We start from the raw sequence: 123,070 nt of genomic DNA, 5'->3' as shown, positions 1-123,070 counted from the left end.
CGCCCAGCGCGCTGCGCCCGCCCCGCCGCCCGCCCGGGGCCTGCCGGAGGCTGCTGGGGACTGACGAAACAGCGGCGTTCGCCGTCGTCTTCTGCACAGAGAAAACGTGCCTGCCCTGTTATTGTTTTGTTTCTAGATCGCCTCGTCCAGATAACAGCTGGTGGAGGGGCTGGAGCACAAGTCCTCTGAGGAGCGGCTGAGGCAGCTGGGATTGTTTAGCCTGGCGAAAAGGAAACTCGGGGGAGATCTCATCACTCTAAAACTACCTGAACGAGGGTTGTAGCCGGGTGGGTTTCGATATCTTCTCCTAGGCAACCACCGACAGAATGAGAGGAAATGGCCTCACGCTCTGCCAGGGGAGGTTCAGGTGGGACAACAGGAAGAATTTCTTCCCAGAAAGGGTGATTAGACATTGTAATGGTCTGTCCCGGGTGGGTGGTGGAGTCACCATCCCTGGAGGTGTTTAAGGAAAGACTGACTGGATGGGGCACTTAGTGTGATGGTCTAGCGGACAAGGTGGTGTTCGGTTCTGTGTTGGAATCGCTGATCTCACATGTCTTTTCCAACCTAATTAATTCTGTGCCTGGTACTCGCGGTTATTTTATGCCGTAGTTTTCGTAGTATTACTGATATTTGGGGCAAGATTTCCACCTCCTGAATGATCCTGTACAAAAAAAAAAAAAAAAAAAAAAAAAAAAAAAAAAAAAAAGAAGAAAAGAAAATATCCAGCGTTCTGACTGTGCGCTTTTCTTCCAGAATAAGGAATTTTAAGAATCTCGATCTAGCAGTATAGTTTCTGCTTAGATTTCTCCAGGTAGAAGAGACTTTGGACCTGTTAAGCACATCTAGCACTGACCTCATTTGGACGTAACTCTTGGCATATGAACAACAAACAAAATGTTGGAAATGCTTTAAGAAGAAATGGATTTGTAGAAAGTATATCAATTATATTAATTAGTGAAGGTTGTAATTATAATAAATCTAAGCTTCAGGCTAGGCCTGATCTCTTGCACTGTATCAAAGATCACAGAATCATAGAATGGTTTGGGTTAGAGGGGACCTTAAAGATCATCTAGTTCCAACCCCCTTGCCATGGGCAGAGACACCTTTCACTAGGCCTTGAACACTTCCAGGGATGAGGCATCCACAACTTCTCTTCCAATGAGAGAAAGGGATGAAAAGAAATGGATGTTCACTTTGGCTTCCCCTGTTTCCTTGAGACTGCAGCTCTCTGTACCATAGCTGTTCAGAGAACTCTAGCTGGGGAGATCCTCCACTCTCTCTAGCCTGAAGTTAGAGTTTTGCGGAAGAGAGAGTGCAAAACACTAATACCTGTGGATCACATGGGCGTTCAGCCTCCAGCATTTCAAAACTGAGAGTCTAAATGCTTCAGACATCTGCGATCGGCAGCAAGAGGCAATGCCCACAACACATCTGGGATCATGGTTCGGAGGGGAGAGAAGGAACTGCAGGGAGTGAAGCTGAAGCTAAGTTCTCTTCAGATAAGTATGAGAGGTTAACAATCCTCTGATTCTGCAAAGGATGCTGCCTCCGTTTTTGTTCAGTATCAGTCAATTACTATTAGCTATTAATGCTAGTATCTTCTAAGGAAAAGCAGAGACAGCAGAACAAAAGGCAGTGACTGCCCTAAATACCTTCTTTTTAGACCATGTAGAGACAAAATTTGCATGCTTTTAGGTACCTGGAGATGTGAAACACTGAAGGGAAGCACATTCAAAGCCTTGCGCCCGAAGTGAGTTAGGTCACCTGGGCTGGGATATTTGCTGCCCATGCTTCAAGTCAGGAGAAAATTCTGTGGAAAAGACAGAACTTCCTGGTCAAGAGAGGACAGGCCTAGGATTTGAGGTGTTGTGCAAAGATGTCCTCTGGTAACTGTGGCTGTGCTAGCTCAGGAGGTTACTGCTCCCCTGCACTCATCACTGCTGCTGAGGGTTTGCTGAGCTGTTCATAGGCTGGCAAAATACCTCTACTATTTAAAGTGATTGAATATCTTCTTCCCTGAAATGAAGCAGGAAGCCAGGCTGGTAGATATGAGTAGGCTTGACGAGTAGTGAGTGGCAGTTGGTGGCAGTAGCCTCATCAACACATACAGCCAGAAGAAACACAGAACTACACCTTAAGCAGTAAACAGCCTGCAGAATGTTTCTTGTATGTGTTTGTGTCAGCTAGGACCACACCACAACTGTATATCAGCTTCAGGTGCACCCCAGCCGTGCCGTGCCAATACATTAAAAGCAACAATTACTGAACCCTCAGTTCAGATGCTACACAGCACCTTGTGTTACTCTTTGGGAGAGAGGCAGCATGGCCTTCAGCTTCAGCACACAAGAGGCTAGCAGAGATAAGCTTCTGAGTCTTTTCAGTCTTCTTGTATGACTTCAGCAAAGTATGTCCTTATGCCGCAGTTTCTCAATCTGTAAAAAGGGAGCAGGTTTTAATCACCAAATAAGCCTGTTATAAAGTTAAATTAATTATTGCAGGTAAAGAGGATTATGTCTTTTGAAGGCAGATGTTAAAAAAAAGCAAAGATTTATTACTAAGGCAATAGAATAGATCCATTTGAACTTTGTTTGGGAGACCTCAGTATTTATTGATTAGTAGCTTTGGCAGGGGGAGAAATTGTGCAGATGACCTCAGGGAAGTAAACCATAGGAAGGTGTCTGTGAAGGCATTCATGCTGTTGTTAACATTATTGTAAATCTTAATCCTTTAATAAAGCTGTGACCTTGGAGTTGACAACTAGTGCACCATGGAACAATACAGAACATGGCACCAGCCTTGTAAATCTTGTGTAGTTTATGCCATTCACATAAACAACATATAAAGAGAAATCAGGCAGCTGAAGTTTATTAAATTCATTTCTTGGAAGGAAAGCATTTTAAATCAGACTTTTTAGATTAAATGAAACCAGTGGCCCTGCCAGCTTTTTATTCCTCATGATAAAATGTGTTTGTGAAATGAAATCTCAACAATGAAAACTTTTAGAACTGCTCATAAACTTCTGCTGTTTGCAGAGAGCAACTCTCACTCAAGAGGTACGTTCTTCATCACCTTTGCACAGCTATCGTACAATTTTGTACAACTACATTTTGTACAACTGTTATTTTGTTTGCTTTGTTGACAATGTTGCTGCTGCAAGAACAGCACATCTCCTTGCCAATATGAAAAGGGCAGGGATTTGTTCTGTGGGAGCAGTCAAAGATAGATGTGAGGAGAAGGGGAGAGAGAAAGCTGTGTAACTGCAGGCAGATCTGAAGGTGCCATGAGCAAGAGGAAGGATATCTTTTTTGCTCTTGTCAGGTGTATCTCTATGAACAAAGCCACAGACAAAACTTAGGACAGCAGTCCTACAGTGGTAGCTTATATCATACATGTAAAAAGTTCTCAATACATCTTTTAGATGTGCAGGAAGTCATAAGTCCAATAACTTTTCCCCTATAGTTTTGGCTAGTTTACTCTGGAAGACTAGATTTGGTTTTTTCAGTTACTCAAATGTTCCCACATATCACACCCTTTGGAGCATCATTGTCCATCTTTCTGACTGTGCAAGTTTTCTTTCCCAAAGGCAGTTTTAAAAGAGAAAGGAAAACAACTTTCCCAGGCACGTGACACACTGAATCTTTCTCTTCCAAAAAAGAGCCACTTTCTGATTCCAAGACCTAAAGTCTACTGGGGAGTTTCCTTGTTACCATGTGAGTAAAGCTGCTTTAATAGCTGCTGTATATGCTTCAATGCATGAATTTTCTTACAGATCAAGTGCATCTTTGAAAAATACTATGTTATGCTGTACATGTGAAAAAACATACATACATTTCTTTAACTTACATAGCAAGAATATAGGTTAGGTAAAAGATTCTGCTCTGTTGAACAGGGTTCTATTTTTTCTTATCATAAACAGAATATTCACTTCTTGCTATCCTTTCTAGATGGCTTTCACTTAACCAACTTTGCTTACTTTGAGTCTCATCTTGCACTGTAAATGTAAACTTATGTGCAGCCCTTGGCAGTAGGTAGTATTCCCGATACTGTTTTGAGGGGCCATTTGTCCCAATTTGCTTGGTCCCGTAGCATCTGAAATGCTGTTGTTTGTCATCTACCTCCGCCACTGCATTATCATCATCAATATACATGATTACCCTGCTCCTGGAATGGAGCTGCAAATAAACAGGAGAGGATGCTGTCAAAGCAAGTGTATCTGTGTGTTGGACCAGGAGTGATTTCAAGACCACTGTGTTTTAGCTAGAGAAACTGACAATATTTTCTTTTATCCTTATAAAAATGCCCCACACTTTTAAATGAAAATTTAATTTAAAAATAATTTAAAACCAAACCAACACTTAAGGAAGGAAAAAAAGGAGGTCCATGCAGGTTACAAACACTCCATTAATTGCAAAAGTCTAAATTTTAATGATCATATTTATCTAGAGAACACTCTTCTGCAGTAGTCCTGTTTGGATGAATCACATGAACAAATTGTAAGAATGACCGTTCTAAAACTCTTTCAACAGGAATTTCTTCAACAGTATATATGTCCTGAAAGTTAAAAAAAAATTACTAAATAACTAGAAAGTAATTAATATATTAGTAGGTTTAATTTTGAATGCTTGAATTACCAGTTAACAAAATACTGGTTTCAGTGGGGTTTACATCTGTGTTTAGAGTTTGCTGCCTAACTTTCCACTCTTTAGTGGTAAACACTGCAACATAAAGCAAGAGAAGTCGCTGTGAAACTTGAAATAAATGAGAATGTCACATGGAGAAACAGATTAATTCAATCTGTTGCACAAAATCTAACAATGCTAATGCTCTTTATTAAAGAATCCAATTTGGTGACACATGTTATATTTTCGTGTATAGAAATAAATACTGAAGTTTTAGCTAAAAGTGTGAAGCTATATATGTGTGAGCTATCATTGCAGTGCTGTCATACATAAGTCTGTTTCTGCCATGTGCAGAAATTATAGGTTAAAATTATTAAGATGGTTCTTCACTGCTCTCTATAAGGACATATTTCTTCAGTGCTTTTGCACCATTTGAAAAAAAAATGGTTTTTATCTTTCTTTGGCATTTAGTCTGGATGAGTATAAAAGGTAAATATAGAAAAGCACTGACTAACATTCCTGAGAAATTCTAGCAGCGTGTTAATGTTCGTGCTGCATTTTCCATTTTACAGCTCACTCAGCAAACAGCTGCAGCACCTTTTAGAAGTACAACTGTGTCATCTTAGGTTTTTATAGAATAAAAATGGATTGTTCAAACAACTTTCATTTAAAGTATGTAGGTTCTCATTTGAGGATCTTCAAGTCATTTACAGACATGAGTCAGATCCACAACACCTGTTAAGAAATGGGGTAACAGAGTACTTTTCCCTTCTCCCACCCCAGTGCAACAGCACTGAGGACAGAATCCCTAAGCTGGCATCTGAGTACCAGATGATGCTGTTTCTGCACACCTTGGCCATGTTTTGTGACTTCATGGAGCAGTTATTGACTCTTTCTTTTCAGGACTTTTTGATTGTAAAAAGTGTGGAAGAAGGTACACATAAAGAAATCACGTCTAGTATTTTGCAAATACCAGTACTGACTATGTAGTCTTCATAATGGAGTGTATGTCTGATTTGAAGATGACTTGTAAAATTTCTGCTGAGATAGCTTTGATCCCTTCCAGGTGTTAAACAACAAATTGGATAACACTGTAAACAGATGGAAGGAAATATTCAATATTCATTTTGGAGGTCTTACAGAAGAAATATTATCGGTGTTTAAAAAAATAGAAATGTGAAATACAGGGATATGTTCCAGCCAAATGGCATTCTTTGAGCAAGACGAATTCTGCTAGTCACAGTGCACTTTCAGATCAACTGTCAATTACTCTAATCCTTGCTGTGTAATTCATGTCTGCAGACATCCCAAGGACTGTCAACCTATATAGATGTGGTGATTAATGTATGCCGTCCTACTAGCTACAAGAGAACAGTCATGCAAAAGCTTTTCTTTTATCTAATACAAAATTAGATGTGCCTAAAACACTTCTTCAGAAAAAAAGCTGAATTACTTCCTGTGGATTCTCTGTAATATAAAAGTTTTATTTCTTCAAGCAATATCATGACATCTCTGTGTGCTTGCTAAAAAGATGATTATCACAGAATACACAATAACTGAGTATACTACCTGTAGACTAAAAACAGATTTCTGACATTTTATAGTAATGAACACTATGATACCACCCACAGAAATATTGCATGCCTTTCTTAGTACGATGTGTATATTCTAGGTTTGAAATAAAAAGGTGGAAGCAGCTATGCCAGATCCCTTTTTGCAAATCCTGAAACAAGTACTCCAAAGGTATTTCAGAACTAAAGGTAAAGGTCAGTGTGACAGCATAATTCTGCCCTCCAGCTTCACAATACAGCTATTTATGAATTTGCCCTGAGAGGAAAAAGAGCTTACGAACTGATAAGTGAGATTAAAGTTACTGACAATTATTTCAGTTGACCAAAGTAAATACAGAGTCTAATCTGAAAAATACAACATTTGGCAAAATGCTGTGCATTAAGCTTTAACTCAGATAAAGGGGAAAACGGTATACACTCTGAGTGAATGGTCCTTTAATTTACTTGGCGTTGTGTCTCCATGATAACTTATTAATATGGTCACAGTTAAAGTGGTGAAAACTAACCTTCAAGGGAATGGAGCAGGTTCCCCCCATCCCACCTGCTATGGGAAATGGGAGCATTGGTTGATTTGTCTATGAATCCTTCAGTCTGTAACCTCTCTAAAGCATCTCTTCTGTGATATGTGGAGTCAGAGTCTAAAATGCCATGGCAAATAATGATCAGAGAAGTAAATTACATTTGTCGAGATCCGAGACTGCACATTATGGACCCCAGACCTACAAACAGAGTCACAGTAAGACCTTGCAGCCTCCATGGACCTTTGGAATGAAGCCATTTATGTGAAGTTATCACAACTTAAAAAAATTATCCCCCCCACTATGACAGACTCTTATATAAGACGACATAAGCAGTTCTCAAATTATAACCTCAAAACCCAGACAAGAATACACAGCAAATGCTACACATAAATCTGAGTTAGGGTAGTAGAAATAGCACATGTGGGATTCAAAATCAGGCAAGTCACTGAGCCTAACAACACTCATTGCCTTGGTTATAAGTAACTGTTTGTTGTATCCATCATAAGACTTCTTACACATTTTCAGTGGTCTGATAGGCACTCACAATGATACAAGTGCTAGTCATCATGGCTAGGCTTCGCGAATGAAGATTTGGGAAAGGCTTGGATAGAGCCTTTCCCTAGATAAGTGCTAGTATTTTAAGTATTATGTGCATACACGCTTGTCTGTGAGACATGGGGAGAGGGAATAAATATAGGTACGTTTCTCCTCTGCTGTCAAAACCAATTAAACATTTAATGTATTTTCTCTTAGGCTATTATTTCCTATCAGCAATGGTTGCTAGAATTAATCAGTTTAACATGCAAATTCAGTAAAATAATATACTTATGTACATTACCAACACTCTTCCTTCTGATCTGTGGTACATGAGATAATGGTTCGTTAGTTCACCCTCGTCAGCTTCACACTGGCAATAAGGACAGGTGGATTTGAGAATCAGAAGTAGTGTTAGTGGGTGCAGATGTAACTGATCTGGTTTTGGTACTACAAGCCATATAAGAAGGATTTAGATTTCTTTGGCCAGATATCATAAGGAGCTTCTTTTGCCATGCCAAAATGCAGCATGGGGGGATGACACGCACCTGATGTATGCTTTGCTGGCAAAAGGTCAGCCTTTCTAATGGATACAGTGAGCACTGCACAGAACTGTGTCAACACGTCAGGATATTGATCCAGGAAAACACTCTTAACATAACCGTGACCTTAGAGAAGAGCAAGTTAAAATGCTGAACACTACCACTACAGGCATCTTCTAAAAGCATCATTTAATTGCTGCGATATGCTTGGAGCACACATGACCAAACTGCCAATTTTCAGGAGCCCTCATTAAGTATTGACATCTCTTTGCAGAGGATTCCTACTTACTTTTCAGTAGAGAGCATAGTCTTGTTGCATGGGCGAGACATTTTCAGGTCTGTGCAGTTTTCAAATGTGTGTAGATAAATGTTCAGGTTTTTCTGAGCATCAGAATAGTAGCTAATAAAGAAATAGGTCTACTGAGCAAGCATCCTGAATAATGTGTCATTTAGGAATTCAAATAGTAAAGACTATAGGGGCTTTAAATTAATAAATAAAAAGCATTTTAATAATGATATCAAATTTATTCCTAGTAATTAATGGAAAAAACAAAACATTGAACTCCAAGACCTTAGTCATTCTAGCATGGCTACACACCTAAATGATTGCTCTAACAAGTCCTACTCTGAAAGAGAATGAAAGGAACAAAGAATTTGAACTTTTGATGAAAAACCCACACATATTTTGTAAATATTTATATTCTTTCTACATGCTATAAGTATATAAATAATCTTCTTAATTCAAAACTATTTGTGAACGACAAATTATTAGGAGAGAGACAATTACATTTAGATTGCCATTAGACTCATTCATTCTGGAAATAACTAACATTTTCAATGAGTTCTATTTGAAAGCATATGTAATTCTCCCCCAATAAAAAGTAGTAAAACCTGCTGACTTGTGAAAATATGTCAAAATATGATTGTTTCTACAAAACATGTCACATAGAACTAAATTCTATCAAAATGCTAAATTTAAGTAAAAGGTATTATTTTATAGTTATAAAAAAATAATTAGTGTCCATTTTAATTGCTATTTGAGTATTATAATTTAAAAATATTAGTACAGGATTAATGTTGAATTATAAGAAACAGAAACATGTCCAATTAAACCATACTAAAACAAAAACAGCAAAAAATTCTTCTACCAAACTGACTTTACTGTGTTGGGATAAAGAACTCAAAAGTGCTTTTACAATGTCATCAACACTGTTACAGGTCTATCTTGTTAGAGCATCTCCAAGCTCCTGTATAGGTCCATATTTTTCTATGTATTTTTCACAAGTTCTTAAAGGAGCTCTCATTTCACTCAGACAAACCTAACCAGTTAGAAGCAGTGGCTTGTTATGTTTAACACCATGACACAATCATACTAATACATCATTCTGAATATTTGCTGGTTCAAAGCCTGATTACAATATTGTGGCTATACCTAGGGAAGAATCTCCTTTGCCTGCTGGCTCAGTTCCTTATTTTATTACTTGTTCAGTATTGCACTAATACATTACATAATAATAACATTCCGCTTATGAGAGTAAAGTCAACTTGAGTGAAGTAATTATTAGTTTGTGGTGATTTTATTTGTCCCTTATGTTGGCTTTTAATAATTTGGAATTAAATTTGGAAGACAAAAGAGAAACATTTCTAGTTTGGGGAGGGAAACCCTCCCAGTTCACATCTTGCTGGTTTTAATGGTGAAAATCTAGACCAACTTTGTTAAAACCAAAAAATATTCCAACATGAGGATCTGATTCTGACCTCAGTGAAACCTTCAGCAAAACTTTTTTATAGATTCATTAAGGATAAGATTTGGGTATGATATTGCTTCTGCTACTGGCTGTTTGATTTCCTTTAATGCAGAACCTCTATATAACAAATGTGATGAGGCACAATCATGAGGAATTTTCTATGTCCTTTCTGTAGCTAAAACCAATGTAGAGAGTCAAGAAAATTCAGATCCCATAAGTTTAAGTTTGAGCTTAATATTTGCAATGGCACTGTCAGAGTGTTTTACAGCTCATTTAGATGTGAACTTGATAAATTACAAAAAGTTATTCTTCTGTCATCATGCTGGTGGAATTTTTGTTTATACATGCCTTTAAAAAAGGGATCTTAATAGTGTTAGCTCTCACGCATGGCTACATCTCTGGAATTATTTAGTAGTTAGTGTTCAAGGCTGCAGCCCCGTGTTTTGCAGTCTGTGCCATTTCGGTATGTGCTCTCAATCTTCTTGGCAGTATCGGTGGCTGGAATTCCTTCAAAAGGAAGATAAGTGCAGCAGTAAGGGCATGTCCACACATTATTCTTTAAACTTGCAGAATCTGTACACAGAAAAAAATGCCAAACCAAATGCTTCAAAACAGGCTTCAAATAAGGCAGGGTATATAAAAAAGAATCAAAGTTTTGCACCACATGACATCCCTGGTGTAGCACTGCAGGATATTTGTTCTTAGGAGAAACTGTTTAAATTGTGCATGTTGTTCCTGCAGCTCTGCTTGTGTCAAGCAGAACACTGAAAACAGACAAGCTGAGCCTCCTAGTAGCACCAAAATGCACGTGATTGTGAGGACTCAGAGCAGAAAGGAGGAACCCATCCCCCATGGATCAGGCAAAGCCTGCAGTCCATGATTTCAAAATCTGTCATCACAGCAAAGATTATTGCTCCATTTTTGTAGTGTTGCTGCTGTACAATGTCCAAATATGCACATCTACAGTTTATTGAAAGTCTTCCTGAGCCCATAAATAGAAGAATACTCCATGCTGCTCCTGTGAGGGACAACCATTTTGTGCTTGTGCTGTGCAGAGTCAGCAGTTGGACTACATGATCCTTCTGGGTCCCTTCCAACTCAGGGTATTCTGTGATTCTATGAACCATCCAGGTTGTTAAGATGAGTGAATTTCTCCAACACATGATGAAGTCAGGAGCGGGAGAATTACACTTGGAGATTTTAGGCAGCAGTTGCAGGGGAAGTGTTAGGCTGTTGTCTCTGATCTAGCCATCTCAGGGGGCTGGCTTGGGTGGAGGCATATCTACCTCTTGGAGTGTCTTAGCCACTTCTCTGCTCTTAGTAATAAAAGCAGATTGGATTAGTGGTCACTGCAGCTGCTTTTGAAAGCTTTTTGTTAGCTTTTGTCAAATTTGTCAGATATGACAGATAAGCTTTGGTGAATTTTCCTGTAGAGATGTAAAACATTGCAGCCCTTCATTGAGCACCATTGAGAAATTCCGGTTCTAATGGGACAGGAGAGGGTCTTACTTTGCATCAGATTATGGCTCCTCATCATGTCAAGATAGGGATCTGAAGGGTAAAATGACAGCCTGGGGCTGCATGGAAGGACAAAAGAAAGGACACACAGTGACTGACTGACTGACTGACTGACTGACTGACTGACTGACTGACTCATAGCCCCTCTGGCTTTGGAGGAGCTAGAAAAAGCTGTTGTACCAGACTACAACCTTCAGTGAGCACATTCAGTGAGCCTGGGTGAGTGTACAGTTAGCAGATGCATAAGGGCAAGGAGATGATAAAAGTCCTTGCACCTCTATGGTAAATGTGCACTTGTGCCCCTCTGCTACATCTCCCCTCCCTGCTACAGAAGTGTCAGGAGAAAACATGTGTCTGCAACTCTGCTGCGTGAATGCAAAATTCCACAACTTATCAGTGCTGACTTTGCACTGAAATGGGTAATAAAGGGGAACACACTCTGTTTTGCCAGTTCTGCCCGTAGACTTAAGTGCAGTCACTTCCAGAAGTGGAAGAGAGGCACCTGGATCCATAAATCACTGGCCCAAACAGTTAGTAGTGCTGTGCCCATTTAGGATGTTGCCACTCACAGCCACCCACACCCTCCTGTGCTGCCCCTCCATTGAGGGAGGCTGCCCTTCCTTCTGCCTTCTCTCCCAACTCTCCAGCCCAGCAGAAGGTATCATGGGCTTTTCTCTCAGGTCATAGAATCACAGAATATGCTCAGTTGGAAGGGACCCACAAGGATCCTCGAGTCCAACTCCTAGCCCTGTACAGGATCATTCCCAAGAGTTACATCACATGCCTGAGAGATACGTCTGCTCACTTGGGCATTTTAGTGCAAATCCACCTGTTTTCCCAGTTGCTAAAAGGCTAACTTTTGCACAGGAGCTGTTAAGTCAGGAGTCCACATTGCCACCACCAGCTCTGCTATGTAAATAGCAACTGTGGCAGAGAGTGGGGTTGGAGTCTGAGGCAAAGCCTTCTCAAAGCATTGCAAAGCAACCTGCCAAGCTTCCCAGAGCACTCCACAACAGCATTTCTAAGACACTTAATCGCTTGTGATCAATCTATAGGAGAATTTTGGATGTAATCTCTTCTCTGGAAGCCTTCTTCACCTATAGCTCCATGGAGCCATATAAAATAAAATCGAAGCCTAAGTCAGACAAAAGGTGGTATTTTGCAGTTACTTCACAGGAGTATAAATGATTACAACACATTCAAAGAGACTACAGCCTAGACCCAATATGCTCCCTGCCCAAGGATAAACTGAATTGTTACACATGGTTTGCCCTCAGGCAGGTTTTAACTTAGGTCATTCCTGTCCTTTAGACAGGGTTGAAAAGGTTTCTTTGTTTCCCTGAGGAACAGATGAATCTTCTATAAATAACCCTGAACAAGGTTCACACATGCTGTCTGAGAGCTTACCCCTTTTAATGTAACAGAATATAAAATCAGATAACCCTCTGCCAGTTTGTTCACCCTCCCTCTAAAACTGTCAGTAGCAGGAAAAAGAGTTGATATAAAGGATACAAGGTTAGTCAGTGATTTGTTCACTTGACTATAAAAACAATTTGCAAAACTTTCAGGTTCAACAAAAAAAACCACCTCCACCCTTAACCCGATTTATCACTCTGCTTTATTTCCTTAGGCCATACCTAAACAGGCAAAACAAATAAACAAACAAAACTTAACAGAGTGCAGGTAGATTAAATACAACCTAGGCATTTCAGGATATTGACTCTGAACACTGCTGAAGCCCTACTTTTTTTCCCCTTTGCGTTTAGCCTTCAAACAATTGTCATGAGTCTTGAGTCAGAGGCTGGATTTGACTTCTCAAATCCAACAAAAGCTAATACATTTAGTTCTTGAAGAGACTGAGGCTGCTCTAAACAGTTGCATTTTTATGCATACATATATGTCTATGTCTCAGCTCAGAAGCACATAATTTTCCATGATCAGTGCCCTGGAATAAATGATAAAAACAAGCCCTGCCAGGTGAATTGGAGAAAAGGTGCAACTGCTTAGCTGGATCACTATTGGGAAGGAATACTGCAAGGTTGACTACAAGCTTTTGAGGCCAATGAGTGATCCTGGAAACAAAGGGGCTCAGAAACATTCAAGGAAGCCTTTACACTTTTTTTTCCTTTTACTTTTTCCCCTGAATTATTCCTGAACCCCAGCTTAAGCGATATTTGTGCATGCTGTTATCAGTATTAGGTTACCTGTGCCAAGTGCCATGCTTGTGAAGGGAGGCACTAGCAGATGGCTCATGTTTTTTCTCTCATTTTACAGCTTCATTGTTCTGTGCTGATTCTATATGGCATCTTTATGCTGTGCTTGCATCTGAACAAGATTCAGATTAGGGTAATACTTCAATTATGGATCATATTAAATTTGTGATGAAGACAACTACTAGAAATACTCACTTGGAATCTGAACCAGAAACACACACTCATTCTAGAACAGCTGGTTTTATGCATTGATTTTTTTAAGTGATCCAGAACAACTGGCTTTATACTAAAGCATCTATACCAAAACTGATTTTCTGGGATATCATACCCTTAAGCAGATTTAGCTGTGATGAATCTAGACATATTTCTAGGTATTCCCTGGGAGCCAGCCACCACCAACCCAGCACAGAGAGGGAACCCCACAGCACCTCTGCCTATCCCATCCTGCCTCACTGCTGGAGCTGCGGCCTCGGGAAGTGTCCCCTATTTCATGGGGACAGCAGCAGAGGGAGGGAAGGAGGGAAGGAGGGAGGGAACCTGCTTTGTTCACCAGAGTGACACCCCCTGGGTGCTATGGGTGAAGAGGGGATAGAGGTCATGAAATATATCCAGGAGGTAGGCGCAACCTTGGGTTTTTTTAAAGCCTAAAGAGTGCCATACCAAACAGTAACAGTGTATTTGTTGTAACTCCCTGTAATGCTACTTACAAAATACTAATATTTTTCAGAGAAGATAGAAAGCTGTCGTGGTGCTGTTTTACCTACCAAGGCACGTGCCTGTTGAGCACAGATGTAACTGATAAGGCACTTAAAATAGTGGTAGACAACTCTAAGTTATCATGAAGCTGATAATTCAGTCAATGATTACTTTTAAAAACAAATTTCCATTACAACTGGAGATGGTATTTTCTCAGGCCTGGACAGCAATGGCTCACATTCATGATGGACTGTCAACTACCACTGTCAAAGGAAATGGGGAAAGACTTTAATGGCTAAAATTTATAAACAATGACAACAGATATTTGTGAGAAATTTATTTTGCTCTCTCTATTTGTGCAGGTTATGAAAGACCTTGATTCTCTGTTTTATCTGTTTTCAACCTGTTATTTCTTCACCCAGTACTCTGATGATAGCTGTGATGGGGATGTCTGTGGAAAATAACAATATGGGACAACAGAATTCATGAGACATGTCCTTGTGTTGTCAGTGGACACAAATATAATTTTAGTGGAAGTTAAGGTGCTTGAGGAGTGCTCAGCTGTGGAAACAAAGCTGTGTTTTTTCTTGTCATATTCCCTCATGTCGTATCCCTGTGCATGGAGCTTCTGTGCCTGCAGTGTAAATGACTGCTGAAGTCAAGGGAAAATCCTGAAAGGAGTTGAACATGTACAAACATCACATGGTGACCTTAATGCTGCTGTCAAAGCAATCTACCAAAGCAACTGTTGGTTATTTTTGCCTGTGATAAATAAAAAGAAAAGCAGATTCCTTCTAGGCGTCCCCATGTACATGAACACCTGAAGAATAAAGATAGTGTTCCCACTTATTTCTACAAGTACTGGAAAATATATGATACATTTAGTAATGCATATAAGTGAATTGGGATACGTCTAGGTTTTTTTCATTTGGTTAAAAGTTGCACCTGTTCTATTAAGTACAGTTGGCATAGGTTTCAATATCTTTTGGGCAGTGTATTTTTAATTATGACAGAATATTATTTCTTTCCTTATTATTGAGGAAATTTGGATATAGAATCATAGAAAACTAATATCTGGCAGATTATGTATATATTTTCCAGTATCTGATGTATTTTCTGCAGCTTGATATTTTTACAGAAGCAAAGTCAAGTATGACCCACTTTTGAGTAAGAAATAAAATGGGAAATGCAGTAGATTTGGTACCTCCAAGATGAAAGCATAAACATGTTCTGTGTCTTTCAGTTTGCATCTGGCCTGCAGTAAAACTAGTAATCTCCTGTCCAAGTGATTTTCTTGGAAATTTCCATTACAGATAAAGTTTTGGAGGAGTTATCAGCATTTTCTGGACCCAAACGCTGCAGTGATTATTATCTCATATAAACAGCTTTTGCAGTCATGTTATTAACTTGCCAAATCAAACATGTAATGATAACGGAAGGACAGCAATATTTCCTGTGCTTACTATTTGCTCCTATGCTACCCACTGATGAATAATAAAAGCAGATCTGAGAAGAATTATATCTCATCTTAGGTAAAACTCACAAAAATCAGGATAGCAGCATACATTGTTATAGAAACTGCAACAGATTATGTTCTAACATATATGAAATCTTCTCAGTCAGAATCAAATCAGTGGATCCTCTGTCAGTTACTGGTTTTCTTTAGTATCCAATCAACCATGAGGAAAATAGTAATACCATGCCACTGGCTGAACTCTAATTTTGTCTATTACTGCATTACATTTGGTGTCACTTCGTTAAGATTTAGATCTGATTTATACTCAAACTTAATTTTTTTTGCATACGATTGCATTAATAATATAACGTGATAAAAGGTCATTAGCCACTGTAAGGTAATTAAGTGCAAGGATTATTAAAAAAGATCAATCAGACTAAATCTGTAGGTTGTTTTTTTTTTTCCCAGTAAATCATATACTCACTGAAAGTCTGACTTAACGGAAGTATGAATAATATATGGAAAACATTAAATTATAAAGGATAAAAGTAAAATGTTGTAAAAAACCTCCAAACATTAAAAGCCCCAACAAATAAACCATTAAGTATGTGTCAATAATATGTGAAAACAGAAATGGCATTGTCATTGTTGACATGGAGAATGGAAGCTTCATGAAGACAGAGGTAAAAGTGTATTAGAGATTTTAGGAATTACCAACCATAATTTTCCAGTACTCAATAGATGGCACACACGCAGACCTGACTGTGGTGGGAAGGGCTGGAATGATCACAAGGCTAGAAGCTTGTGGTGGCCTGAAGATACAGTGCTCACAACCAGTTACATCAAATGAGTTCACACAGAGACCAGATTCAGTCAAGTTCTGTTACATGTGCGTGTGCTTATGGCTGAGTAGGCATTTACAGATGTGTATGCATTTACTGAGATATACACATACAAATAAATTGTCTACATATGCCTGATTAGTTTCCTAGAAAAAAAATTAGTTAAGAAATAAAAAAACCTGAGAACCTATTGGATGAGAAGCTTAACAACATGAATGAAAATTAGAGTGTGTATCAGAAGACTTCATTACAAGATAAGTGTTGCGCAATATTTTAATTGTTATAATGAACAATTTTATTAAAACCCCTTTCTGGAAAAAGAAAGAAAGACAATAGTGAGAAGTAGATAGCAATCATAAATATGTCAATAAAAATTACCAAATGAAGCTAAGGAAAATTCAAGCGTAGTAAAATGAGGGACAACAGAAGGAAATCTAAAGCAGAAAAAAAAGAAGGTAAAACAGCAGGTAAAATTTGGTGCCAGATTGATAGGAGAGGGCTAATGGTGCAAAGAAGTGTTCAACAGTTAGTAACAGTATTTGGTAAGGAGCAAAAGGATGTATTTACATCTGATCAGGGTACTGGATAATTTGCCAGGCCGTAATGGAAATGTAAGTATTAAAAACCATGTTAATAGATATTCTAAAAATAAATAAATATTCTAAAAGGAAGATAGAGAGAACTTTCATGCAATAATCCTAGAAGATGTGGCTGAAGAGTTTTCCGTCTTGCTGTTAATCATGGTTAATAATTCTGATCATGCAGTGGAAGTCTTCCAATGCTGGACTCAAAGAATGTGATTGACCTCATCAGTTATAAAATGTAAAAGATGAAGTACAGTCAATAGAAATATATTGATGCTCACTAATTTGGTTTTAGAAACAGGACTTGGCAAGCTGAATTCAGGGTGTACTCTGACAAACTTCAGTTATAATTGGGTTTTGTTATTGTGCTGATGTAATACACTTCTGTAGGGTATTTAACTTAGTCTTTCATGGCCTTCAAACTATTATAAATTAACATTATATAATATGAATGAGATACTCAGGAAATAAGAAATGTTGTATGACTGATCTTACAAAGTAGCATCAAAAACACACATACCTGATCTTAGGTAATATTTTTATGAACAATCTGGAAATTGATATAAAACCATCAAGCAACTGTATTTGCAGATGCAAGAAGCACAGATGAAGCGATAAATCACGATGGCAACATACATCACACAGTGTCATCTGGATTCCAGGATAAATTGGACCCATTCAGAGAAAGTGGATCCTAAAATGTCAAGTGCAATCTCATATATCTGGGAGGAAAAAATGGGTACTATACTTCCAGAAGAACAACTAGTGGCTGAACACAACCTGGCAGCAGGGTGGAGAAGCAGTATGCATTTCCCTGATAGCATTGCTATCGATGAAGGCAAATGACTTCTGATGGGAATAGTGATAGTAAAAGCTGAAAAATAGGATATTTATTGCATTAGATTTGCTGCTCTAAGTGCAGAACGTGTGAAGGAACTTCTGCTCAGTGCAACTTGCCTAAAATTCTTTTTCTTAATCAAGAGATAGAATTAACCCCTTTAACTTAGTTGTTTACTGAGTGCTGTGCACTTTTTACTCAGTTTTGAAAGAAATAGCTGCAGTGCACCACTTTTCAAGTAGGGCAAATTTGGACATTTATTGTTTCAAATACTCAGTACTTGGTACTCAGACATAAAATTTCAGTATTTTTCAGTTCTTTATTTTCTTATTTTTGAGGAGTTTGAGCATCATTAAACTAAGTATTCTGGCAAGCCACAAAATTTTAAGGGGCTTGTTAGATCTGGACTGACATTCATGAGTTTTTAGACTGATTCTCCAAAGAAGTTAAATAATCATCATCTTCTCTGTATCTAAAAATCTCTGGTGGCACCTACCCTTACCAGAGCCTGCACTCAATGACAAAGCTGCTCCATTGAGACTTGAGTCATCTCCAGTTTCTCGCTCAAAACTGGTCCTAGCCCTGCTGCCACTACTGAGCTGCTGCAGCCACTCCAAACACCAGTGCAGAGTCTCCACAGCACCCACTGTCAAGGCAGCCTGGGGGCTTGGGGACTGGAGTCCTTACCCAGTACTCCCCATGGGGAGGGTGTCTTTAGGCTGGTTGTTGGGGCAGGCACAAGGGAAGAGAGAGAAATATAGCATGAGAAGGCTCTAGTAGGCTGAGCTTGGCCTGCCATCTGGTTTTATTAGCTTTGTTGACAACAGCAAGGGATACTGAAACCGTGATGTTTACAGAACACAGACTCCATTGAAGGGATACAAGCATAACCTTGAGAGAGAAGAGCTGGGAACATCATAACATGATAAAACATGTAATAGTTTTCTTTCTTGGACCCTTGATTTGCCTGCCCTGTCTCTTCAATCAAAGCATAGCATACACTGGATAACCTGTGCCCACAGACAATCTGCATAAGTAGAAGAGGATAACTGAAGGGAATGAGAAACAGAGCAATGGTTCCCAAGCAGAGGCTCTGGAGTACATTCTTTTGGTGTAACCTCAGCGTGCATATAATGAACACTGCTGCTGAACCACAGGGCATTTTCCCACCCACGCATAGGCTGTGGTTTTACAATTGAGGATACATGTTGAAGCACAACAAGGGATGTTTGTTGATTGACCTAAAAGGAACACACCAAGCTGCTTTTCCTCTTTGTTCCCTTGTCCTAGTTGAAAATGCTACGATTGTAAAGGATTTCCATGTATGAGTTTCCTGTCATTTATGCAAGTTAGAAAGAGGCAAGTATTTCCTACTCCCAAAAGGGAGACACTAGAGCGTGCACGTATGTCAGGCAGCAGTGCTGTTGCCTTGAAATGTGAATTTTAATTTCAGTGAGGTTCCTTACATCATGACCTTTCATCTACTTTCCTGATTTTAATGACACTATTATATGAGAAAATAATCTCTGACAATTATATTATTTGGGGTAACTTTCTAAAACCTTAACATCTTAACCTTTGTTAGAGTGAGTCATAAAATTAACTGGGTAAGGTCAGCTGAAGTAGATACATGGTGCCTGGTGAAAGCTGGTTTTATAAAATCATGGTGTAATTTCTAACTTCTGCTTGTACCTTGAGAAACTATAGTTCCCCCAGAGAAAACCCTTGTGAATTCAACTAAAAAGATAAGCCATATAAGTAGGATATCTTTAATGGTTAGCATTTGAAGAGAAGGTTTAATATTCTTTTGTTAATTCACGAAATGATTTCTTTCATGGAAAATTGGCAGTAAAAAAATACAGTGCCTGAAATTTATTTTTTGTTATCAACATATAGGAAAACTTTGAAACTTCCTTTGGTATTTTGATTTCCCGCTTCCTCATATTTGCCTCCAGCTCTGATCCTATCTGTAGCAGTGGCTTCCACACAAATTCACTGACGTTACCACTGCAGTCACAAAGACCTTCCATCCTGCCCATTCTTTACTTACCCCCAGACTATTGCTCTGTCATCTTTCTCTGAGATTTGAGTCCAATGCTTTTTCCTTGCAGTATTGTCCTTTCAAGTCCTGCTTGGTTCATTGGCGAAAGTTTTTTCCCTACCCATGTTTCTTGGCAAGTTAGTAACCCATGTCTGCTGGCTTAGCTTCCTAGATTGGTCTGTTTTTTCATGTATTGCCTGACCCGTAGCACTTACTGCTTTCCAGATCAATTTGAAGTAGAAATTATTTGTAATGAGTAAATTATTTTTTTCTATTAGAGAATGTATGCTTGTGTGAATGTTCAATTTTCTCTGTACCTACGCTGCATTTCCCCCTGAAGAAACTTCTGGAAAGGAAGCATCAGTCCTGAGTTTGTGGCTAGCTGAGGGATCTAGACAGCTTGATTGATCCATCAGGCTGGGCTTTTGGAAAGTGGATCAGAGCGAAAAGGGGCCCCAGGGATACAGTGAGCAGGAGGGAAAGGAGAAGTGAGCTATCACAAAAACTTTAAATTGCTTTACAAGAATGTAGCTACAGAGATCACACTCAGATTAGAGGCAATACACCCCTTTACCAGTCTCCACTCAGGAGCATATGATGACTTTGATGCAGTGTAGTAGGTGTATAACTAACAGGTATTTTTTGTTCCTCAAGAAATTACCTCATTAATGTTTTCCCCCTCAAACTGGAACAAAAGTTAAAATTTTGAAATCTCCTACCAAGTGGCATTTTGGAGAGAGAAAAAGTCAACTGCAATGTGAAATACCTTTCTGAATTAAATAGGATTATTAAATGCAAAAATTTAAGCAGGCTGTTTAGAAGTGGTTGGAAAGTTTGCATTTCACCTCGCCATGTCTGGTATGGGACACAACACACAGAGGAAAAAGAGATTATATCCTGTGGTCAGGGCTTTCCAATTTGGGAGCCAGCACTGTCATACTCAGTCTATCACACTCCTTTCCTTCCTCCATTTCCCTTCTTTCCCAAACAAGCAAAAATATAATTATCTTTTCAATTCTAGTTTCTAGTAGGGAGGATAGTTCTTTCATGTGTTGGCACTGTGCTATCTGGAAGCTGCTGAAGTGGAGAGTTCTGATTCTGTCTTCCCTTTGACCCCAATCTCTTCCCAAGCTGAGGACTATATTCCTACAAAAAATATAGGAACAATCATGTCTTGCCCACTAAATCTGGTGACTCCTGGTATAATTCACATCAGAATTAATTCCTTTATGCTTCAAATGATAATGCAGCAATTGAGAAGTTGAATAATATTGTAGACTAAAAGTAGTATTTCTTACATTGAGCCAGAAGACTTAATGCAGAATAATAGATTTCGATAAACAAAATTACATGTTCTTTGTTTCCCTGTTGTCAGCCCTTTTCCTTACCATTACTGAGGAAGCAGCTCTGGTGCTTTCAATGCAGACACTAGCAGATGATTGAAGTTACCCCTGAAATGGAGCTGAGAGAAGGTAACATGTGGCTATGTCTACATTAGCAGGTAGTGTGCCCTGAAAGGACCTTATTTTGTAGACTGGGACAGCTGATGCTTTTCATCTTGTGGTCTGGACACCCATAAGCAGTTTGAGTGCAGCAGCTGTGTCCATGCAAAGCATTTTCTCTTTCAGTTACATCTAAACCCATCCCTTCATATGAATACAAAGTGCAGTGAGCAAGCAGGCTTCTCATCCAAACCAAAACAGCACCAAAGTTATATCCCATGTATTGCCTCTGCAGATCCGGTTCACGCTGTCTAAGGAATGTTTCATCACCTCCAGGGTGTTTTGCAGACAGCTGAGGTCACTCACAGCCCAGGCTTCTTTTGAAAGGACTGATGTCATCTCCTGCCATGGCCCCTTTCTCCTGTTTGTGCAGCTTTGGCCAAGCAAACTGGACCACTTTTTCAAAATAGGGTTAATTTTCAGCTGTGTTAGTTCTTTGCTCCAGGTTATTATGTAACCACTTGGGAAAGACTTATGAAGGTACCAAGTGAAGAGCAATTGAGGAGGGTGGAACTGCTTGCCTTTTTTTTTTTTTTTGGTCAGTAAATGAGACTTAAGTTGTCTTCAATTTCTTGTGAAACTATTCCCTAAGTAGACATCCACATGATGGCTCCTAAGATAAACAGAAACACCCAGTAGTTATTTTTATTGCTGATTTTATTCAGCGAGCACTAAGGTTGAAAGATTTATAAAACAGAGTAAACCTCATAGATTTTACATGCTTTTTGGACAGTTTCATCTTTCCCCAAACTCTACTGGCACACAATAAAAGAAATATGTAACTTGAACCTTTCCCAAGAGAATTTTTGATTGTGCCAATAGTAAAAAAAAAAAAAAAAAATCTCTTGAGTAGGATTTCTCTTTGGTTTTCTCCTGCTCTTCAGTTTTATTTTTTTTGGCCAAAAGTGGTAATTTACAGTCACAGAGAGTCTAAACAAGGCACTTTCTAGGAATACAGTGAAATCTATTAATTAGAACCCAAATAACAAATTGTTCGTTTGGAAACATTACTTCTCAGGCTTTAAGCATACAATAAAGGCAGGTGAAAAAATTTCTTCCTATTCAATCAGCCTGTGGTGTGATAGATTAATCTCATCTGCTCGACTATTGTGACTGTCAAATTCTAGCAAGCTCAAAATCGCCTTTTCACGGCTACTTAGTTGTTTCTAATGCATTGAAGTACCTTTTGCAGTGAAAATCTGAACTGGTGGTTCAAAGACTAAATTTCTTTAAATGACAAAGAAAAGTTTATTTAGACTTTTTTTTATTTGTTTGCTCTCTTAAATAAGGTAAAAGAAGTATGTTTGTGGAAAGACAGAGAGGCAATTCTAATCATAGGAAAGACAGGAAATCTCAAATTGATTTTATTCCCTGGAGTAATATCTGGTGAACAATGGAAAACTCTGATGTTATCATCTCAAGGCATTTTATTATTATTGTATGACCTTGTACTATGTAGCACTTTATTTACATAACTAAAAACCTCGGAAAAAATACTCTCTGTGAGCCAGGAAAATACTGATTTCTAAGTGAAAATCTACTGTTTGGCTCATTTTCATATTCTCCTTCTATCTCCTAATTACTTAAATATGTTGAAAAGCAAAAGAGAAAATCCAGTTGAATAGAGCAATAATGTACCATGACTCCCTTTTAAGGAAAAAGACAAGAAAAATTTAGTATTAAGATGTCTTAGCAAGTCTCTCTGCATTAAGTGCATTGCTATTTGACTTAAAAAAAAAAAAAAAGGAATATATATAAATGAATGGCAACAAATTGTAAATTCAGTATCTCAGATTTTTTAACAACACGGCTTGCACGGGTAATGTAAAATGTAAAAATTTGTAGCTTCTCTGGGGAGATGAGTAACAAAGATCCATACCTTAGAAATACTGTGGCAGCTTTCACAGGCAACAGGCCTGCCTTGGTGTGAGCCCCATCTCCTGCCCCATTGTCATGCTGCTGCTGCTGCTGCTGAAGCATGCCCAAAAATTGCCATACAATGCCTTGTAGGAAGGCTGGTTTTCATACATGGCATGGTATGGTCAAATTTACTGTAAATTTGCTTTCAAAGTAAACTAAAAAGGTAGCTTAGGGTCAGGATTTATTTAGTGTTTTAATATAACATGGTATAAAAAAGAGAGCTTTATGATAGACAGAAAATAGTGTATTTTCAGGACATAGCAAGAAAAAGTGGGGTTTTTTTCCCCCATTAATTTAGAGACTTTCTTTGTGAATTCACCTCAGGTGAACAGATGTAGTATGATCATGGTTACCTCATGAAAAGTTCTGAAATCACATATTCCTTTGACAATGCATTTTTACATCTCCAGCTGTCTCTACATTTCTCTAATTATTGCTCCGATGATTTTTTTTTCTTTATATTGCTTAAATTTAACAACACTCTGACAGCTAAGCTCAGTGAAATCAGGGTGAAATCTAAGGAACTGGATTTAATTAATCAGATGTAATTTGTGCTTTCAGTTATTTGTCTACATTTCTGCATATGTATACTGTAACCAATGCTTGCCTCTCATCCACCTGAGACATACCAACTTGCTTTTGATCACCTACAAATCAAAGCTGTGTACTATATACACACACTAAGTCATAAATACTCCAGTATACACCTTGATATAGGGCCACGTTATGTGTAGGGCTTTTGCATGTGACCAAGTCTGCAAAAATGAAACTAGTTTGGGGACGTTAGTTCAAATTTTGCTTACGCATGAAGTTTGTTAGGCAGTCCTTTGTTAATTTAGTGACGCAGTTTCAGCAATGAGGGGGGAACATCCCCAGGAATTTCCCTGACAAAGGGTCGCCCAGAATCAGGAAGATTATCCAACTACAGTTTAAAAGAAATGGGCAGCAGGGATGACTTATTTGAGGTAGAAGTCTCTCAGATTACTAGGAAAAGGGAAGTATGAGAGTGAGTGTGTGTGAGAGAGTGAGTACAAGAACTTAATTTTTCTTACAAGGTTACTGGGAAGATTTATATGTGTCCCAAAGTTTTGTGGTGAATGGAGCCAAAGTCTGTGTTTCTGAGTTTGGAATCCACTTGCTTTCCTTAATTTCTTCTTTTTTTCTACTTTTCTCTCTCTTTTGTTATGTACAAGCCCTATAATTGTATGAAAAACACTGATTCTTATGGAGTTTTCTTAGATTTACATCTGTTAATAAAAAGAGGCTGGTGATTTAAAAGCCTTGGGGCAATACCGCCAAAGAATAGAAGATCGCTGTTAATCCTGGATTGAGTCAGGGGAGTGGCAGATGGCTGGTTCTAAGGGGAACAAAAGAGAGGTTATAGAGGACAGCTACCTCAGAAATCCCAGCCAGAGCAGGATCGTCAGGACCTATGAGTTCTTCCTAGCTCTCTCTAGATACCAGGAGTTGTTCACTGGAAGAGCTGCATTATCATCCCTGGAAGAGCTGCATTATCATCCCTGGAAGAAGAACTGCATGACCACCCATTCTCATTCCACATCTATCAAGGGTGTTGGGATCCAGAGTTGTCAAGGAGAGTGTACCATTGATTCATAAGAGCTGGAGATTGACCCCCTGCTGCCACCACTCCTCTCTATGACCCACCCTGAGGCATGGCTGGGAAAACCTTTCCATTTAACCCTTGCAGCTTCAGATCTGACCTTCTGCTTCAGCCAGTGTGTCTGTGAGTCAGAGGGACTGGACCGTGTTCCAGGCACCGTGGCCTTGGTACATATGGGCTCGGTATACACTTGAGGCCCCTGGAACAATTCTTACTGCCTTGCTGTCTAAAATTTTCCTTCAGAATGGTTATTTTTCCTTGTCTTCTGGGAAAACGTGTTGATTCAGCTCTTGATGAGTTGCTCTTTCTTCTGTCCTTGTGTGTTGTTTTTCTTAGTCTTGCAAGCTGCAGAGGGGCATTTAAAGAGCTTTTCCTGATCTATGGAATGCAGTGAAACTCATGCAGGGCAGACTGCAGGGACCAAAGCCTCAGACACCACAGCCTCACTCTGGAAGCAATTCATCTTCTATACCAGTGCCACTGGTGCAGAACTGCTGACACGGACAACCACATTGTCCAGAAGGCTTGTGAAGGCCATAAGCAAATCAAAAAGTTGAGAAATCAGGGACCCAGATTAAGCTTGAGGAGTTACCACATAACAGCTAACTGGCTGTAAATCTACACGGATATTTAAATTGGAACTATTTGTCTATTGCTGCACTTTATTAAAAAAAACCTCAAACAACAACCTCCACCTCTCAATATGTAGCTTCTTGTGTGATTTTAGCCTAATCTTAAACTCTCATTTCAAGTTATGCTGCAGTGAATTGCTGTGAAAAACATCACTTCTGTAACACTACAAAAATTTGAACTGAGCATAAACTCAAATGTACACTTGAAATTTGCAAGGAACTGGGAGTTCATGATGTAAACTTTCAAGGATGTAGTTTAACCTGTAACTACCACAGGGAAACAAACACATTCCATATTCAAATAACTGCAAAGCAAGGCACCGAATTCAATTCAGCTTGCAGCACTTGCAATTCTATATTATTTTTCCTGGTTTAAATCTACACAGTAATACAAGTATTATTTTATTAACAGATGAAAAAACTAGTTGCAACTAAACTTCCTCAACAGTAGCTGCATTCAGCAGAAATATCTACGTAAAGGAATCAATCACAAAAACTTAAAAGTTCAGGAAGCTTCTAGCCCAAGGGAGTAAAAAAGCACTACTGGCAGCAGCAAGGAATCAGCAAAGGGTAGAGGCTGAGAAGTTACAACTCAAAATTTTACAGTAATGTTCTGGGTTTTTTTACAGTTGAAACAGTGGATGTATTTTTCTGTCTCAGTGATGTTTATGTTCTGATTTATTCATGACACTTTCTTACTATTTGTTCTCTTTTTGTGTTCAGTCAGACTAGGCCTCCCCTACCCTGTCTCATTCTACACACAGTCACTTCTGTTCACCTGCTGTTTCCTTTGATCTGTAGCTTTCTCTGTAATAAGAAGCATTTTCAGTTAAGTAATTCGGATGGTTAAAGCATGGATTCATGACATTGTATTATTCCCTTGTACTTCTGTCCACTATCTATCCTATCTATTTGTACACTGTCAGAATGTGGAAGCAAAATTTTGTGCCCAAATTGCCAGACTTAGGATGCTACAAGTCATTAGCAATGATATATTATATTCCTTCTAATGTGCCTTCTGCCTTGTAAATAAAGATAATATTATTTGAATCCTAATTGACTGCACCATTTTTTACAAACAGATCTAGGACACAACAGAGCTCCTGTGTGCATTGAAGATGGGGTTGTTCATCCCTCCTTAGTACACCAGGCAAGTCCGAGGCTGCATCCAAAGTTCTCAGTCACAATCCCAGGAGGTGTTCAAGAAACGACTGGACATGGCACTTAGTGCTGTCGTGGGGCTGACATGGTGGTGTTCTGTCAAGGGTTGGACTCGATGAACTCAGAGGTCTTTTCCAACCTAAATGATTCTGTGATTCTGTGATTCTATGCCCTTGTCTTAGGAGAGCAGCGTATGAGACGGCAGAGCTGCATGAAATGAGTGTGACAGAGCCAGTCCTTTGGACAGTGTCAAACTGGGAGAGGTTGCCATGAGAGAAAGAATTCTAAGCACAAAATTCCTAATACTGGGTAAAAAGAAAATGTGTACATATTTTTGTACACAGAGAATAAATTTTAAACGCAAATGTAGGTTTTGAATGCAGAGCTGCTCTAACAAAATAACTCCAACACAATCACAAAAAAAAAAAGAATGACTTGTCATTCTGTAATGGCTATTGAAGATTGATAATAGCCACATTAAATTTGAGACTCTGCTGGAAATTTGAATCAAAAATTGAATCTCTGCCAGAAGGACATGATGATGGTCAGAATTTTAAAATAATTTTTAATCTCAGTCGTGTGTGAACAGGATCAGACTTCTGATCCACTTCAGTCTACCAGATGTAACTCTGAAGTAATGGATTAAGAGAAATGGGGGAGAAGCACAATTTTTCCAAAATGTCCGTGTGGAGGTCCTACTTTAAAGTATCCTTGAAAACATTATTTTGGAATAGCTCTGGGGAATTTCCAAATGTGGATAAGCCATAAATATTTGTGGAATGATGGCCTTCACCTTGTTCTAATAATCTATCAAAGCCAAAATATTTTTTCCTGCAATATTTAGTAGCTTTTAGATAACATTTCTAGGACGCAATAATGAAAAACATCAACTTGCATGGCTTATTATTTTTTTTCTTACTGTCTACATAACAACTAATTTTTCATTCAGAAAGGAAGTTGCTGACCCAATTGATGTAGATGAATAAGTTAACACTCATTACCACATTACTGACTTTGTAAGGGAAGACAATTAGATATTATTTTCCCCCAAGTTTTATTTGGCTTTCAATCAGGATCTATTAATTCTGTGATATCAACTTGGAAAAAAACCCTCGTCTTTCTTTTGCTTTTTGTTAAAAAGGTTCTTATACATGAAGATTTACCATAGAAATTGGTTGTACATAAAGAGTACCTCCGGCATTTGGAGAAATAATGAACCTTGGCTTCTTATGCCTTTGTAAATTGTGCATCTGAAAAATAATGTGTTATGGTAGTGGAGTCACCGCTCCTGCAGGTGTTTAAGGAAAGACTGAATGTGGCACTTAGTGCCATGGTCTAGCTGACATGGTGTGTTCGGTCATAGGTTGGACTCGATGATCTCAGAGTGTCTTTTCCAACCTAATTGATTCTGTGATTCTGTGATCTTCCATTGAATCTAAGCTGTAATAATATCCCTGCCCCTGACATTTGCACTTTGGGACAAGTGATCTCATGTTTTAAGTTTTCCCTCAGCATTAACTCTCCCCTGTACTTACCTGGCTCACTTCAGCAATTCATAAAAACTTCCTGCTTGTTGACAGGCCTGTCAAATACTCAGAAATTGGCTAATGATTTCCAAACCTTACTGTTGAAATCATGCTCTATTAAAGTCTTGTTTTCCAAAGACACAAGGGCTTTTTTGTGATGTTTACAAGCCCTGTCCCAAGGATTGTTCCTGGTAGGGTGTTAAAACCAGCCCTACTATGATACTCCGTATTCGTAAAGAACACGTTCAAAATTACTTACTTCATACTGATCATCGTTGTCGCCTTCCTTCCATGTCACTTCCCTAAGCGATGAATGCAAAAGGACTTTGTATGATATCATGCCTTAGTGGGCTAATCTCAAAAAATGAAGATATTTTGCCCCATTTGAATGTCATGCATACAACTGAGCACTGACAGATCTGCCAGAGAACACCCAAACAACTCTACTTTTTAACAGAATCAGTGGGTCACAGAATTGTGAGTTGGAAGGCACCTCTGGAGATCATCCAGTCCAACCCCTCTGCCAAGGCACCGTCTCCTTGAGCAGGTGACACAGGGACACATCCAGGTGGGTTTTGAATGTCTCCAGAGAGGGAGACTCCATGACCTCCCTGGGCAGCTGCTTCCAGTGCTCTGCTCCCCTCAATGGAAAGAAGTTCTTCCTCATGTTGAGGTGAAATTTCTTGTGTTTTAGTTTATAGCTAACCATCCAGAGGGTTTATGGGTGTGGTTTTATTTGTGTGGGGTTGTTTTTTTTTTCTTTTGTTTTAGGGTTATTTTGGTGCTTTTTTATAACTGCTTTGTTTTTGTTTTTTTTTTTTTTTTTTTTTTTTTTGATCTCATTTTTGGCGTTTTTTTTCGTTTTGGTTTTGTTTTGTTTTTGTTTTGGGGTGATTTCTTTGGCGCTTTTGTTGTTCGTTTTAGAGGTTTTTTGTTTTGTTTTGTTTTGTTTTGTTTTTTTTTTTAATAAAACCGACAGAACTTTTTTTATGAGGGGAGGTTCGGGGGTGCCAAACCAGCTTCCCGGCTCCAGGGATACCCCCGGGACATCCCAGGGCCTCTCGCCCACCCCCCCCACCTCCCCACCTCGGACCGCACCAAGTCCCTGCGCGGGGGGGAGAGGGAGATCACACCCCCCCCGCCCAGCTCGGCCACCGTCGCCTCCCCCGGCTCGGCCCGGCCCCGCCCCTTCAGCCAATCACATGAGCGGGCGCGGGGGCCGCCGGGAGCGGGCGCTCCCCGAGGGGCTCGGCCGAGGCGCAACATGGCGGCGCTCGGCGGGCGCTGAGGGGGGCCGGGGCGGGACCCGCGCACAGGCAGCGCCGCGGGAAGCGGGCAGGGCAGCCGGAGAAACGAGCAGAAAGGTGGCGGGGCCGTCTCGGGCGGCCCCGGGCGGCGGCGATGGCCCAGTGCGTGCAGTCGGTGCAGGAGTTCATCCAGGACTCGTTCGTGCCCTTGGTGGCCGCGCTGTGCAGCGAGGAGGCAGAGCGGCTCACCCGCAGGAACAACCTCAGCTTCGCCGAGCTGGTGAGGCCCTTCTGCCGCCTCACCTCGGAAGGTCGGTGCCGGGAGCGGAGCGGGTTGTTTACACGGGGCGGGGGAGGCGGCGCCTCTCCCTTCCTCCCTTCCGCCCGCGGCCTCCGGGGGGTCCCGCCGGGGCTGTCCCCACCGGGGCGAGATCCCCCTTCCCCGGGAGTGAGGCACCCCTTCCCCGGGGGGAGACACCCCTTCCCGGGGCCCCTGGCGGCGGCCGGCCGGCTGAGTGTCAGCTGGAGCTGGGACAGGCTTTGCGTTTGCCGGGGTTGCCGCAGGTGACAGCTCTTAAGACCGCTTAGTTTCATTCGGTCTGCGGAACCTGGGAAGTTGAGCTTCTCCTAAAGACATCAGACGGCGGAAGAGGAAGGTGCCTGTAAATCTAGCTCTTCAGACGAATTTTTGTCTTTCATTGAAACCACTATGCTGTTACCTGGCTGGTACTTGTACACGACTCTTACTATGGATCTTACTGGGTTTCACACTTCTAATACCTAGTTGTTGAAAGTGTGGTCAGTCGTTCAGAAACGTTGTCATTTCAGTCTTTCTCTCACCTGTAGATTTATCCTATATACTTTTTCTTGGGTGACGTTTCTCTGAGTAAGACCTGTGCAAAGAGAAGGTGGGAGTTGAGCTGGTCATGTGGCAGCCTTGAAATGACCACGTGAAGTCTGGCAGAACTGGAAATTCACCAGTGGAGGGAAACCCTAGTGTGCTCTAATGCTTTAACTTACTATCTGGAATTGTTTGTTTTATTTTATTTAATTTAACTTACCTATGTGTTTCAAGCTGTTGCTCATCAAAATAGTATGCAGGACAGCAATTTGAATAGAACTCTTTGTCAGGATAGTAACGCAGTGACATTTGTCAGATTTGGTATCTCGGACTTCAGCCTCTGCATGTCATGTGCTGAAGAAACAATGCAAGAAAATGGAACTTGTATTGTCTCTTGAGTTAGATTTTTGCATTTCCCTTTAAAAAAAATGACATCAACTTAAAAGCTACTCTGTGTTAAAAATCTGTTAATTCTGTGGTAAGTCTTAGTAACCTATTAAGATTTGTTTATAAATGTTTTTCATTTTTTTAGCAACACTCATGAGCTATGTGAGAATGCAGCAGAGATAAAAATAATAAATGCAGACGCTTGCATCCTTAGAGTTCTCAAGTTAATTATCTCTTTAGATTCTTTGGTGAAAGGCTCTGAAAATGCATCTAGCAAACCAAACCAGGCAGACTATTGAAAATGAAGCATTCACTTTGAAAAACACTTAATTCTTGTGTTGCTTAGTTGCAACTGTTTTTGTTCCAATTGTTTTGACAGTTAAGGAGCTGGAAAACCTCAGTCATCCTCAGTTTACCTGGGTAAAGCTTGGGACAGAGGGTTTTGTTGCTGCACTACTTTGTGTATTTGAATTGAACAGGCCACAGGCCTGACTCCAGTTCTTCTTCTTTGTGACTTCCTCTTCTGGCTTCATGAAAAACATATTACTGCATGCTGTCTGTAACTTGTTGTGGTGGAAGCCAGCATGCATGAGGGTAAGGAAAGCCGTAGTAGGTATTTTCTTCAGGCAGAAGAGTAGTTTGGTGGAATAAAATTTCTAATGGGTTTGTGCAATGGTAAGTGATTTCTCAAGCTCCAGAATTGGTCGAAGTCTATGACAGGGGAACATGCTTGTTGGAATCTGCACAAACACTGTTAACTGTACCAAGTGCACAACACTGAAAACATAGGATAAGTTTTTAAATTTCTCTACTTTAATAGGTTTGACCAAAATTAGCGGTAAAATTTTTCCATGGTGCTTTTCATGTCAAATTCAGAGGAAGAGAGGCATGATTAATGATCTGCTCATGGTTCAGCAGAATGTGTGTACATGCCATGCCTCCACAACTGTGTGTTTCACTGCATATGATTGTTATTATCATCATCATGTATGATTGTGATATTATTTTGATAACTATTCTGTGAGGAGTGGTAGCCATAAACTAAAACACAAGAAGGTCCACCTCAGCATGAGGAAGAACTTCTTTACATTGAGGGTGGCAGAGCACTGGAAGCGGCTGCCCAGGGAGGTCATGGAGTCTCCCTCTCTGGAGACATTCAAAACCCATCTGGATGTGTTCCTGTGTCACCTGCTCCAGGTGACCCTGCCTTGGCAGGGGGGCAGGACAGGATGATCTCCAGGGTTCCCTTCCAACCCTGACTATTCTGTGATTCTGTTTTGGCGTCTTAATTTGTAAGCATTTCTGTGTTTTCCTAAGGGAGTGTGAAATGCTGTCCTTTTTACTCTCATCTTTACTTAATAGCTATTTCATTGAATTTGTAACATAAAATTTGGTTTATTAGCATTTCTTCTCTTTTGGCATTAAGCTGTCCCTTGTATTTGTGCAAAACTTTAAAGTACATGCATTGCTTCCTGAACTCTTCTATAATTTGATAAGCTCAGCCACGGGTTTGCTACTGCATTTTTAGAGTCCTGCCATAATAGATATTTTTGTCTGAAATTTAGGATTTACATGGTTTACGAACCTGTTGAAGGCTGCATGCTCATCAGAGTTCTTGCTTATGCAGTTATGAAATTAATCTCCTGATTTATGTGCAGAACAGTTTTGATACACAGGAACTAAGCTGAGCTGTCTACTCTGCATATATCAGTCATCCTACATGTGTTAACAGAGATGGGAAGGCCAAAAATGCTGCTTTATTCTTCAAGTAGTGTAAAACCACACACTGCTTGAGGTTGCTCAATCCAAGGAGGCCAGATTATATCTAATTTCAAGTAGAACCCCACAAAGATACACTATGTAGATCTAGGGGGCTGCCCTCTGCACTAATCGTTATTTAATCTACTCATCAACTTTGACCTTTCAGTGACTTGCTAATGTTGGTGTAGCTGAAAATACCCTTGCAATATAGCAAATTGTGATGGTAGGAAATGCTGAGCACAGATTCAGAATGGTCTGTCCTGTAATTTTTACCTTCTTGACTTCTATAGGTAAGTTGCTTTTTGTTATTGAAATGGTTAAAAAAGTGAGAGGAACAGCTTTACAGTTCTGGTGAGTTTTGACTTTAGAGGAAAGTGAAACCAAAACCCTCCCCAAACTTTCAATTTCTTTTGATAAAGGAAATAAAAGTATATTGAGGATTTTATACCTACATATTTATTCTCAAAGTGGCAGTCTTTCTTAACTATTGCATTTGTTATAACAATTGATGCCTAATTTAATGAATATATATATATTGTATAGGTAGGTTTTCTTTAGAATAGCATCCTGTTTTTAAGAGTCTTTAAAAATACTATATGAACTAATGCTGTCTTGGTGGGAGGGAGAATTACAGTGTAAACTTCAACTAGCAGGTAATGAAGGAGATTTAATGGGTATGCTGTGTTTTTTTGAGCTTAGTTTGATGTTAGGAATTCCTTGTTTGTATTTTAGTCAGCATCTGGCGTTTTTCAACTTCTGTTGAGAAAGATACTGTTCTAATATTATATGTGACTACTTGCACTTCTGGTAAAGTGCTTTCTGAAATGTTCTCCTAAACACTTGAAAGAAATGTATAACACTAGAAATTTTTTTTTATTGTGCATTAAGAAAAGTGCTTTATGGGGTTCCAGCTATGTCTGTTATTTCAGTCCTTAGCATTGCACGTATGCCAGAAATGTCATCTGTGTTCTGTATGGAAATGTGTTTGCTCTTCATTATTATGGCTGTTATATCTTAGGATAGGCACCAAGGATGAGTTGCAGTGTTACAGCTTCACTGGTGAAGGCAAACTAGTTTCATGGTTGTCTCTCCCACTTCCTTTACTTTTGATATTTTCAGTAATCGTGTGGCAGAAGGGTTGATAATTTACCTATGTGATAAGATGAAAAAAAACCCAACCCAAAACAACTCTTTCAGCTTTCTGTTAGAAATGCTGAACTGGACAAATTAAGTTTAGACAGCACAATTGCCCTCCCCTGTGTTGATATGTAGCCTCAAACTTAGAGCTGAAAAAACCCACAAATTATTAGGTTTCTTGGGTAGGACCAATTTTCTAAACTGCTTTACTGTGTTTTCCCGTGAGTTTCAGTGCTGAGTAAAGGTTGGGAGTGCATATGTGATTGAGGAGGGTAGAACTATGCTAGTTAAGATTTCAACTGTGCTAGAAATCTGCTTTAACACTTACGATGGATTGTAAACACATGTTGTGTGATTTGGCTTGGGCTGCTTAGTTTTTACTTTTGAAAATGCTTGTGGAAATGGTGTGGAAATGCTCTCCAGGCTGGAGGGGATTGAAGACTCAGTTTCAGACTTTCATGGTATGAATTGTATGATCAGTTGAAAGATGAGAAGAATGAGAATTTTCCCTTTATGTGCACTACCTTTTTTATATACTGTACGGGGATTTGTGAAAATAAAATACAGAAGAGTTAGTTGAGGACTGTACTGTGGGGCATGTGGTAGCACCAGTTGGCTTAGGCAGCCATAGTCAGTGTGTCCTGCCTGAACTTACAAAACTGGCTTGATTGGTGGTGGTTGTGGTTTGAAATAGGGGAAAATTACATGAAAAATCAGAGCAGGCCCAGAATTGTAATGAGTGTTGAAAATGTCATGAATACTTTTTTAAAAACAGATGGCTTGAAGGAGCAAGTTTCACAAAGAATCTAAAAAGGAAGTTGTAGTATTAAAAATCATAGAGTGGTTTAAAGGAACCTTAAAGAACATCTAGTTCCAAACCCCCTGCAATGGGCCAACCCCTCTGCCACAGACAGAGACTCTAGACCAGATTGCTCAAAGCCCTACCCAGCCTGGCCTTGAACACTTCAGGGATGTGGCTTTGACAGCTTCTCTGGGCAACCTGTTCCAGTGCCTCACCACCCTCAGAGTAAAGAATTTCTTCCCAATATCTGATCTAAACCAACCCTCTTGCAGTTTTAAGCTATTCCCCCTTGTCTTGTCACTAAATGCCTGCTTACCTCTCCAGCTCTCTTGCCAGTCGCATTTACGAACTGTAAAGCTTCTATGAGGTCTCCCTGGAGCCTCTTCTTCTCCAGGAGGAACAATCCCAACTCTCTCAGCCTGTCTTCATAGGATATGTTCATTTTGGATGAAAGAGTGTATGCTATCCCTGTCAGGTTTCATAAATGCTATTTATTGTGTACTGGGGTTTTCTTGGAAACTGGTGATTCCTCAAAACGTGAGATGTGTGAAATCCATATGTGGTTCCTATAAGCTTTCTGTGAAAGTTCAGTATGTTCCACATAGAAGGGCATGCAGCAGTGTAGGGTGTGCACTTTGAGTGCTTTGTTAGTTGTAGTGGATATTCTTACAAGCTAAAATCCTATGCTATGTTTTAATCAGTTTGCCTAGAGAAGCCTAATGTTGAACATGAACTAATTTGCTGTTACTACCTTCCCCCACTTTATTTTTGATAGTCATGTATTATGGATTGATCTAAAATTAGTGATGGAGAAGTTTAGTGAAGTAATCTTTAAGGGAAAACTGTGTTGTAAAAAGACTAATGCATGACAACTATTTTAACTGTCTGTTATGTTATACTTCTCAACAAAGCGTTTTCTTTTTCTTTTTTAGTTCACATGAGAGATCCTAATAATCAGCTTCACATAATCAAAAATTTGAAGATTGCTGTCAACAACATTGTTACTCACCCACCTCAGCCTGGTGCCATTCGGAAACTTCTGAATGATGTTGTGTCTGTCAGTCAGCCTGCTGAAGGACTGGTAGCTAATGTGATCACAGCTGGAGATTATGATCTCAACATTAGTGGTATGTAATGATATTGTATTTTTCGTAACTTGAACTGGAATTTGCTGTAAGGTTTCTAACCTTGATTTCAGCTTCACGACATGTATTGAAATTACTCGGAGATGCTCAGGTTTGAGTCATTGTTCTTACTGTAACTTTAGATTTATCAAATAGTTTTGGGATTATATGATGCTAAAAGAGTGGTTGAACTTAGTTAATAACTTTAGTATTTCCTAGTGTTGTAATTCTCCTGAACTTGTGTTAAATCATTATTTTCAAGTAGAAATTAGTCATGCTTTGGTTGTCTTATTTTCTTGTTACAAAATGGATTGTAACTAGACTTGTTACACTTGGCTGAATAAATATCAGCACTTATTTATAATGTTGGTACTAATTTACATCTTTATGGCTTCTTCGGTTTTTGTTTTTACTTATTACATGGAGTTCAAAAAGTTGTCATAAAAAGATTTCGAGGAAAGGTGTATGATTCCTTGTCTTGCTTTTTTTCTCCCCATGAAACTCAGTGCTTCATATTTCACTGTCAAAATGACTAGAATATTCTAAAAATGTTTTTTTTTTCAGATCTCCAAGTGATGAGGTATTGTGAATAATACTAAATGAGACCTGATCTTGGGAGCTGAGAAGATTAAACTCCTCCCAATTAAGACCCTAATCCGTTAAAGCCTTTGAGTACAGACTTAGTTCAAAGCATGTATGCATTGCCCTATTTAAACATCCATAATTTATTGTATTGAAAGTTCAGTCTGCAGTGAAGAATTTGTCTCTGCTATAGCAAGAGACTGATAAAAACCTCATGAGGATTAGTAACTGATGTTGTTGTAGTACACTGATGTATGAGATTTTTTTTCTTTCTGCTGAGGATGGAAAAATGGCACACTTGTTTCAGTTTCTGTGCCCTTGTTTATCTGCCAAACGGTGAATTGACTTTTTTTGTGAAGTTTTTTTGATGAAAAGTTTGCTTCAATTCTAGAGATTTGAAGACCCAAAGAAAGCAGAATGATTTCAGTGAATAGACTTTTCCATAAGATTTCTAATGATCTCAGTTTAGAAGTGAAGTACTGGAAAAAGGAGAAAAAAACAGTGGCTATATTAAGCTATGCTTTGTAGTTTATTTTTCATGTTTACTCCTGGAGAGTCAGATGTACAAATGGTTATATTTGACTATCTTCTGTCTCAGTGATTAGGTTCTCATTTCCATTCAGACTGACTATATGCTTATTTGACAGCAGGAGAGATGTATAAGATGTTTAAGATCATACAGAAGGACAAAATCACATAACAGCTTTGTAGTATCCCATTTTAGGAGTTTAGCACAAAGCACTGGCAGCGTTCTTGCTGAAGAAACTTGTGTCCCATTACATTGCAGGAGAATGTGAGGAACTTGGCAACCCTTGCTTGCCAAGTAGGGTTCCGTTTCTGCTTAGAAAACTAAAAGTGTTTACTAAGGAACTTTTGTTTTTTTCCAACTTTCTTAGAGCATTTTGTTGAAACCAATGGAAGCAGTCATTCCTGAAACCAAAACATAGTTATTTGGCATGAAATGTGAAATAGTCTAATCAGTTCTTTAATTTGTTCTTTTTTTTTTCCTTGGCAGTGGTGGGGTGATGTGTGTGCATTAGTTTTCTAGGATAGCAATATTAAATATTTCCTTAATCTTTAAAATTATGATCAAGTGCAGTTTGCTTTGAAGAAAGACACAAATGTTTAAGAAGCTGAGGTATGAGTGTTTCTGGCACTGGGATAGTGATCCTGCTCTCTTCAGAAAAGTTCTGGAACTGCTGTGGTGTATTGATTTAATTGTTTGTAATCCTTCTTTGTTAGAATTGTTGTTTAATAGTCTCATAGTTCCATAATCTTGTACTGATAGATTTGGTTGAATGCTGAAAGGTTACTTATGTTCAGCCACCCCTGCTTCTCCCACGTACTTGTGCATGTAGAAAGTGAGGAAAAACGATTCCACTAAAGACTTAAAATATGTCAGAGAAGAAAACATTTTTTTCGGCTGGATCAGTTCCCTGGCTATGTTTTTTCAGGACTGCATGATGTTAATGCTGGCATGAAGCAATGCAGGAATATGACGGAGAGGAGGGAAGATGTTGGGGCAACCACTTTCAGCAGCTAATGTATTCAGTTACTTCTACGAGTACTACAGGCTGAGAAATCTCAGAAGTTAATGCCTTAGGTTTAGAGTATCTTCCAACTAGAAAAATAGAAATAATATCAAGATAAAACTTAAATCTTTGCTACATTATAGAATTTCCATTTTTGTTCAAGCCTCGAATTGGGACTGAACTAGGAATTAATATTAATTTCCATGAAAGTACACTGTCAAATGTTGAGGAGCCTGAAATACTCAAGATTAAGGTTAGCTGGAATCAAATGTCTTCAGTGCCCCTGATGGGCCTGCATGCTATCGATTTTTCTACTTCACGCTACCAGAGTGTAAAAGCCAATAGTGTGTTTGCACCTGACCCTTTTTAGTATAATAATATCATGTTTTTTCTATCAGATCGCTCAGTTAAAGCTAGTGTTCCTTGGTACAGTAATTGGAAAGAGACACTGATGGAACTGAACACATCCACGTTTTATTCAGGTATTTTTTGTGGTTGGTGCCGATTTGCCAGATTGCCCTTTACTCCTTTTCCATGTGCCCCATCCACCTTTCCTTACCATCTGCTATAACTGTTTAGCACTTTTCTTGGCGTAGACGTGTGTTCCTCCATTTTTCCCCCTAAATGAAAAATTTCTGGTGATGGTTGTTTTAATTTTCTTTTAGTCACATTTCTACTCTTGTTAATCAAAATCATTTGGTCTTTCCTTGCAGTCGGTAACAGTGGTGGTGGGAAATTTACCTCATGCTGTAAAAGTACTGGATTGTTTGATCCCATGGAACTGTATACTGTTACTGTGCTGTATTTCAAATGTACTTTCTGCTTCTCTACAGAACTTCCTTCTCAGAGGAAAGTAACACTTTTTGAATTGGAACTCAAGTGCTGACTGTACTTAGAGCACATATGCCTCTGCTATACTGACATCCTTTCTGGAGTATGACTCTTAAAACAAAAAAAGCTTTCTAATACATTTTCACCTAGTTTATAAGACTTATTGCTACCAAACCATTTGATTACTGGCCTCTCAGCTCACAGTGAGGCTGTTGTGGTCTATAAGAGCCAGATTTTTGTGGTTTTCAGTATTAGATTTTAACAAAGTTTATGCTTTTGGTTAGTAATAGCTATCCTTTCAGTAGTGTTTGTTCAGATGCTGCTAAGTGCCTAAAGAGTACAAAACTTCATGAAGTAGACTTCTCATTCTTAAGCTGTTATGTACAAACGTTACTTACCACTTTTTTTTCTTAACAACTTCTGAGCACGTTAGCAAGTTTGCATAAACTTCAGTTCTACTTGTGTAGCATACTGGAAAATATATTACTGGAAAAATGCAAAACATAGATCTGGATACCTAAATGACACAGTGTTGGTATGCACTGCTGTAGTGTCTTATGAAATTTTTTTCAAATACTGCCTTTGTTTTGAATATGGTGTGTGTTTATTATTTTAAGTATCTACTATAAATTATTATAGCCCTGTAAATGTTTGAGTGAATCCTGTTAAAGTATGTTGTGGTTGTGTAGAGGGAATCCAGTTGCCTTTGAGGACGCTTCCAAAGTTCTTAATAGGCCTAAGGAGAAAGGGGGGTGAGGGGGAACCTCACAAAACAAAGTTGTACTTCCCTATTTGTAACTGTTGTCAGATTTTTTTTAAAGAGCTGTGATTCAGCAGCGAAACAGAAGTGAAAATTTGAAAACAGCACTTGAAATTACAGTGCGGTTGAAGATTCTGCCTTAAGTTGTTTAACGTTGTTTGCCATGAACCTGAGTTAGTGCAAGCCTTTTTGTACTTATGAAATATATGTATATGAATCACCTTCTCATGGTTTGTTTTTAATAACAAGCTGTGTTTTCCTTAATTTAAATAGTTGGCATATTTACATGTAGGATTAAGTAAAGCCAAGAGCTTTTTATACCCTAGGTGAGTGCTCAGAGAGCAGCTTCTAGAAAGGCTATAATCAAAAGCTAGAAGTTTGTCTCCTATTGGTCTTTTTTATGTGAGATGTGCTGACTGCTAGACTGAAGTTCAGTTATGAAGCATGACTGTCTGACTTCTGTGTGGATGCAGCTGATCTAAGATGGCTTGACAATGTAGGATTAAACAAAATGCATTAACTTAGTGCACTAGAAGATAATTCCAACATAAAAATGAACCTGCTTCCTAAAGTCAGTTTAAGAAATCAAGGTGGTAGTTTGTTTATTTTCTTTTTTCCCTGCAGGGGTTGCATGAGAGGTTTACAAAACATTAGAAATTCTTGTGGCAGTTAAATAAGGCACTGTGGTTTTTGGGGCCATATACAGAAAATAAATACCTTCAGGATTTCTTGTTAATGCTTTTTTCCTCCTGTACTAGTTACTGTTTTGTAGTTTGCTAGTTGCTATCGCTCTAGGTTAGTTGACACTGGATTCCAGTTACTTCATTGTGAAATTAGGTTATTGGAAGTGAATTGATTTTCCTCTGGGGTCCACCTAGGGGAAGGAGTTGGAGAATTGAAATGGCCTAAAACAGGCTTGAAAGAAGAAATAATAATTCATTGCTTGACTGATAGTTGGAGTGGGAAGAAATGGACAAGGTTCATGTGTTTTTGGATGTCCCACACATCCTTGGTTTCCCTTGATTTGCTACTCTTAGGAAAATGAAATCCCTATTGTAAAAGGGCATTTGAACATGGCAGGTTAAAATTATGAGGCATTAATGGCACAACTCAGGTCCGAAGTTTTATCTTCTTGGGTCTTTGCTTTGCCAGCTGACAGCTGAGCTGTTTATTTTAGCAAAGCATAGGGAGGGGCCTGCTGTCAAGCCAAGTCGCAACACTTAACAAAGGCTTCAGACAAACAGGCAGGATAGAATTTTGGTAATCTTTAGCTCCTCAAAAATGTGGTCAATTCTTGCATCCCTAGCCCAGCAAATTCAGTGACTGTTAGAGCAATTTTTTGTTTTCTTTCTTTCCCAAGTGTGTGTGTGTGTGTTTAAAGGGGTGGTAAAGAGTAGGTAGTTTAACATCTGAATAGAGGTGAGCCTACAGTGTTGAGGAATTCGGTACTTACCATGCTATTCAGTTTCACAGGATTTGATTTAAAGTGTTACTGTTTCTCCTACTTGTGTGTATTTTAGATGCTTTCTCCTTGGACTGTTCCCCCTTCTTTCCCCTGCCATGCAAACCTTGTCAAGAGTTTGCAAGCTTCACTTTTAGGTGTAGTCTTTCATATTTCCTTTTCATAAGTGAGTATGCAGAAGTTTCACTGAATAGTCTAATTTGTCCTGTTTTGTTGTGTATTGCAGCTACTACTCCTTGGTTTGAGTCTTACAGAGAGTGCTTTCTTCAGTCCATGCCTGCATCAGATCACGAATTCTTAAACCACTATGTTGCGTGTATCCTTTGAGTGTTACAGGCTGCTCCAGTGGAGGCTGTTACAAGGTGTAATGTAGGAGACACTGAAGTTTTGCAGTAACTCTTTTGCAATTATGTTTTGAACCCTGTATCTTTTTCAGTATGTCCAACTACACAAACTAGTTTCATAAGGGTGTCAGGTTTTAATTTGTGGTTATTATTTGGCCGGAGGGTTTTTTATGCTGTTTGTATTGTTTGTTTTGTTCCCCCCCCTTCTCCACACACTTTTTTGTGTCAAAGTGAACTTAAAGCCAGTAACCTGTAAACTGAACTTTGTCACTCTAAAACATTTTGTGCTGTCACCGTTTAGGAATCTGTTGACTGTCTCTTATCTACAACAGAGGTTTGTGTATTTGGGATGCACCTGCTGCTTTTTATAGCTTTTTTTTAAAGCAGATGGAGAGGATGTTTTGGAAAATTGGTGAACTTTGAGCTATTTTGGAAAAGAAGTATAGAAAGATGCCTGAATGCTTTAATTTATTTTTTTTTACCAAAACTTAGGCCTGATTTGCTTTTCTACAGGGAAAATAAAAATACTCACTGTTTCATGGTGTAGCCATTGATCAGCTTTACAATAATTATAATGCTGCAGGCTTCGTAATACCTGCTCTGTTTACTGTACATTATCATTTTAGTATGGTAGAAAGGTATGACCATTAGCTATTTGAGTAGAATTAACTTCACAAAATATTGATTCTGGCCTTTGACTTCTGAATTCTAGTAGCATTTAAAATACAACTTTGCTTTCTGGCTTCTCTGAATTAATGTCTTTTGATTTGGTGAATAGATGTAGCAGAGCAGGATGTTCCTTATTAATGATTGTGTAGTTGCAGTGAGGTAAAAATCTGAACACTTCTGCTTTTTACTCAGAATATGTTGCTGTGTTTATGAATAGTGGTCGTTGCTGTTGCTCAGGTAGTAACTTAAAGTCCCAGCTCTCTGTGGAAGTTGAAAGCTAAAGTCCAGTGGGGATGAATTTCAGTTACATGTTTCCTATATGAACATTTGGTCTCTATCTCAAATCTTAGATAAACTGTTATGTATCACCTTAAACTTGGATTCAGTGTCAATATTGGAGCACATTCCTCTTGCATTGTGTTACAGCTGTTAGTTAACTGATTGTTTAAATGCTGTTTTTTACTGAGTCTGAGGCCAAATTCTAGTTGCATGTACTTCTGTGATAGTGTGTTTTACAGGTTTAAGTATTGTACTCATGTATTTTCTTTTATATCCTTCCTGTTTTGTTATGATCAGTGGTCGTCCCTGTGTTCCCTTGGTATGTCCTTAATGATGAATTTAGGTATGCTCGTAGTTTCCTCTAGTGAACCAGAGCCTGTGGAGCAGTTTCTGAAGCTGTCTCAAGAGCAACATCGGATTCAGCATAGTAGTGAATACTCATATCCCAAGTGGTTTATACCAAACACGCTGAAATACTACGTGTTACTGCATGATGTAAGCACAGGAGAAGAACAAAGGTGGGTCTTCTGCCTTCAGTGAATTTACAGATGAGCTCTTTGACTGAAATTTTTGTGTTGATAAATTCTGTTGAGATCAGACATACAGTAGGATGCCTTTACCAGTATGCTGCTATCAAGGCAGATTTCCTTAAGTATTATTTTTAGGTCTACTTCTTGTGTTTACATTACATGAAAAGAATCAGCTTTTGAGGTAGATGCTTTCTTTACTAGCTTGCTGAACTAATTCTCAAAATATTCTCAATTTTACTTTTACATAAAGGACTGCTTTAAAAATGGGAAAATTTTTCTTTTAATTACTATGGATAATAGTCTAAAATAACTTGTTGCAGTAAATGAAGTTAGTTTGATATCAACACAGAGTAAATGTTTTACTTTTTCAGAGCTGATTCCATTTATGAAGAGATGAAGCAGAGGTATGGAACTCAGGGTTGCTATTTGCTGAAAATAAATTCTCGAGTGTCTAATAGAGGAACAGATGAACAGATACCAGATCCTTGGAGTCAGTACCTTCAGAAAAATACTATCCAGAACCAGGTACTATAGTATTCTAAAACCAGTTTATTAAGTGCATATGAAAGCCCATTTTAGTTGTGTTAAAGTTTTACCTTAGTCTTATGTATGTGTTTCTACAGAATGGACTTCTGACATAGCTGTGACTTTTTGTGAGGGCATAAGATGAGTCCTCTCTAAGAACTATACTCTATGCTGCTGTCAGTAGGACAGTTGACAGTAAGGAACACTGAAATACTAGACTGTCTGAAATAGCCTGACAAGAGCCCTGAAATAAGACTTTGTGCTTTATACACTGACAAGAGGAAGTAACCTCAGAAATGTCTTATTCATAGTAACTCTACTTTCTACTTACTTACATCTTCTTCACTCTTTGCTTTTTATTTTCTGGGTCTTCTGTACTTTGTTAAATAGTGTGTGTGTGTTGCTTTGTGGGACTATGTGTGTTTTTCTTTCGGTCCAATCTGGTCTGTCATCTGCTAAGATTGCAAGTGCTAGTGTGTTCTTGAGTTCAGTTTGCCATAAATGCCTGTATTTTTGGCTTTAGGACCAAAAATATTCCTTCTCAAGTTTGCTTTTGATTGAGCTGCAGTTATAACTACATCTGATTAAAAGGTTGGTTTGTGAAAGCATAGCTCTTCCCCAAATCTAGGTGGCACTGGAAAGTCAAAGCATTTCATATTCTATAAGCTAAAAGAACCAGTAAGTCATGTTCCATCATAAACTGATTAGATCTTTTTTCTGTCCCCTATCAACTGTGCAACATAGATTTTTAACATGGATTTTTTTTTTTTTAATTAACATGTGAGAACTTGTTCAGGAACTGCTTTAGGGAGTATATTTTTGCTGCTGTAGGCATTGCTATGTAAGAACTGGAGTTGCTTGCTTTGGCTGACAGGGATGCTAATTGAGCAAGTGAGAAGGTACTTGCTTAATTTGGTGAATATAACTTTCATCTTTAGGACAGTTTCTTAAAGCCTCAGAAACTACTTAGAGAAATTAATATATATGAACACACGTTTTTGTAATAATTCAGTTAGCTGTTATGGAAGCTGACAAGTACTGTTTACTGACTTTTGTATGTAATCTAGTAGTCTTAAAATTCTACCTTTTTTCTCTTTTCTGCCAGGATTGCTATGAAGATTATACTGCTGTTTCAAGCAAGAATACTGATCACTTGATATCAGATGGCTTAGACAGTGAAATTAAAGGTATTTTTGTAACTTTATCAGAACATTAATGTTACAGAATTTACACAACTGTCTCACGTGTTAGGTGGTAATCACCTAGGTGATTTGTTAGGGAATTCAAAGGAATAGTTTTCTAAATGCTTTAAGTGTCCACCAAATAAAATGCTGTGGTACTGAGCTACTGGATAGATGGCAATTGGTAGATATATCCTTAATGAGGTGGCTAATGATGTATTGGGCTCATATTTTGTAAGATAAAGTATATTCTCTGCAAACTCTGGCAGCTAGTAAAAAGTAAGATAGGATTAAATGGTCAATTTTCATAATAATAAGTTTTGGTTTGTGTGCTCTGATAGAACTTGAAACCTGAACTTCTGGAGGGTTTTTTTGTCTTTGTTTTTGGCATTAAGTCTGTAAATGTCAGAGTACTGACTTAGTTTGTGAGTTGTTTGGAAGCACTTGCCTTGCAACTCAGCTTGTGGATGGGAGAGGATAGTAGATGAAATTGAGTGCAAATTTAATGCATGACCTTTTTCAAAGAAATTTTTAAGGTAGCTGTGTAGGATTCAAATGAGGAGCATCATGAAATAGGGAAGAAGTGAGGCACCCTGCATTGTCTGGCCTGCCTCCCAGATCCTTCATACCTGACTTGAGAGGCATGCTGAGACCTCTGTATGTAGGAGAACCTGCAGTTGCCTATAAAAGTATCTTTCTAGGGCCTGCAGCCCAGATGTCATCTTGAGCTGCTGACTGAACTTTGCATACCCAGCTTTATATTTCATGAGTAAAATCCATTAAAGATTTGCTTTCACAGCTCAACTTTGCTCAGTGTCAGATAGGACAAGTTGATTTTCCTACAGAGAAGAGAAATAATGAATTTGACAACTGTTTAAGTCTCAGAGTGAAGCAGTGTCTCAGCCTGGTTTGGGTAGCCAAATGCAATAATGGTGAGCAGCCCTTCTCACTGAACTGGGAGGACTTTGTAGGAGATTGTTTTATGTCATGATTGCTTGGAAAATGAGATTTTTTTTTTTACCATAAAACGTAAGCAGAAGAAAGTGAATGGACCCAATGGCACTATTGTAGTAATTGCTGCATTTCTAACTTTTCTTGAATGTTTTAGTTTGATTTTAATGTTTTTTGTAGTTTTCCTTTAACGTTGATATTAGTCAGCGTACTTGAGGATTTTTTGCACTGTGGTTGAGAGCCAAAACCATACATACTTAGCCACGTTTTAGTTCTTGAGATTCCCTGAACGTTCTGAAGAATTTGAGGAGTGATGCAATACTTGGGTATTGCTCAGCATTGATCTGTAGTGCAGAATAATTGGTGAATAGCTTTCCTTAACAGAGTTCTGAGTAAGGAGAGCTTTGAAGGTGGTTAATAAAAATGACCTTTAAAACCCAAAATGTTTAAGTAACTTCATACTTATGGGGGTTTTGGTTTCAATCTTTCAATAGATGGCCTGTCAAATAACTTTAAGACTCACCCCCTTCAACTGGATCATCCCAGTGGCAGTTTGGATAGTGCGGATTACACGAAGGCTGCTGCATCGTTGCAGGACTCGAAGAAGTCAAATTCTGGAACGCCTCATGGTGCTTGTTTAACGCTCACAGATCACGATCGAATTAGGCAGTTCATCCAGGAATTCACGTTCCGGGGACTTCTGCCACACATAGAGAAGACAATTCGGCAACTAAATGATCAGGTCAGTTTACCCTTAAAAACACTTGGTGCCATAATAAGGAAAAACGGTTGGGCATAACTCCAGGTATCCAAAAATCTGTTTGGACAGTATTACTTCCTTTGGCGTCTAATGATTCAGTGGTCTGTCTGAAAACTAAGAAAATTTAAGAGAAATAGCTGAAGTTGTAATTTTTGCTTAATTTGTCTTTTTTAAAAAAAACAAAACTAGTTTGTATCAACAGCTTCAGTGCAAGGTGGCTTCTTGGTAAAAGCCTGTCTGAACTGTTATCAGGGAAATCTGTCCTTGCCCCTAAAATCTTATATTCTATGCTTTTGAAGGATTCTGGCACAGGGAACAAAATGGACTTTTTGTGTTTTAGCATCAGAATACACAACTAAATTTAAGAAATGTATTTTATCAATAATCATCTGCAAAGAAAACCGCATACTTCAGTTACTATTGACAGAGGAGAAATGCATGGACACCCTGAATCATGCAGGTGTGTTGATCTCAGCATTTTTTGCAGCTGAATATACTCCCCTCAAACTTGGACTTTTTGGAAGTGCGGTAGTTAATATCATGCCCCTGTTTAATCAAGCACATGCAATAAAGTTATTTTGATCACAGTGAAGTCCTTTGTTTTACAAGTGTTTCACTTTCATATGCTCTTAAATAGCTGCAGAGATGGATTGACTTACCTTAGTATAATCAAATTACTGTATTTAGCATTAAGACTTGGACCCAAATATCAGTCTGTTATCTGAGGAGTGTATTTTGATTGAATTGTCTACTCCAAGTTATAGTTTTAAGTATGAGGGATTTTGATACTAAGTATCATGTCCAGTAAGGAACATTCACTCTCTGAATTGACTTTTGCGAGTTTGTGTGTGCAGACCATGTTTACACTTGAAAAGTTTTACGAAGAAGCATTTAAAAAAGTGCAAAAGTAAAGTGTAGCAAACAGCCTTGCCCTTAGGAATGCAGTGATAGATTCCTAATCATGCTAAGAAGAGTGAGTTGTTACAATTTTTACAATTATTTTTCAAAAGATATATAGTTTGCCTGAGATCTTGGGAATGGTAATTTCCTTTGGAAGTTTCCTTGTTAGTGGAAATTACCTAAAAGAAAAACAGTTGTGTAACCTTGCTCTTGCACATATGACTTGTACCCTTGACACTTGAAATTGATGTTCACAATGTGGTAATGCTTCATGTGGATGGTGATGGGGAGAAGATTCTCAATATGCATTTAGTCTAGATTTTAGGTTGGACTAACACTCAAAGTTAGATTTCAAATAGATACATTGAATGTTTCAGTTCTTAAGATGATGTCTGCAGTTTACAGCAAGTATAATGAACCTCAGCTGTCTGAAATAAATATATGAATTGCAACTTCTATCTCGGTGTCAGTGATTAATTGTATAGGAGCGTGCTCCTAGTGATTTTACTATTTTTATTTATTTCTGTTTTATTAGAAACAATTTAGGAAGCTTGGTTTTTTTGTATTAGCCTAACTTAATTACGTCTTGCAATGTAGTTCTCTAATTCAGTGTCTTTTTGCAGTTAATATCTAGGAAAGGCTTGAGTAGATCACTGTTTTCTGCTACTAAAAAATGGTTTAGCGGCAGCAAGGTTCCAGAGAAAAGTATAAACGAACTGAAGAACACTTCTGGTTTGCTGTGAGTAACCTGAGTCCTTATTTTTATATCTAAAGTGGAAATGGATCTTTCTTCTGGGGGGAAGGGAAAACCTGTGTTTATTTGATGGTGTTCTGCAAAGTGAACTAAATCAGAAATATGGGAAAGACTTTAATTGGAGAAATGAAAAGTACTATACCTTGTGCAGTTTTTTGCCTTAAAGCATAGTTTTTTAGTGGATTTATTTCTTTCAAGAGAAATAGGGAGAAATAACAGGTTGTAGCCAGGTGAGCAAGTTTTTTCCTTCTCATACTGCTCTGCTTAGCTCAATTAGTTAATCTGAGTGAGCAATTTCAGTGATAGTTGCATACTTTATTCAGTATGTTTTACTTCTTGGCTAAGAGGAGTGCTTGCTTTGCTTGTGGATCTTGTGGAACAGTGGATCTTGTTAATCGGAAAGTAGGGTGTAAAACCAAAGTACATGTAGCAGAAAGGAAGCAGCTTCGCTTTTCTTAGCTGTTTTTTGGGTAAGGCTGAAGCAATGCGGTTTTTATTCCTACTTTGTGAATAGATATTAAGATGAGAAAGGATGGCTTTATAGAGCGTGTCTTGCTCTGTTGACTGAAATGAGGACTTTGAATTTAAATATTTGTATTTATAGATATCCACCAGAAGCACCAGAGCTTCAGATCCGGAAAATGGCAGACTTGTGCTTTTTGGTGCAACACTATGAACTTGCATATAGCTGTTACCATACAGCAAAGAAAGACTTCTTGAATGATCAGGCAATGCTTTATGCAGCTGGAGCACTGGTTGGTATTTCACATAACATAAACATTCTGTGAACCTTTTCTAATAATTTCTAATATTTGTCTGAAGGTAACAAAATGTAATCTCTCCCCTCTCCCTCCAAATTTATAAGGATCTTCCCAAATTTACTGCGTATATTTAGCAAATTCTAAAGTGTTTTAACATCTTATTTTCTGCCGTTACGTGAAGGGAATAAAGTTCTGAATAAAAACTGAAGTTAATTCTTAAAATGTGAAATATGGAAAGGAGGAAACCTGGAATGCAACCTCCAGAAAAATGAATCTTTAAACTGATAACTCAAAGCCAGATGTAATATAGTTTTATAGAATCTCTTTTAGACTTTGGCCAAATAGTTATTTGCCATAAAGTCAAAGACTAGGTCACTATGAATATGGTATTGTACCTATTTTAGGGGGACTTAAAACTTGAGGGGTGTTGTTTGAGTGTGTCACTACTGAATTTCACTGTAAACACATATTATTTCCTCCTGAGATTAAAGAAATTGAATTGATAAAATAATTTTCAACAAGATAAATGCGACTACTGGGAAAAAATAAGAAGCTCATTTTAACAGTTTTCAGAAGCTATGTTTTGTACACCTTTAGTCTGGTTAACTTGATAAAATTTGAAACTGTACTTTGTAGAGCTATGGAAGCATTCTTGTGCACTGTCCCATCTTGATGTAATGCTTTTACATAATTGTATGTTTTTATACTACACAGTTGCTTTGCATTTGAATAATCCAAAAAGTTATTTTAACTTCCTGATGAATTTTTTGCAACCTACTAGTCTTAGTCCTTGCTTTCTGCAGAAGAACTTTGCTATCATATCTTCACCCCATGAGGAAAGAAGTAAAATTTCAGAGTGCATGTTTACTAGAGCTTCCTTGGAAGCTGATAATGTGATTTCATTTAAGCAAAAGTTGGAAAACAGTACTCATCTTAAATACACAGCAGTGCTACTTTATCAGAAAGATTGTTCCTGCAATAGGAAATTATCTTTTGGATTTGTAAAGCAGTACTGACTCAATGCTTCTGCATAATTTTGGGGGTACTGTCAACTGCAGACACTTCTGTATGTAACTCCTGCTACTGTCTGGCTAATTAGAAGGAGAACCATAAAGAGACTATTGTATTAAACCTTTCATCAGGTACAGAATACACTTCTGTGTGCCAGTAGTTGATTAGATGATCTCAAACTAGTAGCTGTTGAAACGTGTTCTTTTGCTGTTTACAATTTGTTGACAAAACTGCAGTGACAGTATTGAATTTCTCTTGTAGGAAATGGCAGCAGTATCAGCTTTTCTTCAGCCGGGGGCTCCTAGGCCGTATCCTGCTCATTATATGGAAACAGCAATTCAGACCTATCGAGATATCTGCAAGTATGTGGGTAACTTTTGTACTGATCCAATGAAAGTTGAAAGACCTGGTGGCTTAACTTTCTTCCCCTGCACGGTCATAGTGCCAGATGACATCACAGAATGATGGTAACTTTTCAAAGTGTACGGTATGTTAGGTAATATAGGGTGACATGGAAGGAGATCTGTGCTGTTCTTGACAGAGGGCTTTATTAAACTTATATATTGAATTCACATGGTAGACTTTGGTAGTGGGGTGGCTGCAGGGAAGGTTTCTGTGAAAAAACAACTGAAGCTGCCCTTGTGTCAGTCACTTTTCACTCAGCTCCAAAAGAGAACTGCTACTGCCCAAAGCTGAACCTGTTGGCAATGCTGGTGTTACCTCTGAAATAACATATTTAGGAAAGGGTAAAAATAGCTGTGCAGCAGCTGTGAGAAAGGAGTGAGAAGATGAGAGAAACAGTCCTGCAGAAATCAAGGGGTCTTGAGAGGAAGGTGGTGCTTCCCTGCAGTCTGTGGTGAAGACCAAGATGAAGCAGATTTTCCACCTGCAGCCCATGGAGGTCCCAATGCCAGAGCAGGTGTATGAACCCTGAAGGTGGCTGTAGTCTGTAGAGAGCCTATGCCACAGCAGATTTCTGGCAGGAACTGTGACCTATGGGGAAACAACAGTGGAACAGTCAGTTCCTGAAGGACTGTACACTGCAGAAAGGATTCATGCTGGAGCAATTCTTGAACTGTATCTGTGGGAGGGACCCCATTCTGTAGCAGGGGAAGAAGATGTGGAGGAAGAAGCAGCAGGGGAGAAATGTTATGAAGTGACCATAACTTCTTTTCTCTGTCCCTCTGCCTCGCTTGGGGGAGGAGGAGGTAGAAGAGCTGGGAGTGAAGATGAGCCTGGAAAAGGAGTTGTCAGGGAAAAGTGTTTTAGTTCTCTTTTTATTTATCAATATCCTATTCTGTTATTGACAGTAAATTAACTTAATCTTCCTTCAAACCAAGTCTGGTTTGCCTATGACAGGGGCAGAGAGATCACTCACCAGTTACAGTCTCAGCACATGAGGTTTTTAACTTAATCTCCTCCTTTTTTGCTGAGCTGGGGGTGTGATAGAAAAGCTTGGTGGGCACCTGGTACCTGCCAAAGTCAACCCAGTACAACGTGACTCTAGCTGTTGGACTTCTTGTTTATCAGATCACTTTAGCTGGTATTTTTATAAACACATTACTGTCCTCGAAAATGCTCTCTAGCTTTGACTTTCAGAAAGTTCCTGTTATGGTAGGATATGACACTTGTTGTGTCAATCTATATGTGGTTGTTTTGCAGGGAATGAACTTTCAGATATTTTACTGAAAGAAGGATGGGCAACAGAACCTCAATCTGTCTATGGAGAAAATTAGTAAGATTTGAAGTGAAAAGTTTTCTATGGTTTATTTTGATAAATATTAATACATGTATGTTTTTACTTTAGGAACATGGTTCTGGCTGAACGCTGTGTACTGCTTAGTGCTGAAATCTTAAAAAGTCAAAGCAAATATTCAGAGGCAGCTGCTCTTCTGATTCGTTTAACCAGTGAGGTAAAACTTGGTAGATTTTTGCACTCCTGCCCTTTCCCTATTTGTTTTCTTACCCAAGCACTTCTAGGTTACGTTCTGATTCTTGTCCTACAATATTTTCTAGACAAAGGTAGCAAATGAGCAGGTATAGAGCATGAAGTGAAGAAAACTGTTTACACTGTAAGTGAAGGAACTAGTACAGTTATTCTTTTTCTTTCTAGTCAAATAACTTGTTTGACTTCTTTAACCATGCTAAATGTGTTATCTTTGGCTTTATAACTAATTTTCTTTGACATCTGCTTAGCTCTTGGATAGTGTACTTCCAGTTTAAGAACTCGTGTGTTAAAAGTATTAGCATGACTTACCAGAGTCATAATGGATACTCTTCTATATGTAATCAAAAGTTCTTTATAGTTTAAGTAAGGCATAGCTCAGCTGTTTTGAACCATTAGGATCTTATTGCATAAGTGGAAACTGTGATATTAATTGGTGGAAATTAAGCATGGAATTAGCTTCTAACCTAGAAATTGTCTTGCTTGAAAAAGAGCAAAACAAAATGTAATGCCAGTAATAGTATGGCATTTCCTTTGTAGCTTAGAGGAAAGTCTAACTGGCAGTTAGTTCTGACTTTGTGGCTAACTGCACCATATGTGATGCCTCTGAGACTTTTCTGGGATAGATTGAGCATGGAATAAATGTTCTGTAGCTTCATTCTTGTCCTTTCAACTTAAGTTTGCTACCAACTTTATGAGAGCAGAATATTTAAGCGAAGAATTTTAGTACTATTGGCTCTGCACAATCATTTTACAACTTAAAAGTACATGTAGTATGCCTGTGGTGCCTTTTTGTAGTTGCAAGGAAAATCTTCATAGGATACTATATAGGTGTCCCAGAGTATATTTGTAGTCCAGACACATACTTGGCCATCACTGATAGCATGGAGTTCAACTGTGTTAAAATCAAGTAGATCTGTTCTGAGGAGTTAAAACAATATAGCTGTATCTTGACAGAAGAGAATGGGGAAATAATAAGAAATTGTACTTTATTAAGAAATGATCCAGGTTCTTGTGATACAAATTCACCAAATTCCATTGCTCCCTTTATTTTTCCTTCATCCTTTTAGAGGTCTTACTTTTTATTTCTAGCCTTAATATCTGCAGGGGGAGGGAAGGGAAAGAGTAGCAGAGTGCTTCAGAGGTAATGGTAGGTGTTAGAAACTGTAGCCTGAGTAACTGCAAAAGCAGAAAATAGTTCTTCTGTCACTCATACTGAAACAGGCTTGTATATAAATCTCTCCATTTGAAAAAAATAGAAACATGATGGTATTGAACATTAGACATATATGAGTGAAAAATACTTCTAGTCTTATTTTTTTTATGCTCAACATGTGCATATAATGGTTTTATATAAAAGAATCTTCAACCTCACAGTACTATTGCACTTACTGTCCCCCTTACCATTAAAACAAGGCCACTGTTATTTTTGCTTCTATTTAACTCTGAAGTCTAATTCTTCTTTTTCTTTTTCAATAGGATTCAGATCTTCGCAGTGCACTCCTGTTGGAGCAGGCAGCCCATTGTTTTATAAACATGAAAAGTCCCATGGTTAGAAAGTTTGCATTTCATATGATATTGGCTGGCCACAGGTTTAGTAAAGCAGGCCAGGTAAGTATTATCTTTCCACATGGACAATATGACCAGTATTTGATACTTGAAAAACATGTTGAATATGTCATTAGTCTGGAAAAAGATGCTTGGTTTCTTTTGTGGCAGCAGTATTTAGCTCTTTGATCCTCTGAAAATGACTTCTGCATTGGTCAGCTTAGCCTTTTACTTCTGTATTTGAAGTAACGCTGAAGATCACGGACTTGAAACTTAAGTGATGTGTCATTTCTGGGTCTCATTTTTTACACAGTAAAATACAAGACTTTTTATTTGAGCAAAAGAGTATTTTTACTCTTGAGATAAGAGTGAATTGCAGGAGTTAAGTATTTGTTAAACTTTATTTATTAGAATAATAGCAAAATTTAGATATCTGTTTTTCCTGGTGCCTTAAATAAACAAGTTTTATTTGAGAGGTAGATACGTGAGCATATACAAGACAAACTTAAGTGTTTCTTTGTGGCTACCTAGGCTTTAGCAGTAATTAAACCAATACATATCAGGTTGTTTTTACTTCCATTCGCTTTCCTTTGCGGGCAGCTCTCTCTAGCTACGGTAAATAAACTCATAGTCTGTTGGACGGAACATGTGTACTTTGTTTCTGCCTCAGTTGTGGGATGCACTTTCTAAAAGATAGCTTGTGCTTGATTCCTGCTGAGGTTGTTATTGCAAAAGAATACAGGAGAACACAGGCATCAAAATTCTATTTGAAACAAAGCCCTATGGCCTTGGATTTTTTTTCTCCCACTCTACTCAATCTCAGTTTCATTGTCCTGGTAAGGACCAAAGAAAGTATTGTTGTATACTTGGCTTCTTTGATGTGAAGAATAGTAGGAATTCTTCCTCCCTTTCTTGGTCTTCTTCATGCAGTAGTTTCCCTGTCTTGTTATGACAGTACAGTACAGTACTGACGGCTATTGATCAGAGTTTTTTACCTGGAAAAGTGCATGAATTTTTGTAAGTTTTGACTTCATGTGACAGCTCTCTTGTTGTTTGTGTCTGATGTTTGTAGAAACTCTGGTTTCCAAGAAATGCTTTTTCAGTGTTACAGGAAATGTAGGTGGTTTGGTTTTTTTTCTTTTTCATATCCTTAGAGGCACCAAAATATAAAATACTACTGAAGAGAAGTCAGCCAGGCTGCTTAACTGCGTACTATAATAACTTATTTTAAAGTGTCATTAGTATGTGTTGATGTTAAGGATTTACTGTTTGTACTTTGCTGTCATCACCATACCAATTTGAACATATCTTAGATTTTTTTTCCCACTACTGCTGTAAATAAGGGACTGCTGTTCCCATTTTTCAGAAGCTGAGACTTATCTATACAGTGAATGTCTGTGCAGCTGTTCAATACCTAGATTTGGGACTGAGTACTCAGGTCCTGATGTATGTGCAGGAAAGGAACTGTGGAGCTGATTGGGAATGGAACATCTATCTCCCAATGGCTCATATGATGGGTAACTTTTCTTATGTGTTCTGTAGGGCTGTGTTTTGTTGGTTTGCTTGGCATGGATTTTGTCCCAGATAGGTCTGCTGAGCAACAGTTGACTTAGAGTGTCACACTGAAAGTTGAGTTACAGAGTGGAATGAGTAGTGTTAAATCTAGCTTATGTCCTGAGGCTTGGCAGTAGAGCTCTGTCAGCTTTAGCAGTCAGTACTAGAGCAACACAGCACTGTTTTTGAAAGCAGTCTTTTCTTGTTATTTGCTTTTTAATCTTGCTGCCTGTTACTCTAGTCTTTAGAAACATGAACTTAATCTGGAGGCTAGGCTCCATACTGTAAGAATGAACACTTCTGTGCTTCGATTAGCATTGACCAGGTGCTACAAGGTCTAGTTCTGCAAACATTACACTTAGCAGGGGGGGTGGTAAAAACTACAGTAACTTTTCTCACTTGCTGTTCAATCTTCATAATGTTATAATTACAATCAGTGGATAATGGGATTATTTGAGAAATTAACTAGTTTTTTCTTGCAGAAAAAACACGCCTTACGTTGCTACTGTCAAGCCATGCAGGTTTACAAGGGGAAAGGCTGGTCTCTTGCAGAAGACCATATTAACTTCACTATTGGCCGTCAGTCCTTTACGCTTCGTCAGCTGGACAATGCTGTCTCTGCCTTCAGGCATATTTTGATCAATGACAGTAAACAACCTCCAGCTCAGCAAGGAGCTTTTTTAAGAGAATATCTTTATGTTTATAAGGTAAATGACTACATTGTCTTCGTTCCTTGAGTAATCAGTAATTTTATTAACACTAGTTTTCTACTAAGTCGTTAAATGATTTTCTGTCTTACCTGCCGTGTCCCAGGGTTGTTTTTTATCTAGTTGATGTGTTAATTTTTTATGTCAGGCTTCAAAAAACCCATATACGCTGCGTCTCATATATGTAGTAAGCGCACTTTCACTGATTGGTGTTGGTGTCTGTTATTACAACAGTGTATATTGTAATGTATGTATTTTTATTAAAATGAAGTCTTCTTTTTAAGGTCACAGCTGAATTCCAGGTTATGATAGTTCAGTAGCTTTTTAGAGGAAGTGGATCTGTTCTGTTCAATTTATAATTTTTGAGGCTTTTGATAGTAAATATGTCATAAAGACTAGGTAGCTCCGTCACCCTCCATGTTGCAGTGAATTTTATTCTTTAATATGTGTATTTAAAGATTGAATGACTCATTGAGTTGGCTGTAAGTTCATGAGTGATTCTGGATTGCAGTGTATACCCTATACATTATGGGGTGTTCACTGCTGTTATCACCATGCAAATTGCAGCCATGTAGATACTTACTGTATTTTAAAGCTTATAAACAGAATTTCTGTGGTGTTTGCTAAGTTATGGTAGACCTTACAAAAGACTGGTGTTTGAGTCTATAGCTCAGCTGTGGTGAGAATCTTGTTTAGTGGTGGTGGGGTAGTTAGTGCAGTTTATCAAATTCTGAGTTAGAGTCAAGCTTTGCATCACATAAAGCTTGTAATGCAACCACAACAGGGATTAGAGCGATGGATTAAAATAATTATTCTCTTTTTCTGTAAAGATTTCACAAACTGTTAATTCTTATTGAAGGAAAAAAATTCTCCTTCAGACTGTCAAAATAGTTAATGGAAATTATACCATTTTAAAAGTGCTCCCTGTTCAGACATTGAGTGCTTTTAACTTGGCTTCCTTATTGTTCAGCCATTGCTAATGTACAGCACGGAGATCCATGTATTTGCATAATGGCATGATGCTGGTTTTTTCCTCCTTTGCTCCAGAATGCAACCCAGCTATCGCCTGATGGTCCCTTGCCACAGCTTCCTTTACCATATATTAACAGCTCAGCAACCCGTGTTTTCTTCGGGCATGATCGAAGACCAGCAGAAGGTTAGAATATCTTATGTGAACAGATTGAAGTCCCTTATTTGGGGAACCAAAATATATGCAACACTTGGTGTTATTTAAAAAAATTCTGTTATTATGTAAAACTAATGTGACGGGGTAAATTCTTAAAAAATATTTTGAAAGAAAAGCTTATACTTGCTCGATGTTTCCAGACTTCCTGTGTAAACACGAAATCCATGTATGTGGTTGTGCTGACTACCACTGTTTTTCATACCTGGAAAGCTTCAATACAAGTCTGTAATGAACTTCATGAAAGGGATTATTAATGCTTTAGCAAATGCTAGGTGCTAGTGGCAGTGCTAGAAATTAGCTTTACAGTTAACTTGCTCTTGGATTAAACGTTTGAAACACTTTGATTCCTGAATGTAAAGAAATTACTACATAAACCATGGCTGTACTGTGGGGCTCTAGTCCATCCTAAAGTAAAAATTATCTGTAACCTGAGTATACCATGTGGCATGCTATAATCTGGGAAGTCCACAATTTCCAAATACAACTATACTCAAATTATTCTCAGTATTGTCTTCCATTGTTTATTTCAAGTTGTCTTGCAATTCACTGTCTTAAATCAATTGTAACATAAAAATGGTAGTGACCTAGAACTTAAAATATTTTAAGAATACTTACCAAACCGCCAGAGGAGCCCTGTGTTGCAGCTTTTCTTGTCTTCTAAAACTGCTGTACTCCTACCAGGTGAAAAGCAGGCAGCTACGCACATAAGTCTGGATCAGGAGTATGACTCAGAATCATCACAGCAGTGGAAGGAGCTTGAAGAGCAGGTTGTGTCTGTGATAAATAAAGGAACAATACCTTCAAACTTTCAACCAACACAGTTCTGTTTAAATCGCTACTCGGATAACTCCAAATTTCCGCTTGCTGTGATAGAAGGTAAAGTCAAGATTTTTACGCTTCACTAATAAAGAAATAAAGCGAGTTAGGTAAATTTGTGCAGTATTTCTTGTCTTACTGTAGACTTGAACCAATGTTCTTGTGCAAGTTGTTTGCACATGAATGCTGTGAGATAAGTGAACCTTCAGATTGTGAGGGGGAAAGCCTGTTGTCATTATTTTCTTGCACTTTTTTAATAGAACCGATAACTGTAGAAGTGTCCTTCCGAAACCCTCTCAAAGTTCCACTTCTTTTGACTGACCTTTCATTGCTGTGGAAGTTTCAACCTAAAGACTTCAATGCAAAGCACGATGGAGAAACAAAAGAGCAGGTAAGGAAAGCTTCATTCTTTTTCAACCCAAACCAAATAGCTACATTTATGGAGTACATATTAAGTATTCAAAATTCTGTAGTATGAAAACATTTAAGTGTAAGCATTAAACATTATGGTTTAAGTGTAAATTAAAAAAAAATTACTTACAAGATTTCATTGCATGTGTACTACGTCTGTTTTGAGTCTTGCTAGCCTTGACAAGCAGAAATGAATTGCAGTGTCAATAGATAAATTATCAAATACCTTTTTCTTATTTGAACTAGTGTGCATAGTGAAATGTGTGTTCTGAAAAACCGCTCATATGACATAGGAACATCTTGGTATCTCAATTAGAAGAAAAATGAAAATGTATTAAAAATGAATGTTATGAACGCTTTAGATGGACAATTTTACTACTGTTTAACTTAATGTTTCAACTAATGCTGCCAAAACCTCTGAGGGACTGTTGTCACATCCATGTTTTAAGGGGTTTAATATGTTCTAATACTGAATATTACAGTAAATTCCTAAATATCTTGTTTTCCTGGCCAAAAGCATTTGGAACATAGTGGTCTCTAAAGGTTGCTGTAAGTACTTCCTGGAGTTATAAACATGGTTTCATATAACTAAGTCTCAAGGCTTACAATACACTTTCCTTTCTGTTCTGTTCTGAACTGCTACTTTAATGATATGATAAATGCTTCTGTGAATATCAGTGAAACTGACTGGGACTGGTTCCAATTTGTAGTGCTAAATCTTAAATTTCTTCTTAATAAATGTTTACTGATCTCTCAAGCTGCTTTTTTAATTCAGAAATCCTGAGAAGCTGGGCATGCAGCACATGCTTGTCCCAACTGTCTGCAGTTTGAAATTTCTATGCTTTTTTCCCCTGAACACTTTAGGAAAGGTGTTAGAGGTATTATTTATGGCACTTTCTCTGCTTAGGAGTAATAGTATCTGAAAAGCTGTTTCTTCTTTTCAGGGAACGTGTGATGAAGATATGGTAGGGACTGAAGCAATAGCAGAATTTTTAATTAATAGTGAGGAGACAAAAGTGGTAAGTACTGTACCTTGTTTTAAAAATGGTCTTTTCAGTGTTGAACCCTAGAGTGGAATTCAGACTTGTTATGATATGAACTTAATGCTAAACTTACAGAAGGCATGACTGATTCAGAAGTTCCATTACTTCATGTATCTCATCAATGTGTATAAATATCTGAAGGAGGATGTGAGAGGACCGGAGGCAGTGGGCACAAGAGGCACCACCTGAACATCAGAAAACACTTATTTTTTTAACTGTGATGGTGCGTGAGCACTTGGCACAGGCTGCCCAGAGAGATTGTGAAGTCTCCATCTTTGGAGATGTTAAAAGCCATTTGGATGAGGTCCTGGGCAGCTGATTCTAGGTTGCCCTGCTTGAGCAGGGAAGTTGGACAAAATAACCTCCAAAGGTCTGTTCTACTTCAACCATTTTATGACTCTGCCTCTGTTAAGCACAATAAAAATTAACTTTTAGGATTTTTTTCCTAATGTAATGAGCATTTCTCAGCTGTGACCTGATTTGGTAAATGCTGTGTATGAAATTTTGAATCCAGTAAGTGACCTGTAGTTATTGATGCAGTTACATCTGACACACTTGTAAGGTAAATGTAGCTGTGAGTGTGTTTAGCAATTGGACATTTAAATGTAATAACACTTCTTTCTAGTAGCAACAACAACAAAAATTTAACATATCTCCACAGGCAAGACTAAAGCTCTTTCCCCATCAAACAGGGGAGCTACATATTCTGGGAGTCGTTTATAATCTTGGCACTGTTCAAGGTGCTGTGACATTAGATGGAATAGATCCTTCTATTGGATTACAGTCAGGTAAGTGTGTCACTACCTTAAGTTGTGTGTCTCTGGAAGGGCGAGGCATGGCTTCTGCAGTAGAACTAAATTCTAGTGTTTGACTATCATGATGCAAGACCTTCCATCAGGTAGGGGTGTAGAAATAAGGGAAACAACTGAAATGTGAAAAGAGTGAATTGGCACCTCTAGGAATCCCATGAGGAGGGATGCCAGACCCATACGCTATTGCTCTTTTTAAATCTGTGGAAATTCTGAAACCAGTAAAAAATCGAAATTTTAAATGTTCCGTCTCTGCCGTGTTGAATCTATAACAACTTTCATTGACACTCTTGGCATTCAATTTTCTTCTACATCTTTTTGCTTTAACTTTCGACTTCTGTCTAAATTTTACACTGAAGTTCTTTTCATACATTCCCAAATTTAAATTTGGCTGATATAATTTTAGCATCTTGACTTGACTTCTCTTTCCTTTATACTAACATATAAATGGCTTATTAATTGCATGTTACATGGTTTTTTGAGTCATTCATCTGAAACTGTCTCTTGCAGGGAAAACTTAATTTTTAGATGAAATGGGGATTAAAACACATTGGAAATTGTCTGAAAGAAATAATGAAGCTTGTTTATCTACAGACTGTAAACCTTTTCAGTAAAAAACATTTGGAGAGGTGTCTGTCTGAAGGAAATAATCCTTTAGGTGACTTCCAACTTGGTGGAAACTGGGAAAGGAAATAAATGCACCATGTCTGCTGCTCCCTGCCTAGTTGTAGTCAAACTATCTAAGGGCAGAATTAGTCCACAACAGTGGATGACTGGGTGTTTGAATTTGCAGTAGCCATGTCTGATGTGTGACAGTAAGCTTCGAATAGTTCTTTGTCAGTGATGCTGCTTAAACAATGAGCACCGCATGTGCCAAATAATAAATAGAAAAATCAAAATTACTTTTGAGATTGGGTAGGGAGCTTTGGATCACTTCTCAGAAGAAAAGCTGAGTTACAAAAAAAGAAAAAAAATCAAATGTTTTAAATCTTTTTTCAGGAAAGTTTGTTTCCAATGGGTTATCTGTACGAGGACGACAAGATTTAGAAATCCAAGGGCCTCGACTTAATAACACAAAGGAGGAAAAAACATCAATTAAATATGGACCCGATCGACGTTTAGATCCCATTATCACAGAGGAAATGCCTTTGTTGGAGGTATGTAGCTACTTTCTATTGGCAGTTTTGAGAAAATAGCTGAATGCAGAGTTTATAAATGTAATTCTAACAGTGAAGTCTTGGACTTTATTAATGCCAAAATCTTTCCAGGTAATTTTTGAGCTGTCAGTGATGAACTTGTGTGGGCTTTTCCCAAGTGAAACTTGAAGCCTCAAAGTTAACATTCTTCTGAAACTGCTATATTCTGTTTAGAATTTTAGTTGGCAACAGCTTTTGTAGCCAGATTTTGAGGTGAGGGGGAATGGGCAAAGAAGCTTTTTTTCTGTTTGCTTGCCATTCATCTAGAATATTTATTCCAGTTGGTTAATTAAAACACAGTGCTTTTCCTTACTGGGGTTATGAAAGTGATCTGACTAAGTGGTTAATGACAACACCTTACGGAGTTGGATAGTTTGGCTAGCCAGAACCTACAGTGATCATCTAGTCCAGCTGCCTGACCAAGTTACACTGTGTTAAGGGCATTGTCCAAACTGACAGGCTTGGGGCATCGACTACCTCTCTCAGAAGCCTGTTCCAGTGTTTGACCACCCTCTTGGTAAAGAAATGCATCGTAAAGTCCAGTTTGAACGTCCCCTGGTGCAACTTTGAGCCATTCCCATGTGTCCTCTCACTGGATTTCAAGGAGAAGAGATCCATGCCTCCCTCTCCACCTCCCCTCCTCGGGAAGCTCTAGGCAGTAGTATAGCTTGAATGTGTTGGTGGTTGTTTCTTGGGGTATTCGTAACTTGGCTCAGTGTTCAGGCTTTTATTTTCTCCTTTTCTCTCCCATACAGGTATTCTTTATAAATTTTCCTACAGGGCTTCTCTGTGGAGAAATCAGAAAAGCATATGTAGAATTTGTGAACGTAAGCAAGTGTCCTCTTACTGCGCTGAAGGTTGTGTCCAAGCATCCAGAATTTTTCACTTTTGGTGGAAATACTGCTGTTCTAACGCCACTAAGTCCCTCAGCTTCTGAGAACTGTAGTGCTTACAAGACTGTTGTGACAGATCCTACCTCTGTGCGAACAGCACTGCTGTCTTCAGCTTCTTCTGCAGACTTTGGGGTTGGCACAGGAGGTTCACTTGAAGTAATACAGGTTCCACTTCCTGATGCTGTTCTTCTTCCTGGGGCTTCAGTGCAGCTGCCAATGTGGTTACGGGGACCAGATGAAGAAGGTGTTCATGAAATTAACTTCTTGTTTTACTATGAAAGTATTAAAAGACACTCAAAAATGTGGTAAGTTTTTTTTTTAATCTACCTTTTTTGTCATACTTATTAGACACATTATAAACATTGTAACCATAGAAGTAAAACTTCATGAATTCTCACCATTGTTGCGATGATGTAAAAATGGCCAGTTACCTGCTATTCTAAGCAATGTTTTTTCTACTCTGTGGTCTAATATCCATATGAAATTATGTAGCCTACACTGCTTCCATTGAAGTAGTAATTATTAAAATATAATAGAAGGAAGGGTTAATGGAATTCTGTTAATACAAACCTTGTTTGTATTTAGTGTCTCTGAAAGCACATCTTTCTGAGACATAGGGTGAAAAATCACGACTTAAATTGTTTCTGCATGTTATGAAACAAAATCTTGTCTACTTTGAATAAAAGATTTCGTTCTTAGTTAAAATGTGGTTAGTAATTGTATTGTGATGAAAGTTATTCTCTTTGGAGGTGTTAAATACCAAGTTTGACATGTATAGACTTCATCATGGCAGAGTGGACAGTCAAGTTTGACACCACAAGCTAACAATTAGTGCTTTTTTTGAACTGTACTTGAAAAGGTAGCAAGTTGAGTTTTTATGTCTTACCTGTGTCTGAGGCTAAGGAGGGTAGCTTTTTTGAGAAACGTGTTCTTCAAAGGCCTTTGAAGAAGTGTAGTGCAGGCTATGAGGAGTGAACCTGGTGGTGTGGTTTAACTCCAGTTGCTCTTTCACTTCACCCCCCAGTGGGATGGGGGAGAGAACTGGAGGAGTAAAAGTGAGAAAACTTGTGAGTTGAGATAAAGACAGTTCAATAAGTAAAGCAAAAGCTGTGCATGCAGTCAAAACAATTCACTACTTCCCATGGGCAGGCAGGTTTCCAGGAAAGCAGGGCTCCATCATGCATAATGGTTACTTGGAAAGACATATGCTGTTAGGCCAAACTTGTCCCTGCTTCGTCCTTCCCCCTAGTTTTATTGTTGATGCCATATGGTATGAAATATCCCTTCCGTTAGTTAGGGTCACCTCTCCCAGCTTTGGCCCCTCCCACCTTTTTGTGCATCCCTGGCCTCCTCGGTAGAGGGATGAGGAGCAGCAAAGACCCTGACTCTGTGTAAGCCTGCTCAGCAGTAACAACATTCCTGTGTTATCAACACTGTTTCCAGCACAGTCCAAAACATTGTCTGCTACTATCCCAGCCCAAACCAGCACACCTGGTGCCTGTACTATCCGTATTCAGGACGATGGTGGGGAGCAGGGCTATTTCAGATGAGCTCTAGTAACATGGACTGAATGTCTTCCTGTGGCTGAAGCTTATTTTCCGGGCTAGTTCTGAGAGAAACAATGTTCATGGGCTGTGAGACTGGTCTGTAATGTAAATCAAAGCAGTGTAAATTGAAGATGGTTAAGAGATTGGATCAGTAGCATATTCTTGAAATTGAAGTAATACAAATGCACCCTTTGTGGAGGTTTTCCTGTAGCTTCTGAAATACCAAAGTTAACTTTTCATTTGGCTTTTAGGTAGCCTGTAGGAATAGGGAATTCATTCCTGTACAATGTAGAACTAATTTCTCCTCATAGTATTCAGAAATGGAGGCGTTTGAGAGATGGAAGATGGTTGTTTGGGGAATGTACATGTTCCCTGCTGCACTGAAATTTTGGGGGGATCTTAAGCAAAGTGCTCTGGTTTAAGAGTGCTTTTTGTAGACTGAGCAGAGTTTTTAAATGTTCAAAAATTACTTAATTTGTGCCACCTGAAAGCTATATAGGCATCTTTATATCTGGATATTAACTGCAAAACTGTTTATTTTGTAGATTGTGACATGTGAAGTAGAATTTAGGAAGTCACTCTTTTTTTTTTTTTCCCCCGTCTGAAAACAAGTGTCACATGATGATTCAACATATTTAGTAGGTAATGCATATCAAATTTTTCCATGCCTCTAAAATGTTTCCACATGGAAGTTACGGTAACCTAGGAGCTTCTTCATGGGGAAAAACTCGTGTGTTTTGGTGATTTCCAAGGATGGAACTTTACTCATCTCATGAAAAACAGGAAGATAACTTTTACAAAGGGCCTGCTGTCCTGAAGGTTGAGCATACCTGGAAACAGGCAGAGTAGCAATGGTTTTGTTCTAGAAGGTTCTCTGTTCAGCAGAACTTGTTGAATGCAGTGGTATTCTAAGTGCTTTTTAGGAAATGCTTATGCAAGAGATGTGGCTAACTAGTGAGCCTTCTATGACTTATTTACTCAAAAACTATTTTCCAAAGTGGTGGCATTAATTAGCTTAATGATATCCCTGTGCCAGTATATGTCTGTTGTTTTTACTGTGCCAGTTGTCTTACACCTGAAATATTTCTGATGTATTTTCATGGTAACAGGTGAGCCTTTTTTTACAGTGTTTCATACTGGCTAAGAGACTATGTTTGAACAGCACCTACTCATGAAGCATGGTTTTAAAAAATAGTATAGTTTTGATGTGGAGCTAAAAAAAAAAAGTGTGTATTTGGTTGAAATTAATGAATTGTCTAATGACCTTAATATTGACAAACATATAAGCTAAATTTCTTGATGTGTTGTTCTAGGCAGCAGTCCTGGTTATTTAGAATGTTGTCTTTTTTTTTTTTTTCCTTTCCTTCCCTTCCTCTTCCCCCTCTTTTCCTAGTCATAGAGTATTAAGGCACACTGCGGTTATTTGTACCAGCCGGTCTCTGCACATTCGAGCTACTGTCTGCAGAAGTAATGCACTTGGAGATGAAGAAGGCAGAGGGGACAACATGCTGGTGTTTGTCGATGTAGAAAATAGCAATACTGTAAGTTATTTTTAGTAATAATAACAACTGTTCTAAAGCTCAGCAAATGTGTCACACTGAAACCAAGACTCAAGTAAAAGGTTCTCCTACAGCAACTTTGCAAACACTAAATAAACTTGCATATTTGACCGTTTCAATTACTGTTGGAAAGGGTATTAACATTGTTACATCTCAACTCTCTGGAAGTCTGCTGTCCTAATCAAATTTCAGAACTATGGTTTGAAGTCTTTTTTAGGGAGGTTTATTCCAAATTGATGAATATTCCTGATGATTGCAACTTCCAAAATAATTTTGAATGAGACAATGCCCTCTTCCACCTTTCAGTGGAAACGCTGGTAAATTCAATGGTAATGTCAAAGACAGAATTAAACTCCAGCTTGAAGGAAGTTTGTGTTTACATTTATAATCAAACTCTAAAGACATTTTTGCTAATATAATCCAAATACAGATCTGTCTGTTGTGATCTATTGACTTAGTAAAGCAGATGAAAATATTTCATTTTTCATACCACACTAATTTAAATCTACTTGTTTTTTTGGTAAAGCTGCTCTCATTTTTTCAATCCCAAAGCAAGGTAATTGAATCCTCTGTTCACAGAGTTCCTAGACACTTAGTTGATAGTGGATTCACTGAGCTGATTTGTCATTTTCTTTTAAAGGTGTGCACATTCTTGGTTTTTTTTCAGTTACTACAGTTAGTATTGTCCATTCCTCATTTAAGGAGGAAGGAATGTTTTTACCAAGTACTTACCACATTAACAATGCGAGGCTTTTCCATTACCACCTCACTCTTTATGAGAAAGGAAACCAACTCTGAAAGCTACTTTTCATTGTGTATATATATGTAAAAGCAAAATAAATCTTGAATTTCTAGGATTTGTGACCTAGCAATGTTCCTAAAGTAATCTTAGGAACTAAGTGGCCTTGTGGACAGTGTTCTGCATTGGAGTTAAACAAACCTAGTTTTTGTTAAAGTTGTCTTGAACTAAAGCACTAGCTTGTAGGTATTTTTCTGGGGGATCTTTATTTCCTCTTTCTGTGGCTTTATTTACTGGAATCAGAAGTTACTGCGAGCTGGGACTGTTGTTTTACATTACAGTGGGTTTTAAATCTCTCCTTGTCTCTTAGTACTGTGTTATGGATGGTGTAAATAATGAGTTAAGATTCTAACAGTGCCACCTTGCACATCACATTTGTGATTGGTCTTATTTGACATTGCTTTTGTCTCTTCCTTAGAGTGAGACAGGCGTTAAGGAATTTCATATAGTGCAAGTTTCAAGTAATAGCAAGCACTGGAAGCTTCAAAAATCTGTTAACATCTCTGGAGACAAAGGTGTGTATCACCAAAATGATGGCAAGTCTAGGTCCTGCCTGATAAGAAGATTTAAAAGAATCTTATGAGGAGCTGAATTTGGCTTTCAGAATAATTAGTTTCCAGAAACTGAAGCCTTTCTTTTACTAGTGTTTCAAGAAAAGCATATTGTCAGATAACTTTTTCAGACTTCATTAATTTTAAAAATTAACTTAATTACAGGTAAATTATTTCTGTGATGTTGTGCTCCTTGTCTGGGGTGGATGATAACTTGGCTTATAAGAAATGTGTTTCAGCATCCCTTTACTCTTAATGAATTATGTCAGTGTTGAATTTAACTGATTGACATATTTGGCAAGTGCTTTAAATATTCAGGTATTAGTAATATACCAAAATTGCTAGTGCTGTATCCTGCCTTAGCTAATGCAAGCTGCTAGTTGTTGACAAGGCTGACTGTCTCAGACAAAAAAACCAAAAGTTCTGTTATTGTATCTAAAAAATGTTACCTTTACTTGTATGCTGACATTTTATGTACCTAAAAATTAGTATAGACATATATTCTTCTTGTATGAATGTTGAGGGTGAACCAGTCAGATGATAAGCTGAATCTTTTGTCTTCCATTCCTTCGTTCTTTCTCTGCATTTCCTTTATGTATTATGGCTCACTTCCTCCTGTAGGAGGAGATGGAAAGGGTCAGCAGAAGATGCATCTTCTTTCTACCATCTTCTTTCTACCATGCCATTGCTCTGCCTGATTAGTTATGCTTGTTGGGTATCATCAGTGTATTTCCTATTTGTGAATGTTCAAGGCTTACTTTTGTCTGAGGGACTCTGATTATGCTGAGGGTGAAAAAAATCTTGCAACCTTTTTCTTTCAGATACTAAACTTGCTAGCAGAGAGAGAGCAAAGTTATGTTTTAAAGCGGTCAGATGCAAAAACTCGGAAGGTAGGTTGTTTCCTGAATGTAGTAACCTTTTGAAGAAAATACTCTTTGGATACTGAATTCTGAAGTTATGACTTCTCATGATGCTAAAACAATGCCTTCTCTTTTTATCCCTTAGAAAATTACACATTTGCAGACATTGTCTTTGGAAATGAACAGGTAGGTGAATGGGTACAACTGTGTATTTTGTCCTGTGCAAGGTATCCTTCTCATGCGAAAGTATCCCAGTGAAAGCCTTTTTTAAAATTTAAAAATGGGAGCAGTGCTTTCATATTTGGAAAGTTGAGTTTTGCGTATCAAAAACTTTTTTGTCTCCTAGGTCAGCTCTCTTTGTTCAAAGAGAAGGTAAGGTAACAAGGTAGTGTATAGTCAGGTATTTTAAGATCCCAGCTCCACAGTCGAACTACTTTGGGATCATATTGCAGTGCTAGCTTTTTTGCTAATGCTTTTGCTTCCTTTTCAGCTCTTTGGAACAATTATTTCCAATACATCTCATCCCTCTAGTTTTCTAGTAGAGGTCTGTGGATGTCAAGATTCTTGTTCCTAATTGTATTTTTACTAAGACAAGTTAAAAATTGTAATTACAGCTTATTCTTGTCTTGAAGAATCCTTTTAGCGAATGATCTTGGTACGGCAAATGCTTTTCCAAAACCTGAGGAACATAGGCCACCTGTATCAGATCAGAAATCTGCGTAGTGGATTTATGTAGCTGGATGTGAGATTGCTTATTTTATGCAGAATGGATATTTTTCCTATATGTATTCAGCTTGTAAAAGCCAAAGAAAACCAGTTTGCTACCGTTTCATTTCATTTCATAGGCATATAAATTGAAGTTAGAACTGAAAATCTGAGGTAGATGATCTCTCCTTACATTTAAAAAGTTGGAATCTGAGCTGCATGAACTTTAGCTTTCCTAGAGAATATTTTATTACAACAGGGGAATGGGGAGGGAGCCCTTCCTCCTGGGCAGTTAGTCCAAAAACAGGTTTTCTCCCTGGGTATTGGTATTCTGCTAATGCAATAATTAGCAGCTCTGCAACACCATATTCTGGAAGAGGTCACAGTTTTGAAAGGGAGGGGTTGGGAAGCTAAAGTTTTTTGCTTATCCTGTTGTTTCTAGCAGGAGACAGTATCATTGCTGTCACTCTTAAAAACCAGTTTCCTTATCAGACTTTTGGTGTTGGAAGAGCTTGGCACAAACGGTGGCAAACTTCTGTTCGTGCCACTTACACATGGGGGATATGATATGCAATCTATTATCTGTGCTATTGCTAGCAAAATTTATGTTTCTAACTTAGATATATAATTCTATCTAACCTGAGGAAAATACTGATAAGCAAAAATGACTTGCACGTGAGTTAGTTGGAGGCTTCAGCTCTGTCTGCTATACTTCATATATATCACAGTAGTCTGCTTTGTGGTAATAATCAAACCCCTTGTTTCCAAGTTTGGTATTTGTAGTTTTAAATCAGTAAGTTATAGCTGTTTCCCTATGTTGCCTTAAACAGCCCTTTAGACAGTGCTGAACTCTTAACAGGTCAAGCATGGAAACCAAGATGTCTGGCATCCAGTAGGTTTGCAAAGGGAAGCAAAGTGAGATGAGATAATGGAACTGAAATAGTACAGTGATGAGCTCTGTTAGAGCAACTTGTGTAAGCTTGCATCCTGTTCTGAACACTTCCTTGCTTTTTTTTCTCTTGTAGATAATAAGTTCTGCCAGTCCTTGTGCAGACTTTTTTTTCCAAAGTTTATCCTCTGAATTGAAAAGAACACATGTGCAATCTCATCCTCATGCGTCTCAAAGGGCAGCAAAACAATCATTTGATGAGACAGTCAGATTGATACAAAGATGCAGTGAAGTCGATTTGAACATTGTAGTACTGTGGAAGGTATGTATGGTTGTGGTCTTTGTGGTAATTTGGACATGAAACATTACTGTTAGAAAATAATTTAATATGGCATCCTGAACTTTCAAGCGTATGTATATGAAATTTATGGGTGAGGGTTTTTCTGGAAATAGGCAAATGAACTAAAATGGTGCAAGAAGCAAAGAGAGTCTTAATATCTATTACTGTGATAAGTATCCTTAAATGGTTTTACATTGCTCTGGATGCACTCAGTTATTATAAATTCTCTTTTAAAAGAGAAAATTACGAAATCTTAAACTAAGAGGTTTGTTATGTTTGCTCTTACTGTAAGAGTGACCCAGTTGGCTTTGAAGAAAAGGATCTCATTTACCAGAATGCAAATATTAAGTAGTAGAAATTGGCATAAATATGTCATGCTAACCTCTAGGTTTTGACCAGTACAGCTGGTTCTGCTTAAGTTGGGGGAAGTCAGTAATTCTGTACTGTGAAACTTATGATAGTTTCTGATCTTAAAAATATTTGTTTTGTATTTGTCTTTGTATTATGTTGTGTAGGCATATGTTGTGGAAGACAACAAGCAGCTTATTTTGGAGGGGCAGCATCATGTTGCCCTTAACACAGTTGGGAAGGAGGCTTTTTCATTTCCTCAGAAGCAGGTGAAGTTTTTCTTTACAGTTGATTCTTTCTCAACATTGACTTGATGAATTCTCTTGTATATAAGTTGAAGCCTTTGTAGAATCTAACATCAGATACATGTTATTACTAAATAATTCAGACTGACTTCAAATTTGATTAGTCACCTGTACTGAAATAGTGAAGCTTAGTTTAAAGATGAGAAAAGCAATATACAAGTAAGTATATTGCTATGCAGTTGTTGGAGTAAATTGTTCTGTGGTATTTCTGAGTAGAACTAGAAGCTTGTTAATATTAAAGGTAATAATTATTTCATAACAAAGTTAATAGTAAAATGGTGAAATTTCATAGCCATTTTGATTGATGAAAGAAAACAGCATATATAAGAAACTGGTGGATGTCTTTTGGTACATGAATCACTAACAACTATGGAAGCTATAGATAAGTTTCTGTAAAAACATCTATGTTAAATTCAGTTCATGTGGGTGAAGACTAATGTGCAAAATAAAAAAGAAATAAGTCTTAAACGATAATACTTGTTCAGTCTTTGGCTGAGCAGTACCTTGCTGTTCCTTCTTGTTTTGGTGCCATTCCCCATATGTTTTTACCAATATTGCAAATATAATGTATAGCTTTTAGTGAACACTTACTTAAAGTTGCAGCAAATAGTACTATATGTTATTTTTGTCAAGAAAACAGTACAGGACAAATGTGTCTATAAATATCATGCTATAGTGCAAGTTGTGAATTATTCTGAAGCTGTGCACTTGGCTTTGGTTCATAAGTCTTTAAGTATTTGTACATTAAGATAATTTTTTCTATTTAGTTCTTTGTTTTATGAAATAAATGGGAATTTGTGCACATGGGCTCAAGCTATGCTGACCAATACAAGTCTAATGGCAACTGCCCCTTCTGGTATTACTTTTCCTGTTTTAAGATGCATGGGGAACAGTAGATCACACTGTAGACATCTAAAGTTAGGAGAGAAAATACTGTGAACTTCTATTTCTTATCTCATTGAAGTCTGGTTCTCACAAATGGGTGGGAAGAGAAAATAGAAACAAATCACATCTACAGCCTAAAATAAATGACTGAAAATGCTATGGGTAAAAATTTACATTTCTTATTGTCTGTACTGAAACCTATTTTTCTGCATCAGATTCAGTTTCAAATTAAAAGAACTTAATCCTGCCACCACCACCAAGGAGGATCCATATATACCCTCAATTTTTTTTTTGAGGAATACATGTTACTGTATTAGCATTCTCTGTCTATAATCTCTTTCTCATCAATTTTTATTACAACTGCATTCAAATAGATTCTACATTGATTATTGAATTCACTTTCTTTAGCATAAGGAGCATACTGCCTTGGAAGCATTCTGTACCTTGGTTGGAAGCAAAAAGCGTCTACATTGTGATGGAGTTGAAATCTGGTGTAAGAGTAGTGGTAGTTGTTTTTTAATAAACATGCAAATTCTGTGTCCTCACGGTAACCAAAGCCCAGATTTAGCTTGAATTTTAAGAGCCTGTAGTCTGAGGACTGCTAAGAATTGAGAAATTTCATATGCTCATGTACTGCTTTTTTTTCTAATTGAGACTTTATGTTGTGAGGAGGGTAGATAAACTGCTCTGAGGTAGGAGGTGAGATATAACAAAGGAACTGATTTGAGACTTTGCTGGAGTTTGCTTCATTCAGTCCACATTTCAGAATTAAAAAAATTCTCAGAATAGGATTAAATTAGGGTGGGTAGAGAAAATAATATACTTAATCTCTTAAGAATTGCATATTTACTTCGAATTATCTTGCTCTTGCATTGAAGTAGCACAGGCATTGAAAAGCTAGAGAGGAGGGGTGGTAGAAAATCCCAAACGCAACCTTTGCTTCTGATTTAACGTTTTCAGTCTATATAGTTTTGTCTCGTAAATCTGTATTTATTCTCCTAAGTCACGAATAGGGTTGGAAACTCTATTCTGGGCTGTTCCTGAATTCCTTTTGCTGACACTATAGAAGTTCGTTGTTTTCTGAGGACTCGACAGCAGAGGGAGATGGAGATGCATACTTTTTGCCAGCACATGTTGGTTACCAGTTTGTAGATGATAGAGGGCTGCTCAGATCTGAAAACAAGAAGTTTATTTGTAGATTCTGAACAGGGTGTCACCTGGGATGCTAGGCTCCACTCTCTGCATTTCTTGCTGAGTTCTGTTTGTTGCTCCTCTACAGTAGCTTTCTTCTTGATTTAAACATCTTCTGTTTCATGCTGTTGTATCCAGCCAAAGGAATTTTTGTCTGTCTCAAACACAGACACAATTATCCCCAACCAAGAACCGTCTCACAGTGGGCATGGAAGAACACAAACAAGATTTCTCTCTGCACTCCCTTTATTTCTTTTAGTGCTCGGAGAAATTACTCAAATCTTAGATGAATTAATCAAATAACTACATTGAACAAAGTGAGATATCTTGCTTTATATTTTGATTAAATTCTCTGTACTGGTTAGCTTCTGCTGTGATGTCAATTCTAGTGTATCTCAGATTAATTTTTTACCAGCTTCCGAAGGTGTAATTTAGATTTATAAAAGCTTCTACTGCTGTTCAGGGAAACAAAGTTGCAGTAAAGCACTGTAGTGAAGACTGGGAGATTGATGTTCTTCGGCACTGTTATGTTTAAGTTGTTCCAGCAGTTTCTAGTGTATTGACAGTGGGGTGCACTGGTATAAAGTTATCTGTATTATGTGTTTAGGCTAAGGTGTTAGTTAGACTGCTGACTGAGACGCAAGGATGTGTGGTTACTTCTGCTTGGTTCGTTGTGGGACATGAAATGTGTACAACAGGGATGCGGAACAGACAACACAATGCAATTATTCCTGTATTGCAGTAGCATAACTTGCTGTAGTACTTGATAAAATCAAAATAAAACCTCTGGTTATAGTGGTGCTTGAGTGGTGCTTTCTGTGTAAAATTTCCTCACATAAAAAGAAAGTAAGTAGCAGTAAAATTCTATACAAGTTCTTGGATGCTCAAATGCATGGGCTTCCTTTTTTTCCCCATGTCTATTCAAAGCAGAATTATGAATTCTAATATTTTTTTTTCATTCTAACCAAAACAATAACTATAACTTCAAAGCTTTTTTTGTTTAGCTAAATAGCACTGCTTTTGAGCATAGTAGGCACAGTGGACTTACTAGGTGATGCAATGGACTACTTACATCTTTGTTTGCAATAAGGTAGTATGCTGAAGGACCACTTAACTGCTTAACAGAAGTAATATTCTTTATTTGTTTCATATAGAAAGTTCTCTTGAATAATATAGAAAACATTTATCTTCCCATCCTTTCTCTTATTTGCATTTTTGAAAAAAATGTTTTTTTCTAAAGGTAGGGGAAAAATGCTAAACTCTCATCTGTTGCTTTGAATCAGAAACACCACAAGGCGATACGTGTGATAGTCACAGATAAATCACATAAGGTGGAAGTTATGTGAATAGTTCTGAATAGATGCATTTCAGTCCAAGTAATAAAAGCATCTCTAATGAAAATGAGCTGGGTATTTGTAACTTGTGGCTGGGTTTTGGTTGTTTTCTTCTTTTGATTTGGTTGGGGTTTTTTGTTTTTGTTTGTAAGGTTTTTTTGTTTGTTTTTTTTTGACAGTGATACTGCTATGGGTTCTGTTTCTCTTCTGAAATTTGTTTTTAGAAATGAGATAGTTTGAACTGAAGGTCAACTTACTATTTGCATCCAAAATACAGCTCTTCTGACTCTTATTCTTGACCTCTACTTTAACTTAGTGAAAGGACAAAAACTTCAAATGCATTAAACGTCCAGTCACAGCAGGGCTGTTGATCGATATTATTTCTTATTGCTGCTTTTCCTGTTTTTCTAATCTGGTGAATTCAATCAAAAATATTTCAAAGGAAAAGTGCAGTGTGATATGGTGGGATAAAAGTAATAGTGTGGTACTGGGGCATTTGCCACGCTTCCGATTTGTAGCAACTTCACACTGATGGAAGGTGAGAAGCAGTCTAGAGGCTTGTCATTTGAGTGTCAGCATGTTGGAAATAGCATCTATCCCTCTGAAACAGATTATCATGTGAGTGTAAATTTAGTTTTAACTGAGGTCTAGATAAGATGAAGTGTCTATGAGTGTGTTTTAGATCATTTGTTTTTTTGAAAGTACTGTTCTCTTTTCAGTCCTCTGTTTTTATTGTGAAGCCATCTTGTAATGCAGAAAGTGGATATCTTCCAGGCAGAATTAATCCAGATGCATCTGGGCTACTCATTCAGTCCTGTGGATTAGACCAGTGCTAGCTGGCTCAAAGTAATATCCATAAAATGCATACAGATGCAGGCTTTTTGGCAGTATTCCACTTCAGAGAGGATAATTTTTGGTAACACTACTTCTTAAAATAGATGCAGCTTAGTGAGTCAGCAACAGTTTGGTTGGAAGTAGTAATTTTTGAAATGTAGGAGAGGGTAGGGTTTAAATAACTATTTTTCCTAACAGTGAATTACTGGAAGTGACATCTTGTGCTAGTTCAGGGTTTTGGTTTTTTTTACAGAATACGTGGGAAGGGATGCTTTGCTTGAATCAAATACAGATTGTTGGAATGCATTTAAGATTTTTTTTTTTAAACCAGCTTGGTGGAGAGAAAGCTAAATTCTTAAGGGTAAATAAACATCAAGAGCTGAAATATAAGTTTTTGCTCTGTTATATCAATTAACAAAGCAGATACTGTACCACTGGGTGCGGACTGGCTTATATTATTGTCATGAGTGAAATTTTCCAAATAGCTGAAACATTTGATCTGCTGTTTTACACATTGATGGACTGCAGAGCTGATGGTATTTGTTTTCAAATGTATTATTACTGGTGTCAGTAAAATACTGTTCCTGGAGTTGTCATTTCTGTACTTATCTAGAAGGAATAGATGAGTCACATATTGAAGGAAGCAACTTAAAACTGAGGTTTTTAAATGGAAGTTCTCAGATCTAAAATGGGGAAAGGAGACACATCACTCAGGATCTCACTTTGTCTCGCTCTTATTGTGTCGGTTTTTTATACTCTGATTTTACTTATGCTTAGCATCATTCACGAGTTTCCTGTTAAGGTCTTTCTCCTCTACTGTGCATATTGGCTCCTCATACTTGACCAAACATGTTAATTATCCTTTTGGGTATGTGTGACTTGTGATTTATGGGGCAAATATGCTGATTTTTCTATACAACTTGGAAATCAAATTGTGGTATTTGACTTGTTCTGGTGTTTTTGAGAGCACATCAGCCCAGTCTTTGAGAATATTGTTTTTGAAACTGAAAACTTGAAAGTTGTCTAATATTACCTAGAAAATTTTTTAAAATGACTGCATGTACCATCACTTTCATCCATCTGAGGAAAAGGAAGAACTTTTCGATTTGAAAGTGCATTCTGAGAGATATAAGGAATGTATTACGGGTAGATCTGTTTATTACATCTATCAGAAGATGGTTTGAATGGTTTAAATGTTGCCTTTTCAACTTTTAGCTTAGTATAGCTGCAGGAGAGACCTGGAACCAGTGTGAATGACTAAAATGCAATTTCAGAAGGATACATAGGGATGATACATAAGTATTTCAAAGTAGGAAAACATCAGACTCTAAAAGTGTCCTGGCTTTTTTGTAACTACTAAATAAATGAGGATGTTGAGATTATTCTACTTGAAACAGCAAGCTTCGGTCTAGGTTTAAGTGTATTTCTTTGAAGCTGGCCTTTGTAAATGGCTTTGGGCAACAAGAAGCTTTCTAAAAGCAGAAACAATTTTTCTAGCACCAGTTATGCAGTTTGTAACTTTTGAAAGGTAACTGAGGAGCAGCGTGGTCCTGGTGCTAATGCCTGTTGCGTGATATTCTAGAAGTTCAGCAACCTGTTTAATTCTTTGGGTTTTTTTGCTTTGTTCCTAAGTTTAAAAAAACAAAAGTCTTGAGGCTGTTACTGCTTGGTGTATATTGTTGAAGAGAGGGTACAGATGCCCAAGTAGGTTTTCTTGTAGCCTTGATCTGATTTCACAAGAGTAGGGCAGGAGTTTAATTCATCCTTAAACTTAGCATTTATTAGCTGTCTCTAGGTAGTTCCCTGATCTCTATGCACATCTTCTTGGTTGCCATTTGGAAGTGCTCAATTCTTTCCTGAACCATTAGGTAAGAGAATCATGTACTAAATGTCATATCTTAGCCTTTGTTCTAGGTACACAATCAGAAAAAAACTAGACTTTGAGCAGCTGAACTTGGAGAGCCAGACATCTTTTGTGACTCTGACACCCAGAAGCTGGCTGGAATTAAGTTTTACCTCTGATGGTAAATGGTTGATCTTTCTACTTTCCAGTCCTTTGCCAGAGGTGTAAGATTAGAACTAAAGGTTTGAAACATTAACAGCTCTCTGCACTTTCGCCAGTAAATGTTCCTGCTGCATTTCACGATGTTCTTGTCTATTTGTAGAGATAAATATTCGTATTTGTCTTTTGTAGGGTTTTAAAAAAATACTCGGGAATTCTGATTGGGAGGACTTGGAACAGGTAATTGACTCTAGGGCAAACTATACTATGTAGGATATTGATATGTGGTTGAAGACAGCCTTGAGTAATTGGTTGGACTGTAATTTGAAGGGAAAGATTAGTTTAAATTAAAACCTATAATCTCTTCTGGGTTTCATGCTGTCAGGTTTCATTGTTAGGCACCCATAGGATAGGGTGGAAACATCAAATTCATTCAATCCTTAAAATATATTTTATTGTTACTGTGAAATACCTTTTTTCTTCTGAAATTTCATTTTAAGAAGATTACTTTTCCTTTTGAAGGAAGGAATTGCAAGCCTGAGAAAACATTGAGTGTTTTCCTGCTGTTACCAGCACAAACAAACAGTGTTGATACACTGCAGAATGCCCAATGTGTTTGATTTTAAGTCAGGTTTTATTGCCTGTAGCGTTCGTTTTCTACTTAGAAGATACAATCCATCACCCTTTAATGAAAAGTGTTACTTTATGACACTGTAGTGAATTTACTGGTGGCTTTTAAAAAATCTTTTTGTTTCATGCACTTTTAGGAGGCAGTCACACTTACTGCTGCAAATTTTGTTTTTCTTTTAAAGGTGGACTTTTTGTAGAATAGATTCATAAGGGAATACTAAAAGGCAGGTCCTTTCTGAATAAATCCTGCTCACAATACAGCTTAGATGATGTTGGACAGGAGCGCTGCACCAAATGCAGCTTGGTTGCCTCATTTGGTGTTGGAGCTTTCTGTGAATCCTAAGTAGTGTGTCAGTGCTTGTCTTGGGCTTTTATCTGGGGACAAAGGTAACTTCTGTATCTGCAAGTGCTTGTTGTGCTATTTTTAAGATACTCTGTATTACTAAATTCTTTCTGTTTTCTTTACTTTGGATCTGTTCTGGGAAACTTGTGCATTGCCTTTTCTGTTGTGAACTTCCGGGGGCAGGTGATGAATTTTTTTGTTGTTGTTAGGTACAGCTGCTGAATAGGGAACTGTGTAAACTTTTTTTCTTTTTTCTTAGAAACAAGCCAAACCCAGACACTAACAAACCACTGCAACAATAGTGTGCTTTTGTCAACCTTGCAGAGATAGTGTTTTCACAAGCAGCTGTGAAATCTGTCTGAAAAGAAAGTAATAAATAAATCATAGCAGTTCCTCATCCAATATGCTTAAATACAAAACACCTTGGAAAAAAAAAATGTAAGCTTTGTGATGCTGCAGACTTGTTTCCCGTATGAGCTATAGTTCATAATGGAACATTGTAGCATCTGTGACTGGATTTCTTGTACCTTATGTCACTATTTTGAATGTTCTTCTGAATTTGTGTTTCAGGAACTACCAGAAACGGTTCTCTTAAAGTTTTTTCGACCAGAAAACACACCAGTACCTGCAAGACCAACACCAGAGCAGCTTTCTAGTCTTATTAAGACAAGTCTTCATTATCCAGAGTCTTTCAATCATTCTTTTCATCAAAAAAGGTTAGTGAAACATTTTGTTTAGAGACTTTAGAAATATTGTTAATTGGGCATAAATCCTTTTGAGATGCTATGTGGATTATGATACCACAGATAAAATTCTGATATGCAAGGGTGAAATCTTGCTCAATTTTTAAACTCACAGCTTCAGAGTTTTATAGGTAAAATGAAAGTTTTGTGTAAAAAAAAAAAAAAAAAAACAAGAAAAAACAAAACAAATAAAACCCCAGCAGCAAAAAAAACCAACCAAACAAAAAGGCTGTAATACCACAAGTCGCAGTTTCAATGTTAACAAGTAATGTTATCAAACTTACTGAAAGAGAAATGGTGTGCTCCCTTTGTGTTTATTTTTGTTGTCAGAGTAAAACAGTGTGATTTTTTTTTTTTTTGAGAAGCCAGACAGAAAGTAAAGAGGTACTTTTAGGTCAAAAGAACTGTTATGTCTGCAGCATCTGACTTGCCAAGATTAGCTGCGCATGGTTCTGATTTATGTCACAAGGAAAGGTGGTAACAGTTCAGATCACCAGGACTTGTCTCCTGGAAGAATATCAGAATTAACATCTGCCAAAAGCATACTGCTGGAGTGAATTAGTTGGAACCTGTGAAACCCATGGATCTTTCAAAATTAGAATGACATGAACAAAGCCCCCCCGGTTTAATTTCCAAACATTAAATGAATTGTACTTGAAGCATGAAGATACCTATTTAGGTTTGAGTTGTTTTATGTGAAAACTCTGTGTTATAGTTTTTTCAGTTAGTATAAGTTGCCAAAAGAAAGGGATTTCTTTCTTTTTTAAATCTAACATTTAAATGTTTTATAAGGTATCATATTTTAATGACAGTTACAAAGCATGCTTCATTCCCATAAGACATTCACCTCTTATTGGTTATACTTGCTAATTGTTCTTTTCTTGTAAGTCAAGCTTAGTATATTTAAACTGTTAAGCAATGGGAAGGAATTCCAGTGACACAAATCACTTACTGAATAGACTGTTTCAGTTGCAATAGTTTGTGTTCCCGCCTGTCGGTATCTTGGGGTCTTTCTTGCTGCGGCATTATTTATAAAATCAATAATACTAATTATGAAGAAGTAGAATATCAATTAACTCTATGTTCTGTTGAGGATAAAGGCTTACATTAAGACCGAATGTGCAGGTGCTGTCTGTTCTGTTTGGGCACTGTTCAGGCTACAACTTTGGGCGCGATGCCAGCAATTCCTCTACAGGAGGCAGTGCAGAAGAAAAGGATCCAGTCAAAATGTGCCAACCACTGGTTCAGAGACTAGCATGCTGGACCATGTTATCCCATTCTGAGTTGTCTCTTGTCATAAAAGTAGATTTCCTGTAAACTGAGGTGGTATTTATCCTTTTGCTATCCTTTCTCAGCTGGATGAGGGGAGATGGTAACTTCATTTGGCTCAAATGCTGTTTGCCTTAACTGACAGGGTTTATTTTGTGTAGTTCTAGTCAATGTGATTGTATTGTTACATACACTGACTGTTGCATAATTGACAACTACATGTTAATTCTATGTTACTGGAAATTAATTTTAACTATTTGAGTATAATTAAGACTGTCCAAAGTAAAACTTCTTTCCTTTACTGTGGAACTGTTTCTCTTTGCAGCCTCTGTCTGGTACCTGTCACTCTCCTACTTTCCAATTGTTCGCAGGCTGTTGTAGATGTGCTGATTGATTTGCGGCATAAAACAACAAGGTAATGTGTAAATGTTAATAAAACAGTATTTTTTAAGAACACTTCCTTGTAGTGTTTCATCTATATTGAATATCTAGAATAGGGTTTTTCAACAGTGGCTTCTTTGAAAGAAAGGAAGTTGATAAAGGGTCTTCAATCGGTGCTCTGTTTTACTTTGCTAAGACAGGACCTTGAATTGTGACTCTTGAATTGTTAAAACTCTTTTCTAGTAAAGTGGAAATACTTTTCAACTAGTGAAATAGGAAGTTCAGCAATTTTACTTTATTAAACATATGTTGTTGGATTTTAATTTTTAAAATGCCGAGTAATTTGTAGAAAACAACTTTGGAAGTTTAAACAAGTACTTCCTTCTTAGTATAAAATTAGTATAAAATTGTACTTCTTAGTGTAAAATTTCAAAGAGCCTTGGATATTTTTAAGACTTCTTCCAGGTTTAGCAGCAGACTTCCTGCTTCCTTATGACTTCCTTTTTGCCTAGAAGTGTAGTATTATGTGTGAAAACTTTAGCATTGAGGAAATGTTTGTGAATTGCTTCTAAAAAATTTGTTAAAGGTTTTTGTGGGAGAGAGAATTTGTTACCATAATATACCATTGTAATATGCAATACACCACTGTAATTCTACCACTTCTGTTAAAGCAAGGCAACTTTAACCTGTGTAATTCAGGTGACAGCCTCCCTTCCTCCCTTTTGCCCCCTTAGACGTGATACTACCTGGTCTGCTTCCTGCCAAGGGGGTGAGAAAGATTGTGAAGACATTGAGGTGGGCTTAGTCATGGGGGAAAATTGGTTTCTTGCCAACAATCCATGCAGGCAAGTAAGAAATGAAAAGCCCAGAGCCTGATACACAGGTTCAGAAATGCAGAACAGAAGACTTATGTGTGGTTTACTTTTCAGATACGATTAGGAACCTATTCGCTGATCTGTTGTTTTTCGCAAGATGGTCATGTTTTGTAACATAGTGAGAGGTGTCACTGGAAGGATTGTGTACTCGTGAACCTTGAAACTTCTTAAAAATAAAAAATCCAATGCCCTCCCTCCCTATTTATTAATGCAGTGTCTCTAAAGCAGTGTATATCCATGTTGACTATTCCTGTGTGACAGTCTGATTTAACTCTAGGTCATGGGACAGGTCTAAGAATGCCTTAAGCAGGAATTCCTTAAACTGCGACAGTTTGGGTCTTGTTACTGGCATCTATTGTTAGTGTTACGTGCCGGTTATGTGGAAAGCGGAGAATACACAGGAATCCATCACTATACATATATGTATAATTAATGTTGTATATAGTGTACAGCATATTAGGAAAAGAAGTTTTCAGAAAGTATAAATAAGCATTTCTTTGTAAGGGGCTGGTGATGGACACAATGCGTCCTGAAATTTTGGGAAAAACTTGAGGTTGGAGGGAGTCATGTAAATTGGTAATATATGCTTCAGATTCAGAGGGTAACATTTTTACTTTCTTTTTCAGCTCTGAAGCACTAGAAATACATGGATCTTTTACATGGCTTGGGCAAACACAGTACAAGCTTCAACTTAAAGGCCAAGAGGTCTATAGCTTGCAGCTGAAGGCTTGCTTCGTTCATACAGGTGTCTATAATCTTGGAACCCCCAGAGTATTTGCCAAGCTAGTGGACCAAGTTACTTTGTTTGAAACAAGTCAGCAGAACTCCATGCCTGCACTGATTATTATCAATAATATCTGACCACTTCCTGAGAAAAAACGCACTAAAAGATGAAATAAATGGGATTCTTTTCTTATATTGCTGGTTGACATTTTGCTGCAGTTTTTTTGAAATAGCACCTCAAACATCTAACTTGTTACTAAAAATCGTGTAGAAAAGAAAATAGCAAAATATTCAGATGACTTGTCAATTTGTTTCTCGATGCAATGCACGTTGGACTGAAAATACGTTTATCCTTTTATAATGTATTTCTTCTCTGGTAATTAAGATATTCATAACATGAAATACTCTAACTCCAGATCTGAACATACTTGTATGTCCAATGCCCTGTCAAAAATGCAGCTTGACTGCTGTTACAACTTCCAGCATGGTGTGTTTAATATTTGTGGCTGTATTAGGATATGGTTCAGGAAGAAAGCCTCACTGGCTTTTTCCTGTCTGAAGCCATTAGTCATGATAAATCCCAACCTTACTGTGAAGTTCAATAAGGTCTCTCAAATCCATTTCTGATTCTCGGTTCTTTAGTTTAAAATTTTGTTTTCATATTTATGGAAACTGGTGACCTTTCAAGGTTTACATAAAAGTCCCACCTAAGGTGTTTAAAAAAAATAATTTCTTGAACCAGTTTGAGTATTTTCTCATTCATCTCAACACAGAATGCACTATTTCACAACCATGAGATTGTCATTTAAATTGTCACTTACTTTATTATGTAACTATAACAACTGATCTGTTTTAAAAAAATCTACTCAAGATTTTCAAGAAATGTATTATATTTATAACAAATGTACTGTAAATAGAATAAAGCATACACCATATTCACTGTATGGACTAGTGGCCTTTTTGTTTTCCCTTGTATACAGCTATAACAATCCACGGGAGCTGATACCGTGTGTGTATGTATATATTGTGTACTGTCTTTGTTTTGGCACCCTCTGCTCAGGTGAAATTCCCATCCTGTTGCCATGTGTAGCCTTGGTGTGTACCTTGAAGTGTCTTTGAAGTGTACACTGAAGTCATTGTAGTGACTGCTTTTTCTCATTTGAATTCTTATCCAGTGTTCCCAGGTACAACACAGAATTCAGCTCTCCGGGAAATCTCAATTACTCACTCTGGGGAGGCAGGTTTTTAATCTGGGTAACAGCTGCTGAGGGTAGGGAAGGCTGTGTGAGACAATCAAGTGCAGCAAACCCAACTATGAGTTAGGAGTTAATGTTAGTGATGGGTTAGCTGAGTACAGGGAAAATGGATCACCTAATGACTTCTGATAGTCTGCTCTTTCTGTTGACTGAAGGAAATTTCACAGGGCGACACTGGTGTATGAAGCAGTACATCTACCTTCTGATGCATTTTATTCTTTTTAGCCAAGGCTTCCAATTTTACTCAGTTTTGGTACTTCTGTATAACTGTCCCGTAAGGACTTAAGACTTCCTGAAAGTCTTGGAACCCATTTGCACACGTGACCTTTCATAGTTGTACTTAATAGGATTGTGTATCATGTTGATGAACCAGTAGAATACTGATAGAATAGAATAGCAATTAGTATGTTGCTTCAAGGGTTGAGTTCTTCTTTTCTGCTGTTGGGTAGATTGGAAGATGAATCTAAAAGATTCTCGGCACTGTAGCCTTAAGCTGTGTCATCAGTCCTCCTTCTGTGTCAAGACCCATTTAGGGAAGAGATGTCATTAATGAAGCCATTCATATGTAGGCCACAGTGTTCTAAGTCATGGTTGGTGTATGTTTAAGACAGTCTGTCCAGGATGAAAAGAGGTACTTTGTAGAGGGAAGTAGGCTTGTCAGGTGGAGGCTGGAGATGGCCCAAATGGCCAAAATGCACAGTGAGATCCAGCCATTGAACAGTGGCTGGCAGGTAAAGCAGGTGAGGATTTTCACATCTCTCTGAATGCCAGAAAGATGAGATGATGCAGAGCAGAGCAGCTGCTGCAGGTTCTCGGTGTTCCAGGCCCAAATGCATGAGCTCTGATGCTCACCTGGCTGGCTGAGCAGTTGGTGATTCATCAGTCAAGCTGAGAGCCAGTGAGTGATGTGGGTTTGTGGGGGGAGAGGAAGGCCCTTGTCAACCTGCTTTCATGGATCTCAAGTTTAACAGTGGAGCTTTCTCAGGGAATTGCTGTAAGAGTTCCTTGCTGGAGACATGCTCTTGGTCTCTTCTAGTGTCTCTTGAAAAATTCTAAGTGTGGATTTGGGTCATTCCTTTGAGCTCTGAAAAGCATTACAGAGTGATAAGAGGCATCTTCTGACTTGTGAGTGGTGGCAGAAAGTAGGGTTATACTGTGGCTTCTTTGGACTACACATTCATTTCAGAGTAGAACAGAATTTTACATTGTGATTGCTTAGGAGAGGAGCTAGCATGGAGATAGAACTAAGCCTGGCTCCTGGATGGATTATCACATGGGAAACTCTTTGTTCACTCTGTGGACTCTCAGTGATGATGAAAAACAGTTCTATTGAAATGACAATCTTGTCTTGCTACTGAGCAAATAAGTAAATCTGCAAAGGCTGAAACTTCACTACTTGCAAAACAATACTCCAGAAGAATCTCAATGAACTTGCTCTAAGGTGCAAGACTGTACTAGTGTATCTCTCACAGGAATGCTATGGCTCAGAGTAGATCAAAATACCACATATTACTTTGAGATAGATAGAAAAAGCACTCAAAAATGTTAAGATCCAGGGGGTCTTTGTTGTATTAGGAATTTAATGAATTTTCATTTGGTAAGATGAAACCATGAAACTTGTCAAACTGGAGGTTTTGGTGAGAAATAGCCTGCCCTATTTCAATCTGGGCACAGTGGGAACAATTTGATCTTGTATTACATAAAATACAGAAATAATTCCGCATAGTAATAGACATAAAGTTACACTTTTAATCTGAGCTGTATCCCCAGCAAACTTGTGCCAGAAATGAGGTGAATTCTGCCATCCCTTTCATACTTCTTGGCACGTGTTACTCCATCCTGTGCTGGAGGAATTCTTGTGGTTCTAGGCTGCGTAGCCAAAAATTGCTGAAATGCTGAATTGACAGATTACTATTTTGTGCAAAGCAAATCTGGAGTGATAAGGTTTTACAGAGTCAGTCACAGGCTGTGAGTGTTACAGGAGATGACTGATAATATAGCAAGATCTTGTGCTTTTTCTCATCTCAAGCATCTATCTCCTCAAAAATAGTAGAAATCATACTAAATGGGGTATTTTTGAATTGTGTACTTGTCCTGACCAAAACTTTATTCTAAAAAAATTTTAGAAGGACTGGTTATTCTGGTAAAGCAGTTTTCTGAACTTGTTTCCTTGTCTGAAGTTGTATACTGAACTTTTCTATACTCCAAAAGAGGAAAAATAATCATAACTTTAAAATAAAAAATTACTTATGACAGAAACTCATTTAATGTCTTTATCTGAAAATATATTATTTCAATCCTGTCCAAACATCAAGTAATGGAATAATGAGTTAACTAGCAGTAAATACCTAAAAGTTTGTAGCAAAAGCGATATCAATTGTTGTCTAAATTGTAAACAAAATGTCTGTTTCTTTACTCTTGTGGTTGGTGTAATTTTAATTGATTATTGCTGTCTTATTAGAAAAGTGTCTAGCAAATTACATAAAAAGTCCATCCATACAATGGTTTAAGACAGGCATTATTCTCCTGATACTCAGCATGCATGAAAAGCTCTACCCTCTGCAGGAGTTGGTTGCAACTTCAAGTTTTGAAGTTTGGAGGTAATTACTCTTTTTCACTCAGCTTGGCTTGATACTAATTAGTAAAAAAAATCCTCTGAAGTCCCCTTAATTTAAAAATGGTTTCCTAAAATTTAAAAGCTGATGAGTTTCTGAAAGGATTCACTTATACTGGAAAGACTTTCTACAGTGAAACAAGTGGGACTAGCCATGTAGGGTCAGGAAAAACTTCGCATGAAAGATGAGGGGAAAAAAAGTAAAATGATTGTTTTGATTTCAAAATAATAAAACATTACCCTTCTACTTAAAAAAGGAAATTGAACTAGTTTCTCCGTTGCATTTTTATGACAAGAAATTTGTCCTAAATGAAAGGGAATTTCTCTAGTTTTCCCAGAGACTTTCAAAAATTCCACTCAAAATAATTTAACCTGTTCATCTCATTTTTTTACAGTCATAAATGAGATAGGGAGTATCTTGTAAAAAAATCAAAAGTAAAATCATAAAGACTGTCAGTGATGCCCCAAAACATTGGTAGTTTCTGGGAAAAGCACCACAGACATATACTGAGGAGGTTATGGATAAATGGCAATGACTGTAAAATGTATCCACTACGGTGGCTTTGATATAGACCATTACAGGGAGGGAAAATGAATTTATTTTTATCTCTATCAAGAACCTGATACTTGACTGGGGGTAGATTTTGCAACTCATAACATCATTTCGGTATCATTCAAAGATTCAGGTAAAAAATAGCAGCAGGAAAAATACTGTAGGGAGAACTCAGTTTTGTATTTGGAAACTTATCAATAGAAGTGTTGGAGATATATTTCTCTACCAGTGAGTCCATACACAGAAAGCCAAGTAGTATTCTTTATTATCCTTCATGTCATAGGTCGTTGATAATTATTACTGACGCTTAGGATTCAATGCTTGAAGATAACAAAGGAAATGAGCACCAGTTCACTTTCAGTTTTGACTGTAACTAGTTTCTGTTCGGATGCAAATGCTCCAGTGACTTGTGCCTCAAAACATCGGCTTTTCCCCAGTGATGATTATTTGTTCCTTGGTTAATACCCTTACAAACTTTAGTCCTGGTTTTCTTTACTAAATACCTTTGGATTCCTCCTGGAGTTGCATATCTTCCTTCTGGACAGGGAAGGCCCCTAAACTATGTCTGTAAGTACAATTTCTTGATGTTTGGGAAAAGTTCTTATTGTTAGGAAGTGACACTGTTTCTTGAAACATAAACTCAACCACCCTTTGATTTCATTTTTGGGATGGGGTTTTACCAAGCTCAGGAGCAGAATAGAGAGGTTCAAAGTAGCTGTCCTTTGACAGTCAATCACATCATGTGCTGCCCCAGAAGAAATGCACAAGGTGCCAGTATAGAAATAGAAGAATCTCATGTTTGGATTCACTGACATAGTTCCTGTTCGGCAGAAATAATACTTGATACCCATGGCCTCTGTGGGTCCCACTGCATGGGTTGAATTTTGAGCTGTTACCAAATTTCTTTCCTTGTGTAACACTGACACATTATATGTATAGTATGTTTACTAAGATAAAAAGATAGTATAATTAAGTAGTGTGAAAAAGTCTGTCAAAGTGCTAGAGTGGAAAATGCCTATGTGTTGGGGAGGAGGATAGTATATAAAAAGTTTAATGAAAGATTAAAAAATTTTCATTATTTAAACCTGAGGATACAATAACTATATAATGTGAAGAAGCTCAGTAATATACCAGAGCTTCCTTCTGATCTAAAGTTAAGTTTTCCCTGCACTGACTAAACCACAAAAATCAACATTTTTATTATTCCTCAGCTCTGAAGTGTAAGTAGAGCTGCCTTAGTGAAAAGCAATCACCTGCAGTGAGACTGCCTGAAGGAGAATGGAATCATGTGGTACAACGACAGCCACAGTCAGAATAATGGGGACAGAATTTTTAATTTTAAAGATCATCTTCTAATTCAGTATCTACTGTGAAATAGAGCTATCTACACCAAAGTGTTACCTAACCCAGATGTATCAAAAGTCACGTCTCTGAACTGCAGTGGATGCGGGAGAGACTCCTGGATGTTTTTTCACTTAATACACTCTTATTCCAGTGAGATAAGGGATTATTTCTGAGTATAGTAAAATATAAAGATATCTGCAGTAATAGAAATACACTGAAGGAAATTCAGCCTTTCTTCATATGCACATTGCCATTATTTCAGTCCCTTGAAATCTTAATGTTTGCTGTCTTTTCAAAATTACCCTTGATTAATGTCATGGAAAAAAATTATTTCTATAGAGCAAAAGCTAGACTGGAACAGAAGATAATAATTTTCTCAACACTTCTGTTTTTAAAACCATGAATACTGATTAAACACAGTCTAGGACTGAGTGATTTCCTGATCCTATTTAACTCAAGATTTATTTACTGTGCATTTCTATCAGTTTACAGGAGTAAATCATTAATTTGTAAAATGTCACTTGGCTAATGAGTTCTGCTAATTGCTTTAGTGGTAGCTGAAGAAGTGAAAAATTAACAGTTTAAAAACTGTTGCTTACAGACTGTAGCAGTGAATAAATCAATTCAGCTGATGCTTGCAAGTGTTATTCCTTCGGGTTTTCCTTTCTGTAAGTAAGAATAGATATGGTGTTCTCCTCCTGATAATTGTGGATCATTCCTTACCCTGTTTCCTCCAGGGTGATGAAAATTCTGCTAAAAAAAAAGAGAAAAAGGATGTAACTATAGATTTTTACTTACTGACGGAAATAACTTAGTGATCATCTTCAAACAGCTGCCTCGTGATCCCCAGGTGTTTTGAAGCCCGAGGATGAAAGAGTTATTTCTGTATGTTGGGGATTTTGCAGAGAAAGTAACAACCACTTCTGACCAAGAAAATAAATATTTCTTGAAACTCACAGGCAAAATACTTCTTCCTATCCATTTGAAGACACCACCAGCAACATAATCAGCTTTCCCCCCTCCCCCGCCCCCACTGCAGATGCTGTTGTTGGGGACATGACAGAGGGAGAGACAAAAATGTGCTTGGGACATGGGCTCCACTTCTTGTAGTTGCTGATGCCAGGGTTGCATTGGTGGCATATTGTATTAATTGCAGCTAAAGCCTGAGCTCTTGGATTCAGGAGATGCTTTGAAAATACCAGCTTTTTGTAGTATGCACTGCTGGCTCTCACTATGTCGAGGAAATAGTTGAAAATGTGATTTGGTTGTACCAAAAGTTTAAAAACAAGTTTAAAAACAAGTTTAAAAACAAACAAACAAATAAATGAACCCTACATAAATCCCTTCCTGTTGTAGTGCCATGGGCAACTGAAGGGAGCTGCTGGAGAGAGGAAAGGGCAGTGGCAGCTCAGAGCACTTCTGGCTCTGCTTGGAAGGAGCAGTGGGAGGCCTGTGAGGGAAAACTAACCCCAAAAGTTTTCCTGCTGTGACAGAACTGATTGAACACATCAGTCAAGTTAAGGGGACAAGGCTCAGGAATCACAGCTAATACTATTTTTCATTTTAACATCTGTCCTCAAGGATCACAGTTTTCATTCTCCAGACCACAGAGGGGAGATGTCACTGCCTTAGATGTTCATGTTCTGTTTCTGGCTGCTTTTCAAATCCACTCTCTTCATCTGTAGGCCACACAAGCCCTAAGCATTCTGAGTTAATTGTATCCTCAGCTGCAGTAAAAGTACTATTAAATTTAATTATTCTGTTATAGAGGCAAATTAGAGCAGAATCTTTCTTTAACTTATTGAAATGCCACTTAGAAATTTATGTATTTTTTAGAGTAATATTTAGAACTTTTTCAATAACAGAGCTGTAAAAGATTACAAGGAGATAGGCAATACTTTATTTTTGCTTGTCACCACATTTTTTGCTACTAGCTAAAACTTTTTTTTCTCTGCAAGCTAGAGTTCAGAAAACATGAGTGGGTGTTGAACATACTCCTCAGAAAAGTCTTCTTCTGTCCAAAGCAATACTGTAACTTTGTTCAGTATGTTATGAAACTTCCTACAGGCTAGACTTTTTCTGAAGACTTGCTAGGTATTTTTAGCATTATACAATATAATTTCTGAGTGCCTGGAACTTGACATTGATGAAGGTTGCCATGAAAATACTTTTCTTAGCATTGAGAAATTGCAATTAAAAATGGGATGTTTAAACCCCTTTGTGGGTGAAGTGAAGGTCTTTCCATGGTGGTATGCCTTTGTTACACAAGACAAACAAGAATTGGGATGACAGCGGAATGGCAGATATGTAGTGGAAACCTTCACTGTGCTGCCATTTTCTTCCTCACTTTGGCTGCTAGGTATTGGTGGAAATGAGGAACAGTTCAGTTGTGAAAGAACAGCTTTGTTGCATTTTTTCTTTTCCTTTTTTTTCCTTTTTTTTTTTTTTTGTCCTGAATGACATCTTTACAGTGAAAACTTGTAATTTTAAGTGTATAGGTTTAAAAATTTGTGTGATTTATGCTCTGCCTGAGCTGTCAGTGTGCTGTAACTCAGTGTGAGTGAGGGCAGGTGCCAGCCTTGTGGAAGCCCTGCAGTGCCAGGCAGCTCTAAGAGTATGGAAACAAGAGCTCAAGGACCTGTTCTTCCGTTGATCACATGAAACAACTCCAACTGTGGGATCAATACACCTGCAGATGAGACAGCAGTCCAGATACTCCTGGTTGTTAAAAGCAGATTCCTACTAAAAGATTCCTACACTGTTTGGTGGTAAATGAAAAGGGGACTGTTCTCTCCACATCCTTATTTAGTGCAGTTTACCAAATACCAAATAGAATTGTCTGCTTCAAGTATAGTTGGTCCTGCTCCTATGAATGCCCTGCATCAACTAGCTTAGTAAAAATCCTATATGCTGCTGTAGACTGTTAAGTTTGTTAAATAGGCAATTATTCTTGTCAGGGGTGTTTAGTCAGGTGTGGCCGCTTATACATTATACAGTCAGGTATGGTGTTACTTATATAGTAGCTGTATGATGGATGCATTGATCAATGTAGCATTTCTAAAGTCACAGAAATGAGAAATAACAGCACTGACAGCACCTCAGTAGGCACTGGCTCCTGACTGAGGAGAAAAGAAGCCGATGTCTTAATTTAAAAATCCTGCTTTTACGCATTAATAGTACAAAATCAACTGTTTGACACACTACTGTGGTTTGACATTGGACTTCACTGATTAATAGGGTGTCTGTGTCTATGAAGGTAGTTGAAGTTTGCCATATTTCTTTAGGAGCAAGGATGAAAATCCCCAAGTCCATATTCTAATTCTAAATCCAAAACCCAGCACTGGACCAGCTAATAAGACAAAATGTCCCAGCTGAAAGCAGGACAGTCGTTAGGCAGTTAAAAAGGGTCTGAGGGGGAAAACAACCCAACTAAATATCTAATCCCAACTAAATTTATTCAGTCCTGATACTGGATCTAAGACAAAATGATAGGGTAAATGAGCACACTGAGCAGTTGTTGCACCTGTGGTCTTAGGAAGAGAAAAGGGTGGAAAATGCTATATGAAAAGTTGTATATGTTTACTAATAGAAATTTCCTGTTCTCAGCTCATGATAAGAATGTAAGAAGGAAAGATATAACCGTTATTCCTCAACCTGGATGGGAAAAGGAGATAAGCATAAAAGCCTTGGCCTCCCTCTCCCTCAGATTCCTGTAGAAATACCCGAAAAGACCAGTAGGGGCAGAAAGGCCCTCATGGCCATTTTTGGCAAAACCGGAGGAAAATGCTGATACAGCTTTTTGGAAGCTAATCCACTTGTATATATTTGGCTTGTGTCCTATAATAGAGAGCTTTTCTCGGTTTTTTTGTGAGATTAAATCTGTATTATCCTTTATTCTACTTTAAAGAATATTAGGCTGGTGGTCAGAAGGCTGTGATGGATAATCACAAAACTCTCTAAAATTGCTCCTCATGACAACTGTCTTCTACAAAACCAAAATGAAACTGGCAAAACAAACCTAAAAATTACTGAAGGAGAAGTATTTGTATTGTGGCCCAGACAGAAATCTGAGGCAGGAAGATTTGGGGCAGAACTTCAAAATGTAAAGGGGCAGATTAACAGCCAGGGAAGGCAGTGACATTCAGGGTTCCTGGTATTCCCTCTTTGTATCCCATCAAAGTGTTGCTTCACTTTAATCACCAGTGCAAATCAATTCAAATTCTCATGACTACTAATTGTTCTGGTCAAAAGTGACAATAAGGTTATACAGTTTCATAAGAAACTCAGTTTCTTTGAAAGTGTTACTTCCTGGGAGGGAAGAGGATGTTTCAGGTACATATTGTTACTTTGCCTGGAATTGTTATTTTCGTTGAATCCTTCTGTGGAAATTTCAGCCAGTTGCCAAAGTCCTGGAAAGACATAAAAGGAGAATACACTGGATCCTAATTAGAATAAATTATTCTTTTAATAATAAGATGATTTTTTTTTTTGCAGTATCCTTTTGCTTTGGACCCAGAACATGCAGTAAATAAAGCACAATGCAGCACTTGTGCTGACAGGATTCTTACTTAGTAGGAAGAGTATGGTGACAGGCAAAGGTGTACATACGAAGAACAGATATATTCGAAGAATGAAGTCTGAATCACTAGGAAATTGCCCAAGGGTGCAAGCAAAAACTAGTCTAGTGCCAACAGAATTGTCCACAGGAGGTAAAGATAAGAAAAGTCAAGGTTTATTGGAAGAGAGAGAAATTAAGGATCGTTTTGATTACTTAGATGAGGAACTAGAGCTGGTGAAAGCAGCTGCCACAGAGAAAATGGTCAAGTTGAGCGTATGGATAAAATTCTAGAGTGGGATCTGAATTTAATTCCAATTTCATCAGAGGTATCCTTTGGGCAGGTGCTGTCCCACAACCTCTAAGTTAGTAAAGCACATAAACCACCTGGAAGTTAATGATTAAGACATCATGAGGCTATAGAACCTGCATGTCTTTCACTTCCCACCTTTTAAAAATAGTGGAGTGCACTCCTATTTCATAAACATAAGTAGACTAAAAAGTAATCAGATTTGGTTGTAAGATTTTGTGTTGGCTTATTTCATTTAGAAGGGAATCTACACCACCAGTGAATAAAAGGATCTTTGCTCTCATGGATTTTAAAAGCCAATAGTCAAGCACTCATGAGAGATAAGCAATGGCTTTGTGTGTGGATATCTTCCTACAGAAAAAGCTAAAAAATCTTAATTGAAAAGGGAAAGATAAGTTTATAAATACACCTGGACTGATGAGTATGAGGCCAAAGTTACACTCAATTTCATGAAAATGCCAGACACACAACTCCTGGGTAGTTAACAGTGCTGGGTCTGTGATAAATTAATGGTTTGCAAAGTAGAAATATGATGATAATTAATATTACAAAGTCTGTAAGGAATATATATATTTTGCATTTCTCAAAGCAAAGCACTGAATTGTACACTAAATTTTATGTTTAAATAGCAATGGTAGTTTTAAATCATCTGAAAAAGACAAGGATCAGGAAAGTGTGAATGCTGGCAATTGTGTCTACTTTGGCTTTTCCTTCAGGTTGTCATATGGTGAAAGGATAATGTCACTTTTCAGAGTGATGTATACTAACTTTTTCCTACAAAGAGAAGCAAGATTTGTTGTGTGAGAGAGGGAAATGTGGCAATTGTGTACAACCACTTGCACATTTGGGCAGGCTTTTCCAGATCTCTAAAATCGTAGACAGGGAGTCAGTTCAAAGTGTGTAACCACCACCAGAGGATTTCAAAGCCTTTGACTGCCACACATAGGGTGCACATGGCCTCAGCCAGGTTTAGGATGCCTCAAGGATGTATTTTTCCTTTAGGTTAGGGAATTGCAAATGACTCATGCTGGGAGAGAAACCAGCCTGCAAGACAGAATATGGAAGGAAACCACTTTGTAAAGGAGAATTAGCTGAAGTGGCTATATCTGTTGAGGGGACAAAACTCAAAAGTTAAACTATTCCCTTTTTGCTTCACCATCCTCTTCTTCCCCCAAAACTGAAGAAGTAATTCTTCAAGGAATAGATCTCACAGAATCGCAGAATATTCTGAGTTGGAAAGGACCCACAAGGATCACCAAAGTCCAACTCCTGACCCTGCACAGGACAGCCCGAAGAATCACACCATGTGCCTGAGAGCACTGTATGAAAATACCTGGAAAGAGATCTAATCCATGTGGCATTAATTTTGCCAAAAATGGTTTAATGTAGATCTGTGTCAGGTTCCTTTAGTATGTTTCTCTATGGCACCATACCTAGAATCACTGAAGTCTCAAAAGCCTGTTAGAGCTCCAGAAACTCCTGCTTGTGATAAAAACCTTAAAGCAGCTTTCCAAGCATCCTGCAAGAACTCAGGGCTTACAAAAATATCATATGAGGCGTAAGAAATGTTTCCTTAAGCCACAGAGAATTAGATTCCTTATAGTGAGGAGTCTTCAGGCAGCAAATGACTAAGCCTGATGCCATGAAGATTTGGGAGCTCTGTTACTGCTGCCCTGGAGGAAGGTCATGGAAGGAGTTTTTTATAGTTTTCTCCTGTGACTTGATGTAAGTTCTATGTGAAGGTACTACAGCCAATAAAAATATTTACAAATGAATATGAGGAAAAAGGCTGAAGAGGTGTATAATCTTCGCACTTGGCTTTAGAGTACAAAAAGGTGCCAATGGGAAAAAAAATGCAAAATATTTCAGGGGGGCAAGACGGTAGAGTAAGGGCAGCTAAGAGAAACAGCAGAGGACAATGAAAAATGCTGAAATGATGCAGTTAGAAGAAAGGATTGTACCTGTCCTTTTAAGAAGCTGGACAAAGTAAATGAGACAACAGAAAACTGAAAATTTAAGTAACAAGCTTGAGGGAAGAAACTGAATGTCTTAAGTCTTTGGTGTAAAGCAAAGTCATTTGAGGGACTGATGGACTTGGTGTGAGAGCAATTGTGACTCAGCTACAGATGGGGAAGGATCTTTCCTGGTCAACAATGACTGATGTGAAAGCTTGTACGAAGAACACCTTTTCGAAGAAAATCAGCTAAAAGCTCCAAAGAAATGAGGAAAAATTAGAAGCTCTATGGTGAAAAATTACTTAGCAGGACAGGAAAAGAGACTTTGCTGGGTTTGAACTAATGAGTGTTTGCTGTAAGTTTTTGGGTTGGGTTTAGAGCACCATGTTGTTATGGACAGTGGCCTTAGTAAGTTTTAACTGTCTAAAATCAGCCTGCAGTTTGATGTAAAGAAAGAAGAAAGCTGTGTCAGGTATTGCTGCCAGCCTGGTGATAGCAGTGTGTGGGTGGTAGGTGAGACCTCACTTTTTGTGATTAAATTTACATCCTTCTCTCTGTGGAAGAGGATGCAATGGTGATATGAAGGAGGTAGATGTGACCCTAGACTGTGACAGACATTTCTAATAAAAAACTGCTCCTGAGCTAGCCAGTGAAGTACAAGATGGTTTCATGGGAGTGGAAGTTTGATTGGTTAACAAGAAGGACAGGATGTTTCCACACCCTTCACAAATAAGTTAATTCTGGGTGGGGATGGTGAGAGAAGACAAGACAAACCTTTTCATTTGAAAATAGTAAGAATCAAACTGGCTATAAAGAGATGTAGTTGGTTGTCATGGTACTGAGAGACTCGTTGGTAAACTAGAAGAGAAATTTGAGTGTGAAGTTAGGAGTAAATAATTAAACAAACTCATTGAAAGCTCCCTAGCTAGCTATTATAGCTCAAGAAAGAAATTTTGCAGTCTTGATGGTCAGTTTTCTTTAATGTGTTCAGTGTTTAGCAGCATCAACAACAAAAAATGAAATAGATTATTATTTATTTCACTGTGCAGTTCCACAATATATTGTCACTATTTGTTGTTGTGGTCTCTGCATCCTCAAAACTACATAGCAGAATGAGAAAAGCACAGTGAGGATCAAAAGTATAGAAAAATGCCTACAAGAAGAAAGAATTTGCTTGTAACTGCACTCCCAGCCTCTTCCCCATTTCTCACTATTTTATGTTTACCATTACTTTCTGTGGGCAAAATGCTAGAAAATGAAGCTTCTAGAGAGAACCATCATTTCTGATTTGCTAGTTTAAGGTTGTGGACCACTGAGTTGTCTTCAAATGATGCCTTTCGTGATTGTACCAAGGCTGTACCAGATCCCTGTTGAGAAGGGTTAGGTTTTCTTGTGGTGCTCCCCATCTCCAACACTTCAAGAGCTTCCTCAGCCCTGGCAGAACAGCAGTATGCAGAGGCAGCTAGGCTGCAGTGTGTGCACTGATGGTAAACGGGGTAATTTGGATGTTGGCATGCCCTTTTTAGTTTACTTGGGTAAAGAACAAGTCTGTGAAGTTAGTTTTGCCTCACCAGTACTCACAGAGTACCTCCTGAGGCATAATGGATACAGAAAGAAAAAAACAGTCCAACAAGGTCTGTGAGTTATTTTCTCATTTAGACAGGGGTTTAAAACAAAACAAAACAAAACCAACCCCCCAAAAAAACCACTTGCTGTTCAGAGAAGAACTTGTTTGATGGGGCTGTAGGCACCTGTTCTGCCTGTTCTCTGAGCTCTGCATGGTGTTTATTTGTCACTGTGAGACAGGATGGCAATTTGATCAGTGTGTGAGGTACTAACACACAGTTGACTAACACCAGTGACTTCAGAGAGGTTCTGTTTTTTATAAAAAGAATAAAAAAACAAGTAGAACTTTTTCCAAATTCATGCCTGGTTCAGGAGCAGCACCAGTGCGACAAGGATTTTATAGTACATAAAGCAACAGACGTTGCATGAACACTAAAATATGTCTGTCAAAGGTTCATCTGTATCAGACAGCAGCGAGGGAGGAGCAAAGGTGACTTATTTATACTTTTTTTGTGATGATGTGGGAGTTGGTGTGATTGGAAATCAGGGCTACACAAATGGCAAAATCAAAGCATCATTTTCTCCTTCCTCAACTAACCCTCTGAGTGACTTTCTAAGAGTTGTGCTGGACCTTATGGTTTAGGTCAACCCTGGATGATTGCTTCAATTTTGTGAGGTCCAGTAGATTGTATCAGATAGTGATCATGTTGTGTGACCTCCTGTGGCCTCTATGAGAGGTGTCTTAAGAAGTTTCTAGATCTGGGATAATTTCTTAGTATAGAGAAGTTTGTGGGAAGATTTTCATCTTGATTTTGGGAGTGGAAATGTAGAATTAATTATTCTGGTCATAACAAAGTACACAACAGATTTATCTTCTCCTCCCCCTCCCATTCTATTCTGTTCTTTTTTATCAAATTCAAGAGATCTACTTAAGAATTGTCTTCTATTGCATGCTATTCTCCCTTTCTGTGGTGTGATGTAAACAGAACAGTTCTGCTACACTGAGGATAGTGGATTTCTCCTGTTACACTTCGCTCAGAAGTACATAGATTGTCATTCCCTTTGTACAACTTTTCTCAACATCATGTATTTGATTCACGTGGATGCTTTCAATGTGGTTGGCAGGATAAAGAGAGGCATATTATCCAGCACTCAACGTATTAAGAAAAAAGAGTAATTCAAGTTAATTTATTGATTTGTAATATCAGAACTTTTGAATTTTATCCTTGTTTTTTTCTTGCCTTTGTATATTCATGAGTAAGCTTCTACACAGGTGATAAAATGCTAATTAAAAGTCAATTTCTAATTAGTCCTTCCAGTAATTGTTATTTATGAAGGTGGAGTGACACGATGCTAGAGATGAGTACGGTTTCAGTCCTGTGTTCCAAAAATATGACTTTCCATAACCAGAGTGAAAAAATTAATTTCCAAGAGAATTTACCATGAGGCTGAACAATGGTGGGACCTCAATGCATCCATGCATGCATGGATGAGTCAGCTCACTTTATGATTGTGTGCTGAAATGACAATGGAAGGGAATAAAATGAGAGAGTAGAAATCTATATACAGAAGTATCTATTCACATATGTGAACAACTGATTGTGGTCTAATACATTTTTCCAGTAATTAGTATTAAGATTTCCAAAGTCTTCACAAACATGACCATGGCAAAAAAAAACCCCAAAAAATCCCATGTTCATTTGGTAAAGGCCTCTACGTGCTCTTATTTCAGGAATCTTTCATGCACTGTGCAATCATCAAAGTTGCTGTGTGTAATTTCTGTTGACTTAATTTTTTTTTGTCAGAGTTACTGAGGAGTAAACTTTTTCTAAGAAAGGGAAGATTTCAGAGTTTTTTTGTAATCCAGGGTATAGTAGTTTGTCCTTATGTCATTTAATGGAGAGAGGTGATTAAAAAGAGTGCAGAACTCATTTCAAAAAAGCTGTGCATAGAACTAAATAGAATGCTTCTTTGGTATAAAAATGTAACTATTACTGAAACTACATTTGGAAATTTTTCTGCTTCTGGTCCCTCTTTGTCATATGCTGATGTCACTAATCTGATTTGAAATGAAATAATAAGTACTAGTATCAAAAATACTTTACAATAAATGTTGAATTATTAGACTATTTACTTGTTTAACCTCATCCTACCCTGCTGCTCCATCAGCCACATGCTTTTCCTTTTAGGCTATTTTCTACTGAAGATTTTAAGCTAATAAATACAGTGTAGGGAAAGACCAAAACATGGAATACTTAGGGTAAATGTTGTGTGGGGAGGATGGAAGAACTGAAATCAATAGAAGTCTATCTGAAATTAGAAAATGAGAGATTTATGACATATGTTCACAATAATGATAGTTTATTAAGAGTGTGACTTTTATACCTATTTATTAAAACTTATACCTTCAGTTTAGATGCTCAGGCCTGAGTTGTTACCTGGTTTATGGTAATTAATACACTCTCAAAAGTTTAAGAATTAAATTTTTTTAATTTGATTTTTCAAAATTTGTATTTAAATGCATTTCTTGTGTGTTGGTGAGTTTCTCTTGCTGTTGAGGGAAGGAAGTGTTGTACAGGTAAACACTGGTGAAGTATTTTTCAAAAATATCATTATGTAGTTCATCAGCCCAGAAAAAAAAATAAATCCAGTGAAACCTGTTGTTGTTGGCCAACACAGCATGCTAGAATGTTGAGTGGTTTTGAAATATCAGTATGCAGTTCTTGTCTATTTCAGTTCCTCTTTGAAGACAAAAGTAAATTTTTAGGTAAAAATTTACTGTAAAAGAATGGGAAAAAATATTTACAATGCTCAGAAAAATGTGGGTTTCCCAAAACTGCGAATAAGAACAATTGCAACTGACACTCAGGTAATTCTCAAAATGTTGTTTAATGGAGGCTTTTTTCCCCCCTTTTTTATTAACAAAGATGGGGGCATTTTTGCTTGATCTTTACACTTCCTATATCTGTTTTTATTTTCTTATTTTGATAACACACAGAAGGCTAAAGCAGTTATTCTTATGCTGTCTTTACACAAATTCTGGTGCTGGAAATATGTCAGAGAGGAGATGAGTAAAGTGGCCTCTAGGGACTATAGTTACTATTACAGAAGGAATGAAATAAGGTATGACAACCTTGAAGTGATTTTCATTTACAGTGGCAGGGGAAAACTGTGGTATTACTGGAACAGGGATAAAGTAGATGAGACAAGCAAGACCTACATTGTCAGTGGTGCAAAACCCCAGCATCTTGGTGTGTCTGAGTGAGAGCTTTTTTAGCTTCTCAAAAAAGAGGGGGCCACTCTTATCACAGACAAATTAACAGTAGGGTTGGGTGGTTTTTGGATGAGGGACACTGCATATACTAAGAATATCAGCCTGTTTTTGTCATGTCTGAATGACCCTTGAAGCATGGAATTTGTGGCTTAAATGCTCCACTGTGAGTCCAGCCAGTACTGGGCACTTGGAATAAAATTCTTTTCTCAGTATGGGAATTTAATTCCCCAAAATTCATTCCAAGGACAAGGATAAAACCCAAGAAAGTCGATCTCTGGCAAGTAAGCAGACAGCTTTAGAAAACCAGAAACTCAAGTGGCTTTTCAGTACTCATGATGAGCTGAAGAACTGCATGTTCTAGAGTAGAATGTCTTCCCTTAGCAAATATAAAAGTTTGGTTTTAATAGGAGAGAGCACTGAAAACAGAGTACTAGCATCTGAAACGAGCTCAGCCTTTCCTTGTGGATACCTTGCCTCAGGGCAAAAGCAGGTGAATGTCCTGTCACTGTCTTTGTTAGTCTCTTGAGGACAGTCACACGCTGCAGCACCGGCCACCAGGAACGTGGGAGAGCTGAGGATTTTGATGTGAAGTCTTGCTGTTTAGTTAGAAAAAAGTGACAGACCACAGAGAGAATAAGCAGCTTATAGGAAGCTGTAGGGAAGATGGACAAACTGAATTTAGATACTCTGTCTATTACACTGAAAGAAAGAAATGCTTAGATCAATTAGATAAATGCTATTTAATGTGGATATACATCATCGAGCTAAAATGCAGTGGATTTAAGTGGTATGTGAACTGGGAGCTTTAGCTGCTTCTTAAGGTGAGTTAATTTCTTCAGGTGCCTTTTCTTTCACATTTCCCATTTCCCTCAAGTCAAACGTGTAAAGCTGTGCTGCTACTTCATTATGAGCTGCTCTCAATGGAGCAAGAGCCTGTTGCTGTTCATAGTGTTTAAGCAGGAGTCAGGAGCTTGACCTTTGCAACAAGAAACTCGATGGAAGTAAAGAGGAAGCGAGAAATTACCACCAGTGCAAATGTATTTACTGTTATCTGAGACAAAGGTCTGTGAATGTAACTGGAGGATTTTGCTGAGCTTCCATCATCATATGTTTGTGGTAATTTCCATTTGCCAAGAACAGTTCCAGATAATCTCTCTAATACCAGTTAAGACAATACAGCAACAGCATCTGTGAGAGGAGAAAAAACAAACAAAAGGATTAGCCTTTTCTACATTTATTTCTTTCTGACTGTAGTAGAAGACAGCTCCACCTGAGGTGGTTGCCCTTAAATTCTGTGATGTGTTAAACCCTGTGTGTGAGAGCATTTACATATCTGAGTGTGGCTCTAGCAGATGTATTGCTTAATGGATCGCTGGTGTTAATTATTTTTTGTGTCTATTTGAGGTTACTATCTTTTTGATTTCTGCAGGGCTGAGATTTTATTCCAAATATTCACTTCTTGCTGCATTTATCCATTGTGAGTAGTACTAGTCAAGTGATGGTAAAATGCTTCATTTGTTTTTCAACTCCCTTTTCCTTTTCCTTTTCCTTTTCCTTTTCCTTTTCCTTTTCCTTTTCCTTTTCCTTTTCCTTTTCCTTTTCCTTTTCCTTTTCCTTTTCCTTTTCCTTTTCCTTTTCCTTTTCCTTTTCCTTTTCCTTTTCCTGTTGCTTTCTGTATCGAAATACTGCTAAATATTTTGACTAAAGGAGCTGATGCTTTCAGAATGTGGCATGGGGCTTGTGATAACTGCTACTGCAAATCATGCAGGTGTATGGAAAGAAAGGGAGGAAGTATAGTCATTCAGATGATACTTTTGCTCCTCTGGAGAACCTTTACAAGTGAATGTGTCCATTTTGATTAAAACTAGTTTTAAAAACATGTATTAAAGTAGCAGAAATAATAATAAGCAATATTAATTTATGACCTAGGCCTGCTACTCTCAAGGATTTTGATTTTTTGTTTTCAGAATGATTATGATTATCATTATACTGCTTTGTTTTATGAAAATGGCTTAAAAGTGAATAATAAAAATAAAGCATGTATGTATGCTTTTCAAACGAGAAAGTCTTTTGTAGTTGTAAATTGACCAACACATAATTTATTTATACGGTTTTATTGAATTTTTAAGACTACACTTCTAGCTGTATTTCTACAATTTAGTACTACATTTAAGAAAGAAGGCTAAGAATTAATTTTCTTGGTTACTTGCCAGGTGGCTATATGGGAAACAGATTTGCTTGTTCTATGCATTTTGTGGGGTGATGTTTGGGATCTGCAGTCTCTCAACACTGACATTACTGAGCATGTTATGCTGCCTCAAAATTAGTTTTCCAGCTTATGGTAAGCTTATGTTTCTGTCTTAGGTTTCTCAATTTTCGTATGAACATAGACCACCACTTTTGGGCTGCATATCCTAGGGAGCATTTTTATAGAAGAGATCTTTTGCATCCAGTCAAACAATTCTTGTTTCTGTGATCATTGATAACTAACTATAGGGCTAGATGTATGCAGCTGATTACTTGTAAGATCATTTAACTCAAGGTTATAATTGGCAAACATTGGATTTCTGGTATAAAAGCAAGGCTAGCTTGAATAAAATAATTTTTCTTTCAGAGTTTATTGGTACATTTTGATAGAGATTTTTTCATAGAGATTTACGTTGTGCTAAGTTTCCTATATGTATCAGAGAATTCAGCTACCTAATTTTTTTCCAAATTGTTGCAAACCATGCTCTATTCTTACAAACCTTCAGTCTGCTGTAATATTTTGAATGCCTGTTAAAGTTATCCCTCTTACTTACCCAGCTCAGCTGCCCGCATATGGGAAACTGCATTCAAACATGTCAGCCGTGCTAATCTTCACTGATTGCTTTGTGTCTTCCAGGGAACAGGTTCAAGAAGGAACATGGTCAAATCTTGATAGCCTGTGCTTGGACTCATGCAGCAGTTTTTGCATGTTCTCCCCTGGCTCACTGCGGAGAATATGAAGTGGAGCCCTGTGGCACAGCCTGCTGCGTTGACTGGCATTCCACCAACACAAATGCCAAGGCCACTTCTTACACCATAGTCCTCTTTGCTTTTTGTTTTGTTCCCCCTTGTGGAGTAATTGTCACTTCCATTCCCTTATTCTGGTAACTGTGAAAGAATCCAGGAAAGCAGTGGAACAGTACGTCTCAGGTCCTACCAGGACGAGCAATGCACAAACCATTACTGTCAAGGTATTTGAAAGTTAGTTTTTGGCAAGACCTTTTTGGCACAGCTGGGCAGCACCATTTAAGGACCAAGAAAGTTCTTAAGAAGGGAATAGAGATTGAAAAAAAAAATTGATCCTTACTGCATTTTCATTTCAGACAAAAATGTTGTCCTGCTTAGGCACTTGAACAGGCTCCCCAGGGAAGTCATCACAGCAACAAGGCTGACAGAGTTCAAGAAGTGTTTGGGCAATACTCTCAAGCACATGGTGTGACTCTTGGGGATGGTCCTGTGCAGGGTCAGGGGTTGGACTCAATGATCCTTATGGGTCCCTTCCAACTTGGCATATTCTGTGATTATGTAGATTCTTCATATGGCAATGAGTTTCTAAACATACAAATAATAGCTCTGTTGTTTCTGGAGGGTGATATTAAGCTCACAGAGCTTCATTACTTATGAAAATTAAGAATGCAAACTTTTAATCAAAAGGAAGGTTAAAAATTGGAGCACTGTGCAGAATTGATTTTGGGTCTTATGCATTTGACCATTGCTTATGAAAGCCAATCTGGTTTTGAGTGAGTGAATTCTGTTTGCCCAGTTACAGACACCCAAGAAGATCCATGTCTAAGCTTTATATCATTAAAGATTTTATATAGTATAGTAGAGATCAAATTCCTGTAGTGTACAGGTGAATAAAGGACAAAAGTCACTAAAAATGTATCTCTGTAAATTCTTTTTGAACCAAAACCTCTGAAGGTTTGGTTTTCACTAGCTTATACACTCAAATTAAACCTGTGGTTGCAGTATTTGTTGTGGAAATTGTTTTCTGCTGCAAAACCATGTCCTTTCAAGGAGAAGATCAGCATTTATTTTTTTAATATACCAAAAAAAAAAAAAGAAGAGGAACTTTGCAGCTGAAATTAGGTGTGCTTCACCCTTTAGATAATGTACCTCTTGAAAGATATGGGTGTTTCCTCTTGACTCTGTTAACTATCTCCACTGAGAAAGTCTTTGGTTGGTTGGTTGTTTTTTTTCCTCAATTTCAGTGAATCCTTCTCTCATTTTTCTAGTTTGCTGTGTCCTTCTAAATATCTTCCTCACCACCTTTCAGATTTCCACTTAGGTTCATCTTTGGTCCTTATCTTCTCTCTCTGTTTAGGAATATGGACACTCTCATTTGCTAATACAGTTGGATATCTCGCAGATCTGCTTCTGTATAGATTTGCTGTCTCTTTTTTGTGCTAACAAACTTGGTCTCCCTCTGGCCCTTCTCTTTAGATTGCCAAGTGCAGTGTAGCTACACTAGACATCATAATCTGCCCTGTCTCTCCCTTTGAGTATCTTGGTTTTGACCACCATGGGAAACACCGTCCTCCCGCTTACCATATGATCTTGTAAACCAAATATCTTCCTCATTCCAAGCAGTTTAAGAACTTAAGAGTTATGTCCACATTTTACCTACTCCTTCTCTGTAATAACTCTTAGATGAAACACTTTCTAACTGAAGCTCTAAAGCATATTCCTGCCCACTCCTGGATATTCAGTAGAATTTTGTTACTTAAGTCTTTCACTTGACTACTGGAAACTATACTTTAACTCTTTAATTAACTTCCAAAACTCTTCATAGCTTGTCCCAACTCACTTCTATACCCCTGTTCAGCAAGACCAAGACTCTGGTTATGCTGTATGCTCATAGCACTCAGAAAAGCACATGTATGTTCAATGTTACTTGTCATTCTTGTGAGTTATTTCTAACAAAAAAATGGCAAAATGAAAACTATATCTCTTTCAAACTTCCTTTGTGATGTTAACACAGGAAGTCACACTGGTATATCACACAGGTTGATACTGGTTGAGCTGCTGGAACATTAGGGAAACTGCTTAATATGTAGTGACAAGTATTTTTTCTTTTATTCCATTTTTTTCCCCTTCAAAATTGTTGTGTTCTTCACTGTTAAACTGTAAACTCTTTGAGTTACTTTGAAACTGCTTATCATCTGCAGAGACTCTCCCCCTGCAATAATAATTATACAAATAACAGGTAATTATACATGATAATCCTTTGAAGACACTTGCTAAGAGGATGGTATAGTCAAGTCATAAATCATAAAAGCAGAAAGGAGAAAAGAGAGTAACTTTCCTAAAACAATTCAACCCAAATATGTTAACTTTGTGGTGCATTTCTGTTGTGATTTAACTCCAGTTGGTAATCAAGCACTATGCAGCCACTCCCTCAGTGAAAACATGAAAGTAAATTGTGTGACTTGAGTTTAATAATTGAAACAAAATAAAATATAACAACAACAATAATAATAGTAATAATAGTCATAATCATCTACTACTACTACTAACTGTATTGAAAAGGGGAGAGAGAAAGAGGAGCATAACCCAAGAGAAACAAGTGATGTTCAACAGTAATCATCACCCACTGACCAGTGCCCAGCCCATCCCTGAGCAGTGATTGGTGACTCCCAACCAACTCCCCCAGTTTATACACTGGGTATGATATTCTACAGTGTGGAATATTCCTTTGGCTGCTTTATGTCAGATGGTTGGTTGGCTTCTTGCTCTCTCCTGGCTTTTTGCGCACCTGCTCTCTGGCAGAGCCCGTGAAACTGAAAAGTCCTTGACTCAGAGCAAGCACTGCTTAGCAACAACTAAAACATCAGTGTGTTATCACCATTATTCTCCAACTAAATTCAGACCACAGCACTGTACCAGCTACTAAGAAGAAAATTAACTCAAAACCAGTAGAAACCAGGACAACTTGGAATTATTATTTGAACTGTAGTTCTTCCTGCTGGATTTCAGCTGCAACACAGCCTACCTCATAGTACCCAACAAATCAGAGACAATTTATAGCCCATCCTTCCTCTGGCATTTTTCATTCTGCCTCTGACAGCAATCCACTGTAATGTAGGAGTCCTGATCAAGTTTGACCTGCCCTCTACAGTTCGATCCAGCTTTGGCTGAAGTGCTTGGACATTATATCAGTCATGAAAAGCTAAATCCAGAAAATTAATTGGGCATCTAAAATGGGACTTAAACACCTACAGGTTTGACTAAGCCCAGAAATGTGATTATAGAAGCTCTTGCTTGGTGGCTGCCTATGCTTTGAGGCTCCAAGAAAATTCTATAGGTTCCTCTGTGAACGTAAAGATTTCCCAAGTTCCTGCAGTTTTCTTTAACCTGTTTTGACCTACACACTAAGTGGCTATCACTTTCCTAAAACATATTAACATAAGCACACCGTAAAACTCAATTTAAGCCCCCTTTAGTCTATTTGTTTATTAGCAATTGAATATTTTTACTTAAAAAGAACAATAAAATAGAGATAATATCATAATCTACTTCCCATGTTAAAAGATGTCTGTAATATTTTTTTTCTGTGCTGTTTTAGAGTGACAATTACAAGACTTTTAAAAAATGTAATGGGAGCTGTGTAGTGCTGTTAGTGCTATTAGTGATTGTGAATTTGCAAGGTTGGATAACTGATGATATTGCTTTTATTATTATACAGTGCCATAAAAATCACTTGTAATACATACAGAGGACACAATTACTCTCATGTGATCTCTTCACTGGTGCATGGGTTTGACAGTTTCTGGAGAAAACATGCTCTGAGCATATCGATAAGACAGATAAATATTATGAATGCAAGCAGAGATGTAGAAAATTACCTCTTCTCCAGGAGTTCCTTGGGATTAAGCTATTTCAGAAACACAACTTAGTTCTTCCTAGGCATTGCAAGATGTCTTGTCAAATATTTGTCCAAATACCATCTCTGAATTTTCTGCAGTACATTCAATTTAAATCATGAGGGCTTTGGTCTAGGGGATTGTGTTCAGTTTTTGCTCTGATGAGTATGACCTTGAACAAAACTTCTGGTATTTATCTTATATTTCTTTCTGTCTGTAATCTGAGATACCTCTGAAGTACTTGATTTAAAACGCTGAAGATCCATTTGGCTGAAAAGGAAAAATATGAATAATTCACATCTATTTTCCAATATTTTTTATTGAAGGAACTGATTTTGTTAATCTTTGGAATGCAATGATTTCCAGAGAAATAACACAGACTTAGACACCATGGAGGTTAATTGGTCTTAAATTTTGTTCCTACAATGCATGGACATAGCACTTGGGATTTTTCTAATCCTCATTACATTTTTTTTATTAAATTAATAGAAATTTTAGCATCAACATTAATGGAGGATGTCACACTGCTCTGAAACTGGAAGTATTATATATGCGCTGGTACAGGCAGTCTTGAAAGCTGTGGCTAACTGCAGGTGGGAAGGTCCATGAGCATAACGGGAAATATAAAGGAAATCAAACTGGATAAAGGTTACTCTTCACAGAAGACCCACGATTTGGAATACAAGATGTTAAATCTCAATAATTCTTTATAAAGGGTAAAACTACTCTTAAAGAAAAAGAAGAAAAACAGCCATTTAATGCCCTTTTCTGATTTTGTCAACTTTAAACAGAGGCTTTCTTTGTAAAGCAAAGCAACATTGTGATTTGCTGTAGGCATTTCAAAGGGATTAGTTTCTAAGTGCATGTGAAGGGCAAGAATCTGCATGAAGGCACAAATAGTCTTAATGCTAATCTTGCACTATCAACTTTATAATATTTATTGATTTGAGGTGGAGTCAATTAGCTTTTTGTCAAGTGTAGGAGATGACTGACAGAGAACATCTTGAACATGTCTTACTGTCAGGGCTTGCTAGGGAAGAACACATACATTTCATCTGGGCAGGATATGAAATTGAGTTTCTCTTTAATACAGATGGTTGCATTTATGATTGACTTTTATTTTGGAGTAGCAGAAATATTTAGAATAGTGGATCATAAAACAAGTGCTTTTAGATTCCTATTTGAGCATGGTTCAGATAAAAAAAAACCTCTTCCATTATGCTTCAGAGGTAAAAGCATCAAGTGATGGGAACGCCAGTGCTATGTTTATGTTCTCCTACTCTTGTCTGTGATCCGAATTAGTGAGAATGCTTTGTTGCTAGCTTTCGTAATTACACTGGGTGCTCCTGGATTTCTGAAAACAAAGCTATGATAGATGTTTGGGCATGGCCTAAGATACACTGGTGATATTCTCAGGGAAATTCAGAAGCTCCCTCTGGCACTTTGGCAGACAGGGGTTGGTGCTGGGAACTCTGCATACAGGCTGGCTCTTGTCATTTGGGCTTCCAGGGCTTTTGCCCGGAGTGTGATGCGTGTGTACCTGTGCATACTGACTCTGAACAAACCTCCGCTTTTGCAACTCATGACATATAGAAAATGTGTTGACAATGCAAGGAAGGGCAGAAACCAGCTTTGGATGCACTCTGGAGGTGTAGACTCCCACAGGGAAATTTGGCCCTAAATCTACCACTGGAATTCCTCTCCTGAGGGAACTTAGATCTTCCTCACCCATGTACTTTAGGTGGCCCTAGGGCAGGACAAGTGGAGTTTAAGTATTTAATCCATTCAGATGCATATAATGATCCCATCTACTTGGCAGCCAAGGTAGTCCATGATGCAAGGAGAATGGATTGCACTGAAGGTACATAGGTGACATAAACATTGCAAAAAAAATGCTTATGCTGCACTAGAGCATTGTTTCTACTTAGATCTACAGGCAGATTGTGTTAGTGGCTGACTACATGAGAGGGAATGCCCTTTTTATGTGTACCTTTTGTAAGCTATGCATTATTGTAGAACTCAAAAAAAAAAAAAAATAAAGGTAGCTACTAAAATATTTGGGGCAGTAGCGATTAGATAGCATTAAAAATATTTTACCATGTTTTAGCAAGACCATTGAAGAAGAATTACCTTCACCTTATACAAGTCAGCACTACTAAGTGGAGCAGATACAGTGAGATCTTAGTATGTACACAAGAATAAATGCACAAAATAATGCCAGATTTTTTAAAAAAATGCTTCCAAAAGTCTGTTCCAAGGTCTTAAGAGAACTGATTGGAAAGTGGCCCATTGAATTGTTTTGGAGTAGACATCAATATGAATCAGGTGTGTTTTTCTTCTGAACAATAATACTGTAATGGTATTTTACTGTTTTTACTTTTTTTACTATATTGTGTTTTCTTGAATGAAAGGAGGAGTAAAATCCCTGATATAAATTTCTCATTTCTAATTTTTTTACTTCTTCCTCCATTTTAGCAATGCATTGTCTTACTGGCTTATTATTTTGCAGAAAAAATTCCCAGAAGTTGTAATAGTCCCTTGAGGCATACAAAGTCATTGGAATGAATTTGCTGCTTATAAGCATTCATTTGGCCTAAGTCTTACAGAACTTGAAAACAGTTGCACTTACCCTGTCAGAAATAATTTGTAGGAAAAACTTCCTTTTCTCAGCAGAAAAGTCTCACCCATAGCAATTCCTTTAGAAGTGAAAGAAGAAATATCATTTTATTTGCTTTGTCATAGCCTTGTCTAATTACTTTCTGAGAGCACAATTCTCCTTTGCAGCCTCTGGGAATTTGGAATCCTTTAAGGCTCTGCTGCAATAAGCATATCACATAAATAAATTGAGAATAGTTAAGCACTTCCTGCAAATGTTCTTTTTGTTTTACAGACAGGAATTAATTTGTCTGCCAAAATAAGCAAAAAGTTCTACAGAAGACACAAATGATGGACCCTATATGATTCACAGGAAGGACAGCATGCAGTCCTCTCAGTTTAGATCACACAATCTCAGAAAGGCATGATTCTTCTAATTCACTTATGCTTAAGCCTTCTTATTCAACATCTCTTTGCAATATTTTTCTTAAGGAGCAGAAAATTTACTTTTAACTTTCTATTGTAAGCTTTCTGTATTATTAAATTATTCTTTATTGATAATTTTTTTACCAGAAACATCCACATGCCAGCAAAGTTCTCTGTTGTATGTAGAGATACTTAAACCAAGACATGAAAGATGCTGAATACACTGAAGCTCTGCTTCCCTGCTATTCCTAGTATTGGCTTCAGGTGTGTGGGATGGGCTGTCTCTGACAGTGTGCAGTTTTGCCTCGTCTGTGCCTACAGGCTACAATTGTTCTGCATTTCTCAAAAGACCCATAAGAACACAGGGTTTTACAAAAATTCTGTGATGTAACTCAAAAGTATCTTTCTTGCGCTCAACCAAACCCTCCCCGTTCCACATGTTCTGTACATTGCTTAGTTTCCTGATATGCTGCCAGTCTTAAGCAACAATGTTAGAGTCTTCATACAGGTATATAACAATCAGCTGAAAGTGAATGTTTTTAAAAGGGTTTATTATTTAGACCGAAGATTTCCCAAATCTTCTTTACTATAGTGAATACACTGATATACCAAACATTTATCAGTCCTAAGAGATGTCATTAAAGTGAGGGCAGAGTGTAATGAAGACGTATGACAGAACTCTCATAATATATTCTCAAAATTGTGCATATTTCTGGACAATGTAATTCTTCAGTAGATGAAATTTTTGTACATAGAGGTTGGCTGTCACAATGAAGCTACTGCATTTGGAGACTTAAAGTTTTTCAGGCTGATTGAAGGTCTGCAGCTTGTACTAATTTAGTAATTTAGTGGAATTTGCAGCTAATTGACACACAAGTAGCTGTCAAGCCTGAAATTTTAGGCATGTGCTAAAATAGTGACATATGTGCTGAGTGGTAGATACTGAGGACTGAGTGATCTAAATCATCTACATTGTTTCCATTAAACCTTGCTCAAATTACACACTACATGACAGATATCTAGATAACTCAGTATTTCTAAATTTTATAATTAAAAAGTAAGCCCACTATGTAATTATTACACTGGTAGCTAAAAACGACATCTGATAGAAGCTTGTAGTTATAGCTCCATGGTTGGCTGTAACAAGGTAAGAAAGTGATCAACAGTGACTTCTAATATTTTAATATTCATAATTTTTACCTATATGAATCTTCATTTGCTATTAGCAATACTGGTGGTACAATCCAGTTTTGAATCCTTAGAGTAGCCTAGCATCATGGGTATAAGGTACATACTTGTTTCCTCGCATTTTAAAGTAAATGAAATTTACTTTTTGAGGGAAAAATATCACTGCAATGCAAAAGAACTCGTATTCCTAGATACTTTAGGGTACAGACACAAGAAACAGGGAACCCAAATGTCTAGGAAGCAAAAGGCAGCAGATAAAAGGGGATAAATCTAAGGAGCTCAAAAATACGGCAATTTCTGTTTCAACCCTTTTCTAATATGTCTGGATTGCTGGGAGGGTTCTGGGAGTTAGTTTTTGTTTGTGTGCTGCTCCTAGGTAAGTAGCATCATGCAAGAGAAAGCTTTATGTCTGCATAGTTTAAGTAGGAAAATGAGTGATAACACCATAGTTTTTCCTATAAAAAGATACCCCTGTGAAGCCTGGGTGGTGTCCCCCAGGATCCTGGACACTCCATCGACTGGATGGATGATGGAGACAGGAATGGTGATCCTCTCTATCCCCCTCCCTATCTTTATTCTTTCTCTCTGTCTCTCTTTCACACTACCCCTTATTCAAAATCCACCACCATGTACTTAGAAATGGGACTTAGAAGATATGGGACCAATCTTCATGCCATGTCTATTAAGTCACTAAAACTTTCTAAGTTTTTGAGGACCCTCTGACCTTTCTTGTTTGTTTTCAACTACAGGCACCTATGAATCTCTGTGTATTCTCTTCCCCTTAAGGATGGGATGCCACAATACTCTAGAGGATGTTTCATATTCAATTACAAGATATATATGGATAATCTAAGAATTTAAGAATGCATGTACACAATGGCATATATGCTTTTGCTTGTGGAAATGAGTAATTTTCTATTGAAAACATGTGAAACTCCAAAAATTAGACATTTAAAAGTTAGAAATAGAAAAATTCACATAAGATATTTCTGTTGTAATAATTTTTTGAATAAAAACCATAGTGATTAAGTGGTTCATGCTTTTCAATTAGTTTTCAAAATATAGGATTTGAAAAAATCTTTCACTTACTTTTAAGTCTGTATCTTTTCCAAGCGTTGTGCATTCTTAGTAAAGAAACTTACTGTAATCCTAAGAGGAAGCTGTGAAAGATTTCAACATGCACACAGTTCTCACTTCATTGAAACTAGTAACATGACCCTTTCTGGTAGGCTGACAGCCAGGTACTGCTACCTCTCTGAGCCTGGGTGACTGGCTGAGTGCCACTGCATCAGGATGTTCTCACCAGTAGTTCAGTCACATAAACCATCATTTATTTAAATGTGACAACCAGCTGAATTCACCCTGTCTTATTCAATACATATTCCAATACTTGGCAAACTATATAAGTTATGTCAAACTTCCCAGTCAAAACAGGTACTGGGATTGCAGAGGATGCTATGTGTACTGTTGTAGTATTTTTCTTACATCCCTCTATGATAAAAAGGACCATAGGGATTCTTCTAATTAGTGAGATCTATGAGTGAAAATACAAATAATTAAAACAAAAATCTGGCTTGCTTTCAAGATGTGGGAAGTAGGCATAGCCTTTTATTCATACTGCAGAGCAACAACAGGACTCTTGAGATCCCTTTGATAAGAAAAGATGTTAGAAATTTCCATGGATGTGTCCAATTATGAAGAGAGAACTTGCAGAGCAGAAGCTGTTTTTCTCTCTATTTCTATGATAAAGACGTTACATAGAGAGCATTATAGTTCATTAAAATAATCTTATTAACAGTAAAGGATTTTTGATTCTAAACCTTTGTTTTTACTTGCTACAAATTGTAATGAATTAGTGCCTTTTGTAATAGTTTCCATAACAACTAATTTTTTTACGCTTTTACGTGAGTCCTGCACATATTTTTCTAAGTCACATCATCACATTGTTCCTTGACCAGCCACACAATTTTATGCCGGATTTCCTCGTGTTCTGTAAAGGCTCAGTTTGCTGTTACTGCAGTCTTTTATAAACCTGTAATCTATTATAGGCTGAGCCTAAAATTAGGCAATGTGTCTTTTCTTTGTTTTAATGAGAGGTGCTGGTCTTAAGCCTAGGGTGAAATTATGAGGCATCTTGGCTGTAGTCCAGCATGCCTGTTGTCCTCCCTGTGTCTCACTGTGGAGTGATGCACAGGAAATTGCCATCTCAGGTGGTATCACCTTCACAGGAGAAAATTGACAGCCAGAACTGACATCTGTCCATCAGGTATAGCATAAATCTCTACACCACTGTTTACATGGGCAGACAGTGATAGGACAACACTTTTAAACTGAGAGAGGAGAGATTTAGATTAGATGTTAGGAAGAATTTCTTTATTCAGAAGGTAATGAGACAGTAAAACTACTGCCCAGGGAAGATGTGGATGCCCCAAATCTGGAAGTGCTTGAGGGTTGGGCTCTAGGTAACCTGATCTAGTGGATGGTATCCCTGCCATGGTGGGAGGTTGAAACTAGGTGATCTTTAGGGTCCATTCCAACACAAATCATTCTGTGATTCTATGATAATTGAATCAGTCACAGTGATGCTATGAAATGGGGTAGTTGACCCACCTCATAGTGTGAAAGTCATATTCATTTATGAACTGTTCTCCTTGGTGTACGTAGTTGATATGCGACCTTTGTGAGTTAATGATAATAAAAGAGAAAATGTACAGATCAGTTATTCTCAACAATGGTTTCTGTAGTAAAATTAACTCATCTTTGGAAATAACCTACCTGAGACAGAAGTAATTTTTTTTTCTTGACATATTCACAGAATTCTAGTTGGTTATTGAGATTTAAATTACAGAAATGTCACTTTGTTTCTATCCTGCTACTTATATCTTCAGGTAACATTTGGCTGCTCTATTGTGCACTGAATTAAAATTTTTTTTTGGAAGTCATTGGCAAAGTTTAAATACGAACCAGTGGGAATAAAGTAATGTTTGCTCACAAGTTCTCCAACTCTTCCAGTGCAAGAGCTTGTGAAAAAAAAATTACTTTATACTTTGCTTAAACTTTTCTTGTATTATATTTGACTCATTCATGTGTAGGTAATTGAAATCCCTTATTGTGGCCAACTCATTTTGCTTTGTTACATCTCTATTTTCACAGGAACAATTTACATTTGGTAATCTTTTTCTGATTATTTTAGGAAAACTGTCCACTGCAACTTGCATATGTAGCATTTCAAAGGTAACTAAGACGCAGTTATACAAATACACCCAACAATGGTGCTGACATGTAAAAAGCATGTCTTTGAAGGCACAGTGTGCCTTTGGAATGTTCCCCCATTTGTTGTCTTTGCACAGTTCAGCTGTTGTTCTTGTTTGACCACAAAAATGCAAAGATGTGCTTTGGCGTGGCCCTCTGGTGAATTTCTAGTGATTCTTCACAAAGTTGCCTTGTATCTGCTCCATTAAAATTCTCCTTTTTTATTGTGCATGTGAAACACTTGAGGTTTTTTGCAATCCTATGTTGACAAAACACAAACCAGGTGGGAGACCTCAATTCTTTTCTCAGTGCCACAGGAGGGCTGAGGACCTTGTCTGGAGTCAGTGCTGAGAGGTTTGTGCTGCTTTTGACTTTGTTCTGTCTCCACTGTGGAGAGGCAATGTGTGCTACAGGCTGTTGATATAACAAGTTTTGGGAGCACCTGTGCTTGCTGTTTAAGCCATTTCATGTGCTGAGCAGTGATGTCCTTGCAGTGGAAGGAGGGTCTGTCACAGGGTGTAGAAAGCAAGTGAACTAGCTGGCTTACTTCAGATAGAAGAGATGGAAACAGCTCTTCACAAATTTTTCTGCCACTTTGTTGCTCCTCTGGTGGCACTTTCCCTTCCTTACACTGTGGCCTTTTCTGCTGTGTACTCTCTTTTCTCTCTGCTCTGCTTTCTGTCTTCCCTCAGCTTTCTCTTTCTTTTCCCAATATTTCTTCCCCTCCTCCCCACTCCCCAGCACTCAGAGCACCCTAGGAAGCTCTGCAGTAGGCACTTGGCACTCTCATTATGCCCAACAGAGCGGTCATAAACTGTCAACAGTCCGGTTTCTGTGTGCAATGTCCAAGCTCCTGTCATATCATGAGTAAAGGACATCTGGAAAGAAAAGCCAAGACGAGAGGCTCTTTGGACAGGAAATCTATGATTTGTAAGCTATGAGTGTAGTGCAATCCTTTGTGTAAGCAAGCAGAGCTGTACTTTGGACCACTTCCACGTGTTCAGTGCAGTGCAAGCAGTGGAATGATGAGACAGAAGGGCACTTTACCCACAAAAAAAAGAGACCATAATGTATGAGATATATTTTGCAGTGAACTGTGTAATAGCTGAGAGCATTGAATGGTTTTCGGTGTAGGAGAAAAACACTGCTAGAAATATCAAAACTGTTCAATACAGCAATTTTGAAGTGAAAGACTTCAATTTTCTTGGTCTAAAATCATAGAGATATTTTGGTATCATTCAAAAGGTGGCAAACCAGATGAACCCTTTGTTCTTGGGTGATGCCTGGAAGGGTGGCAGGGGCTGCCATGAGGCTACCCCACCATCCAGAGACTGGTAGCCTACACCACGCCTGGGGCCAGGATGGGGAAGTGGGGATGGCAGAGGAAGGTTTAAAACTGCACTATCTGCTGGATGAGCCCTCCCCCACAGGGCGGCTCACAGACCCTGGACCAGAGCTAGCCATAACCCTCCTCAGTGAGCTGAAGGATGATGCTCTGGTGCAGTCCTCTGGTAAGACACATGGAGACCATTTAACTCCCGGAGATGTAGAGGAGATGCTTCTCTACTGAAGAACTGCTCCTCTGCCAGCACTGCAGCCTGGAGGAGAAGCAAGCAGCTGCCCAAGCCAGCAAAGTGGAAGAGCCAGTTAATGCTCTGGACTTCTCCCTGTCCGTGGTCTTAGTGTGAGACGTATTTTGTTCCAGATGTAAAATATCTGGGATCAATCCTGTCCTTCTTGAACTGTGGCGATCACATCGTTATTGCCAATTACACTTTGCAGTTACTCATGGATTTTCATCTTATCGTTTTATGAACTGCAACTAATTAATCCTCTCATTCCTCTCAGCTCAACAGACACTATTGAGAATCATCTGCATTTTTGTTTCAAATGAAGAACTACAGCAGAGATTTCAGAAGGCTTGTCAGTGTAATTAGAGGAGTCAAGGTGGTGGAAATTGGTCTCCCATCACTTGGAATCTGGGCATAGCTCTGGCTATGCATCTGTTATTTGGAGGAGTCACACCGTAAAATTAATAGCTGTGAGCTGAAATGAGAATGAGTCTTGTTGTCTTTTGTTTGATGTGTCTCAATTTCTGAAGAGGGTCAGGGCCAACCTATTCCATTGACAGAAGACACTGTCAGACACTGTCTGCCAGTAAGTTTTTTAGTTCAGAGAGACTGTCAGAAGTTGTCCTGCATACTGAAACATTTTTCTTTTCAATTACCTTATTTCTCTGCCATGACACTCTGCTTCCTATCAGGCTTCATGCTGAGACAAGGCTGTTGCTGAATGCTGATTACCTGCTGCTCAGGGAAAATGACATTTTTTTCTACAGGCATATTTTCCAGTTCTACATGCATGAACCCAGACAGCTTCTCTATGGACTGTGGTCGCAGTCAGTGTACTCTCTGATGTACAAAGGTGCACAACAGAAATGACTATACTTTTTTAAAATATTAGCTAAATCCACAGCTTAAAAATACTTTGATTTTCATCACTGTTCAGTGCATGGTTTCCCCATTGCAACTAACCAGATTTGGGTTTTAAACATCCCAAATAGCCTCATTACCTCAGGAGGAGGTGCCTTGAGTATATCCTGGCTGACCTCCAGTAGGGCAGCAGGGCCAGAAAGCTGAAAGACCAGAGCAGTGCCTGCTCAGCAGATCAAATAAGTGGTACTCACAGCTAAACCCAATTAGACCAGACCAACGAAACCAACCTGTTAAACAAACTGTAAGGGAGAGTGATTTTCTAGAAGGTACACTATTAGGCTCTACTTATTTTTCAGTCAGTCCCTGCGCAGTTCAGCAGAATGGGAGCTAATTTTGTTTTGCTTCTTTCAAGTATCAGCTCCCTACTTGGAGCAATGCCCAGCAATATTGTCTGTCCAATCCCAGACATTTCCACCCTGTGGCTTTTGCCCTGATCCACCCTCGGTCTGCCCCCTGGGAATTGGGGATGGGGTTTTTTTGAGACCCTCTCTTCATCAATCATCATCTTCCTCAGAGTACAGGGGGCATATATTTACCCAGTTCTTGACTGTACTTTTGTGGTTTAGGCCAAGGTACAAGTGTTCTCTAAACAAAATAGGACTACTCTGACAAGAGAGTAAACATTTCTACTGGAATTCAGGGGTAGAATTGATAAGGGGAGCATGGAATGGGGTGATACGGTTGGGTTGATACCCTTACTATGCAAAGGGTAAAGGAATAAATGCTGCTGCTTCTAAATCTACTTTTACTATATAACTGCTTATAAAGCTTATAAAAATTAGGAAAAACAAAGAAACAGATGGAACTTAAGACATCATTGCCAAAAGAAGAAAACCTAATTTTCAAAATTTTATGGTTTTTCAGAAGTTGGGAAATTTTTCCTTTGATATTTTCTGCAGCTTTACAAAGGAACATTGCATAAATGAACTCTGGAGACTTTTATTTCTGCGTTCAGATTCTAGCAAGCACAACCCATGAGACTGATGCCAGAAAGGAGCTATGGTAATTCCATGCAGAGTATGATTTGCATTATGCAGGACTGAACATTTTCCAGTTATTTCTGCAGCATGGCAGTGTATTTGTGCGAGGTAGACTCTTACTCTAAGTGGGATAGCCAAAACCCAGCTGCTCTGAAAAGCCGTGTTTGCACACATCTCTCCTGTAATGCATTCAGCCCTGGGGTCCCCAGCACAGGAAGGACATTGACCTGTTGGAATGAGTCCACAGAAGGGCCAACAAGTTTATCAGGGGGATGGAGCACCTCTCCTATGAGGAAAGGCTAAGAGAATTGTGATTGTTCAGCCTGGAAAAGTTGACGGCTTTGGGGTGATCTAATTGTGGCCTTCCAGCACCCAAAAGGAGCCTACAAGAAAGAGGGAGAGAGATTATTTACAAGGGTGTGTAGTGACAAGACAAGGGGGAAAGGCTTCAAACTGAGAGTAGGTTTAGGTTAGATATTAGAAAAAAATTCTCAACTCTGTGGGTGGTGAGACACAGAAACAGGTTACCCTAGAAAGTTGTGGATGCCCCATCCCTGTAAGTGTTTAAGGCCAGGTTGGATGGGGCTCTGAGCAACCTGGTCTAGTGAAAGGTATCCCTGCTCATGGTGGTGGGGGGTTGGAACTGGATAATCTTTAAGGTCCCTTCCAACCCAAACCCTTCTATGATTTGATAATAAAGTCTTGTTCAAATTATGGAGGGTATTGTATGAGGTTAAGATGTGTGGTCTTGAATGATAGGAAGGAATTGATTAAAGTATCACAATAAAAAGAACTGTAGGTTAAAGATTATGAATTTTTAATTTTCTTCCCTTTTTTTTTTTTGCAAGATTTTACATAGGAATAGCAACAAAATAAGGGGAATGGGTTTCAAAAAAAACCAACACACCCATGCAGCTGGCAGGGAGAGAATTATTTTGATAAATATGAAACTGGCAAACTTAAAAATCAAAAAGATATCATATCAGAAGTGAAAATGTGTTTATGAAGGCATAATTCAAGAATGGAAAAAGTGGAGGTGCATAGTAGTGCTCAGATAGTAAAAGATGAACAAGTAGAAAAGATTCTATTAGAAACAAAAGAGAAGCAAAGGAAGTACTGGGCTGTTTTAAAAAGAAAAGAATAGATAAGTAGGGAAGCAAAGATTGTTGAAGAATTCATTTTTTTTCTTTACTTCAGTCTTCACAAAAATTTAAGACAATTGAATAATTTTAACTAAATAGTTATAGAGGGGAGATAAGTTCACAAGAAGTTGAAGAGCAGACTCAGGTATATTTAGCTAATGGAGATGTACTAAAATTTCTTGGCAAAGCAATATTAAAAAGCATTTTATAAGGGAATTAAAAGAAGCAGCCAATGTAGTTTGTGAAGCACTAGCACTTATCTGGAGATTTAACAGAGGACAAGGAAAGTCTTGGAAGACTGGAAAAGAATCAACATTATGCATTTTTAAAAGGCAGAAGGTCTATATATTTCTGGCTTTTTTTCTGAACTTTGATAACTGAAAAAATTCTGCTCATGTTATTAATTTTGATTTGCAAGATGATAAAATGGGTTTATTGAGAACAGAGCATAATAAAACAGTCTAATTTCCTGACAAGGTGTCTGGCTTGGTGAACTAGAAATGGGTGACTATGGACCCTGACTTAACTTGAGGAGTTTTTGGCACTGTCTTCCAGGACATTCTCAAAAAAGGCACTCTTAAAAGCAGACAGTACATATAAAAAGGTAGTCACCAAAACTTACAATCACTGTATGAAGGTACATAGCTCTCAAAGAGAAATTGTGAATTTTTGTTAATCTGGGAAGGTATTTCAAATATGGAAAGATCTGTCAAAAGATTTTGCAATTTTGAATATATCCAGGTTTTATTAGAGTTATAGCTGACAAGGTGTTGGGAAAAAGGTATCAGCTCTGGGAGACATTCACTGAGTTTGTGACTTTTCTGAACTCTAAAAAAAGAGTAAATTGTTATCATGCCACCTGCATGAGGTGTTCTTACCCAGTTAAATTGCCTCGTTATCCTTATAATATATGTGCATTACATTTCTAAAATATCACAGTTAGATCTAGAGGCCACTGAATAATTTCAGTAGTAAAATCTGTACTTTTTCTTCCCCTGAGAGATTCTTTCATATCCAGTAAAACTTAATTTATCCAAAAGGTCACTGCCCATGAATATAGTCTCCAATCCATGACATTTGCATATCAATCAGTCCGAACTGAGTTTTGTCCTAATTGTTTTTGGCTAAATAAACTTCTTTTTCCTTATGGTCAATGATTCCTTATAGCATGGTTTTAATGGACAGCTTATCAAATGAAAACCTATTTCGTATGGGCTTTCTGTTGGGTTTTATTTAATTTTTTTTTTAATCCAATCACCTTACTTTTAAATATATTATTGAGATAATGGAAACAGTCTTTCTACCTCTTTAGCATTCTGTTAGGTAGTTTGAAACAGCTCATAGCATTAATATGTATGAGGATGTGATAGTTTAACCCCGGCTGGAAGCCAGGTACCCACCAAAGCTGTTCTTTCATTCCCCTCCTCACCTGGACAGGGGAGGGAAAATATCATGAAAGGATGGTGGGGCAAGTTAAGGACAGGGAGAAATCACTCCGCAGTTACTGTCACAGGTGAAACTGACTCAGCTTGGGGAAATTGACTTAAATTTATTACCAGTCAAATCAGAGCAGGATAATGAGAAATAAACCCATCTTCCCACCAGCCCTCCCTCCTTCCCGGGCTTAACTTCATTCCTGATTTTCTCTACCTCCTCTCACCCTGAGAGGCACAGGAGGATAGGCAATGGGGGCTGTGGTCAGTTCATCATAAATTGTCTCTGCAGCTCCTTCCTCCTCAGGGGGAGGACTCTTCACACTTTTCCCCTGCTCCAGGGTGTGGTCCCTCCCATGGAGGACAGTCCTCCATGAACTTTTTCAGTGTGAGTCCCTCCCATGGGCTGAAGTTCTTCACAAACTGCTTCATTGTGGATTCCTTCTACCTGGTGCAGTCCTTCAGGAGCGCACTGATACCAGGTGGGTCCCTCATAGCGTCACAAGTCCTGCAGCAAAACTGTTCCAGTCTGGGCTCCTCTCTCCACAGGGCCACAAGTCCCACCAGGAGCCTGATCCAGCATGGGCTTTCTGCAGGAACACAGTCTCCTTTGGATGTCCACTTGCTCTGGTGTGGGGTCCTCCACGGGTTGTAGGTGGATCTCTGCTCCACTGTGGACCTCCACGGGCTGCAGGGGGACAGCCTGACTCACCATAGTCTTCACCACAGACTGCAGGGGAATCTTTGCTCTGGTGCCTGAAGCACCTCCTCCCCTTCCTTCTTCACTGACCTTGGTGTCTGCAGAGCTGTTCCTCTCACATGTTCTCACTCCTCTCTTCAGCTGCAATTGCACAGTTTTGTTCCCCCACTTCTTAACTCTCCTATCCCCTAGGTGCTCCCACCGTTGCTGATAGGCTCGGCCTTGTCCAGCAGTGGGTCTGATTTGGAGGCGGCTGTCATTGACCCCACGGGAAAAGGGGAAAGCTTCTACCAGCGTCTCACAGAATCCACACCTGGAGCTCCCGTGGTGCTGAAACGTTGCCATGCAAACATAATGCATAGGCCTGCAGATGCCTTATTCGAGAACAGATATTCATCTTAGAGATGAAAGGTAGTGCAAGTAGGATGCTAATTTCACTTCATGTTGGTTTTCCAGAATGCATTCCCAGTAACTTTAAATCTCAGTGAAATAAAACTGCTCATTTTTCCTGGAGTTGAGGACTAGAAAAGTATAAGGGCTTCAGGTCCAAGGCATTTCATTGGTTGGTTTACCTGGAAATAAAAGATCAGAAAGCTTCCAGTCTCTCAGCAATTTATTACCTTGCCAAGTACATTGGCAGGAAAGAAGATGGAGTACAAAAGATGTCTGGGAAGCACTTTTTTTGCTGGTAACCTGCCTGACTTCTAACCTTGAAGTTAATCAAAGTTGACAGTTCTCCATAAGGTACTTTGATTTAAGAAATATACAGCTGTAGAATATCTAATTGAAATTTTTTGAAACCGTGGTAACTGCCAAGGAACATAGAAAATCTCATTTCCATTTGGTTAATTGCACTTGCCTTTGTTTGAGAATTCTGATGTACAAGCTGAAGTGAATAATCAGTTCATCCTAAAGTCCCATTGCTCTTTTCCAAGGATGAGAAATTCTAGGACTCAGACTCTACTAGAAGCATAATGAGCAGATACAGTACACAGGTACGAGTTCTAAAAATCAGGCATAAAAGTGAGTCTTTTACAGGCAAGGGAGTTATGAAACTAAATAGAGGTGCAATTTTTTCTTTACCATGTCCCATATGAATTTTACAGAATTTGTTAAATATGGGTGGTTGGGTACTGCCTAGCTCTTCTTCTGTACCATGAATGTGAGAAGAATAGCATAATCTGCCATGGTATCACAGTGGGTTATGTAAGGAAATAGGAAAGTAAATTCTCTGAGGCAAAGCAGAATTTATTTTGTATGTACTGCCCATGGATTAACAGAGTCAAATCATATGAGTGCTGAAGAGGAAAGTAGTTGTTCAGGTTGATCCAAGGCTGTTCATTTTATAAGAAAAGAAATTTTACTAAGCAGTCCTGACTAAGTGGTCCTGAAACAGTGAGGCAGAGTGATTTAGCAGAAATATATTTGAGGAAAAAAGGCAGCTCTTTGCCTGAATCTTTCCTAACTAATCAGAATGCTTGCAAGTGAGCTGTAAGATTGTACATTAGAAGTTTCGCTATGTGGGATTTTATTCAACTACAGCAAGCTGAAAAAGACAAGAAAAGTGCAGCCAACACTCTTTCCCCTGTCTTTCACCTCAGATTTTTTATGAGGCTGAGGGATGAGAGCAATGCCAGTTTGGCATACTTAACTTTCTCAAACTCCAGTTTCTCTGGTCTAGCTAATAGATTAAAAAGGATCGTGGCGTTTTGTGTGAAAGCTTGTTTTCTGTCTGTTTTTAGCTTTGTATTTTTTTCCATTAGATTCCTTACAAGATTAAAAAAAACCCCACCAAACCACTCCTCAAGATCTATTCTGCGTAACAGAGCCTACATGTTAGCTCATGTATAAAATAAAACCTCTAGCATACATGTGAAGAATTCGGCAAGCTTTCTCAAACTCACTTTGCTTTAATGAATAACACTTTCCAGTTTTAATATGTGACTGATCCGTTATATGACTAAACTGTGCATGACAATGGACACCCAATGATTTCAGTCTTTACCATTTTCTCACAAACTCTCTTCTTCCCTTTTCTTATTAGATTTAAAGTAGCAATTTCCAAGTCTGTTTTCCCCATGATTCTTTGATGACTAGGCTGCTAGTTTTTGCCCCAGAACAAATATTGAAATTTGAAATAACATTCTTGATGTCAGTAAGTGACTATTTGTAAATCAGGTTGAATTACTTCTGTCGGCTCTATTTGTACAGCTCTTTTACTTCTCAGTATTTTGCCGTATATAGTCTCTACAAAAATTGTCTCCATTTAAACATTCTTTAGTGGTTACTGGCAGCATAACAGTTGGACAACAGTCTCAAATCTGAGAAGATATCAAAACTGAGTCTTTAATGAATAACCTTAAAATCTACCTAGCCAAAAGGACAAACCTGCAGGAACTTATACATTCACAGGCAAGGGTTGTGACGGAGTACCTATGACTAGGAGCAAGGAACATACTCTGATTTTACTACCCTAGCATTTATCATGCAGTGTATCATATGGAGTGGTACTGAGTTATAGCAAAACATTGCTCTCCATTCCTCACTTGTCAGTGCTGTTTGACATTTACACTGAAGACAAACAAGGTCTTCTTTTTTATTCTCTTTAAAACTTGAAATTGCTTAAAAGTGTTCTAAAGAATTTGTAGGACAGAGTCCTCTGAGGAGTCACTTGGGAGGCATCAGCCTCTGATAAAGTACAAGGCTTCACAGAGCCGCTGGGATATGATTCCATGGTAATATAAAAGAAAACGTTCATGTTTGCAAAATGGAGCAATTAGGACTGATTTCCTCAGTGTCCTGCAGCCTATAAACACAGTAACACATTTTGAACAGTCATATTGATAAAGATTCAAGTCTGAGAGTTGCTTCTGGAGGCAGAGACATCAGCTATCCTAACAACAATCTCTCCAGAGGCCTTGGAGGCTTCTCTAGGCTGGGGCAAATGAGTAGGGAGAGGAAGGGTTGCTGGCATATGTAACTGAGGTGCTAGTGTCTGAAAGAGGATGGGGGTGTCCTTTCACAAAACAGGAACCCAACATCTCAGTCCACCTTTTATATGTTTAGTGCAACAAAAAAAGTGTGGCAATAAGGTATTTTCCTTGTAGTATTACCAGCAGCTTATGGGTTCTGATGCAGTGAGCGCTGTCAGGTTTCACTCTGAGATGTTTTTGTTCTGAGATGTTATTCTTCCTACCCGGAGGTAATTTTGATAAAGGTGTGGGGAAAGTGCACATTCAAATGGTGCTACTTTTATAGATATCATTGACAGGATGGGAAAAACATCATTTAAGAATGGCAATTCTGATCAGTGTTTTGGGGCAGTGAACACGAGAACACTGCATTTCTGCAGGCCTGGTTCATCTGCCTGAAACTTGAGGTGGAGTCAGCAGTGAACTTCAGCTGACTAATGCACACACTGGTCTGCTGAGGATGAAAACCTGCTTGCCAGCTTTACAAAGGGATGTTTTCTCCCAGCCTTTCTTTATAAGGATTTTAATCACCTTGAGAAACAGGTACAATAATATAGTAATAATACTCAAATAGGAAAATAATGTAGAAAACCTGGGGCTGGGAGAGATAAGATTTTGTGTATGTATGCAAATATGTATTTCTGAGAGTGAAAATGTGCAAGGGTGTTCAGATACCTGAAAGCATGCTGGAAATGCTTTCCTGGCTCTCAGGCTTGTATTAACTATTGGTTCTGTACACTTACATTTGAAATATCAAGTCAGAAGATTTTAATTCCAGTATTTTTAAAGTGAAATTAATTTACTGATTCAGAAAGCAGGAAGGAGAAGAAGGAAAAAGATGAGTGAGAGAAGGTACACAAAACAGATGTATTTTTTTGCCCACATCTTCATATGAAGTACCTTTGATACTCTGCAGTTGAAAAATGGAGAGGTATTTGTATGTAATTGCTATTTATGACACAGCTGTTTCATGATTTCATCACCATATTATACTAGGAAGCCAATTCTTAAGATGTGTTGATGTTAATAATCATGCCTGCCGGAATCAACCCATTGTGACTAAGCCTACTACCAAACTGCCAGAGCAAGCACCCATGCACGTAATGACTTCCTGTGATGTCAGTCATCCT

At 38.1% G+C, this 123,070-nt stretch overlaps 2 protein-coding genes across 6 annotated transcripts; both read left to right on the top strand.

Moving 5' to 3' along the window:
* Positions 1–29,338: 29,338 nt before the first annotated feature.
* On the top strand, positions 29,339–81,384 carry TRAPPC8 (trafficking protein particle complex 8). 5 transcript variants are annotated; one of them, XM_027750027.2, is made up of 31 exons: positions 29,339–29,646; positions 35,196–35,390; positions 37,900–37,983; positions 40,781–40,870; positions 42,190–42,364; positions 42,748–42,901; positions 44,007–44,088; positions 45,528–45,775; positions 47,317–47,432; positions 48,052–48,202; positions 49,481–49,581; positions 51,027–51,132; positions 52,644–52,775; positions 54,749–54,973; positions 56,021–56,129; positions 56,841–57,035; positions 57,236–57,366; positions 58,331–58,405; positions 59,091–59,217; positions 60,238–60,395; positions 61,190–61,632; positions 64,268–64,415; positions 65,651–65,747; positions 66,605–66,673; positions 66,789–66,829; positions 68,374–68,559; positions 69,093–69,194; positions 75,669–75,716; positions 77,020–77,165; positions 78,787–78,876; positions 80,344–81,384. In XM_027750027.2, exons 1-31 carry the CDS (start codon positions 29,490–29,492, stop codon positions 80,576–80,578), a joined length of 4,416 nt encoding a protein of 1,471 aa, XP_027605828.1. In that variant the 5' UTR covers positions 29,339–29,489; the 3' UTR covers positions 80,579–81,384. The 5 variants fall into 5 exon arrangements, with proteins under 5 accessions (XP_027605828.1, XP_039237729.1, XP_027605848.1 ...); XM_039381795.1 differs by lacking the exon at positions 80,344–81,384 and adding an exon at positions 79,577–80,313; XM_027750047.2 differs by lacking the exon at positions 37,900–37,983.
* Positions 81,385–90,837: 9,453 nt separating this feature from the next.
* Positions 90,838–119,370, top strand: LOC114003206 (opsin-5-like). Its single transcript, XM_027749905.1, is given in 5 exon segments — positions 90,838–91,031; positions 100,081–100,208; positions 100,752–100,982; positions 100,985–101,085; positions 119,161–119,370. Coding segments are annotated over 5 exon segments (864 nt in total).
* The last annotated feature ends 3,700 nt before the right edge of the window (positions 119,371–123,070 follow it).

This window comes from Pipra filicauda, unplaced genomic scaffold (genome assembly GCF_003945595.2).
Source record: "Pipra filicauda isolate LSUMZ 115617 unplaced genomic scaffold, ASM394559v2 scaffold240_size1633699_pilon, whole genome shotgun sequence".
Classification (NCBI taxonomy): Eukaryota; Metazoa; Chordata; class Aves; order Passeriformes; family Pipridae; genus Pipra; species Pipra filicauda.
This window is presented reverse-complemented; position numbering and strand designations above follow the sequence as displayed.

Bases quoted from the DNA above. Each gene is read 5' to 3' on its own strand.
- TRAPPC8 (XM_027750027.2), top strand. From the start codon at position 29,490: ATGGCCCAGTGCGTGCAGTCGGTGCAGGAGTTCATCCAGGACTCGTTC. The intron at 42,365-42,747 runs GTGGGTCTTCTG...TTACTTTTTCAG, and splicing joins AGCACAGGAGAAGAACAAAG to AGCTGATTCCATTTATGAAG. The intron at 75,717-77,019 runs GTAATTGACTCT...TTTGTGTTTCAG, and splicing joins ATTGGGAGGACTTGGAACAG to GAACTACCAGAAACGGTTCT.